Source organism: Cetorhinus maximus, chromosome 4 (genome assembly GCF_964194155.1).
Source record: "Cetorhinus maximus chromosome 4, sCetMax3.hap1.1, whole genome shotgun sequence".
Lineage (NCBI taxonomy): Eukaryota > Metazoa > Chordata > Chondrichthyes > Lamniformes > Cetorhinidae > Cetorhinus > Cetorhinus maximus.
Window position 1 is genome coordinate 16598093 of NC_135882.1, and position 144179 is coordinate 16742271.

Below are 144179 nucleotides of genomic sequence, written 5' to 3' on the forward strand. Positions count from 1 at the left end.
AGGCTTCCTGAAACCTGCAGGCCCCTGAAATGATCTTTACTGTAGAGTCCTGACTTGAAGGCTGTTACTCCTGTCCAGGCAGCTGTATTCCCTTTCACGAAGCAAGTATCAGTAATTTTCACAATTAAATACCTGACGAATACCACTCGCAACCCCACTCACCCCTCTTACCCCACCCATGGGTGAGGTTTATACAAACGAGTCTTACCCGCCTGCCCGTTGCGCCCGTGCGACATTCTGAAGATCGCATGGGCCCCGAAAAATAGCAGGCAATTGCCGCCTTAAGGGCCTTAACTGGGTGATTAATTAATGGCGGGCGCGCATCGGAGAACATTGCGTGCCCGCCCACCTAAATATCGCGATGGCGCACGGTGACGTTGGGGCACGCGCCCGACATCACCGCGCGTTTATGTGTCAGTGTGCGGGGCCCGTCCCCACACGCCAACGAGAAAATTCTGGCCCATGTTTAATTTTTATGTACCATTTAAAATCCTGTACACTTCAGTAAATCAACTCTCAGAATTCTGCTTTCTAGCTTTGAATTTCTCCAGTCTTCTGTCATACCTCATTGTGTAGTGCACTCATCTCTGAGTCAGAAGGTTGCAAATTTAAGTCCCACTCTGGAGATTTGAAGATGTGCCCTAGGCTGACACTTCAGCATAGTACTGAGGGAGTACTACGCTGTTGGAGGTGCCATCTTTCAGATGAGAAGTTAAACCAAAGCACTGCCTGCCCTTTCAGGTGCATGTAAAAGATCCCACTGCACTATTCTGAAGAAGAGCAAGAGGGTTCTCCCTGGTGTCTTGGCCCATCTTTATGTCTCAACCCACAATGTTATAAACCGATTCTCTGGGTATTATTTCATTGTTTTGCTGCTTGTGGGAACTTGATGTACACAAATGGGGAGATGGTGGTATAGTGATAATGTCACTGAGATAGTAATTCAGCGGCCTTAGGCTAATGCCCTGGGGACATGAGTTCAAATCCCGCCATTGTAGCTAGTGCAATTTAAATTTAATGAATAAATCTGGAATAAACAGCTCATGTCAGTAATGGTGACCATGAAACTATCATTGATTGTTGTAAAAGCCCATCTGGTTCACTAATGTCTTTTCAGCACGCAATCTGCCATTCTCACCTGGTCTGGCCTACATGTGACTCTAGATTCACAGCAATGTGGTTGACTCTTAACTGCCCTCTGAAATGACTGAGCAAGCCACTCAGTTTAAGGGCAATTAAGGATGGGCAACAAACGTTGGCCTTGCCAGCGACACCCACATCCCATCATAAGAATAAAGAGAAAAAAATTTGATCGCTGCATTTCCTACATTACGACAGTGACTACACTCCAAAATGTACTTCATTAGTTGTAAAGTGGGAACGTGCAGAGGCTGTGAAAGTCTGTAAAGGCGCTAAATCAATATAACTGCTTACTTCTTCCTTTATTTGAATGTGACCACCAAGAGTTGGGCTCATTTTCATGCCTCTTCCTTGCACTGCCTCCATTATTTAAATGTCTCGCTTTCACTTGCCTCAGTGTGTGTAGCACTCGAGGTGTAGTCTGACCAGAGCATTACAGTTGCAGTATCCCGTTACCACTGGATTCACCAGCTCTGCTCCTGGCTCACTAAACGTGTGGAGTTGGTTTCACAGTAGCCGACGCGATAGTATGATATCCCTCCCTGCTTTCGCCCCTCCCTTTCCCTGTAACCTCCCCCAACTCCGCAATCCTCTGAGACATCAGCGTTCCTCTAATTCTGGCCTCGTGAGCGTTCCCTGATTTTAATTGCTCCATTGTTGGTGGCAACTGCCTGGGCCCTAATCTCTGGAATTCTCTCCTTACACCACTCTGCTCCTCTCCCTCACTTCCCTCCATTAAGACACTCCTTTAAAATCTACCTCTTTGACCAAGCTTTTGCTCATTCAACTAATAATCTCTTTATGTTGCTCAGTGTCATACCTTATTCGATAACACTCCTGTGTTGGGATGTTTTCTTATATTAACAGTACTGTTTAAACATAAGTAGTTGTTGTTGCTAATGCACAGAACAAACTGTTGAGTTACTTGTGAACAGTTACAGACTGTGGGGTAGAAATACATCTTGGCAGTGGCAAAAAAATTTGCGGTATCCGATCTTTCCATCTGTTCTACACCCCCCTGCTCCTCCTTCCCCCGCCCACCTTCCACACTCAATATTCTGCTCCATTGAAGCTAAATTCTACTCCCGTGTGTTTGGTGCAACCAAAGGGAACAAAGACCTAGCATTAAGATAAAAGCAAAATACTGCGGATGCTGGAAATCTGAAACAAAAACAAAAATTGCCGGAAAAGCTCAGCGGGTCTGACAGCATCTGTGGAGAGGAAAACAGAGTTAACATTTCGGGTCCATATGACTCTTCATCAGAACAGAAGACCTAGCATTGCTGTTTTGAGAAATGTGTTATCTGGGCAATGATGCTAACACTGTTGAGAGCTTTCCAAGGAACTGTCTTCCATTACGCTTCGGCTGTCTGTATGAGCTATTTATTTACTTATTGCTGTCAGTGGGAAAGTAAGCCCAAGTGAGTAGGCCAAAGGTGGAGCTTGTTGGAAGGATGGGGAACTTTCACCTCTCCTCTCGGTTGGAGCTGCCAATCTTTGTTTTCTTTATGGCTTTTCCTGCTTTTTCCAAACAAAATCCCTGAAGATAATCCTGTTTTCCACCCCACCCACTGGTTCTCACCACCTGGAGAGTTCCAAAGCCTCACTGCACACTAGCTGGTCAATCACTAATCTTAAAATCAGGTTACCAACTCTCCAAGATTATTCAGGAATTTCTCAGAATCAAATATGTTCTCCTGGGCACAGCTGCGGGCAAAATGTCCTCACAATCACGTGTCGTGGTGGCGCTTTGAATGACCACTAACCTTTAGCGTTTTTCTGTTCTCCACCAATTGACTGAAAATAACTTTACAAACTACCCAACTAGGCTCAAAAACCAAACTCCCTCCAACATTTGCTTTGAAGGCAAGAAGTTTTTGGTGGTGCATTAGGAACAAGGGTAGGCTACTGAGCCTGTCAAATCAGCTCTGGCATTCAATCCAAAGGGGAAAAACATGTAGCACTATGGGAAAAGGTCAAAGGGATGGAACTAAGTGGAAAGCTCTTTCAAAGAGCCTGCACAGGCATGATGGACCGAATAGCCTCCTCCTATGATTGATTCTATGATTCTAGAACATGGCTGATCTGTGTCCTAACGCGTATCCCACCTTTGTTCTGTAACTCTTAATGTCCTTGCCTAACAAACATATATATCATTGTTTTGACACAGTGATTGGTTAGAACAGCTTGGCAATTGCAGCGAGTTTCTATTTTGATTGGCCCTTTTTTTCCCTCCCTGTTAAAGATGGATTTTTACAGTGGAACAAAGGGAGTGAGCGGGTCCCAGGCTGTCTGTTTGCATTTGCCGACCATAATATATATGCGGGGGTCAAGAGGTTGGGTCAGTGTAAAGCTAGAGATTGAGGTTTGTTTTATTTTTTGTATTTAAGGATCAATTAAACAGGGGCATGGGAATGTTTGAGGATATAACATGAGCTGCTGACTCAATATTTGCGACAGGGTTTCGGTTCAAGGTGTTTTATAGGGCTGTCTTTTCCCTTCCAGAAGCCAAGCTGAGGAACTCTCGGGTTGGGATGTATTTTTTTTAACCCCTGAAAGGCTTGTTCGCCAGAGCAACAGGGCCAGGATCCTTGAGGAAGAGTTATGCCCTGTGGAGCTCAATGAGCAGTATGAGCCAGGCTCCTCAGTGCACTAATAATGGCGAATGTCATGTGATCAAACGTCACTTGATCAATCCTCCAGGAACGCATCTAATCAGAGTTGGCTACCTTAATCTCAGATAGTGCCCATCAGTCATCCCTGACAGACTGCTGTTAGCACTGCCGGAGAAATGAGTCTGAAACCAGCCATTTACTAACAAGTGATTGAAAATCTGCAGCCAGAGCCTGCCTTCCGCTTGGAAATCACACATCTCCAGCATTCAGATTAAGAAAAGCAGAGATGTTATGTTTGGAATGAAGAATGATTTTCAGGTTGTGTTACGGTACTGTCTGGGGAATAACAAAGAAGCCTTAGCCAAGGATTGATATAATCTTGATGCTTTGGCGCTTATGTCTGACAGTGGTTCTTTAACGTAAGCCATTCTCATTCCTTAATCTAACCAGATGTCTGAAATTAATTCTCAATGTCATCTGTGAATAATCCACTTTTCACTTCAGTGAAATGTATGTGGATATTACTGCATTTTCCATGATGATGCAGTTTTCCATTGATAATCCTTTCAGCAGTAAAGCAACACGTTTAGGCTGTAACAAGATTTAGTAATGTAAATTTAGTAATGTACATATTCCAGCAATTGCACTGAAGACTTGTGCTCCTGAACTTGCCGCGCTCCTGGCCAAGCTGTTTCAGTACAGCTACAACACTGGGCATCTATCCGACATTGTGGAAAATTACCCAGGCATGTCCTGTACACAAGAAGCAGGACATAATTCAACCCGGCCAATTACTGCCCCATCAGTCTACTCTCCCTCATCGGTAAAATGATGGAAGGGGTCATAATCAGCACTATCAAGCGGCATTTGCTTAGAAATAACCTGCTCACTGATGCTCAGTTTGGAGTCTGCCAGGGCCACTCAGCTCCTGACCTCATTACAGCCTTGGTTCAAACATGACAAAAGAGCTGAATACAAGGTGTGGCATCAAGGAGTCCTAACAAAACTGGAGTCAATGGGAATCAGGGGTGAAACTCTCCGCTGGTTGGAGTCATACCTAGCACGAAGAAAGATGGTTGTGGATGTTGGAGCTCAATCATCTAAGCTCCAGGAAATAACTGCAGGAGTTCCTCAGGGTAGTGCCCTAGGCGCAACCATCTTCAGCTGCTTCATCTATTACCTTCCTTCCATCGTAAGGTCAGAAGTGGGGATGTTCGCTGATGATTGCACAATGATCAGCACCATTTGTGACTCCTCAGATACTGAAGCAATCCATGTCCAAACAAGACCTGGACAATATCCAGGCTTGGGCTGACAAATGACAAGCAACATTCATGCCACACAAGTGCCAGGCAATGACCATGTCCAACGAGAGGATCTAACCATCCTCCCTTAATATTCAATGTCATTACCATTACTGAATCACCCACTATAAACATCCTGGGGCTTACCATTGACCAGATACTGAACTGGACTAGTCATATAAATACAGTGGCTACAAGAACAGATCAGAGGCTAGGGATCCTGTGATGAGTAACTCACCTCCTGACTCCCCAAATCCTGTCCACCATCTACAAGGCACAAGTCAGGAGTGTGATGGAATACTCCCCACTTGCCTGGATGAATGAAGCTCCAGCAACACTCAAGAAGCTTGACACCATCTAGGAGGACATAGCAGCCTGTTTGACTAGCATCTCATCCACAAACATTCACTCCCTCCACTACCAATGCACAGTAGCAGCAGTGTGTACCATCTACAAGATGCACTGCAGAAACTCACAAAGCCTCCTTAGACAGCACCTTCCAAACCCACAACCCACTACAATCCGGGTGGACATGGGCAGCAGATAGATGGGAACCACCACCTGGAAGTTCCTCTCCAAGCCACTCACCATCCTGACTTGGAAATATATCACCATTCCTTCACTGTCGCTGGGTCAAGATCCTGGAACTCCCTCTCTAACAGCACTGTGAGTGTACCTACACCACATGGACTCCAGCGGTTCAAGAAGGCAGCTCCCCACCACCTTCTCAGGGGCAATAAGGGATGGGCAATAAACGCTGGCCTAGTGTCCCATGAATGAATATAAAATGTTAGAATTCCAGCCCTAAGTTACAGGAGGATGAAATGGATCTGATCATGTGGCTTGTTCTTTAAAGAACTGCTTCCTTTATTCTTTCATGAACATCACTAGCAAGGCTGCATTTATTGCCCATCTCTAATTGCCATTGAACTTAGTGGCTTTGCTCAGCAATTGCAAATGGCAGTTAAGAGTTAACCACATTGCTGTGGGTTTGGAGTCACATGTAGGCCACACCAGGTAAGGATGGCAGATTTCACTTCCCTAAAGGACATTAGTGAACCAGATGGCTCTTTACAACAATCAATAATAGCTTCTTGGTCACCAATACTAAGACTAGCTTTTTATTCCAGATTTATTAATTGAATTTTAAATTCCACCAGCTGCCATGATAGAATTTGAGCCCATGTCTCCAGAGCATTAGCCTGTCTCTGGATTACTAGTCCAGTGATATTACCACTACCCCACCATCACCCTGTTCTGTTGGTTCAAACATGAGCTGAATGAACAAAGAACTCTGTTAATTCCTACCTTGCATGTCCGTTGGTTCAGTTGGTAGCACGCTTGCATCTGAGTTACAAGGTTCTAGATTTAAATTCCACTCCAGGACTTGAGCACAAGAAATTAAGGCTGAAATTTCAGTGCGGTAATGAGGGAATGCTGCTCTGTTGGAGGTTCTGTCTTTTGGATGAGATGTTACACTGAGGGCCTGCCTGCCTGCTTCGGTGAATGTAAGAGATCCCATGGTGCTATCACAAAGGAGAGCAGGGGAGTTCTCCACGGTGCTGTTGCCAATATTTATCCATCAATTACAAAAGAACAAATCATCTGGCATGATACAGACCTGGAGTATCAAAGATATATGAGAATCAGCCCTGGAGTCTTTAGGATTTGCGAGAGTCATTCTTGGAGAGTTTGTATGCGTGAGAGTCAGTCTTGGGAGTTTATAGAATGTGAGAGTCAATCCTGGAGTGCCTGGGATGTGTGGGAGTCAGTTCTGGGAGTTTATAGAATGTGAGAGTCAATCCTGGAGTGCCTGGGATGTGTGGGAGTCAGTTCTGGGAGTTTATAGAATGTGAGAGTCAATCCTGGAGTGCCTGGGATGTGTGGGAGTCAGTTCTGGGAGTTTATAGAACGTGAGAGTCAATCCTGGAGTGCCTGGGATGTGTGGGAGTCAGTTCTGGAGTCATTGGGATGTGTGTTTGTGAGTCCTAAAAAAGAAAGACTTGCTTTAGTCTAGCATTTTTTATGATCTCAGGATATTCCCAAATCCCATTAGACCTTTTAAAAGAAAAGGTCTACCATTTAAGACAGAGATGAGGAGAAACTTTTTTTCTCAAAGGCTTGTAACTATGTGGAATTCTCTTCCCAGAAAGTAGAGGAGACTGGGTCATTGAATTTGTTCAGGCAGTATACAGATTTTTTGATAGATAGGGGAGTCAAGGGTTATGGCGGGGGAAGATGGCAAAGTGCAGTTGAGACCACAGCCAGATCAGCCACGATCTTATTGAATGGCGGAGCAGGCTCGAAGGGCTGAATGGCCTACTCCTGCTCCTAAGTCCTAAGTCCTATGTTCTGGCCATTATCGCCTTGCTGTCTGTGGGGACTTGCTGTGTGCAAATTGGAATTTTTCCCACATTACTGCAGTGACTACACTGCAAAAGGACTTCATTGGCTGTAAAGTGCTTTGAGATGTCCCGTTGTTGTGAAAGGTGCTATATAAATGCAAGTCTTTCCTTTTTCTCTTTTCCTGTTTTCCATCATACTCCCTACATTTAGACCAACAGGGTAGGTGATACTTTTTTGAGTTAATTTTTGGCTTCAAAATCAAAGTTCATGTCGATACAGATGTTAACAGGTTGCATATTGAGAAAATATTGTAGAAAATTAGCACAAATAAACTGAGGGTGACGACATAACTGATACCTTTCTAACTGATCTTAGATAGTCCTCTTCCTCTCCATGTCTCCCAATACCATCTCCCGCACTGACTTTTAAACCCATTTGAGGACTCGCTTCAGTGGCCCCTCCTGACACTTTGTCCCACAACTCCGTTACTTTGTGTAGGTATGTTTTGCCTGATTTTATTTCGTAACCATGACTTCCTAATTTCCATACGTGTCCTCTGCTATTTGAATCCATTATCACAGTGAAAATTTTGCTTGACTCAAATTTGTCAATTCCCATCACATAATCTTGAAAACTTTAATTACATCACCTCAAAGCTTTCACTTATCCAAGGAGATCGTGCCTAACTTAAGGAACAGGAGGAGGCCATTCAGCCCTTTGAGCCTGTCCTGTTATTCAATTACATCATGGCTGATCTGTGTAATAAAAGGGTCTGGTACATACAGGGCTCATGTGAGACTGAGTGAGTACTGCCCACACAGCGACGTAAGAAGGCACATGACCTAGGCCTAGAGTCAGTGGGGTGTTGGCCAGAGATGTATTAAGGCCTAGGATGGAGATAGCTCCATGCCTGTAGCCTTACTGCACATTTGTATATAGTTACAAGTAGTTAATAAAGACTTACTGTTAATATACAGAAGACTATGAAGACTTCTTTAACAGACATGTCCTGCAGCCAACACTCTCGCCCGAACAATCTGTACCTTAACTCCATTTACCACCTTTTCTCCATCTCCTTCTACACCCTAAATAAACAAAATTCTATTGATCTCAGTTTTAAAAATTTCACCTAGTCCAGTATCCGCAGACTTTTACATGACAGTGGTGTGATATCCATCTGCAATTTCAGTGAAAATGTGCTTGCTGATTTCTCTCCTAACTGGATCTAACTCGAATTGTAAGATTCTGCCTCCTTATTCTGAATTTTTCCACCAGGAGATCTTCCTTATAAAGTAGCATCTTCCTATTAGTAATTGTCTTTGTTGTACACTTCCATAACTTTTAAAGAAAAAGAAAGACTTGCAATTATATAGCACCTTTCCCAACCGCAGGATATCCCAAAGTGTTTTACTGCCAGTGCAATGTTTTTTGAAGTGTAGTCACTGTTATAATGTAGGAAACATGGCAGCCAATTTGTGCACAGCAAGCTCCCACAAATAACAATGTGATAATGACCAGATAATCTGTTTCAATGATGTTGATTTACAGATAAATATTGGCCAGGACACTGGGGATAACTCCCCTGCTCTTCTTTGAAATAATGGCATGGGATCTCTTAAGCCCACCTAGAGAGATGGGGACTCAGTTTAACATTTCATCTTAAAGACAAAGACAGTAGCATTCCGACTACAAGTGAGTATAACTGGAAACTGTACTCCTGATAGGGTCAGATCAAACAGCAATAGCATAACCTCTTGTGATTTGTCCTCTAATCCTGTGCTCATGGCTTGAAGGGCCTTAAACCCCTTTATTGCTACTGTGGCGTTTTGTGTTGATGGTTTCCTAAGTTTACCCACTTTCACCCACCCTTCCTATACATTTCGAGATCTTCAATAACCATTCATTGGAAATTATTTTCTGTAAATGAAAAGTGCTTATGGAAAAGTAGGAATATCTTTTTAGTTACAGCTGTAGTGTTTTTGGAAATGGTTCCCATGGGATTGCAAAGATGTTTTCGGACAACCCAGATCATTAGACAATTGGGCAAAGTGAAACTGGTGGGACAAAGACACCAGAAATAAGAATATATGGAATAAGAATGAAACCTGAAATAAGAATGGAACTATAGAATATAAGTTCTGAGTTAACTCAGGTGCACAGACTTGTGACACACATTTTCTGGGATGAGATTTTACTTGGACTGCTGAAGGAGACTGATGTGTGTGACAATGTTGACAAGGCACTTTGACACTGTCCTCAGGGACTGCTTTCTGTCAGCCAACCAAACCCAGACATAGAGAATGACTGTCTTTACAAACTGGATCATTGGGAGAGCCAGGACTTGGAAGCCTGAGTGCTAATGGTTACAAAGCAATCACACCCAACAATAGTCTCCAACATTAATCCTACTGGAGCAGAGTCAATGGGAGGGCACCTCATTTGCTTGGGACCAAGGAGAGGGCACCTCATTTGAATGGGCCATTACAACCAGACCCTCCTCCAACCCAAAACTCAGCCAAGGCCTCCCTGGACCCCCCCACCCCCAACCCTGTGTAAAAAATTTGAACTGTTAAAATGTTAAAAATAGAGAAAAACACACATTTCTTTCAGGATCAATGTCACTTCCCCAGCTTAGTCCCACCCGGGATGGCCCACATTCATCCAGTTGTGCAGGTTGTGATCTATTTAGTTATTGTGAAGGTGTCTGGCGCCATTTTCAGCAGAGTCTTGTGACGTGATGAGCCAGCCCCTCTTGTGCTCATTGTGCCTTAAACTTACGTTTGTGAGGGCTACGTCTTGGTTCCCCCCCATCTCGCTGGCAGAGGCATTGGAGCCTGCTGACTCTGGTGTCTTGTTGGCCTTGACGACCTTGGCGGTCATCCTCTGGCCAGTGGAGCCTGTGCTGGCCCTACCTGGGAGGGAGCGGCCAGTGCCACGGCTGGCATCTCCCCAGTCACCGCCGCCTCACCAGATGCCATGGTCACGGGCGGAGGGGCGGAGGAGCTACTGCCAGCATCCAGAGCGCCCTGAGAGGAGCCCACAGAGTCACCAGCAGCTCGTGCGCCAACATGAGGTCACTGTGGACCTCCCTGCACACCATTGATGGAAGGGTACCTAGCTGGGAAACTGGGTGCCTCGTCCATCTCCCACACTGGCACTGACCATCTGAGGCATTGCCTGTGTGAGAGCTTGCACGTCTGAGCACAACCCCAGGAGCCACTGATTCTGTCCCTGGAGCTGACCCTCCATGAGAGTCACCACTCTCTCAAAGGAGGAGGCAATGTGCTCAGCCATGAGGGTCAATGTAGTGCTCATGCTCTGCATAGACTCTTCCACAACAGAGACCATGGCACGCATATCCTCATGGATCTCCGCCAGATCCTCCCGCACATCCCGCTGGACATCCAGCATCTGCTGCCTAATGGACAACTCCAGAGGCTTATCACTTGCCTTCGACTCAGCATTGTCCTGGTCCCCACCAGTCCTCTGACTGCCCAGGCCCTGGGCACACTCTGCCTCTTCCTGCTCCTCAAGAGAGTGTGAAGCACCCTCATTGCTGTGCTCCGACATTCTAGCCAAAGATCTAATGCCCACCGAGGTGCTAGTATCTGCGCTGATGCCTGGCTCAGGGAGCGGGCGTGATGCAGGTGCATGTGAAGCCTGGCGGTTCTCTGGCATCAGGGGTGGCTCTTTGGGGTCCTCCGATTGAGTGCGTACTGGCAAATCTAAGGCTAGAACAACAACATGTCATTAGTTTAAGTCATCACGCTGTCACTGTGCATGCCAGGCACCTGGTGAGACAATGCATCATGGTGCCATCATCATTCAATGATCAATGGGGAATCCAGTTTCGAGGCTCCCATCAATGATGAGACTACACAAGGGTGTTTGCACCATCCGAAACTCTCATCTCTGGTTACTGCACTTTTACCTTCACCTGACACCCCAGCCTCTCCACGGCTGGTTGACTGAGTTTTGTGGTGCCTCTCCAGCTCCAAGGCATCCTGCTCGAATCTGGATAGGATTAGGAGGTTTGAGGGGCCTCCGCCTGTCCGTGACCTTTCAATGTTGTTATGGGTCATCTTCTCCTGAAAGGACAGAGGAGTATTGATTAGTCCACTCTCTACCTGCAGCGCCATTGCAGCCTGGCTAACCACACCTGAGGAACACCTCGCAGGGCACAACCGAGTCGTGACCCTCGAGCTGCAAGACACTCAGCCCAAGCAGCCAGGGCTCACTCCCTGGGCCAGCTCCGGCATCATTGACAGTTGGCACTCAGACTCTAACACCCCTGAGCTCTACAGGGGGACGGCCAGCCCTTAACACTTCAACACACTGATGTACCAACACGGTATTCACCCTTCCCAAGCGCAGGAGGTCGTTAAGCATTTTGCGGCAATGCACCCATGTGTGCTGCACAACGTCATGGCTGCTGACCAGCACTGCCTCCCCCTCCCAAGCTCTTTTTGTGAGGTGTGGTGGCCTCCTCCTTCCATCTCTGGGGACAAGGGTGAGCCTCCTGGCCACCACCTCTTCCAGGAGGACCGCAAGGCACTCATCCGAAAACTGGGGTGGGGGGTGCCGAGTGCCTACACGACCTGCCCTCCCACCTGGCATCTCCAGTCGCACTTGACGCCATAACTTCAGTATTCACAACGCTGCAAATATGTTCTTCCCTGTCGGCCTTCAGGCCCCGCCCCAACCCGCCCCTTCCTGACCATTGGAAAGACGTATTTCAAGCTGGGTAGGTCTGAATTGGGCAGCTAGTGTGAAATCACGGTCGGGGGGGCCGATCGTGGGTGGCGGCCCGTTTCCCGACCGGTCGAGGGCCCGCCGATCCCACCCGCCCGCCAAGGGTAAAATTCAGGCCTATATTCCTGAGTCACTAACTTACTGTCATTCGGTTCTGTGTTGAAGTGTTAAGGGCTGGCCATCCCCCTGTAGAGCTCAGGGGTGTTAGAGTCTGAGTGCCAACTCTCAGTGACACCGGAGCTGGCCCAGGGGGTGAGCCCTGGCTGCTTGGGCTGAGTGCCTTGCGGTTCGAGGGTCACGACTCGGATGTGCCCTGGGAGGTGTTCCTCAGGTGTGGTTGGCCAGGCTGCAATGGCGCTGCAGGTAGAGAGTGGACTAATCGATGCTCCTCTGCCCTTTCAGGAGAAGATGACCCATAACAAAGTTGAGAGGTTGTGGGTAGGCGGAGGCCCCACTAACCTCCTAATCCTATCCAGATTCGAGCAGGACGCCTTGGAGCTGGAGAGGCACCAAGGACCTCAATCAACCAGCCGTGGAGAGGCTGGGGTGTCAGATGAAGGTAAGAGTGCGATGCACAGAGATGAGAGTTGAATCACTGATTTTGTCAGTTTATTGATGGCTACTTGTCACTTGATCAGTGACACTGTGGACATCAGGAGGTTGTGCAGTGACAAATGCTGATAACGGATATGTCACACTACATATATAAAGGTCACCGTGACCTTTGTGTGGCATTGCAATAAGAGCATTTCCATGGGGTTAGGGGCTGTTGTAATATTGATCTCTGTAGATAGCTTTGGTTCATTTTCACCAAGCTCTTTATTCAATGTAGCTTTTCATCAATGCAGATTCAGTTTGTAATTAAGGCTTTGTGGAAAGGTCAAGTCTGAACCTTGTAAAGCACTGGGTGCGTCATCAGGGAAATCAGGAACCAGAATCAATTTCTGGTTGTCTAGTCAGTGATATTAGGTTACTTCTTTTCTTGAATGAATGCTTTATCCTGTTTGTTTTTGTCCGGTTAAATCTGGGGTTGAACTTTCAGGTCTCTTGCCTGGCACAAAGAAGGCAGCAAGGCCCGGAAGTGGTGTGTAAATAACTTAGTGTCAATGCCATTGCCATGGCTGTCCCCATTTTCCTGGGGCCCTCTGGGCTACTCTTGAAGTATTGGTGCCAACTCTGGTTGGGTACATTCTTGGAGGTTTCAGCACACGATCTCCCATTTCCAACCCCTCACTCATGCCACTGGGTCCATCCTCCAGGCACACAATTTTCCCACAACAGTTGAAGGGAAACAAACTCTTTTGTTACTCAATTGGATTCATCTTAGCAAAACAGCCATCTCTAATGTTTTTAAAGTTATCAATAGAAGCCAAGATATTAAAGATATCAAGGGATATCGGGGTAGTGAGGGAAAACGGCATTGAGGGAGAACATCAGCCTTGATCTCATTGAATTGAGGGGCTGAATGGTCTATTTCCTGGTGGCTCAGTTCATAGCACCCTCGCCTTTGAATCAGAGGGTTGTGGGTTCATGCCCCACTCCTGGAAAACCAAGAACTGTGATTGTACTCGAAAGAAGTTGCAATCTGTGACTGTTGGTAACTCAAAAGAGTTTCCTCAGTTCTTATGTTCCTATGAGGTGTTCGAAGAAAATGTGGAAAAAAGAGACACAACTTGGTTGACCGGTCCTTTGACTTTCCTCCTGGGTTGCTGGCCGCATTGCCCTGGAGATTAAGCCCCAATTCCGGGATATTCCAGAACAATCATGGATGGTAACCCTTTCCTGAAGTGGGCGAACAACTCATTTAAATATTTAAATTGGGGCTCTATGCTGCCACCAAGACCTTGGTGTCATTTTGTGGAGTACACTTGGTGGATCCTGCGTCGTGCTCATACCGTGCACTATCACCTGACGACTGGCTAAGGAGGAGCCCGGAAGGTAAGCAATTCTTTAGTTTTGTTGACGCATGCTCCTGCATGGAAACCAGCCCGGACCTCTGTTGCCCTGGCTCCTCACCCTCTTGAGACCAGGTCTACCGCCACACAGTCCTACATCATTCTCCCGTCTCAGATGCTGACTGAATTGCCCACCTTTGCGGAGACCTGGGAGCAGGCTGGTTGCCTCGGGAACACATGATCGATAGCTGCGGACCATTGGCTCGATGTTAAGGAGACCTCGCCCTCTAAATGGACCAGATCTCCTGCTGACCAGCTGCCTGAGGTCCGCTCTAATGCTTTCTATCCCCTGGAATTTACCTGTTTGATTTATATAAGGATAAATATTTTCTATCATGGTTTCTATTTCCTAAATAAACATTCTTGTTCCCCCAAAGGGCTAAATATTGTTTTTCTGCTCTTCCAACTGTTCAATAGCCAATGGTGCCATTTGGCGCCACATTAAATCACATCGATCAATAAATCCCTGGTTCAAACAATGAACTGCGCTGAGTAAGCTGAACTCTGATGAGCAGTACTACAATTGGCCTCAGTACTCCCATCAACAACAACTTGCATTTATATAGCACTTTAAATCTAGTAAAATGTCTCCCGAGCGAACGGGAGGTAAAAAAGAAAACTGGGCTACCTGCTCATGGTCGCTGTCCAATGAATCCTCAAGTCACATGCACATGTGTGTATTTTGCATGGAGCAAGACCAGATTTAGCTGCCATAACTGTTGTAATATGACTTTAAGGGACAGCAGCCTGACATCACTAGAAGGGAAGTGCGTCATGGGATCCAGCCTTAGTTTCACTTTTGCTTTTGAACAGAGTACACACACACTCACACACATACACAGCTCTGCTGCTGATGACTTCAAGCCTATGTATATTTGTTCTCATGTGTCTAGTTTAAATAATGAACCCACAATGTGTTCACACAATCTTTTATGAGTGATTGGTACCTTAATGTCGTTATAAAACATGACAATGGCAACTCTTTCACTGCCCCCCATCGCCCCCCACCATCCCCACCTCCCCACCCACCCCCCCCACTTCCCAAAGAGAAATAGCTTACTGACCTTCACTGATGATGCCCTTGCCTGAAAATGGCTGAAAATGGAACTGCTTTTCAATACAAACCAGTGCACTCAGACGGGAACGTGGGAACAGCGAAGAAAATTGGGAGTGAACATCAAAACTTCTCTTCCCCCCAAGAATGTTATATACTGTCCCTCTCTGATGGGGAGTTCCATTATGCCCCTTTCCATCCCTCTAAAAGGAAAAGTGAATGGAATTTTCTTTGTAGATTCACTGGGGTTGAATTTCCTCTGAGTTCTCTCAATCTTTCATCATAGCTTCAACAGAAGACCAGTGAAGCTCCGTGAAGATCAGTGAAAATCAGTGATGATCCATGAAGACCAGTGAAGATCCATGAAGATCAGTGAAGATCGGTGAAGCTCCATGAAGATCAGTGGTACAGGCAGGTGTTTTTGCTGTTTCTCCAGGTGGCGCGCTGGAGTTCCACTGGTTCCAGTGGGAGATTAGGACATTCCAGGCACCTGAATCTCGGGAGACAATTAAACATAGGTAGCTCCCTTTTTACTGCTTTCAGCTAACTTACTGAAAATCTGACTTCCACTACAAGCCATTTATTGAGAAATCTTCAGACCCTCCATCATTAAGGAATTGTAATAAAGAATTTAACCATGTGTGCATCCTGGCTCCACAGGGATTTGAAATTACAAGGTGCACCTATGTTGCTAGAACTGGATGAGTTTAAAAACTTTTCAGGGGGCAGGTTTTCTTCCTCATCGCCCCAGGCAGTGACTCATATATAGTAATAGCTTAAGAAGAAACAGTCAACATGGACTTAGAAAGTTAACAAGTTCCTCTCTGGCAATACTCCTTAACTTTTTGACGATGTTGCAGGCAAGGTAACTTGCAACATTTCCTAGGATGCAGGTTATTCAGAATTTCAGAATGTTTTAGATAAAGTTGCACATGAAAGGCTTCTAATTAACCTGAAAGCCACAGAAATTCAGATTATAACACAGGACCCCAAGCCAGATGAAAGCATGTGGAGTATACAAATTGCACACTTCACCCAATAGAGTCCTAAAATGACAATGGGGAGTCTATGTCCATCATAGGACAGCACCTTGTATATTAAAAATTCCTAACACTTGACCACCTGACTCAGGTGAACTCTCCAGCCTCCCAGCGTTAAGCCTCTGGGGATCAGTGAGAAGTCATGCCCCACCATTTTCAGGGTACTTCTGTTCCACTTGCTCCAGACAGGAAGTCTCATAATCCCTTACATTCTGTATTCTGCAATCCTGTTTTTACAAAGGCTTTGACTTCTTTGTCTTAGGTTAATACCTGCATAAAAGTACCACAGCGGAAATGTAATGGTCAGATGTGAACATTAAGGATTAGCAGGTCTATCCTCATAATTCAATATGATAGCCTCTGTGATGGACAACATCTAGTGTCAAGTGGCACTGAGCTCAAGACATGCTCTCAGCTCTAGGCTTCATTATAGGACAGAGTGCTTTAGGCTGAGAGAACTTGAGGCTTTGATATCCATGATCTAAAGCAACAAGAACAACTATAACGTGCAGTCATATTGTACCTTTAATATAGAAAAATGTCCCCAAACCACTTCATAGAGGCGCAGTCAAAAAAAATAGCCTCCAAACCAAAGAAGGATGCATTAGGCCAAAACCAAAGAGGTGGTTTTTAAGGTAAGTTATATAGGAGGAGAGGAAGGAACAAGGCAGAGAGGTTTAGGGAGGAAATCTCAGGGTGTGGAGCTTAGCCAGCTGAGGGCTTGATGGGCCAAAGGATGGAGACAGGAAAACATGACAGGGCTGAATCCTGATGAGTAGAAGTTAAAGGGACATAGGAGGTTATAGAGACAGGAAGGGTGAGGCTATGAAGCGATTTAAAGACAAATGTTTAATGTGAGACATTTGGGGAGCAGTAACCAATGCTGGTCAGCAAGGCCTGGAGGGAAGGGGGAGCGGGTTTTGTTAAGGGTTAGAATCCAAGCAGCAGAGTTTTGGATTAACTTGTTAAAGGTTCTACTATATTTACCCCCCAGCGAGTTAAACCTACCCAGCCAAACTTACTGTTAGTTTTAAACCTCAACTCAAAGAGATTTCAGATCATTAAAGGAACTTAGTCAGTTTTACCAGCTTTGCACTGGGTCCTGAAATGAAATGTCCTTTGTTAAGTTTTCAAACTAGCAAAATTATCTCAGGGTAGAATATATCCCTAGGCATATTATAGCAGAAACAACTCTTTTTATGTTTACCAGTATCAGTACTTAGAATCCTAACTTAAATATTCTAGGATTTTCTTATCTACATGTGGGCTTGTTAGGATATAAGGATGAGACTACAACTCTTTTCTACTTGCTCATGAATATTTATTAGAAAAATAAATTATAGATTACATTACAATAAGCAATACTATATCATATAATATATGGTACTTAAAAACAATTAGATAGTGACTATTCTAATAAAAGTAAATATTTTATACTTTATTCCTTTAATAATGAATGTTAGCTATAGTCAATCAAAGGCGATTATAGCATGATGATTATACTTTAAATTTACATGCCATGTCTAAATCTACTGTGGTAACGTGGAGTACCATGTACCTTTAAGAGAATGCAAGTGAACTAACCATGCGACAGTACTGACCAATCAATGTACAGCTTGGGCTAGTCCAGAGCTGGAGGTGGCTGTGGGAGCACACAAGGATTTAGTGCTTTGCCTTCTGTTGCAATAAACAATCACACTCTGTCCTTATGTCATTCTCTCTCCATTATTGATAGCAAGCATCAGCTAACAAGTGTACATGAAGGCGTGCAAGTTGAGTTTACTCGACTAGTGAACTCAATAGACTCAAGACATAAAATCTTCCTTAATTAAGAATCGGATATTCAAACAAATACTGATTTGAAAAAGATTATACTTACAACCCAGTATAATTTTTTTAGGATGTCTTTTGTCTCAACCGTTAAGGGGTGTTGGTGGTAAACGCAAGCCCTTGTATCCTAAAGATGGCTGATCAATGTCCCTGTTTTTGGTGTCTCTGTGTTGGCTTTTTTAAGACTTAGACTTAGTCTCTGTGGCTCATTGAAACAGGCTGGCATTGTCCATTATCTACCACAAAAACAAATTTTTAAATAAGTCTTATCAATCCTTTTTTTTTTAGCTGTCTTTATGTGAATCTTTGAGGGTTGTTTTGTTTTTACTGTATAGTTTTTGTCACGGGTGTTTGGCTGTTTTCCAACAATACGGCAATCAAGGCTCTTATGAATTCCTGCGTTTCTGTGTAATGTTTTTCACTAGCTTATTGGCACTAGTTCAAATACTGCATGGTGAATTTTATTTTCTCAACTTCCATTAATGCAATTAACACGTTAATTTCTTCATTAAATGGATCACTTCCTTTACAAGCTGAAGTTATTAAAACCTATAGGAAGGGAGGCCAGCCAGAGCATTAGAATAGTGGAGCTTGGAAGAGACAATGACAGGAATGAGGATCTTGGCAGCACATGGAGGAAGATGATGTTACAGAGCTGGAAGGAGCTGCTCTTATGATGGAGAGGAAATGGAATGGGAACTCAGGAATGGAATTAATGATGAGAGTGCTAGTGAAAGATGGAGGGGTGTTGATGATACTTTCTACTTTGCTGCTATCTGTGGAAGGAGCCATGAGGTGAGAAGTAACTCCACAACAGTGTCATACAGGGTCAGCTTTTCTTCTTGTTCATCCTTCGAGGCGAAGGTGACTGTGTTCACCATCTGCAGGTTTGGTACGGTTCTGGTGGGTGTGGACAGCTAAGGCGGTTCTGCTGCAAATAGGACAGGATACCGAAGATGGTTGAGTTTTGGACAAGTTGTTGGCTCGGGATTTCCTCTCCTTGCGTTTTCGCTCTGCCTTTGCTTTTGAAGGAGGCTGCACTTTTTTATTTAGTTGTGCCAGGTGCAACAATCCTGGGCGAGCTTCTCCCAGGACTTGAAGTCAATACCAAAACTCCTAAGTGAAGCCTTCAGAGTGCCTTTGTAGTGCTTCCTTTGACTGCCATGAGAGCACAACGCAGAGTCGAGCTCTCCATAGAAGAATTGCTTTGGTAAGTGCGTATCAGGCATTCTGGCTACATGACCAGCCCAACTCGGTTGTGACTGTCTCAGTATGGTGTGGATGCTTGGCATGCCAGCTGGGGTGAGCACCTCAGCGTCTGGTAATTTGTCCTGCTTTCTGATATTCAGAAGCTCATGAAGGCAACTCAACTTCAGCCTTGTGATCAATGCAAAGAAAATTGAAGCCATGTGCCAGTCTTCTCCAGGAAAGCCCTATCTTGAGCCCAAGATTTCAGTCTATGACCAGAACCCGCAGTGGATAAGCTCACTTATCTCGACAGGACATTCTCTTGAGCAGTCTATGTTGATGGTGAGACACATGCACGAATTGCCAAAGCAAGCGTAGCCTTTGATAGACTTCAAGTATCAGACTGGGAACAAAGAGGGGTAAAGTCTGACTACCAAACTGAAAGTTTATAGAATAACAGTCCTGCCCACTCTGTAGCTACATAAATACTGTAGCTACAAGAGCAGGTCAGAGGCTAGGAATCCTGTGATGAGTATCTCACCTCCTGACTCCCCAAAGCTTGTCCACCATCTACAAGGCATAAGTCAGGAGTGTGATGGAATACTCCCCACTTGCTTGCTTGAGTACAGCTCTCACAACACTCAAGAAGCTTGACACCATCCAGGACAAAGCAGCCCGCTTGATTGGCACCACATCCACAAACATTCACTCCCTCCAATACCGACGCACAGTGGCAGCAGTGTGTACCATCTACAAGATGCACTGCAGCAACTCACCAAGTCTCCTTAGACAACAACTTCCAAACCCTCCACCACTACCATCTAGAAGGGCAAGGGCAGCAGATAGGTGAGAACACCATTACTCGCAAGTTCCCCTCCAAGTCACTTACCATCCTGACTTGGAAATATATTGCCATTCCTTCACTTTCACTGGGTCAAAATCCTGGAACTCCCTTCCTAACAGCACTGTGGACTGCAGCGGTTCAAGAAGGCAGCTCACCACCACCTTCCCAAGGGCAACTAGGGACGGGCAATAAATGCAGGCCCAGCCAGCAAAGCCCACATCCCATGAATGAATAATTTAAAAAATCTCTTTTCTACGCATGCGAGACTCAGACTGTGTACCAGCGTCATGTCAAGAAGCTCAACCACTTTCAGTTGAGTTGCCTTTGGAAGTTTCTGAAGATCAGATGTCAGGCCAAATGCCAGGCACTGAGGTGCGGGGTCATAACTACTGTGTGAAGCTCCTGTTATTTGATTCTCAGATAGAGCCACTTTTCAGATCGAGAAGGTTTGGTTGTGAGAGTGGCGCTTGGGCAGTTTGTGAGGGTCGTTGAAACTCAAAGTGAGATTGTTTTGCATCCAGAATTCGCTCCTGCACATCTGTTGTTTTCTGCAATGTTATATAGGGCAGGATTTTCAGCTCGGCAAGCGGGCGCATGCCCGACATGCACGAGCGTGAAATAGCACGCGATGACGTTGGGCGAGTATCCTGACGTCATCACGCACTCGCGTGATATTTCGGTCGGCGGGCGCACATGAGAGTCAGCAGTTCACCCGCCGACAATTAAGGGGGCTACCGAGGCCCTTAATCAATGAATTAAATTGAATATTTCGCTGCCCGTCCAACATTAGGTCGGCGGGCGGGCGAAAAGGCCAGGCGGCCTTCACATTATTTGCGAAACCTCATCCACGGGCAGGATGAGGCTTCGAACAGTGACTAACAAAAAAAAATTTTTAAATTTTAAAACTGATATTTCACATGTCCCTGTTCATGTGACAGAGTCACATGTGGGGACATGTTTTCCTTATTTTTAGAAGCATTATTTCTCATGTTAAAAATCTCCAGCAACCTGAGGCAGCTCTGCGCCTTCAAGGAGCTTTCACTCTGCACGCTCCCCCTGCACACCCGCACGCCAGCCAGCGTGAAATAGCAGCCAGGGCCCGATGGCAGGCGACTGACTGCTGCATGGCTGCTCCCGGGCCCGCCCAACGAGGGGAAAACCCTCCCTGTAGTGTTTGCTGTTTTTATGCAGACCACGAAGGCTTCGAACAGCTATATTCATATTCGTCTCAGAGCAACAGAGTTGATGTGTCTCATGACAGCAATGTGGTGAACGCAATGCTGCTGCAATGCCTGGATGTAATTCTTACATAGCCTATTATGAAACCACGTAACCAAAGTAAAGGTCGTGTGACTATAGAGGTTTATAGCAGAGCAGGAGACCATTCAGTCCATATTATCTGTGCCAGCTCTTTGCTCAAGTAATCCAAAATTAATTCCACTGCCCTCCTCTCCCCCCATAACTTTGTTTATTCTCTGCTTCAAATATTTAGCTCTATTTTCTCTTAAAGGAAAAATATTCTCTTGCACAGCTGCTCCCTATGTGAACTATTCCCTGCTTTGGGCATCCCCTTGTTTAAAGAGATTTCTCCCAATTCCTGCCCTCACTCGCTTCAAGCCAATTTTGAACTGATGCCCTCTTGTTACTGATTCACCTACCAGAGGAAATCGGTGTTTTCGTGTTCATCTTCCCAGGGCCCTGAATAATTTAAAAGTTCACATGAAAGTTTCTCTTCAGCATCTCTGCTCCGATGGACCTTAAGTCTCTCCTCCTAATCGTAGCTTTTCATTCCCAACACCATACGGGTCAGTCGACATGGTATGGTCTTTGGTGCTTTAGTGCATCTTGAGCCCCCAAAACAGCACACAGCATCCTCACAGTTACCTTCTACAAATTTACCATAACGTCTCCACCCTTGTGCTCCATGGCTCTATTTTTCAGGCTAAAATGCTATTGAACCTTTTTTTCACTTTATCTCCCTGCACTAGCACTGTCAGGGAGATATATATTTTCATCCTTAAACCCCATAGGCTCTTCTCAACATTTAAGGGCTAATTTTAACCCTTAACGGTGGCGACAGCAGATCGACCAGCCGTTAAATCCCACCTAATTTTCCTTGCTGCTGTTGTGAAGGAAAAGCTCAAAACTCTTGGGGAGAGATGGTAATTTAAATTGTCAAACGCGCAATATTGAATTAGCCGCCCTCCATACATCGTGGCAGATTTCATTTCCCGAGGTGTCACTGGGAGGGAGAGTCAGGCGAGGCGTTTAATGGGCGATCGGTTTGATGTCTTCCATTTTTGCAAAGTTAAATTTACCCCCTCCCCTGCTTTGGAAGGAAGGTTTCTTTGTGGAAGCCCGTAAAGATGCATTAAGTAGCGAAGGTTCTCTCGCTGGTTCTCAGGCACCCTCTCTCAGCTGAAATGCTAAACAGGCAAGAGAATCTACTAGTCCATGTGTTACAATCACATTTGAAAATAAGATATATTTTGGAGCACAGTCAAATCCTCTCGTATGCAAAGTCTTGAGAGATGTAAGTACACTTTTCACAAAGTCATAATTTGCTTCCCGCTTTGCTGGAACTGGTATAGCCTGCTAAAACATCATTTTTATGACCTGATGTAACCTTTAGAATATAACAGAATGTCATGTGCATATGACTTAGCTTGTGCTGTTAGGCTCTTTAAAAGCACTTAAGCAGTTCCCACCACTGGGCATAGAGCCAAGAAGCTATAAAGCATGTTGTTATAAAAAAGCAAATTATTTGGAAAACCCCTATTTTACGCATCTGGCCATTTACGTTTCTCATTGCCGAGACCAGGAGGCGTGAACGCCAGTGTGTGTTGTCAGCTCAGGACAGCAGCAAGGACACTATAATCAGTCACCCAGTCCTCCTGGATTGGGGGGAAAGTAAAAATGACTAGGATTACCATGGTTGGCCACCATGTTAAAGCCCCCACTGGAAACATGCATTGATGGTCACAAAGTAAGAACTGGATCTGGCACTGTTGTGATGGCTTATCCATACTCACTTTGGAGGCTTGTACATGAATAGTGGCTACCTGCTTCAGGTATGGGAGGGCAACCAGTGCACAAGAAACTCTGTGACAGTGAGTCAAAGTCTTTGATAGAGGTGAGAGTAAGAAAGAAATCTGGAAGAAATCTTCCTTATGAAACATTTCATGAGCTGCCATTAAATTGCAAGAGGCTTTGAGTTTTGACAACTTTTCACGCAAAATCGAATTCTGGGCCAGCGAAGACTCAAACAGCGATACAATTAGTTTGTGGTGATGCCTGGTGCTACTAATTGGTCAACTTACTCTTGGCTGAACTTTTTAGTGAGGCTGATTAAAGGATGAATATTGACCAGGGCACCAGGGAAATCTCCCCTGTTCGTCCTCGATTTGTAGCACAGGATCTTTTACATTCACCTGAGATGAGACCTTGGTTTAACATCTCATCTGAAAGATGGCACCTCCAACAGTGTTGAATGCCCACTGGAAGCGTCAGCCTAGATTTAGTGCTCAAGTCTCTGGAGCGGAACGATGAACTCATGATCTTCAACATTGGAGAAAAGAGTCTACTTTGTGCTACACTTGAAGAAAATATTTAATTGGCTGTGATGCGTTTTGGGGCATACTGATGCTGCAAAAGGCACTATATAAATGCAAATATTTCTTTGAAGCCCTTTACCTTTAAGTGGAAGAAGGACCCAGAATCAGATTGTAGAAGTTAGTGCACAGTAAGAATGGCATCTGCTGTAAAATGAGCAGCATCACAACATCAGGGTTACCTGTACAGATTGTTTTAACCACTTAAACTTTCCTTAAAATTCTCCATGTGCCCATAAGATGGTGGAACCATCGCTGTTTTGTTTTACTTCTTATATATGAGACGAAACAAACAAATTTCTTTAAATTTTCAACTATGATCGCCGATCTTGCGTAGCAGCTCTCTTACCTTATGAAACTCATCCCAAATGCACAAGAAGTGAAGTACCCTTGAGGACAATGCATTGCGATTTATACCTGCAATTACATTATGAATGAATTTTGGATTGCGATGCACAGCTAACCCATGAATTGCCAGCGTTCAGCATGCCAAGGCTTGCTTCCATCAGCCCAGGAAGGCTGGCTAATACTCCAATTCCATTAAACAGATAAACAGATGTTAGTGAGAGTGGGAGCAAAAAAACAAGTACAGAGAGGTAATATTATATTAGATTTCTTACACAAGCATCAATAATATTTTATAGGGCTACGAACTGCTACCAATCAGTCATTAAAGACAGTGAGAACCTTTGCTCCGTTTGCAGCCATTGGGCACTGTCTGTACCTTCCGGCCATTTTGCACAGGATTGTGATTGTGTTCATAAATTCAGGGGGAACCTGGTGATTATCCATTGACATCACCTCCTTATTGTCATTTGATGAGCAGATCAGGCCCTCTCCCCACCCCGCGGCACATGTCCAGGTAAGCAAGTCGAGAAGAGGGAATGTAAGCTCGCAGGTAACATTTTTCAGCTGACAAAGAAGGCATGTCAGGTGTGTTTTTCTTGAAATTAAAGTCACCGTGCCAAGTTTCATTCCCAAACTCTGCAAACTGATGAAGTCACCACCCTTCAGTTGAAGAGCTGAGGACCTGTCATCTGAAAATGGAAGCCTTGCCCCCTGCTGTTCACTACTGGACAGGGCTGTAAAAGGAAACAGATGTTGGAGTTGTGGTAGCAGCTCATCTTTCTCATTATTCTTCTTGGTTTTACGTGTGGTTCCATTTTCTGTTTTTGCACTCGCCTGTTTTATTGCACTGTGGAGTCTGCATGGTGTTTTGTTTGATATTTGTTGGGCTACTCCAGCTTTTGCCCTTTCCTCCTCCCATGAAGCCATTGGCTAATGCGGAGTACAATCGAAAGTGCCTGTAGCAGTACCTCCAGTAGTTTTCCCATTTTGGAAGCAAGACAATGGACATCAGCAAACTTATCACGCATCGGGGCATCATAGGTAAGGCCAATTTTGTCCTTGCCCATTCTGCAATTAAACACACATTCCACAGCACTCGATCACATATTCAGAATTTCCCCTGCACTCAATCACTCACTCACACTTTCTCCTGCACTCGATCACACTTTCTACTACATTAGGTTACTCACTATTGTGAATGTCCTTGGTGGTTACAATCATAAGTATCAAACTCACACAACATCAGTTCCTAGAATGCCACTGCGGTGGGTCTGAACTCAGCTGAATAAAATGAGGGCAGAATGTCTGGAGAGGAAACACATCGTCCACTGTCTAGGAAAAGCTTAACTAGATGTGTCGTCTTCTGACGAGGCTTGCTGTGTGTACAACAACAACTTGTATTCTTTTAAAGGGACTGAATGCTATCATGTGTAATCTTGAGTACGATCGTATTATCTCTTTATTCTGCTGTCATTCTCATTATCATGCTGAATGTAATATTAAATAGAAAAGGATTCAACTGATTGTGAAGATTCTTTTTCCAACCTTGACTTTAAATTTGTTACAAAGTAAAATTGCCTATTTCTTTTGAATTCCCATACCACAGTTTTGAGAAAATCCATGCACAATGATCATACACTTGTGTGCAAGGAGAATTTCTGTCAACAGTACTATGGGCTGCTGCTGGGTTTAATTAACAATCTGCTTATTCTGTCAGGGGCCAAGCATCCTGACAATGAATGCAGGATCTCACCAGTTATGGTGCATCCCATTCCTTGCTTCAGGGAGCGTTCACTATTCCCACATCGTGATCTAGCTTTTCCTGTCTGCTGTATTCGTTTCCTTGTATTTTTGAGTGGTTTTCCTGAACATGACTGTCCAGGTTGCACTGGGAGTACAGCAGTGGAGGTTGAGTTGATATATACACAAAGGAAAGCAAAACCACCAAACAGTATACATTTTAGAAGAAATACATTTTAGGATAAGTTTTGACTTTGCAGTTGATTTTTCTCCCTTTTATCTTTTTTTAACTCTCCCCCTCTCTTCAATATATTTGCCAGATCTTACAGTGCAAAGGAGAACATTCTGTGCATCATGCTCATACCAGTTCTTGAAAAGTGCTATATAATTCACCCCTCTCCCCTGCCCCAGTAGTGAGGGGACAGGAGGAGCATTTTTGGTCCTCCTGGCACCATCAGAATGACTGTGCCCACTCCCCCAAAATCCTCAGATGTTCCATGTGACTTCTGGACAGTCTCCAGCTCCTCCTTTAGGGACTGGTTCAGCCAATGACTGCCTGCTACAAATAGGAGGAGCATACATAGCACACATTCAGCTGATGTCGTTGCCACGGGGGGTGGCCTTGGCTGCTGGAGGGCCCCTCTCTGAGCCATGAAGTGCTTGTAAGAGAGGTATCCACCTTCCCTTAGCTCCCTGGCAGGCTGCCAGGCAAAATGCACATCAGGGTAGGAAGTAGCCCTTAATTGGCCACTTAAGTAGCTTAACTGCTTACCATATGGGCGTCCGTGCCATCACATTTCTCACCGCTGACAATATGGTGTGGTGGTGGGAAGACATCAGGCTCCCCGCCTGCCAGTCTTTCTGCCTGCTTGCCTGTCTCAAATGGGCAGGGAGAATTCAGCCCTGGAGCATATCATCTAGGCTAGTGCTTCTGCGCAGTTCTGATTGGGTGCTGCACAGTAGGAAGTGCATCTTTCAGGTGGGATATCAAACTGTGGCCCTGCCCGTCCTTTCAGTTAAATGCAGAAGATTCAATAGCACTATTCTGAGTCCTCCATGGAGTTCTAGCCACTATTTATCCCCCAACCAAAGTCATTAAAAAACATTATCTGGTCATTCATCTCAATGCTGTTTGTGGGATTTTTTGAGCTTGGCTGCATGGTTTCCTATGTTATGACAGTTACCCCTTTCACTGTCTCAGACGTATCCTCGGTATCTCTTGGCAGGACAAGATTACGCACTCAGAGCTCCTGGAGTGTGCTAAATGCATCATTACACTCGTTGCTAAGCCAACAATGTTTGCACTGGCTTCGCCACTTTCACTGGATGGATGATACCCAATGGCCTTCTGTACAGTGCACGGATCTCAATCTCCTGGACAGTCATTCCTCCACTACAAGGACACCTGCAAACAAGGTAGGAAGGTGGCGGACATCAACACTGATAACTGGGAGACAGTCGCTAACGGGCGTGACCTCTGAAGGCTGACTGTTTGGAAGGGCATTGGAAGAAGCGAGCAGGAATGAAAAACTCAGCTGGCAGAGAAGACGGCCCAGAGAAAACAACGAATGGTGCACCTTCTCGGTCCACTGTCTTCCTCTGCAGCGTATGTGGCAGAGTCCGCCACGCCAGAGGGGAGTTCCTGTTGCCACACCAGGTGATGCTGAACATGGAGCTGATCACCACGTCGCAAGCTACTGTCTTACCACAGGGAAGGCTGCAATTGGACATTTTAAAAATGCTTCTTTGGTCCTGATGTCCTGAGCTTGTGAAAAGTGTTAAATAAAAACAAGCTCTTTTTTTCTTGAACATACAAACATACACACGGACATACGAATTAGGAGCAGGAGTAGGCCACTCGGCCCCTCGAGCCTGCTCTGCTGTTCAATAAGATCATGGCTGATCTTATTGTGACCTCAACTTCACATTCCCCCCCTACCCCAGTAACGTGGAGAGGTGGTAGTGCACTGGTATTGTCGCTGGACTAGTAATCCAGAGACTCAGGGGAAAGCTCTAGTGGCCCAGGTTTGGTGAAATTTGAATTCAATAAAAATCTGGAATTAAAAGCCTAATGGTGACCATGAAACTGCTGTCAGTTGTCGTAAAAACCCATCAGGTTGACTAATGTCCTTTAAGGAAGGAAATCTGATGTCCTTACCTGGTCTGGCCTACACATGACTCCAGACCCACAGCAATGTGATTGACTCTTAACTGCCCTCTGAAATGGCCTAGCAAGTCACTCAGTTGTATAAATCTGCTCAAAGGAATAGAACCAGCCGGACCACCTAATGGAAACTGTAAAAGCCAACGGCAAACTCAGCCCTGTTGACCCCACAAAGTCCTCTTTATTAACATCTGGGGGCTAGTGCCAAAGCTGGGGGAGAGCTGTCTCACAGACTAGTTAAGCAACAGCCTGACATAGACAACCTCATAGAATCATACCTTACAGACAATGTCTCAGACACCACCCTGGGTATGTCCTGTCCCACCAGCAAGACAGGCCCAGCAGAGGTGGCAGCACAGAGGTATACAGTTGGGAGGGAGTTGCCCTGGGAGTCCTCAACATCGACTCCAGGCCCCATGAAGTCTCATGGCATCAGGTCAAATGTGGACAAGGAAACCTCCTGCTGATTACCGCGTACTGCCCTCCCTCAGCTGATGAATCAGTGCTCCTCCGTGTTGAACACCACTTGGAGGAAGCATTGAGGGTGGCAAGGGCGCAGAATGTACTCTGGGTGGGGGACTTGACCTCATCCTCACCAACCTGTCTGCCGCAGATGCATCTGTCCATGACATCATTCATCGCTTTTATGTTTTTGGTTATCAAGGTCGATTAGTCTGGTGAACGCTAGCTGCGCCCTTGATATAAACACATTAGTTGGTGCTTGAAACAATACAGGCAGAGAGGCCGGTTAACTGAACAAACACTGGTAGTTTATTAGAACTAAGAAGAGACCACTAACACCATGTGTGCTTCCTCAATCACCTCCAGCACTAGACCTCCTGTTACCCAAGAAGCCTGCGCTGTGTAGCAATTGGTCAAGAACAGTCACATGGTCAACTAACTACATTCTCTTAAAGGTACATAGCACTCCACTTTACCACAGCAGGAGTGACCACCGCACAGTCCTTATGGAGACGAACTGCACGTTGACATTGAGGATACCCTCCAGCATGTTGTGCGGCACTTCCACCGTGTTAAATCGGATAGATTTCAAACAGAACCAGCTACTCAAGACTGGGCAACGATGAGGCACTGTGGGCCATCCGCAGCAGAATTGTACTCAACCACAATCTGTAACCTCATGGCCCGGCATACCCCCACTCTACCATTACCATCAAGCCAGGGGATCAACCCTGGTTTAAGGAATAGTGCAGGAGGGCATGCCAGGAATAGCACCAGGCATACTTAAAAATGAGATGTCAACCTGGTGAAGCTACAACACAGGGCTACTTGTGTGTCAAACAGCATGAGCAGCAAGTGATAGACAGAGCTAAGCGATTCCACAAACAATGGATCAGATCTAAGCTCTGCAGTCCTGCCACAGCCAGTCATGAATGGTGGTGGACAATTAAACAACTCACTGGAGGAGGAGACTCCACAAATACCCCCTTCCTCAATGATGGAGGAGCCCAGCACATCAGTGCAAAAATAAGGCTGGAAGAAGAATTTGGAGCAATCTTCAGCCAGAAGTGCTGAGTGGATGGTCCATCTCGGGCTCCTCTAGAGGTCCCCAGCACCACAGATGCCAGTCTTCAGCCAATTTGATTTACTCCACGTGATATCAAGAAATGGCTGAAGGCCTGGATAGTGCAAAGGCTATGGGCCCTGACAGTATTCCGGCAATAGTACTGAAGACTTGTGCTCCAGAACTTGCCCTGCCCCTAGCCAAGCTGTTCCAGTACAGCTACAGCACTGGCATCTACCTGGTAATGTGGAAAATTGCCCAAGTATGTCCTGTACACAAAAGCAGGACAAATCCAACCCAGCCAATTACTGCCCCATCAATTTACTCTTGATCATCAGTAAAGTGATAGAAGGGGTCATCAACTATCAAGCGAAACTTGCTTAGCAATGACCTGTTCACTGATGCTCAGTTTGGGTTCTGCCATAGCCATTCAACTCCTGACCTCATTACAGCCTTGGTTGAAACATGAACAAAAGAGTTGAATGCCAGAGGTGAGGTGAGAGTGACTGTCCTTGACTTCAAGGCAGCATTTGACCGGAGGACCCCTAGCAAAACTGGCGTCAATAGGAATCCGGGGAAATCTCTCTGCTGGTTGGAGTCATACCTAGCACAAAGGAGGATGGTTGTGGTTGTTGGAGGTCAATCATCTCAGTTCTAGAACATTACTGAAGGAATTCCTCAAGGTAGCGTCCTAGGCCCAACCATCTTCATCCATGACCTTCCTTCCATCATAAGGTCAGAAGTGGGGATGTTCCCTAATGATTGCACAATGTTCAGCACCATTCGCAGCTCCTCAGATACTGAAGCAGTCCATGTCTAAGTGCAGTAAGACCTGCACAATCTCCAGGCTTGGGCTGACAAGTGGCAAGAAACATTCACACCACACAAGTGCCAGGCAATGACTATTTCCAACAAGAGAGAATCTAACCATCGTCCCTTGACGTTCAATGGCATTACCATCACTGAATTATCCCACTATCAATATCCTGGGGGTTACCACTGACCAGAAACTGAACTGGACTAGCCATATAAATACTGTGGCTACAAGAGCAGGTTAGAGGCTGGGAGCCTGCAGCAAGTAACTCACCTCCTGACTCCCCAAAGCCTGTCCACCATCTACAAGGCACAAGTCAGGAGTGTGGTGGAATACTCTCCACTTGTCTGGATGAGTGCAGCTCCAACAACACTCAAGAAGCTTGACACCATCCAGGGCAAAGCAGCCTGCTTGATTGGCACCCCATCCACAAACATTCACTCCCTCTACTGCTGATGCACAGTAGCAGCAGTGTGTACTATCTACAAGATGCACTACAGAAACTCACAAAGCCTCCTTAGGCACTACATTCCAAACCCATGATCGCTACCATCTAGAAGGACGAGGGCAGCAGGCATAATGGAACATCACCATCTGGAAGTTCCCCTCCAAGCCACTCACCATCCTGACTTGGAGCTATATTGTTGTTTCTTCACTGTTGCTGAGACAAAATCCTGCAACTCCCTCTCTAACAGCACTTCGAATGTATCTACACCATATGGACTTCAGCGGCTCTAGAAGGCAGCTCACCATCTCCTTCTCAAGGGCAACTATGGATGGACTATAAATGCCAGCCTAGCCAGCAATGCTCACTTCCCATGAATGAATATAAAAAATCCTTTCACCCCTTCCTTACCAAGAATCTATCTACCTTTGCCTTAAAAGTATTCAAAGACTCTGCTTCCACTGCCTTTTGAGGAAGAGAGTTTCAAAGACTCGCAACCCTCTGAGAGTAAAAATTTCTCTTCACCTCTGTCCTAAATGGGCGACCCCTTATTTTTAACCAGTGACCCCTAGTTCTAGATTCTCCCACAAGAGAAAACATCCCCTCCAGATCTACCCTGTCAAGACCCCTCAGGATCTTATATATTTCAATCAAGTTCCCCCTTACTCTTCTGAACTCCGGTGGATACAGCCTAGCCTGTAAAACGTTTCTTCCTCATTCCAGGTATTGGTCTGGTAAACCTTCTCTGAACTGCTTCCAATGCATTTGCATCTTTCCTTAAATAAAGAGACCAATACTGTACACAGTACTCCAGGTGTGGTCTCACCCGTTCCCTGTATAACTGAAGCATAACCTCCTTACTTTTGTACTCAATTCCCCTCGCAATAAACAATAAAATTCTATTAGCTTTCCTAATCACTTGCTGTACCCCCTACGCCATGAATTTTTATTTTTTTTCAATACCCTTTGACGTGGCACCTGCCCAAATGCCTCCTCAAACCTAAATGCAGTATATCCGCCGGTTCTCTTTCACACTCACACCTGTATCGTAACATTGCCAACTGGGCTCTACAACTACAACCACAGGACTCTGATATGCATATGTAAGCAGCCTCGCACCATTAGTTGCGGCTGGGTTTGCTGTCAGTGCAGTGCACGTGCAGTTGAACCATTTTACTCTGTGACATCATTGAGCGACAGAGATCAGAATCAAAACCAAAAAAGAAGTTAATCCGACTTTCCAGAATAAACAGACAATTGCACGCAGTTTAACAGGAATAAGTTTACAAAAATCTTGGCACAGGAAGTTAAATGTGAACCAGAAACTAGGCACGTGTACAACTTTCACCTTGATTTCCAACTTAGTTCAATGCAACAGGCTTGTCACGGCAAACCTATACATAGCCCGCATCATTCGGGGTTTTTTACAAAAATTCTTGTCTTATGTAATTGGGAAGGGAAAACAAAGTTTCTCTGGTTGTTTTAATAATGCCCGCCCCTCTATTCCAGAAGTTTTATTTTAAAGGCAGATTTTGCTGGCACAGTGTCTCCCAGCCAATGACGTCATTGGTTTTCTGCACATGTGCAGACAAGTGCACATGTACAGATGGGTATTTCGGCCATCTTGCGTTGGCAGGAGACACAGTGATTATTTGCAGCCTTGCTTTGTGCCTATTTAAAGGCCCACCTGAAAATTGTGTTAGGTGGACCATGAGTGTCCTGTGGAGAGTGGAAGTGCGGGCAATAAGTAGGTTGGCGGGAGTTAAAAATCGTCGCTTGTGTAACTCTGCACCATGTAGCCAATGAGCATGGGAATCAGATTTAATCAATTGAAACTGCCTATCATGATTCCTTCGCATAGTTTTAGAAGGTCAGTACCTTTCAACATTGAGTGCATTTGAAAGGAAGAATTATTTGTCTGGAAATATCAATTACTGGGACCACATTGTTTCGTCAGTAATTCATAAAAATGCCTCAGCAGTAAATAAAAGTTAGTCATAAATTACACTGACAAAATAGCAGGAGATTCTTACAGTTGAACTTTATTGGGCCCCAATGGGGTCTCAATGAACCCAGAGCAGTACTGGTGGTAGATTACTGTGCTGTCAGTTGGAAGTTATTCATTTGCTGTGCAGGTTATAGGAGCAATAAGCATCAACCATGTGGCAAATGTCACGTTATTTAGTCCTAATCAGATTAATTTCTGTAACTCATTATTACTGCTCTTACACATCAGTCCTGTGATGTCAGTGTCATTATAACTGCACCATCCCCTTATGTCAGTATGATGCTGAGAGCCAAACAGGTCATCAAATTATAAGAATATAATCAAGAAAGATGCAGAGATACATGCTATCTTCTTGACATCAGACTTTGAATTTGCATTCTCTTCTGTAACTAAAATGTTTTCAGCCTTATTTATATTCCAAGCACAAGCCATTTGAACATTAGTGAAATACTCAACCATGATTACTAAGTGACACAATTCATAGCTTTCTCCCCTTGCTTGTAATTTTTGGCGACATTTTCTGTTCATCAAGGCCAACAAGCTAAGTAACGCAGGATAGAACATTTGTTCTCAATCAAGGGACACTCCCACGTTGACAGAGTGCTTTCAGTGACAGCTTCCACACGGCTACAGTGGTGACCTAAAGAGATCCAAGTGTGATCGGGATGAGCCATTTTGTGGATTTAAAAGCTGACCTCAGTTTTTCACTTAATGTGGTTGTTTGCTGTGGCACAGTTGGCAGCATTCTCACCTCTGAGGGTTGTGGGTTCAAGTCCCCCTCCAGAGACTTGAGCGCACAATCTGAGCTGACACTGAAGGTGTGTTGTGCCATCAGAGGAGTCTAGTTTCAGATGAAACTTTAAACTGAGGCCTTGCCTGCTCCCTCGAATGGGTCCAACTTGCTGCAAAAGATCATTTGAACCTTTTAATATCAATTATAACAAGGGAGTGTTAGATATTCTCGAACCTGAATTATATTTACAGGCCCAGCTGTTGGTCGATTAGAAAGTTAATGCTGAGCACTACGTTGCTCCAGAATATTCCTAAACACTGCCCCAGATTTTGCCTCAGTACTTAGTTCAAGGATCAGCATTTACAAATTAGCATTCCCAGTGAAGAGCTTTACATGATGGGAAAATTGGGAACTTAAGCATAAAGGTCAGGTGATTTTTCTGCTCTACGTGGCTCAGTGCTACACCAGATGTTGCCACTAGCGACTGTGCCTGAACCTGTGTTTTGTGCTGTTGCCCCATCAAGCTCTTACACCTAGGTACAAAGAGAACCCTGATATCTTGAGCTGAAGTATCACTGGCTGAATGACTTCCAACTGTAATGAAATCTCTGACATCCATCACCTTCAGGAAAGGAAGGTCAAAGAGGGCAATTCAGAAGAAGCTCAGAGGAGAGAACAAGTCTTGTTTACCTCTACAGTAGCTGTGCTGTTAGCATTTTAAAGATGTGGATTTCAAAGACATCGTCTTTCTCTTTACTCCAATAAAAATGAACATAGTTCTTTGAACCTCTTCACAATTTTAGAGCGTTAAGTCTGAGAGTCGCCTGAATCACTATTCTTCAAGGGGTCTTCTTTTGAAAGTAACATACCCAAAATTTTCCCCTTGTGTCCCAGATGCATTACTGTTGATTTGAACAGTGTTAGAATAACTTCTGTTGACTCATAAATTGCCCTGTGGATGGATATTCAAGTTTTATTAACCACATTATAAATTCAGGTGTTCTGTCTCTACCTTCTTGGGTTGTCACTAAGGGATTTCAGCATTTTACTGTTGTAGAAGTTGACTGATACTACCCTGTATTCAACCCAAGGATGAAACGATAACATGGATCAGGACCAGATACCCGTTCTTTCATGTATATATTTCATTCTCAACGAAGGTAGACTGAATGAATACTTAGTGAGATGAGACCTGATACAATCTAATGAATGGCTTTATTTGCAGTAAGGTGAACATGCAGGCCAATAGTTATAATCCTGCTCACATAATTCTAACAATAGAACTTACTTTTGCATAATGGAACAAAATAAAAAATTGGCTACACATTTCCAACTCAGTAGGCCTTGAACAAGATGCATTCTAATGGTTTCTCTCGTACCTATGATTTTCTGAGCTTCATTATACCTTCTGCAGCTCTCTGTTTAAGTCCTCCATGACCTTACAGTCATCTTGGTCGAAAAGGTTGCTCACTTCCATTGCCTCTGTTCTTATCTCTCTTCAGACAGACAGCCAAAAATTAAAGGACTTTCCAATGCAATGGGTATGAGATATTATTGATTAATTCGACAAGCTAACAACTATTTCAATCTTTGGGGGAAAAGAACTTTCATTTAACAAATTTACCACCCTTAATGCAGATCTCTTTTTTTTTAAACTTGTGAAACTATACCAGAAAAAAAACACGAAAAGTAACTCTTACTTTCAAGTTGATTCTGAGAAAAAATGTTCAAAATAATCCTGCACTGTGACAGCCTTTTTGATGAAAACCTCACATTGCTTTCTGTAAATGGGCAATAGTCACACTAGCTGCTTTTCCCTTTCATTTCTTTATGTATTATATATCCACGTTTCATGTTTCTTGTACCAATCTGTATTAGATTATTGATATCATAGAATAATTTCCAATGGTATTTGCTCAGTGGTGGATTAACTAGACAAGCTAATTAATTGCTTATGGTTTAGTCTTTGGCGCTGGTCTCATTCGTCATTAACTCTATAACCTCCTCCAGCCCTTCAATCCCCTGAGATATTCATGATCCTCCAACTCTGGCCTCTTGTGCACCCCCAATTTTAATCCATCCACCATTGGTGGCTGTACTTTCAGCTGCCTAGGTCCTAAACTCTGGAATTCCCTCTTTGATCCACTTTGCCTTTCTACCTCTCTCTCTCCTCAATTATGACACGACTGAAAACCCATCCCTTTGATCAAGCTTACTGCCATCTGCCCTCAGCTGCCTAGGCCCTAAACTCTGGAATTCCCTCAGAGTCAAATGTTGTTTGATAATACTCCTGTGAAGAACCTTTGGCATTTTACTACATCAAAGGCGCTATATGAATGCAAGTGTTTGCTGTGCCTGGCTGATTAGTGATGGATCTTCCTTTATATGCTATGACGTATATTCAGGAGCGGTAGATAGCTGCTGTGAAGCAGCACAGCTGATTCTAGAACAATCACAACTCTTTTCGCATACGCAGTCAGTGCAAGCTGAGGCTTGTCTTTCTGGGGAATGTCTTCACCATGGCCAAACCCATGGGCAAGATTTTCTGTTTTGGGGGCGGGGTCCCGACATCAGGATCCTAATGTGGATCCTGTCCCCGGATCGTACTGCGAACTGTCACCCGGCAGTGATTTTTTGCAGGATCGGCTAATCGTGGCCAAAGGGTGCACTTGCTGCCCAATTAAGGACGGTGGGCTGCTCTCAAAACTGGAGGGCCAATAGGAGGCCGCAGCCTTTCATTGCCTGTAAGCGAGAGAGAGGATGCCTCCACCTTGAGGCCTCTCAGCTCTTTTAAAAACTCAAGGAAAGAAATGACCATGGCTACTGGGCCACCGCTGCGGAGAGGGAACAGCAGCCAAGTTTGGCCGGGTAGGGATGGCGGCTACACGTTGGGAATGCGGAGTGCATCAAAGTGACCCTAGACTGTTGGTCCCCCGGTCTGATGCCTCCAGGCATCTGTCAGGCTCTGGATCTCTAGATGCCACTGGGAGCCCACATGCTGACTGGAAAATTCCAGTCGGCCTCAGGTCATTGAACTTCATTGGCCCCTTAATTGAATTAACAAACTGCCCACCACTTGTGGCTGGGTGGCGACCAATCTGGCCTCCAGAAAAATGGCCAGGAGTCAGAAACATTGCAGGAAACGGGCACACCAGCCGGCATTAAGAAACTCTGCACCTGCCCGACTCCCTTCCCACCCCCATAACGGCACCATAGCCCTGCCCCATATTCCTGGCCTGCACAATGGACTGAGGGGCCAGGGTAGCAAAGCAGATGCAATCTCTATGTGATTCAGCTAAGCAGGTTGCACCTACAACCTTCTCAGCCCAGAGCTGCCATTATCACAGAGAAGTCTTGGTGCCCAAGATGGCACATGCAGCCTTGGCATCCCTTTGCAACTTTGCCTCTGACTGCTTTCTTGCCCTCAGGAGCAGAGTAACTGGAACATGATGCAGATCTTACTTTGGGGCCATAACCTAACTGTATGAACTGAAGCTGGTTATACTCTACTGTTTGGAGGTTGTGAGGAGATCGAAAAGATTCCATTCCCAGGAGTGTTTGACTGCCCTTTTCTCTGAGTATTATAATTACTATCTGCTGGACTTTGGATCCTCTTTCATGTCTCCACCTAGGGCAAATTCTTAACTGGATTTGTTCAGACTTGTGCTCTATGTTTTAACACATGTTCTCCTGATTTTTTCACAATGTCTTGTGTTCTTTCAAAACCCCTCCAAGGGAAACCCTGAAACGATAGCCCTGGCGGCCTGGTTATTATCCGCTAGCAAGACACCAATTTGGATGCTCACATTGCAGCCATAGGAGACCACAGAGATCGAAAAGCTTGTCTCGTCCTTTTACCTTGTGTAGAAAATGAAACGTATCTCATGCATGAAATGCACATTGCCCCCCGAAGGAAATGTACCATTTGAAAGCTTCGGCACAATTTCCCATCGTGGTGCCGGGATTGGTGGAGCCCATAATCCCACCAACGTGGCATTTGATCCAGCTAATGTGATTTCCCGAGGCTGACCTCAGTATGTATTGCCTGAGAGCAGGGAGGGTGGGAAATAAGCTACAGCTCTTAAAGGGCTGCTATTTAAAGGGCTGCACGCTTGTCTGTGGGCAGAAATTCTAAAGGGTTGAGGAAGCGCTCTCCATTTCAGATGCCCTTTTAGCATGAACCCCTGAAAGAAATGCACCAAAGGAAGATTGCACTGTTACCATCTCCAGTGCTCCTTTCCTGCAGCAAGAGCTGCATAGTGAAGGGCAGGGTAAATGCTGTATCAAACAGCCAGAGTAGGTGAGAAGCAGGTTATTAGCCCCAGGAAGCCAGCCATTGCTTCAAGTAGGTGGATACATTATGCACGCCACAAAGAAACATAGAAAATAGAAGCAGGATCAGGTCATTTGGCCCTTCGAGCCTGCTCTGCCATTCAATATGATCATGGCTGATCCTCTATCTCAACACCATTCTCACGCTCTCTCCCCATACCCCTTGATGCCTTTAGGGTCTAGAAATCTACCTATTTCCTTCTTTAATATGTTCAGTGACATGGCCTCCACAGCCCTCTGTGGTAGAGAATTCCACAAGTTCACCACCCTCTGAGTGAAGAACTTTCTCTTCATCTCAGTATTAAATGGCCTACCCCTCTCATTCTTCTAAACCCCAGTGAATACAGACCTGGTAGTCCCAATCTCTCCTCATACAACAATCCTGCCATCCCAGGAATCAGTCTGGTGAACCTTCGCTGCACTCCCTCTATGGCAAGTATATCCATTCTTAGGTAAGAGCTTCCTCCAACTCATGTCAAACCATGATGTGCTTCTCTGAGCATTGTACATTTGTCCACATTGCAACACCTCACAGCAGTTACCATTTTTCCAAAAGTATAAGCTTTAGCACAGGTACACCCACCCTGAGGCAATTCGACAGCCAAAATTAGGAAGGTGCAGCAGATGAATCAACTCTGGCTGGACATTCTGGCATTCAACCACATGGTGCTTGATCACATGACACCAAATCACATGACACCATCACATCTTGGTTGAATATCACCAAAGGCTTCTTTAAATGTCCATTCTCAGGAGGTGGAGAAGACAAGTATACACTGCCCATCCTGAGTTAGTCTGACTAAAGTATCTTGGGCATTTCAGAGGGTAGCTGAGCGTCAGCTACATTGGTGTGGAACTGGAGTTACTTATAGCTCAGATCAGATAAGAATTGCAGGTTTCCTTTGCTATAAAGGACATTAATGAACCAGTTAGTCTTTCATGGTAATTCAACAATTTCATGGTTACTTTTGGCAATACCAGCGTTTAATTTCCAGATTATATTTTAAGTTTAATTCAAATTCTCAAATGGATTTGGGTTTGTTAGTCCAGGCCTCTGAACTACGAATCCAGTTACATAACCACTACACTATTTAGTGTAGTATGTAGAATAATTGCAAGGTAATTTCTGAATAATGAAAGATTAAAGGGTTAGTAATGTTTAAATAGAAACTTCTAAAAGTATGTTTCCACAGTATCAACCACCATGTAAATTCCACTGATTCATCAAAAGTATAATTGATACAAGTTAATTCTGATCAAAGTTTGCATGGAATTTTATGTTTTTAAAAAAATATACAGCAAGTTATAAAAATAATCCAAAAAAAAAAACCCAGAACCAAACCTAATAACTCACTGGCTTTCACAACCCACAGCAGAAACCCAGCTTCAAAATGAGGCTGTCCTTGGGTAAAAATACCCTTTAGTAAAACACATTGAGCAGAATTTAATGGTCACAGCAACAGGAAGCCTGCAATGGCCATTCTGGGCACCGCCCCCCCCTGACCCAACTTAATGCCAATCAGGCACTTATCTGGTTGCTGACAGGGTCCTTGGCATCTCCAGGGGGTATTTCCCAGCTAGAGATTGACAAAAGAGGGCAAATAGTATGTTGGCCTTTCTTACAAGGGGGTTGGAGTATAAAAGCAAAGAAGTCTTGCTACAATTAGAAAGGGTCTCGCTGAGTTCACACTGTCTACAGCTTTGGTCTCCATATTTAAGGAGGTATATACTTGGCTTAGAGAGGGTGCAGCGAAGGCTCTCTAGATTGATCCCTGGGATGAATGTGTTGCCCCATGAGGAGAGATTGAGTAGAATATTCACTACAGTTCAAGAGAATGTGAGGTGACCTCGTTGAAATGTGTCAAAATTTAAGATCATCAGTTAGGTTTGCAGTGTGGTGCATTTGCATGTACTTGAAGCTACATATACAGGGCCCTGTTCTTTGCAGACAGAAAGAACATGCACACACCTGTTTCAGGTAAACAAAATAAGTGATATCCATTCACTGGTTCATTCCTCAGGGTGATGCCTTGACCAATCATAGTCAAGCTGGCTGGTTTAAATTTCAAGCAATGCTTGGCAGTTAACTGTAAATCACCGGTACATTCTCCGTGGCAATGCCTCTACCAATCAGACTTCTCTTGCCAACCATTCAGCACTCTCTTCTCATACAGTAAAAAAGTTGTTGTTTCCCCTGGCATTTGTATCCTTGAGATTGTCCTAATGAGTGCAAGATGAAAAGCTTCGACAAAATGCCTTTTTGCAGTAACACTTAAGTTCTGTACTACCAAACAATTGCTTGAAGAAATGTACTTAAAGACTGATGCTAGTTAGCCTCCTTCCCCCACCACCGCCACCACCAACCCCCGCCCACTCCCTGCCACACACCCACCACGTCCCCCCAAAAGCACCTCAACACACCGGACACGAGAAGGGGCTGCTTAAAGTAGAAAATGCCACAATATCAAATGTGGCTGAGATAGGCCCCTCCTCCCCACACATCGGTTTTGGATCAGCTCTCGGGTTGGTACTAAAATTATTCATTATTTTTACACCTATGTTGTGTGCCTAATGTACTAAATTCACGTCCCGCTGCCAGTAAGGCAGAGTGCTAAGCTGCACATTTTGTTGCTACATTAACTGTCACTGTAATCCTTTATGTTAAAGGTACTTTAAAGGCTTAGGTCCCCAAGTATGTGACACAACACACAATTTTTTTCCAAGGGATTGAAATCTCACAGCGTAATGTTAGTCTGATCACATTACCACAGTCAGCTAACATCCTTTGCTTTGCTATTTTAAGGAATGTTATAAAATAAATAGGCAGATGAACTTTCACTAACTTAGCAGACCCAAGAATTTTAGAGGAATGTGTTAACACATTTGTTCCTAATGTCACCCAGAAGGTTTCTATTCCCACAAGAACCACTTGCATTCATAGAACTATGTGGTTAGAAACATCCCGAGGCACTTCGGAGAATTTTTAATCGGGAAAATTTGACACTGAACCAGGTAATGAGATATTAGTACAGGCGACTAAAGATGGTCAAAGAGGTAGGTTTTAAGGAGAGAATTGGAGAGGTTTAGGGAGGGGATTCCAGAGTTTAGAACCTAAGGAGCTGAAGACTGGTGGAGTGATGGAACTGAAATAGGCAAGGGGCCATTGGCTGGGTGCAGAGGAGATCTCAGACAATTGTAGAAGGTTATCGAGATAGGGAGGCCGAGGCCATGGTAGGATTTGAACACAATTTTAAACTTGAGACGTTGCCAGACCAAGAGCCAGTGTGGGTCAGCAAGCACTGACTGAGTTGATGAATGAATAAGACTTGGTGCAAGTTAGAATCCAAGCGCCAGAGCTTTGGATGAGCTGGCATTTACTAAGGCTCAAAGCGAATGTCAAATAAGTAGATAAGCACTTGGGCCAGGATTTTCTGGTGGTCGGGCAGGCTTGGCGGGCAGACCCAGGAGTAGCTGACTGCCACCTGCAATCAGGCCCCGACTGCAATTTCATGCTGGCTGGCCAATTAATGGCCAGCCAGTGTGAATCACGGGCTGCAGCGCTCAGAGCTTCCTGGGTGGGGTGGGTGGGGGGGCGGGGGAAGGGTGAGTGCAGAAGTTTGTGCATGCACGCAGGTACACGCAGTAAAAGCTCCCTGAGGCACAGAGCCGCCTCAGGGAGCTGAAGATTTTAAAAATAAATAGTATTAAAAAATTAAAAATAATGAAAACATGTTTCCGCTCACGTGACTCTCCGTCACATGAGCAGGAACATGTTAAAATATGAGCGTTAAAAGGTTTTTTTTTAAATCACTGGCCAAAACCTCATCCCGCCCGTGGATGAGGTTTCGCCAAAAATACAAAGGCCACTCGGCCTTTTTGCCCACCCGCCAACCGAATGGTTGGATGGGCAGCGAAAAATTCTAGTCCATTTAATTGATTAAGGGCTTTAATAGGCTGCTTAATTGCCGACTCCCACGCGCACCCGCCGACCGAAATATCGCGCAAGAGTGGACGCGATGACATTGGGACGCTCACCCGATGCCACTGCGTGTCATTTTACGCCCGTTCAGGTCGGGCGCGCGCCCGCCCAATGAAAGCAAAATTCTGCCCTTGGTCTTATTTTAATTTTCATCCACAACAAATTTTTAAACATCCCACATTTTCAGTTTCTACAATAAACCCTCCAATCGTTGTAGCACGAGACAATGAGTGGTGTGGGGGGGGATTGTGACGGGACTGTCAGGGGGGTTGATCGTCGTCACTGGCTTCCACTCACTGAAGCACAGGTGATCTCCCAGGGAGCCCAAACTGCTCTTGTGCAAAACTCACCACAGCCTCATTGCACTATTCCAGTGTAAGAAAATGAGACGGATTGTGCACTAGCCCAGCAACCATTGAAAGCCACCCCCGCCTTACGGCTGGTCTCATAAGTAGAGACCCGCCCATGAGCCCCCCCTACAGGTGATGTGGGCGCTGCCTGCAAAACCTGGCGCTGATGACCAAGAGTGCTGCTGAGGCAAGGTCGGCAAACAAGCCTCAAAGTCCCAAGTGAAGTGCAGCTCACCAAGTGCATGTCACTGATGTTCAGTAGTAAAGCATGTTGGCATGCAATCTTATAATGATGTGCAGATGTATTACAATGAAGTATTCAACACGCGGCGGTGGGAAACGCGGCCTGCAATTGACGGGTGGAGCGGACGATTGCAAACTGGTTTCATGATGTTGTGAAACTGATTTTTGACCTCCTCGCCATATTGTCTGCTCACAACTACCGTGGTGCCTGATGCCAGCAGGCATGAAAAATTCTGCTCATTATTACCATTTGGAGTGCAGCTAGTAATCCAGAAGCCCAGGCTAATACTCTGGGGACATGGATTCAAATCCCACCATGGTAGCTGGTGGGATTTAAATTCAATTAATAAATCTGGAATATAATGGTGCCCATGAAACTATCATTGATTGTTGTAAAATCCTATCTGGTTCACCAATATCCCTTAGGGAAGGAAATCTGCTGTCCTTACCTGGTCTGGCCTACATGTGACTCCAGACCCACACAATGTGGTTGACTCTTAACGGTCCTCTGTAATGGCCTAGCAAGTCACTCAGTTCAAGGGCAATTAGGGATGAGCAACAAATGCTGGCCTAGCCAATGGTGCCCACACTCCGTGAAAGAATAAATCTAAGAAAAGGAATAAAGTCATCTTAAACTTTGGGCTTTTGAGAGCTGAATCTGTCATAGTGCTTTTGGGGGGAAATTATTGTTCCAGATTTTTTGCTGCAAGATTTTACATTATTAAGATCAAAATTCTGGACCTGAGATGTTCAATGGTTTCTCTTGTATTTTCATTTTTTTAAATTCAATCATGGGATGTGGGCGTCGCTGGCTAGGCCAGCATTTATTGCCCATCCCTAATTTCCCTTGTTCAGAGGGCATTTAATAGTCAACCACATTGGTGGAGGTAGAAGATGATGGGAGGGAAGTAAGGCAAGGATTAGCTGTACTGGAGTGAGACTGCCCTTACTTGGCCGGCTACATGGAAATACTGGAGGAAAATCTGCCTTTGCAGGCTCCAATTCACCACAGGAGGCAGTGATGGGTTAGTACAGCCAACTAAGACCTGACCTACAGGCAACCTGCAGCATAGAGATGGGGCTTCAGAAGTAGCCAAGGACACCACAGTCTGAATTTTTATGCTTTCACCAAGGAGCCTCAGCAACATCAGTCAAGCAGGTGACAGGTAACCTATTCTTTGCTGTTTCAGTGTTTTGCCTGAGAAAACGTGCAGTAGAATGAGAAAGGCCTTTCTAAAACCTTCAGCTGCCCTCCCATTTTCAATCATTTGTGCACATATACCTCCAGGTACCTCGGTTTCTGCATTCCCTATGGAATTGTATCCTTTGTTTTTTATGGCCTCTCATCATTCTTCCTACCAAAATGTATCGCACCATACTTCTCTGCATTAAATTTCATCTGCCATATGTCCATCCATTCCACCAGCTTGTCTATGCCCTCTTGAAGTTTATTGTTGTCCTCCTCACAGTTCACAGTACTTTCAACTTTTGTGCCATCTGCAAATTTTCAAATTGTGCCTTGTACATGCAAGTCTAGGTCATTAATATACTGTACATCAGGAAAAGCAGTGATCCTAGTACCGACCTTTGGGGAACCCCACTGTATAACTCCCTCCAGCCTGAAAAACAACTGTTCACTACCACTCTCTGTTTCCTGTCTCTCAGTCAATTTGTATCCATGCTGTCATGCCTCTTTTATTCCATAGGCTTAAACTTTGCTGCCAAGTCTATTGTGTGGCACTTTATTAAAAACCTTTTGGAAGTCTTTTAGAGGTACACCACAACAACCTCATCAACCCTGTCACCTCATCAAACACTGAATCGAGTTAGTTAAATATGATTCGGCTTCAGTAAATCTGTGCTGGCTTTCCTTAATTAACCCGTAATTGTCTAGTGGTTTTTAATTTTTTCCAAGGTTGTCATTTCTAAATTTTTTCTTATCACCGGGGTTAAACTGAGTGACTTCTATTTGGCTGGATTTATCCTTGCATCCTTTTTTGAACACTAGTGTAACATCTACAATTCTCAAGTCCTCTAGCACACCCCTGTATCTAAGGAGGACTGGAAGATTATGTCCAGTGTCTGGACAATTACAACCGCCCCCCCGCACCCCCCAAGCCTCTTACTTCCCTCGGTATCCTGAGATGCATCCTATCCAGACCTGGTGACTTATCAACTTTAAATACAGCCAGCCTTTTTAATATCCTTGCTCTATTAATATTTAGCCTATCCAGTTTCTCAACTATCTCCTCACTCACTAAGATATGGCTGTATCCTTTTCTTCATGAGTTAATACATTATAGGGGGCTCAGGAGCAGGACAATGGATCAGTACAAGCCATGCGAGACTTGATGAGAGAGGTGGGCTAGAGAGAAAGCAGTCAGCCCAATCCATTCCAAACCAAATGACTTTGCACTTCTGGCATGCAGTCTCCTCAGCAAGCACTCACAGGTATTGATTGGTTAGATGTGGAACCAACCTCACCTCTACTCTACCTGAACAATGTACCTGCTACCGCCCAGCAAAATAAAAAAATAGCTCCACAGAATCAGCAAAACACCCTTCCGTTCCCCGCACCAGCCATCCTGAATGCAATGTCTTGTTTCGGAGCTGTAGACCCAGGCCCTTTTATTTCCTACAAGACCCTTCAAACCAGGGGGAAATCCCATTGTATTGTTCTGGGCATGCACTTGTATTCATGGCCCCAGGGCAGAAAAGCCAGTGCCTAAATTGCTGTGTTACCCAGTGCTCCAGTGCCTGCCACTGGAAATACTACCCAGTAGGTGCGTGTGTTAACAAGTGGCTACAGGATCTGCTAGCTGATAAAGCAGACTGTATGAGTTACAGTTTGCAAGGCAATCAGTAATCAATATCTCTGTCTAGACCCATACATCTAGTGGATTTGATTGAATTTTAATTTCCCACAAGGCTGGATGACCTGACAAAACAGCTGGCCTTAAGTAGCATCAGCAGACAGCAAGGTGAAAGGCAACTAATGTCTTTGTGAGAGTGGGATGTATGATTAAAACTGCTAATGGATGTTCGAACTGCTGTGTGAGGCTGCAATTGCTCGCCTCTGCCCCCTTGCCCCAGTGTAAAACGTGACACTCATGTTCCACGCTTTAATGAACCTTTCAAGCAATTTAAATTTATATGTTAACATTATTTTAATTGTACTCAGCCAGCCCATTCTTGTACATTCCTTACATATTAAAAGAATTTAATCAGAGACAACATGAAAAACAAATTGCATTTTTGGCTCCAGTACCTTGGGTAAATATATGTGCATTTTTTTTTAATGGGCTTGAGATTTGATTTAAATATGATATAAAAAAATTTTACACATTGCTAAATAGTGCGTTGTCAAATCAACAAGGATCCTATTAATAATACAGAATATGAAAAACTCAATACACACAGAGGACGGTAAAGGTTTTCCTTTAATGTCATAGGTCACAGCACACGTATTGGTTTTTGTGAATTAGGATGTTAATTTTTCCATAATTGGATAATGGGAATTGCTTCTTTCCCCTTTTTGGTGATAACCAAGCTCCTTTGATCGTGACCTAGGTGGCTTGACAGGCATTTCTTCATCTTACAAGTGAGTGACCTTTTACCTCAGTGTGTGTGAATGTTAAGTGCATACAGGTGAAGTGTGTCCCTGCTGGAGAATGGAATATTTTCCAGTTTTGTCACTGTGCCAGTAACAGACATTCCCGCGCCAGATGTGGAAATGCAGAATAAAACTCCCTTCAGCTAAATCATGTAGTGTAACCGCTTGGAGCAGAGAAGGCTAAAGGGACATTTGATCAAAGTATTTAAAACCACAAAGGGTTTAAACGGAGTAAGTTTAAGTAAAATTATTTCCAGTGAATGAATGACCAATAACCAAAGGGCATAAATTTAAGGTGATCAGCAAAGGAACCATAGAGGTTCAAATGGGAATTGAAGACTTGTAGGGAAATAAAATTGCAGAAAGGTGAGGAAAGAGGGAGAGTACGACTTACTGCGTTATTCTTTGAAAGAGCTGTGTTACGATCCCCATGGAGACTGATAACTTTTAGAAAAAGAAATTTGAGCTTCCAGTTGATAGCGGAAAGGGTGACACAGCAGGATTTCACACTTTAAAACTTGTACTGTAACAAACAGGTTAAAAGCACTATTACCGAAACACTATTTTGGAGGCAACTAATGCTTTAAACTACAAAACCTAACTTTTCCCTTTTATTTTTAACACAGCTGAAAACCCCACTCCAAAATTATACTTTACACTGTCCCTTAAGGAGACATTTAATTCTCCAGAACCAGCCCAAAGTGATTTTTAGCTCCCATGGGTTTACTTCCATTCCCCTCCTTTCCCAATCTGGTATTTTTTAATCCCAAAACTGTCTTTCATGGTGAGGGTTTTTCCTTGCAATTATCCCTTGAGCGCAAGCTAGTTGAGTCCTCCAGCCTCCTTTCAAATCCACATGAATTTGGTTTTCTCATGCATGAGTTCCCACCTGCATTCCTGCGCAGTGAACCATAGACTTACAGTGTTTAGCTGGTCCCTCTCTCCCAGATCCTGGCAGGCTAACTGTATCTGTGAGTTTCAGGGATATCTTGGAAACCCCCTCTCAAAGGCCCATTTCTATGACAATGTGAATCACGTGGGCTTTGTATCCAGGTAGAAATGCTGATTATCCTTGAGACTTCCAACTTTCCTTTATCTTGGAAGTAAACAGAGAGTTCAAAGCATGATTGTTTATAACCTGACATTCTCAACACCTTCCTGGCACTTTAGAGACTACCGGTCTAACCACTAAAAACACAGGTGCTGCTGCCATTATCTCCAAGTGTGAAAACCTTACACCTTCTTCCCAGCAAAACTATCTGGGCCTTCCTTTAATCTTTAACAGCCCTCTCACCCAGGCCTGTTGTCAGGCAGACTGCAAAACAGGTCACTTGATCCCTTTCATTTTACCCTGTCCCAAAACATAACTACCTTATAAATCTTATAATTGTAACAGCTGGCACAGATTCGAGAATCCACAAGGCCTCCTTCTGTGCTGTGCTATTCTATGATTCCATGATTCTTTAACACCACCAGCCATCCTTGTGCGTTTTGTAACTCAGGTGTTAATGTTGGTTTAGGGACAATTCAATGCTGTAAAATCTTGCAGACTGAGGTAGATTGGGACTTACCAAACTAATTTCATGTTGGACTCAGCTAGCAGAGTGGGGGAGACTTTCACCCCATTATCTCATTGGCCTTTATTGCAATGGGGATGCAGTTTATAGGAAGGAAAGTCTTGCTACAATTGCACAGGGCATGGGTGAGACCACATCTGGATTACAATGTATAGTTTTCATCTTCTGATTTAAGGAAGGGTATGCTTGCATTGGAAGCAGTTCAGAGAAGGTTCACTAGGCTGATTCCTTGAATGAAGAAGCTGCCTTCTGAGGAAAGGTTGAGCAGGTTGAGCTGAATGGCCCTCCTCACCCTAACTACCTTGTGAAAGATGATAGGACTGTGCACAATAACACTTTTCATATATTCACTGTTTACATAAACAATAATTTTTTTGTGGTATTCAATTTCTTTTCTCCTATCTGTTGATCACTCTCAACATTGTTCTTATAAATGAGTCATGATCTTGTTCTGAGAACGTATGAGGAGGAATTATTGCATTTGATGATACATGGGAGCAAATACTCAAAAGATGATCATTCTCCTGGATATTCCAATGGTCCTGTCATTTGACATTGATTTGTTCCTCTCACACCCGATGATTAACCACTCCGAGCCAGTTCCCCAGTAAAGTGATCAGCATTTCTCCTTCGATGAGTAGTTATTAAAAGTTAGCAGAAGATCTTTGATGAATCAAACATGTCAGGCACTGGTGAAGGAGAAGAGGGTGAACCAACAGTATTCTTGGTGTGGAGGTTGAGGATGAATACCCAGGCTTCCTTCTCCTGATGATTTTACAGTAACATGCATGTGGAAACCAGACGTGGCCCCACGTCTGAACAGCCCTCTGCCCCGTGCTGTTGAAGGCTGCCTCTTGAATGAGCCACTCAGAGGATGCTGAGTCTGTAGACCCAAGTCCTAGCACAAGGCTTTGCTTTTACATGGGAAAAATGAGAAAAGCCAGGCCTGTGGTGAAAAGCAAATTAAGAATAGAATATAAGGCAATGGCTGCCTTTTAAAAAGGGAGATGAGGAACCAACCTGTAGAAAAAGCAAAAAAAAAAGGATATATGAGAATCGACAAATAAAAATGTCAGGCACATACCCTGCTCTTTCTTAGTGAAATCGATTGAAGTTAATGACAATTTGTAATGATTGAAAATTTTGCACAAGACCCTAGTACTCGAAGTTGCAAATGCAGGAAAGGTTTCTGTTGGGCAGTACAATGCTGAACGTTAACATGATCATTTCATTGGTGCATCACATGTATAACCATACTAGTAATGTGATTATGTAGCAGGCTGACGTGCAGTAATGTCACTGTGTAATCAAATTCTGAGCTGTCCCTTCATTCATCATAGTGTGGAAAGAAGATATTTTTTGCAGCCTCATGGATCTAAATTATAAACAGCATTATTTTTGGGTGGACTCTTCCTTTTAAACATTCGGGATGATATAATGGTAAGTTACTATGACTACGATATGACCTACCTGGAAAAAATCCTGCCCCTCTACCAACTTAGGGGCATATCATTCAGACACTCGAGCCTATTCCACTATTCAGTTAAATCATGGGGAATCTGTCCCTCAACTCCATCTACCCGTTCTGGCTCTGCAACCCTTAATACCCTTGTCTAATAAAAATCTATCACTCTCAAAGTTTTGAAATGTTCGATTGACCTAGCCTCAGAACCTATCAAAATATAGAGGACATGTCCTGGTTGTGGAATACCTTATGAGGAGCACAGGGTTTTGTGGTGGAGCTTACGGTTTTGAGGTGGGGTTCAGGGTTTTTAAAAACTATTCATTCATGGGGTGGGTGCTGCTGGGTAGGCCAGCATTTATTGCCCCTCTCTAATTGCCCTTGAGAAGGGGGTGAGCTGCCTTCGTGAGCCACGGAACCAAAGCTGTAATGAGGCCAGGAGCTGAGTGCTCCTGGCAGAACCCAAACTGAACATCAGTGAGCAGGTTATTTCTAAGCAAGTGCCGGTTAATAGCACTGTTGATATGACCCCTTCCATCACTTGACTGATGATCGAAAGCAGACTGATGGAACGGCAATTGGCCGAGAGCATTTGTTCTTTTTATGCACGGGAATTTTCCATATTGCCGGGTAGATGCCAGCGTTGTAGCTGTACTGGAACAGCTTGGCTAGGGGCGTGACAAATTCTGGAGCACAAGTCTTCAGTACTATTGCCGGAATATTGTCAGGCCCCATAGACTTTGCACTATCCAGTGCCTCCAGCCATTTCCTGATATCATGTGCAGTCAATTGAATTGGCTGAAGACTGGCATCTTTGATACTGGGGACTTCTGGAGGTAGCTGAGATGGAACATTCACTCAACACCTCTGGTTGAAGATTGTTGCAAATGCTTCAGCCTTATCTTTTGCACTGATGTGCTGGAATCCTCCATCATAGAGGATGTGAATGGTTTGAGGATCCTCCTCCATAAGCTATACACGACTACACCTGGCAGGGCTGCAGAGCTGAGATCTGATCCACTGGTTGTGGAATCGTTTTGAGGTCGGGTTCAGGGTTTTAAGGTCGGGTTCAGGGTTTTGAGGTCGGGTTCAGTGTTTTGAGGTCGGGTTCAGTGTTTTGAGGTCGGGCTCAGGGTTTTGAGGTCGGGCTCAGGGTTTTGAGGTCGGGCTCAGGGTTTTGAGGTCGGGTTCAGGGTTTTGAGGTCGGTTTCAGGGTTTTGAGGTCGGGCTCAGGGTTTTGAGGTCGGGCTCATGGTTTTGAGGTCCGGTTCAGGGTTTTGAGGTCAGTTTCAGGGTTTTGAGGTCGGGCTCAGGGTTTTGAGGTCCGGTTCAGTGTTTTGAGGTCGGGGTTCAGGGTTTTGAGGTTGGGCTCAGGGTTTTGAGGTCAGGCTCAGGGTTTTGAGGTCGGGCTCAGTGTTTTGAGGTCTGGCTCAGGGTTTTGAGGTCGGGCTCAGGGTTTTGAGGTCGGGATCAGGGTTTTGAGGTCGGGCTCAGGGTTTTGAGGTCGGGTTCAAGGTTTTGAGGTCGGGCTCAGTATTTTGAGGTCGGGTTCATGGTTTTGAGGTCAGGCATAGTGTTTTGAGGTCAGGCTGTGTTTTGAGGTTGGGCTCAGGGTTTTGAGGTCGGGTTCAGGGTTTTGAGGTCAGGCTTAGTGTTTTGAGGTCACACCGTGTTTTGAGGTTGGGCTCAGGTTTTGAGGTCGGGTTCAGTGTTTTGAGGTCAGGCTCAGTGTTTTGAGGTCAGGCTGTGTTTTGAGGTCAGGCTCAGGGTTTTGAGGTTGGGCTCAGGGTTTTGAGGTCGGACTCAGGGTTTTGAGGTCGGGCTCAGGGTTTTGAGGTCGGATTCAGGGGTTTGAGGTCGGGCTCAGGGTTTTGAGGTCGGGCTCAGGGTTTTGAGGTCAGGCTCAGGGTTTTGGGGTCGAGGTCAGGCTCAGGGTTTTGGGGTCGGGCTCAGGGTTTTGTGGTCGGATTCATGGTTTGAGGTCGGGCTCAGGGTTTTGAGGTCGGGTTCATGGTTTGAGGTCGGGCTCAGGGTTTTGAGGTCGGGTTCAGTGTTTTGAGGTCAGGCTGTGTTTTGAGGTCAGGTTCAGTGTTTTGAGGTCGGGCTCAGGGTTTTGAGGTCGGACTCAGGGTTTTGAGGTCGGGCTCAGGGTTTTGAGGTTGGACTCAGGGGTTTGAGGTCGGACTCGGTTTTGAGGTCGGGCTCTTTTTCGGGTGAGGGAGATGGAGCGAGTTTTCTCACACATATTTTCGCAGTGAATTTCTGAAAGTAAAGTTTACAATTGTCAAGCGAAAATTTTGGCTGCAGTAATTTGACTCAATGATCGTCCATGTGCCGGGTTCTCTGATAGAGAACTACACGTACTCAGTTTGGAAAAGGTCACCATGAAGAAATATAGTTCAATCAACTTCTGAAATTACTTCACAGGACTTCATAGAATTTGGAGCAAATATTTGAAACTTTTGCACAGTTTTTTCTACTTGCAAAATGTGTTTGGTTTTAAAAAATATTAAATGAATTATGCTGGAAAATCAAGTTGATAAAATTTTTTTTAGACAACCATATTAAAGGTTGAGGAACCAAATCGCATAGATAGAATTAAGATACAGATCAATCATGCTCTAATTCAATGTTTTTCAACCAGAGCTCCCTGTAACCTGGATGTTCCCCAAACATCTCTAAGAGTTCCGTGCAATTTTTAGGTTATTTGTAAACTAGACCAAATGTTTCAATTTTTCAAGATACATTGTTCTTACAATTAATGAAAAACAGTCTTTCATACATTTAATAGAGTTGTACTGTTTTTCATCTTTGTTTTTATATGTATCTCATACACACACACACACACGGAGGTGGACATCTTGTGGCGCATTGGTAGTGTCCTTGTCTCAGAGCCAGAAGTTCCACGTTCTTCAGGTCCTGATGTTTGCAGAAGGTCCTTTTATACATGGTCAAACAGGTTGATTATCAGCCTGTGGATCTTGCCAATACACCTGATGGCAGTCAGTAAGAGTGGGACAACTTCTTAGTTGGCCATATTGCAGGAGGCAATGGCAAACCACTGCTGCACTTTGCCAAGCATAATCACGAACCAATCTAATGGAAGTCCATGGTCACCAACAACTTCTGAGGGCCTGGTATCTGAAGTAGGAGGATACAGTGGGAGGGGAGGAGGGACAGAGGGTTGAGGTTCCTCAGATTTCACAGTACTTTAGAGGGTTCCTTAACCAAAAAATGGTTGAAAACCACTGCTCTAACTAAATGGCAGAACAGCCTTGAGGAGCTGTATGACCTATTTCTGTTCCTCTGTCATGTGTTCCTAAGCTTGCTCATGGGAAATTGTAATTGTGACTGATCAGTATTTGTTTGATTGATTTAAGGCTGGAAAAGTGATTCCCAATGCCTGTCCATTATCTACAAGGCACAAGTCAGGAGTGTGATGGAATACTCTACTTGCCTGGATGAGTGCAGCTCCAACAACACTCAAGAAGCTCAGCACTATCCAGGAGAAAGCAGCCCGCTTGATTGGCACCCCATCCACCACCCTAAACGTTCACTCCCTAAACTCCCTAAATCACAGTGGCAGCAGTGTGCACCATTTACAAGATGCACTGCAGCAGCTTGATTGCCAAGGCTTCTTTGACAGCATCTTCCAAACCTGCGACCTCTACCACCTGGAAAGACAAGGGAGCAGACACATGTGAACACCACCACCTGCAAGCTCCCCTCCAAGTCACTCACCATCCAGTCTTGGAAATATATCGCCGTTCCCTCACTGTCGCTGGGTCAAAATCCTGGAACCCCCTTCCTAACAGCACTGCGAGTGTACCTACACCACATGGACTGCAGCAGTTCAAGAAGGCAGCTCACCACCACCTTCTCAAGGGCAATTAGGGATGGGCAATAAATGTTGGCCCTGCCAGTGATGCCCACATCCCAAAGAATAAATAAAAAGGAAGTCAACAGATGACTGAATATAATTTTCTGGGACTTTAATATATACACATGATTATTAATTAGGAATCTTTGATTTGATGAAAATATTCAACATTGGAGCATGCAGTTTATTGGGAAAACATGGTCAGGAATAACCTGACTTAACTGCTTCACAGTCAGACCACCAACATCCAAGGTCTGCCACGCAGTATAGGATGGCCAGGCTAAACACATGGCTTCTTTCAAGCCTCAGTGTGCCTTGTACAGCTTGCCTGGTTTAATCATTTGTCTGTTTTTGTGTGCTGGTTCTTAAACGTGCTTTACGTTTCTTTTCCAGTTGTGTGGGGGACAAAACAAAATCACACTGAAGACACAAATGTTTCTTCTACAGATGCAGGTCTTAGAGACCTGAGCCTAGGAGTGATTTTGCCCCCAGGTGAAACTAGAAACTTGGCTGCCCTATTGTGTTGATGAGGTTATTAGTAGGCGCTATGTGGTTTAACTGCAGCTCTGGGCGTTGCCTGGGTGCACTCGCAGACTAGAGGATATCCTCTAGAGCAAATCCTCCTCAGATTTCAAGGTCCTTGAGATTACTTCTACTTCCATTCAATCACTTGTTGTAACCAGTGGCTTCATCCACATTCTCAGGATTAACGGGAGAACGTTTGCCCAGTAAAGAAAGCTGGCGTCAATTTAAAACTATTGTTACAACCGGATGAGGAGGAGCTAACTGGATTCCCTTTATTTGGTGCCCTCAGTTGGTCGCAACAAAAGTTTTCTTTTCCCCGTAAAAGTGTTCACTTTTTAATAAGGAGCAAATCAAACCAGGTTTTCTTGAGTCAAAGAGAGAGTAAGTTTATTAGTTGCTAAACCCAAGGGAAGAAATAAAAGATGTGATGGCACAAACACACACATATCAGAAGTAAGAAAAGTTAGAATCCAAATAAAAGCTGAAAGAATACACATTTAAGTCCTTTACTTGAATTAAAGTTCAGGTAACTGCATTTTGCTGGAGACAATTGGCGGAATTTTCCGTGCCCACTGGCGTCGGGCGTCCTTGGCGGCGTCAGTAGACAATATGGCGAGAAGGCCAAAAATCGGTTTAACGATGTCGTGAAACCAGTTTGCCATCATCCCCTCAGCCCATCAATGGCGGGCCGCATTTCCAGCCATCGGACGTCAGGAACCTCATTGTGATCCAGCTGCATATCATTATAAGCCCAGCTCGCCAGAATCGCTCGCCCCACCATCGTCTGAGCACATCAGCGTGATTGTACGCCAACGTGTTTCACAGCAACATACATAAGGCATGCATTTGGCGGGGCTGCACTTTGAGGGGAACTCGGATGTGAGTGCACAGTGACATTGTGCATCGTTCACAAGGGCCGCCTGTTGAACCTCAAGGTTGAGGCGCGTTTTGTGGGGGGGAGGAGGGGGAGTGCTCCTGAGTGGTTGAAGGTAGTCCAAAAGCACGTGCGGGGTGGGAGGGAAGGTAGCAGCCACACATTCGGGAAGCCTTGTATAAAGTGACCATTCCTCTGCAGATGAAGCAGTTCAGATGCAGCTACGTTGACATTGTTGGAGTCAGGCCTCTTGCTTTTCTTCCCACTCAAGCAGTGCAGAGGCATGCAAGTGCCAGCAAATGCTCCTGAGCTTTTCACCCCTTGGACACATACTGCAAGATAATGAGCATTTTATTGGACTGCAGAGCAGTTGGACAACTGGGCACATTGTACAATCTCCTTGCGAAAGCTGGCCATGGAGCAATAACTGGTGAGCTCTGTAATCCACATGCCAAGGTGGTGCTCAGGAGGACCCCACCAATCACATCTTTCAATTAAACACAGCCAGAAAATGTCTCCCAGGCAGGATGCGATTTTCAAGATGTCTACACCACAGTGGAAAGAGTTAGTCCTTCAGGACTCAGAGTTTGCAAAGGGCGGATTGGAGAAAAATAACTTGGTTTCTGTCAAAATACATTCCTCGGAGCTCCACAACATAAAAGCTCAGGCATTTAGCTTTTGCATCTTTTGTTACTGTTTAAGTAGAATGACCTCTTTGTGCTGCTGTCACTCTTAAATTTGGCACCTGGTGCCAATCTCCATATCGGCATTCTGGGGGCTGATGGATACCAGGTTGCTCAAGTGTGCCAATATCTGGGACCTGGTCTCTGCATTTGCCTTGCTGCAACATGGGGGCCTTAAACTGACAGCAGATTCCAACTCCACACATCCTCAGGCCTTTAATGCTGCCAGTTGTCTGCGGCTCTGTCCGTTTATATTTAGGAATGCAGCCAACGGCAGAGGAACCAAGCATCTGCAGTCAGCTGCTCTCCGCTGATGTGAACGTGTCATCTATGTGTTTTTTTTTGGGTCTGTTCCCGGGACACACAAGGAGACAGAAATCGACTGCAGTTGGAAAAATCAATGAAGTCATCTGCAGGGCCAAAAAAAAAATCAAATGCGGATTGTGCAGATGCACAGATTTTGATCCATGGGTCAGCATGAATGTGGGCAGAGAAGGTTACAGATGCACTGCACAAGCAATCCAGGGTGAAATTTTAATTGCAGGTCTTCAGTTTAAAAATAAACACTTGAATGCAAATGATGGTGAGTAAAATATAGAAGCTATTTCTTTGGAAAGGAAGTGCAATGTAGACCGAGATACCATGAGTACTAAGTTGTGAAAAGTGGGGAGGCTGGCCTGTAAATAACTCATGGTGAGTCAGTTCTGATGGTGCTGCTCTTGGTAGAGCACCATTTACGGTGCTAAAGAGGCAGGAAGCTCTGGTGAGGGAGGAGTTTTGTGACCTTTGCTGTTTGAAGTATCTAACCTGGAAATGTAAAATCGGATTTGCTTGCTATCTACCTGCTGATGCTTGTGTGTCTGTATCGGCAGCATATTTATCTGATGATGAATTGAAAAAGCGCTGTAAGAATATTATTACATCCACAATCTAACAGGAAGAAACTGATATGCGATGTTGCAAAATAAAAGATGGTTGGTAGTCTCGGAATAAAAATTTGGAATTCTTTTAATGAACGTTTGTTTCTTTAAAGGACAACACCTTGTAATGGAGCAGTTTTATTTAATCTTCCTAACTGTGTCCCCAGATTAGACATTGCCGTGTGCTACAAAGCAGATGTATAACAGGCTAGAGTGCAGCATGCTGTAAGTTTTGTTTTAAAAAATGGGCTCTGTTTCAGCAGGGTCAGGCATGGGTAAATGTTGATCTAAATGGTGTTTTAGATAAGATATTGTGCACGCAGTATTAGTTTCTACACAAAAATGTGTTATAACGTTAGAAGGAGTATGCCACAATTTAGGCAGTGCATTTGTTAATTGGCATGCAATTATTAACTGTTTGGCCACTGAGCTTTCTCTACAATTTTAAAAATGACTTTTACCTGTCTTAGCACATAAAATAATATGAGTTGAATGCCTGTTGCTCTCTCTAACCCCCTCTGTAAATCCATCACGATATTCTCGTTGGGACTGAGGAGCCTTTAGGGCCCCGTCTCCATGGCTAAGTAACAAGCTGCTGTCTGGGGAGTGGGGTGGGGAGAAGCCAAGGGCTGTTACCTGAGTTTTCAAAGTCATCCCTACTGAGCGAGTTCCTACGTTCTGCTCGGAGCTCCGAGTAGAGATCTCTCTGACACCTGACTGCTCTTGAACCAACCATTGCAGTCAGCTCATATGACAGACAACCCTGAGACTTCAGATCACAACCTTCTGGATGTTAGTGGCTGATAGTTGGTAACTTTGCAATATTCAACATTGTAGGATAGAAGTGGGAAACTGATCAGAGCTACAGGACATTGAAAGGAAAGAACTGTGCAGTTCGATTGCTCTATTGCAGAACTATTGAAGGGTAAATATGGAGTAAAGCATTTTGAGTAAAACATTAAATATTCTTATTGATGAATTTGGTTAACACTTTAAAAATGTAACTTCGGGACCATGATTTGAGACTAAAATAGTTTTCTGTAAAAAAGTTTAAAGCGACTTCTTGAATATAAGACAAAGGCCGATTGCTGCTTCGCTTCCAGGAACTTCAGTCGTCTCCTGCTATCTCTGAATTGTGATCCACCATCACTCTGAGATTTTTACCGTACTCCAGAGTATCCTAGATTACAGCAGAATCTTCTCCTTTTGCGCCTGAAGGCAGGCTTGGAAATAAGGGAAAAGACGGATTGTCTCAGTGAAGTTGTTTGACTGATGCATATGATAGCAAGCAGCTGAATTATGCACATTAGTTAAAGCTGAATTTCAGTTTAACAGTAGCCAGACAGCCTGTAGAAAAGTACTGATTGATGTCACGGTAATAAAGATTCCAGTCCAGTACATCATGCACACAACCGAATGTAAGCTGCTTTGTAAGTAAATTACTTTATATTATTGACATTGGAGCTCAGCCAGAGGAGGTGCCTTCAGCAAGTGAAGAATGTCACGGTATCGCAACGTTAATCAGCGTGGCACAGAGGGTGTGATGATGGGATTCTCTGTTAAATGAATGGTACACAAGGTGATGGGGGTGAGGTCAGGGAGTCGGGGTGCAGCACAGCACAGACATACAGTTCTAGGGCTGGCCTGATTAACTGCTACCACACATTTCACACATTAGTATTTATAGTCCTTGACCAGAGAGCACAACTGCAGATTGCTTTGTTCATTTCAATTGTCCATAGGTAATTATGCTGTATGGCACTGGTCTTAAAATTTTATTGCTTCTTGCCTACCTGTGTATAGCTGAGTTCTAGTGATCTGCAGCATCCAATTTTCGAGTGCAGTCATCACAAATGGCTTATCTGTTTTATTGCTCTCATTTCCTTTTTTCTTCTCCAATGTCCTTCCTATTCCTCTGAAGGCCTGTATTTTCACAAACACTGGCAAAGCTTGGGTGCAGGTAACCTTTCTAAGTGGGTAGCCCTGGACTATGAATGGTGGCAGGCCATACATCAGTAGTCAATATCGAAGTCGAGCTGAATGCTGTTCCAACCAGATAGTCCCGCGCGTGTACTTTCTGGCAGTGGTCACTGACTTGCAATCGGAAGGAAGATCCAAAGTTGTGTTTTAACCTTTGCCCAGAGTGAGTTTCCTACTGTTGCATCCCAGCTGCTGCCTTGGGTGAGGTTGCCTAACTGTGGCTTTAGTGCGACAGCAGATAGTGTGAACCAAAATTGTATGGGCCGCAACCCCGGCATCACACTTTTCAACAATGTCACCATGGGGAAGTGCGTTCATGCAAGTGTCACATGTCGGAATAGTGAACAGTCATGTTTGGTTCAATCATATGTCTATTATGTTACTAAATAAACATCAGACTGATGATATGGGAATGAATCAGGAGTCATTCATGTGGAACAAGTAATAAACACAAAGCCAAACAATTAAACCTTTCAACTCTTGTTTTCAAAGCTAGAAGTCATGAATCACCAAGTGCCACAAAACTAACGGACCAAATTGCTGTGACTTGGATTTGCTATTTCCTGAACAAACACACGACGTGAAAGTAAGAATCGTACTTCATGAATTAATACGCATCATAATCTTTCAGTCCCCCCCAACCTAAGGTAGCCTTTCACATTTTGGATATCTGTCCAATAAATGTTGCCCTTGTTTTTAAATCTTTGCTCTGCCCTCTTGCTGCAGTTTCCTTTCTTGTGGGTTTCTTCCTTGGGCTATTCATGCTTATGTCTCTTGGGTTCATGCAATTGTCAGGGCTGTGTCCCACAAGCCTCACTACACACCCAACTCCTGCCTTTTTTTATCCTTTGATAAGATCCTTTGAGCATTTGTTGCCCATCCCTAATTGCCCTTGAACTGATTGGCTTGCTAGGCAGAGGGCAGTTAGGAGTCGACCACATTGCTGTGGATCTGGATTCACACATAGGCCAGACCAGGTAAAGACTGCAGATTTCCTTCTCTGAAGGACATTAGTGAAGCAGATGGGTTTTTACGACAGCTGCCATGTTTGACAGTTTCATGGTCACCGTTACTAAGATTAGCTTTCAATAGTAGATTTTATAATTGAATTTAAATTCCATCAGTTGCCATGGTGAGATTTGAACCATCGTCCCCAGGTATTAGCCTAGGCCTCTAAGACCAGTGCTCTTATTTCCCAGTTTTACTGGTGTTCCATTTTAAGGTACACAAGACCAGTTCAGACCAGTATTCTTATTTCCCAGTTTTTGCTGTTTTTTCCTTCTGGGATGACCACTACACCAGCATTCCCTCCTATTGCTTCCTGCTACACCAAGACAGTTGTCTGGTAGTTCGCATCATTTTAAGCACTTTTTGACAGAAATTGTAAGTGTTTGACATTCATTGACTAATCTTCAATTGTACTTTTGCCAGGTTGAGCGACGAGATGTGGTTCAAGCCTATTTTCACAGAGTAAGTCAGCAGCTTAGCTGTGCTGTTGTTTGAGGGCATGGCAGCAGCTCCCAGGGAGGGAGTATCTGATGGAAAACACACTCAGTCATTCTGATGTGCCTCCTTGTTGCTGCGCTTATAATAGGAATAGCAAATGCCCAGGAGTGAGTCACCTGCCAGTCTCAAATAAAAACAGAAAGTGCTGGAAAAACTCAGCCGGTCTGACAGCATCTGTGGAGACAGAAACAGAGTTAACATTTCGAGTCCAATATGAGTCTCCTTCTGAACTGAAGAGAGGTAGAAATGTGATGGGTTTTATGCTGTTGAAAAAGAGGGGGAACCAGCCAGTCTTTCTTGACTTTGGATGGTAAGTACTGTTGAAGGAACCCATGCGAAAGGATACTTTTCTATTTACCTTCATTGTTGCATTTGGATAAATAATTGGCAGGGTTTATATTTAATGGGTTAGTGTGCGAACTGCACAGGCCAGGTTACTGGTTGGTTCATCTTAACCCATACAACCATTAAAGCTTACAGAATGGAAGGAGGCCATTTGGCCTGTTGTGCTTGAGTCAACTCTCTGAAAGTTATACTTAGTCCCACACTCCCACTTTAGGCGCATAATCCTATAAATACCCCTTCCTCAGGTACCTCCCTTTTAAAATTATTTCTGGAATCAGCTTCCACCGCCTTTTCCGGTTGAACGTTCCAGATCCCAACAATTTCGGAGTGAAAATATTTCTCTTCATCTCCCCTCTCAATCCTTTGCTGTCATAAACAATGAACGCAACTGGTGAAAGCCAGTTGCAAAGGACCATCAAAACAACCCCTTGTCAGCAATTGAACAACTCAGTAAAGATATTTCAGGGCTTGCCATTGATTTTTTTTAGTAATGAAGTCTACTTAGCCTTGAGCCTTCACAGAAAGTCCCAGTTCCAGATCCAGATAGAAATTCGTAAGTACATGCTCCTGTAACTCTAAATAAGAACATAAGAAATAGGAGCAGGAGAAGGCCATTCAGCCCATTGAGCCTTGTTTATCATTCAATAAGATCATGGCTGATCTGCTTGTTTCCTTAACTCCACTTTCCTGCTTGCCCCCACAACCATTAACACTCTCGCCGATCAAAAATCTGCCTAACTCAGCCTTGAAAATATTCAGTGACACAGCCTCCATTGCCCTGTGGAAGAGAATTTCAAAGATTAACTACCCCTTGAGAGAAATTCCTCCTTATCACTGTCTTAGATGGGAGACCCCTTTATTTTGAACTGGTAGATGGAGGGTATGAAGGGCTATTGAGGGGGGGGGAGGTGGAGTGGCATAGCTTGGCAAGGAGGGTATGAGGGGCCATGAGGAAGTGGGTGGAGAGCACGGATGGGGCGTTGGGTGTGTGTGGGCGGTGAGGGCTGTGGTGGGGGTGGGGGCGAGACTGGGGGGGCCTTTCTGCTTTTATTAATACTGGGACTGAGTCGCAAAGCACCGAGGCAGGTCTTTGAAACAGCTTGCTTCGACACCCAGAAGCCCCTGTAGCTGCACCCAAACTCTGGGGTGGCAGACCCGACTCCAGCACGCACCCACCCCCTGGAATGAAAATCCTGCGTTTGCTGGCACATTCACCTGAGGCGTTTGTGCTGAGCCAGGGAATTTCCCAACATCTGCCTCTAGGATGAAATTCCAGCCTAATGTTGTGGGGTTTTTTTGTGCACTGTTTATTGAATGTTTGTGTTAGTATCTAGTGTTGTACTCGCCATTCTGTGAAACATGAAAGGATGTTTCCTCTTGTGAGAGAATCTAGAACTAAGGGCCCTGATTAAAAATAAGTGGTCGCCCATTAAAGGAGAGACGAGGGCATCAATGGCATTACCATCACTAAATCTCCACGATCAACATGCTGGGGATTACCGTTGGCCAGAAACTGAACTGGAACAGCCATTTAAATACAGTGGCTACAAGAGCACACCAGAGGCTGGGAATTCTATGGTAAGTAACTCACCTCCTGACTCCACAAAGCCTGTCCACCATCTACAGGGCACGAGTCAGGAGTGTGATGGAATACTCCCCACCTGCCTGGATGAGTGCAGCTCCCACAACACTCAAGAAGCTTGACACCATCCAGGGCAAAGCAGCCTGCTTGATTGGCACTCCATTCACCACCTTAAACATTCACTCCCTCCACCACTCGCACATAGTAGCAGCAGTGTGCACCATCTACAAGATGCACTACAGCAGCTCACCAAGGCTCATTCAACAGCACCTTCAAAACCACAACATTTACCACTTAGAAGGACAAGGGCAACAGATAGATGGGAGCACCACCACCTGGAAGTTCCCCTTCAAGCCACTCACCATCCTGACTTGGAAATATATCGCCGTCCCTTCACTGTCGCTTGGTCAAAATCCTGGAACTGCCTCCCTAGCAACACAGTGGGTGTACCTACACCAGATGCACTGCAGTTGTTCAAGAAGGCAGCTCACGACCATCTTGCCAAGGGCAATTAGGGATGGGCGATGAATGCTAGACTTGCCAGTAATGCTCACATCCATGAACAAACAAAAAGACAACATGGTTTAATTTTTGATGAAAACTTTCCTGTAACTGACTCTTAGGTTGGCAGCTTGAAGACGCCACTTTATGCGAGCTACGTTACATAGTCCTCTCTTTCAGGAAACCAACCAGGTGAGAAAAATTAGCTCCAAATTCTTGCAATGGAACCTGGTTGTAGGTACTTTGCCTATAGTTGGCCCTTAACCGCATCCTGTATTTTGATGCAGAGGTGCTGGTGAGATATCGCACGTTCTGAATGTAGACCCTACTCTGTTGCAGAGTAAATTAGAACCACTTCCTTTCAATTTGTGTAGAACCTTTTATGTGTAGAGACTGTGGCAGTGTCTGGCTTTTAAACTGCTCATCAATTCTTAAACGGCTTGAATTGGTTTAGCTTTTTTTGGAGTTAGCTATTACTATGTTGCTTTTTTTAATCATGGGTATCAGTTTCTACCAGCCAGATCATGCATGTTTTTATTTCTCTTGATACTTTACAACAGCAGCAGCAATTTGCATCAGCTAACATCTTCGGCATAGCAAAACATTCAATGCCATTATATATGAGCATTATCGAACAAAATTTGACACCGACTCGCATGAGGCAATATTAGGTCAGATGATCAAAAACTTGGTCAAAGAGGTAGGTTTTTAAGGAGTGCCTGAGCGGAGGAAAGAGAGGTGCGGAGGGCTGAGGAAGAAATTCCAGAGCGTAGGGCCTCAGCAGCTGAAGGCAATGACCAACAATGAGCAAGCGATGTAAATGCACGAGAGGCCAACATTGGAAAAGCATAGTTATCTCCGAGGGCTGCAGAAGGGATATCAGAGATGGGGCATTTTGGAGAAGTGGAAACCACACCAATGGAATTGGCCATGAATTGATAACAATATTAACATGTGATACCCAGTCACAGCCACGTGCAACGTGGAGCCGTCAAAGGGTATCTTGACGGAATGTTCGATGAGAGGAGATGCTGTTAAGTACTACAAACCCTGGTGATAGGGAACAGTGCTGCAAAATGTCACAGCCATTTTCCACATCGCTGAATAGTTTAAAATAGAACTCTCGATGCCAATAATTTGACATGGCACTTCACAATTTGTACACCAGAGCATGACAGAGACATAACAGGAGTGACTGTCACAATAAAAACAGAATTACCTGGAAAAACTCAGCAAGTCTGGCAGCATCGGCGGAGAAGAAATCAGTCAACGTTTCGAGCCCTCATGGCCCTTCGGCAGAACTGAAGCATAGTTTCAACAAGGGAGAAATATAACTTCAACAACTTTAGATCTTAAACTCCCCCTCCCCCCATCCCCACCCCGTTTCTTTTCCCCCCCCACCCGCCTCTTTTTTCAATAATTTATATAGATTCGTCTTTCCCCACCTATTTCCATTATTTTTAAATCTAAAACTAAAACCTTTAGTCTTTCCACCCCACCCCCACTAGAGCTGTACTTTGAATATCCTGTCTTCCATTCTTAATTAGCACTTTTCTCAGACAAAGACCACCACCTTCAACACCTCTTTGACCCTTTTGTCTCTGACATCTTTTGATTATCTGCTCACACCACACCCTCAATGTGTCTCTTCCCCCCCACCCACCTTAAACCAATTTATATTTCTCCCTTGTTGAAACTATGCTTCAGTTCTGCCGAAGGGCCATGAGGGCTCGAAACGTTGACTGATTTCTTCTCCGCCGATGCTGCCAGACTTGCTGAGTTTTTCCAGGTAATTCTGTTTTTATTTTGTTTTGGATTTCCAGCATCCGCAGTAGCTTTTAGCTTTTTGTTTTTATCTTTGTGACTGTCACAATGTTTGTAAATTGACAGGCATGACGTGTAGCTGCCAGTGTCAGGCCAATGATGAAGCTGCTTGAATAAAACGTGAAACTATTTACAGATGGATTCAGATGCTCATTCTATACTGTCATTCCGTTTAATTGTCCATTTTCCTTCAAATTTCACCTGCAGCTAATTTTTTTCACTCCTACCACTAGTGTACTCTCTGCACCTGTTCAAATCTACCCCTGGAACTGTGAGTAACTATGCAAATGAGCTGCCCTTGTGAAAATTGAGTGCTATTAGCCCATTACCATCCTGGAAAAATTGGCACCAATTCGTAACCATTTAGGACTAATGTACACAAAGCACAAGTCTCCTGTCTCTTTCGCTTCATCCTAAAACTGAGCACCTCTTATTTAGAATAGCTGAGACCGGCTGGTTTGGACAGGGGCTTCACAGATAAGGCATATTGATTCAAATCCACTTTTATATGCAGTGAATGATAATGACCTGATACTCACTGCCCCATGAGGGTGGTGGAAATAGAGGCGATGAATGATTTCAAAAGGAAATTGGGTGAGCACTTTGAGGGGAATAAACTTGCAGGGCTATAGGGAAATGGAACAGATTGTGTTTACCTAAGAAGGCTGACATGGACTCAATGGGCCAAATGGCCTCCTTTTGTGCCATAATGACTCTCTGACTCATGTTCAATGGAAGGAAAGTGAGCTCAGTGTCAAGACACTTCCCAGTTAGGTGGTTTTCAAGAGCGAGTCCAGGCTTTTCCTTATGGTCTCCTCACCATAAAATGCTGACTGATATTGGGATATGTTACTGCCGGTGCTGACACCTTCCAGAACCTCACCAGGAATTTAACAGAAGGTAGCAGGGGTGGGGGCAGGAGCGGGTGGGGAGGATTTCATTATAGCTAAGCCCAGTCCTCATCCAACATTCACATGCCTATTGTAAAGCAGGACTTGATTGATGGCAGTCAGGAGTGGAGAAACCAGCCTAACTTTTTCCTCCACCTTAGCCCAGGGGACTGAAGTTATTCACAGTGCAAGCTCTTTCTCTTTAACTGCCTGAGGCACACGAAGTGAGCACAAATCAGGGATTTTGAACTTGGGACAGTTCAGATCTGTTTGACTCAACTATCCATTCCCTAACCAATTAAGCCATTGTGAGATAGCCCATATTCTAGTTTTTATTGGGAGCTAATGACCGTAAAAACGCCTACGCATTTTAGAATGCTGGAAAATATTTCGGCATTTAAAGGACTGAGCGGTGTTTCCAAACCCATGGACTTGCTTCTTGTATCAGCCTTTTACTTGTTCTGAAGAAGAGTCATATATGGACCAGAAACGTTGGCCGGAGCTTTGCAGCCCCTCACACCAGTCAGACCTTCCTGTCCTGCCGATGTGAACGGAGAGTTCAATGGCTCGCCTGCCCTGTCGCTGGGGAACCCGCCACGAGGGGGTTGGAAAGTTCCGGCTGTTAACTCTGCTTCACTCTCTCCACAGATGCTGCCAGTTCTTCCAGCACTTTCCGGGCAGAATCTTCCATTTGGAGTGCGGGTGGGGGCCCTGCGTAAAATGAGGCGAGGAGCCCAGGCGGCCTTTGCATTTTTCATGGAACCTCATCCACGGGCGGGATGAGGGTTTATTAATTCAATAAAACGTTTCATGGAAAATTTGTAAACATGTCCCAGCTCATGTGACAATGTCACATGAGGGGACATGCCTGAATAATTTTTTAAATTCTTTTCTTCAATTTTTCATTCCAAACTTTATCCCCCTGAGGCAGCTCTGTGCCTCGGGGAGATTGCTGCGCTCTTCTGTGCGTGTGCGTGAAAGAGCGCAGACCCCAACTCTCCCTCCTCCCCCCCCCGCCTGCACAGGTAGCGCTGACCTTAATAGGCCCGCCCACATAAAATGGCGGCGTGGAGCCGATCGCGGGCGGCGATCAGCTCCGCGCCTGTCCGCGCCTGCTCCCCACCGGCCCGCCCGATGGGGAGAAAATTCGCCCCTCTGTTTTTATTTTAGATCTCCGGCACCTGCAGTATTTTACTTTAAGTTTAGTTGATAGGGTTTGCATCCAGCCTTTTTGGCCTTACCTACATTATTTAATATTTTCCAGAATTAAATGTAACCTGGCTGCTTAACTGAATTGTTTAAAACACAAATTCATGACCTCTCAAAGAAGGCATTTTGAGCTAAAAGTTGAGCACTATAATGGAAACTCTACAACTCTTCACCATCAGTTACATTAATATCACAGAAAAAACTTGAAGGAGTTATATTTTACGAGTGTTATTTAAGCACCAAACATCAGCTTCTTACATAAGTGGGCGAGAAAGGTTTGAACACTCAAAGTTACAATGTTCATCCAGCTCGTTCTTGAGCTTTTAATGAATGAGCCTTGACGGTTAAGAGAATTAAGAAAAGCTACCTTAGTGCAGAAATTAATCTTTATTTGAACAACCCTGTATTACAAAAACAGAAAATGCTGGAAAAACTTAGTACGTCTAACAGCATCTGTGGAGAAAAAAAATAGAGTTAACTTTTCGAGTCTGATACAATACGGACTCAAAACGTTAACTCTGTTTTTCTTTCCACAGATGCTGTTAGACCTGCTGAGTTTTTCTAGCATTTTCTGTTTTTGCTTCAGATTTCCAGCATCCGCAGTATTTTGCCTTTATCCCTGTATTATGATTTGCCAATGGCAATAAAATTGCCATTTGATTTCCTCTCCTTTTAAAAAGGCACCGTGCAGCTATCCTGGGCTCCCTCTTGCACAAACCCCACTTCCTTCCCCCCACCATTGGTGCCCACACTTTTAGCTATCCAAGCCGCAAGCTCTGGAATTTCCCCCTTAAATGTCTCCGCCTGTCCACTTCTGTCTTCTCATTTAAGATACTCTTTAAGATTGAACCTCTTTGATCATACTCTTGGTCACCTAGCTGTCCCAATATCTCTTTCTTTAGCCCGGTGTCAAGTTTTGTCTGGTTTTATGGGCAGGATTTTCCACTAGGCCTGCGGGCGCGCCTGAGTGTCCAATAGCGTGCGATGATGTCAGGTAAGCGTCCCGAAGTCATCGCGCACTCATGCGACATTTCGGTCCGTGGACGCGCGCGGGAGTCAGCAGCGTGCCCGCCGACAATTAAGAGGCCTTTTAAAGCCATTGATCAATTAATTAAGTGCTATTTTTCGCTGTTCGTCCAGCCTCATTAGCGGGTGGGCGAATCGGCCAGGCGGCCTTTGGATTTTTGAGGAAACCTCATCCACGGGCGGGATGAGGTTTCTGACATTAATTTTTAAAAATGTTTTCACGTAATTTTTACTATGTTTCTGGTTCATGTGAGTGAATCCTATGGGGGGGGACATTCTTTTCCCGATTTTCAAAATCTTTCGTTTTGATTTTAAGATTCTTCAGCTCCTTGAGGCAGCTCCCTGTCTTCAGGGGGTCCTCAGTGCGCACTCTCCCTACGCATGCGCAGGCTTTAGTGCCCGCACTCCTCCTGCCCGCCCCCACCCTGGCAGTGCTGAGCGTCTCAGCGCGCCTTTCACACTGGCTGGCTGTTAATTGGCCAGCCAGCGTGAAACCACAGTCGGGGGCTGATGCGCAGGGTGGGTGGGCCATTTCCCGGCTGCTCCAGGGCCCGGCCCACCGCGCCCGCCCGACCACCCGAAAATCCTGCCTGTGTGCCTGCGAAGTGCTTTGAGACGTGTTGCCATAATAAAGGTGCCGTAGAAATGCACGTTGTTGTTGTTACTGCTGTTGTACTCAGCTCTCGATTAGCGAGGGAAACACAAAAGCTCCAGGTTTGACCCTGGTGTGTGCGTTGAGTTAGCTGATCTCAATCGGGGTGGCGAGGGGTGCGGGGCTGGGGGGTGGCAGAGGGGTTGCGGTAGTATCAGACATTACAATTGTCCTTGCCACCCCTAGAATAGAGAGAGGAAAATCAACAAACATCCTCACTAATGATTACAAACCAGCAACCCTTGCTGGGAGAAGATGCAGAGGCACTGGGTGAGAATGGGATCAACCCAAGTTTGATCAGCTTCCTGATGCTGCTGACGGAATGAGAAAAATGTTTGCGTTTATTTGACATCTCTGTCATCACTTCTATCAGAAATATCCAAACATCCCTCTAATGCTTTGAAAATTTTGGGGAGTCACGGGATGAGTCATTTGCTGCAGGATCCCTAGCCTTTGACCTGCTCTTGTAGCCACAGTGTTTATATGGCTGGTCCAGTTCCGTTTCTGGTCATTGGTAACCCCAGGATGTTGATATTGGGGGATTTGGTGATGGTAATGCCATTGAATGTTGAGAGGAGATGGTTGGATTCTCTGTTGTTGGAGGTGGTCATTGCCTGGCACTTGTGTAGTACGAATGTTACTTGCCACCTGAATGTTGTCCAGGTCTTGCTGCATATCGACTCGGACTATCTGAGGAGTTGCAATTGGTGCTGAACATTATGCAATCATCAGCGAATATCCCTGCTTGTGACCTTATGATGAGGGAAGGTCATCAATGAAGCAGCTGAAGATGGTTGGGCCTAGGGCACTACCTTGAGGAACTACTGCAGTGATGCCCTGGAGCTGAGATGATTGACAACCAACAACCACAACCATCTACCTTTTAGCCTTTTTCGATTCCTTCACCACACCCCACCCCCACTAGGGCTATCTGTACCTTGCTTGTCCTGCTTTCTACCCTTAATTAGCACATTCCTTAGATAATATCACCACCTTCAACACCTCTTTGTCCTTTTGTCTGTGACATCTTTTGGTTATCTCCACCTATCACTGGCCCTCTATCCAGCTCTACTTGTCCCACCCCCCCCCACCTAAACCAGCTTATATTTCACCTCTCTTCTATTTTTACTTAGTTCTGTTGAAGGGTCATTCGGACGCGAAACGTTAACTGTGTTCCTCTCCGCAGATGCTGCCAGACCTGCTGAGTTTTTCCAGGTATTTTTGTTTTTGTTTTGGATTTCCAGCATCCTCAGTTTTTTGCTTTTACCACAACCATCTTCCTTTGTGCTAGGTATGGCTCCCATCAGTGGAGAGTTTTCCTCCTGATTTCCATTGATTCCAGTTTTGCTAGGGCTCCTTGATGCCACACTCAGTCAAATGCTGCCTTGATGTCAAGGGCAGTCAATCTCATCTCACCTCTGGAGTTTAGCTCTTTTGTCCATGTCTGGACTATAGCAGCAATGAGGTCAGGAGCTGAGTGGCCCTGGCAGAACCTAAATTGAGCACCAGAGAACAGGTTATTGCAGAGTAAGTGCCGCTTGATAGCACCATCCACGACTCTTTCTATCACTTTACTGATGATCGAGAGTAGACTGTTGGAGCAAAAATTGGCTGGGTTGGATTTGTCCTACTTTTTGCGGACAGAACATACCTGAGCAATTTTCCACATAGCTAGGTAGATGCCACTGTTGTAGCTGTGCTGGAACAGCTTGGCTAGGGGCACAGCTAGTTCTGGAGCACAAGTCTTCAGTACAATTGCCGGAATGTTGTCAGGCCCCAAAGCCTTCGCAGCATCCAGTGCCTTCAGCTGTTTCTTGATATCACATGGAGTAAATCGAATTGGCTGAAGACTGGCACCTGTGATGCTGGTGACCTCTGGAGGAGGCTGAGATGGATCATCTACTGGGCACTTCTGGTTTGTTTTTATATTTGTTCATGGGATGTGGGTATCGCTGGCTGGGCCAGCATTCATTGCCTATCCCTAATTGCCCTTGTTCAGAGGGCATTTAAGAGTCAACCACATTGCTGTGGGTCTGGAGTCACATATAGGCCAGACCAGGTAAGGACAGCAGATTTCCTCCCCTAAAGGACATTAGTGAACCAGATGGGTTTTTACAACAATTGGCAATGGTTTCACGGTTGTCCACAGGCTTTGAAGCAGACTTTGAAAAGGTGGTGGTGAGCTGCCTTCTTGAACTGCCATAGTCCATGTGGTGTCTCACAGTGTCGTTAGGGAGGAAGTTCCAGGATTTTGACTCAGCATCAGTGAAGGAATGGCGAGATATTGCCAAGTCAGGATGGTGAATGACTTGGAGGGGAACTTCCAAGTGATAGTGTTCCCAACTGTCTGCTGCCCTTGTCCTTCTAGATGGTATTGAACGCAGGTTTGGAAGGTGCTGTCTAAGGAAAATATGCATATGCTTCAGCCTTGTCTTTTGCACTGCTTTGCTGGGTTCCCCCATCATTGAGGATGGTGATATTTGTGGAATCTCCTCCTCCTGCTAGTTGTTTAATTGTCCACCAAGAATTGGAAATCAAAGTTAAATGGCAAGAAATTTGAAGCATTGTATGATTACAAAGTAGCTCGGAGCAAAATGTATTGATTGTACATGAAATACAATGAAATAAAAATTTTTAAAGAAAATCATGATTTGCTTTCTGATAATTCTAAGTTGTGCATGATCAAGAATGAACATCAAGCTGCCTGTTAGTAAAAAAGGACAGCTGATCATTTATGTTTGATAATTCTATGCTAGCTCTTCTGGCATGATTTAATTGTTAGAGTTATGCAATTTCCCATACATTGTTGAGTGAAATATTAAAACCACACCCCACCGGATGTGATTTTAATTTTTGACTGATAGGCTTGTACTTACTCAGATCATAAAGATTAGGTTACAACAATACTTCCTTTATTTATTGTTCTTAATCTTGCCGCTCTTTGTAAGATAAGTCTTTGATGACATGTAATCTGCATTAACAATGGCACAGTGACATTCATAAGGCAAAATCAAAAAATTGGCCGCTTCAGTGAGAGCCATCCGGCCCATAAAATCATTAAATCTGCCATTCTTCTCTTGAGAACCTCATTGATCTACAGAATTGAATTAAATGTTTGCATCTTAATGAATGAGTCACTACCGATGGGGGTGAAATTGGTCTTGCAGCAGAGAAGCAAAATTTATGATATTGAATCACCAACCTGTTTTATATCCTGTCCACTTTCCTTTACTGTTGACTTTAAGTATGCTGAATGAAGGTGTGTGTGTGTGTGTGTGTGAGAGAGTGTGTGTGTGTGTGTGTGTGTGTGTGTGTGAGTGTGTGTGTGTGTGTGTGTGTATGTGTGTGTGTGTGTGTGTATGTGTGTGTGTGTGAGAGAGTGTGTGTGTGAGAGTGTGTGAGTGTGTGTGTGTGAGAGTGTGTGTGTGTATGTGTGTGTATGTGTGTGTGTGTGTGTGTGAGAGTGTGTGTGTGTGTGTGTGAGAGAGTGTGTGAGTGTGTGTGTGTGTGTGTGTGGGGGCGGAATCGTTCCCTCCCGCCACATGTGCGCATTGAAAAACTAGCATCTCTCAGTATCTGCGCCATCTCGGTTACTTGTACAGAGAGAATCTTGATAATGAAAATGAGAAAGTGACTGACAGTATAGGATGAAACCTAAGGAATGGGGAATGGGAGAGGCTCATCATGTTCCCCAACAAATTCTATATACTTGAAAAGGAAAAAGGTTTATAGGGCTACGGGGAAAGAGCAGGAGGATGGGCTAACAGGGTAGTTCTTTCAAAAAGCTGGCACAGACATGACGGACCGAATGGCCTCCTTCTCTGCTGCAGGATTCTAGGAGGCTGTGGAGAGAGTTTGCCTTGGCTGGGGAGCTTATGGGCTCTGAAAGCATGGGCCCTGCTAGGTAAGGAAGGATGTCTGATGGACATCATACCTATGTACAGATTTGGAGAGAAGGCCACGCAGTAGATGACAAGGGATAAGGTAGAGGACACTTGCCTTACATGCAGCAACATACAGGGAATCTTTCCCTTCATTACAGACATCATGTAGCATGCGGAAACTTCATTGGAGTCTGACACTTTGAGGAGACCGGCTACATGAAAGAATTGGTTTGCTTTGACTTGCAGCTGTCTCGAAGTTATCCAATAACAAAGAAATTCCCCACGTCTCTTGAAAATTGGCATTGGTGATGTGCTGAATGCAGGCCTTAGTAATGATTCCGCAGAACCCAAAATCAAAACCTTAGAGTGGAGAAGTGTCTCATTGCACCCTAATCTCACCATTGTATCACAGGTTTTCACTCCTACTATCTCTAAGCTGGATAGATCGGGACTACCCCAATTCCCTCACCTATGCTGAATTTGCTGACCTCGCCTATGGCCTGGAGCACTTGGCCACAATTTTCCATTTTTTCTAGGAAACGGAGAAACTGTGAAGGTTCCTGGTTCCCCTCATTTCCCAGTGATCACCTTTAGAGGTGATAACATGCAAGGTTAGGTCTCGCCACCACAGTCTGACAGGCACTATGTGCCCAGACTCATCCTTGGTATAAGGTACTTTTTATTTATTCTTTCATGAAATGTGGGCATCACTGGCAGAGCTGCCATTTGTTGCCCATCCCTAATTGCCCTTGAACTGAGTGGCTTGCTTGGCCATTTCAGAGGGTCTGCTGTCACATGCCAGCCAGACCAGGTAAAGATGGCAGATTTTCTTCCCTGAAGGGCATACATGGCTTTATGTCAATCAACAAAAGTTTCATGGTCACAATTACCAAGGCTAGCTTTCAATTCCAGGTGTTATTGATTGAATTGAGTTGCCGTGGTGGGATTTGAGCCCGTGTCCCCAGACCACTAGCCAGGGTTTCTGGATTACTAGCCCATTGGCATTACCACTACACCACCGTCTCCCCCACTGTCTCCGTCATGGAGGGCAACTGCTGTTTGTGGAGCTCCATCCCTCTAAATGAGTCAGTGGCCAGGATTTTCCAGCCCTGCGGTGGTGGGTTTCCCTGAAGAGAAAATTGGAGAAAAAAAATTAAGGGAATGAAGCAAAGAAGAAATGCTGAACATGAAGGCGGAAGTTATGTTGATGGCCCAGTGGGTAAGGAAGCCATGTGCTCAAGAAAGACCCTGGATCAAAGGCTTGAGTTTTGGTTCATGCTGAATTGGCTGATTACCACTGGTTTCAGTATCCTCGGTCTTCAACCAGAGTTCTCACACCCAATCACTGTCCAGTGAGTGCCACTGGAAATTGTACATGTGTGATATGGGATGAAGGCAGGGTAAGAATGTAATGCTTTTAGTGCATCTCTTTGATTCACATGGGTGTTACGTGATCTTGGGTGTTATGTGATCTTGGAGGAGAGAGTCTATGATTGACGTCAAAGTGTATTCACCTTTCCAGATTCCAAGTTTTCTCATGTTAGGATCAAGCTCAGTTGTCATGCTGACGATGGTTGAATGGACTCGCAGTGGTCAGAGTCTAGAGTGATGTATGAATAACACTACCAAGAGGATTCAGAGCCATGGGTTCATTCTCTACCCACCAGATGAGGAGGGGAGAAAAGGGAAGAAAGCTGTATAAGCTCGTCTGATGGAATATTTTAAACCACCCTGATTCAAATTTGCTGGCCATAAGAGAACATAGGAGACAGAAGATCTCATTTAATTTTGCTAATATTAAGGTTTAGTATGACTACTATTGAACAAAATATTTATCAACTGATACAAGCCTACAAAAGACACTCTTTGTTATGGCTGCCTCGGAATGCATATAATCATTTAGCCACCTAAGCTATTAAAAAATACAAATTTGATAATATGCTCTTCACATGGTTATATCCCAATAAGTTCCAGCAGCTGCTATTAAATTTTGTTTTTATTGAAACCCAAACCCTGATCAAGCTTTTACGCTTGCAGATAATGACATTATAGCCTCGCGGCTTGGCTTTCATTGATAGGATACATACCTTTGTACTAGAACAAACAAAGAAATAACCTTCTGCTGTCATTTCACAGCTGTAAGACGCACCCTTGAGTGAAGATTAGAGCCTTCCAATGAAAGTGCAAGCAACTTCACCTGCTAATCACCTTATTGACCCTCCAGAGGCTCAAAGTGAAAGATTGCGTCAAGCTCGTCTTAACCATGGTCAGAAATCCTATTTGGAAAAATCCTATCCATAACTAATTTTGTTTCAGAATTCAGCATGTTTTTACTCAATATCCTTCTATCTCCTATGTGCCTATCCTTCCAAAACTGGCTGATAATGCCCTTGCGACAATCATGCTCAACTTTGCGATAAATTTCTAAGTGGCTGGCAGAACAAGGCACAGGGGCATCCAATACTAAGTATTTTATGGTCCTACAGTCTAAAATCCCTCTCTATCTATGTACGGTTTTTGTTTTTCATTCATGGGATGAGGGCGTCACCGGCAAGGCCAGCATTTATTGCCCATCACTCATTGCCCTTGAGAAGGTGGTGGTGAGCTGCCTTCTTGAACTGCTGCAGTCCGTGTGGTGTAGGTTCACCCACAGTGCTGTTCGGGAGGGAGTTCCAGGACTCTTAAGCAGCAAGTGTGAAGGAGTGGTGATATATTTCCAAGTCAGGATGGTGAGTGGCTTGAAGGGGAACTTCCAGGTGGTGATGTTCCCACCTAACTGCTGCTCTTGTCTTTCTAGATGGTATTGCTCATGGGTTTGGAAGGTTCTGTCTAAGGAGGCTTGGTGAATTCCTGCAGTGCATCTTGTAGATGGTACACACTGCTGCTACTGTGTGTCAGTGGTGGAGGGAGTGAATGTTTGTGGATGGTGTGCCCACAAGGCTGCTTTATCCTGGATGGTGTCAAGATTCTTGAGTGTTGTTGGAGCTGCGCTCATCCAGGCAAGTGGAGAGTATTCCACCACACTCCTGACTTGTGCCTTGTAGATGGTGGACAGGCTTAGGGGAATCAGGGGGTGAGTTACTCACTGCAGGATTTTCGGCCTCTGATGTGCTCTTGTCGCCACAGTTTTTATGTGGCCAGCCCAGTTCAGTTTCTGGTCAATGGTAACGCTCAAGATATTGATAGTGGAGGATTCAGCGATGGTAATGCCACTGAATGTCAAGGGATGATGGTTAGATTCTCTCTTGTTGGGGATTGCCATTTCCAGGCACTTGTGTGGTGTGAATGTTACTTGCTACTTGTCAGCTCAAACCTGGATATTGTCTAGGCCTTGCTACATTTGAACATGGACTGCTTCAGTATCTGAGGAGTCGTGAATGGTGCTGAACATTGTGCAGTCATCAGCGAACATCCCCACCCTGACCTTATGATGAAAGGAAGGCCGTTGATGAAGCAGCTGAAGATGGTTGAGTCGAGGACACTACCCTGAGGAACTCCTGCAGTGATGTCTTGGAGCTGAGATGACTGACCTCCAACAACCACAACCATCTTCCTTTGTGCTCGGTATGACTCCAACTAGCGGGGAGTTTGCCCCCTGATTCCCATCAACTCCAGTTTTGCTAGGGCTCCTTGATGCCATACTCGGTCAAATGCTGCTTTGATGTCAAGGGCAGTCACTCTCAACTCACCTCTGGAGTTCAGCTCTTTGTCCATGTTTGAAACAAGACTGTAATGTGGTCAGTAGCTGAGTGGCCCTAGCGAAACCCAAACTGAGCAGTGAGCAGGTTATGGCTAAGCAAGTGCCACTTGATAGCACTATTGGTGACCCCTTCCATCACTTTACTAATGATTGAGGTGATTGAGAATAGACTGATGAGGCGGTAATTGGTTGGCTTGGACTTGCCCTGCTTTTTGTGTACAGGACATATCTGGGCAATTTTTCACATAGCCGGGTAGATGCCAGTATTGTAGCTGTACTGGAACAGCTTGGCCAGGGGCGCGACAAGTTCTGGAGCACAAGTCTTCAGTACTATTGCCGGGATATTGTCAGGGCCCATATCCTTTGCGGTATCCGGTGCCTTCAGCCGTTTCTTGATATCACGTGGAGTGAATCAAATTAGCTGAAGACTGGCATCTGTGATGCTGGGGACCTCCGGAGGAGGCCAAGATAGATTATCCACTCGGCGCCTCTGGCTGAAGATTGTTTCAAATGCTTCAGCCTTATCTTTTGCACTGATCTGCTGGGCTCCCCCATCATTGAGGTTGGGAATATTTGTGGAGCCTCCTTCTCCAGTGAGTTGTTTAATTGTCCACCACTATTAACAAATGGATGTGGCAGGATTGCAGAGCTTAGATCTGATCCGTTGATTGTAGGATTGTTTAGCCCTGTCTATCACTTGCCGCTTCTGCTGTTTGGTATGCAAGCAGTCCTATTTTATAGCTTCACCAGGTTGACACCTCATTTTTAGGTATGCCTGGTGCTGCTCCAGGCATGCCTTCCTGCACTCTTCATTGAGCCAGGGTTGATCCTTGGCTTGATGGTAATGGTAGAGTGGGGGATATGCCGGCCATGAGGTTACAGATTGTGGCTCAGTATAATTCTTCTGCTTATGATGGCCCACAGCGTCTCATGGTTGCCCAGTTTTGAGTTGTGAGATCTTTTCGAAATCTATCCCATTTAGCATGGTGGTAGTGCCACAGAACAAGATGGAGGATATCCTCAACATGAAGACAGGACTTCATCTCCGCATGGACTGTGCGGTGGCCACTCCTACTGATACTGTCATGGACAGATGCATCTGCGACAGGCAGGTTGGCGAGGATGAGGTCAAGTATATTTTTCCCTCTTGTTGGTTCCCTTACCACCTGCTGCAGACCCACTCTAGCAGCTATATCCTTTAGGAGTGGAAACTTGTTCCAATTGAAAGTTAGTGCACACCCACTTGGCGTAGCTCATTGGGCATTTGGTTCAGTTTGAGACATGGATCTCTGGCCTCTGTAGAGCCTTGATATGTCAGTGCTTCTCTCAGTTGGAGTTCGACTCTGACATGAGTGTCAATTAGGTCCATCCTTGTTCACTGGTTCAATTTCAACGGATATCATCTATTAAAGTTAGCTTCTTGGTATGACTATTCCTGGCCTCTGAGCTCAGCTTTGTCAGTGATTTAACACCAGTGGCTGATGCTGAATTTAGTCAGTGTTTGATAAGCCTGAAGTGATGCATGACACTTGATACTCTAGGCTGTGAGTGCCAAACCTTGATGGATTGAACTCCAGCTGCTTCACTCTGTCCACAGGCTTCGGTTTGTGCTGATAATGAAGAGTGTAATTTATGACTGGATGTTGTTGGGGTTACAATTGCTTCAACAATAGGCAGCAGCTGCTTTAAAAGTCAAACCATACACACACACACCAGTAAAATTATTGCCAGACAATAAATAATATTACTGCTTAATAGAAAAACAAACCCAAATGGCTGAAAATTAAATGGCATGTTTAGTCTACATTATGAATGTGTTTAGTAAAGTGACTAATTCTATGTTGAGGCCTCTGGTTGGAGGAATGATTGCAATGAGGTTTTTGCTCCTCGGAATTGGCTCTTTTGATTGATAACTTGTGCTCATCTCCGACACGCCCTCAGCAAAATTGATTGCTGAGTATCGTCCAAGAGTGAAAGGTTGTGTCCTTTTTCTGCAGCCTCAAGGGCTCTCTCAAGTAGCAGATCAACCTGTAGATTTGAAGCTTGTCCTTTTCAATTGGATTCCACACATTTATTGTTTAAGTGCTGCCTTCATTTAGTTTATCGATTCCCTGCCCTTAATAGCCAGGTTAGAACGATATTGGCAGAGGCCTGTGAGCAAGGTGTGCGACCAGGGATGGCACATTTAAACAACGTTGCACTCCCTCACATTTTTAGAAACAAAGAAGGCAGCCACCTTTTGTACAGCAAGATCCTCGATTCACAGCGAGGAGGTGAACGGAACAAAAGCAAAATGCTGCAAGCGTTGGAAACCTGAAGTAAAAACGGAAAGTGCTGGAAATACTCAGCAGGTCAGGCAGTATCTGTGGAGAGAAACAGAGTTAGCGTTTCAGGCCGATGACCCTTCAGCAGAACTGAGGAAAGTTAGGTGTTGAGCAAGTGAAAGGCCGTGGTGGTGGGTTGTGAGAGGGGGAGGAGGGGGGGGGGGGGGGTGGGGGAGGAAGAACAAAAGGCAAGATCTGTGATAGGATGGAGAGGTTAAATGACAAAAAGGTTACTTGGTACAAAAGGAGTGGTAGTGAGTAAAGTGAAAAAACAAAAGATGTATCTAGATGAGGTGTGAATGGTTGAAGAAGAGCCGCCTGACTGAAAAGTAAAGGAATAAAGAAAGAAACCAGAAAAAAAATGAACCAGCAAAAAAATGAGACAAAATGGAGGCAGAGGTTGTGATCTAAAATCGCCTTTGAGTCCAGAAGACTCTGGAGTGCTGAGTTGAAAGATGAGCTATTCCTCGACCTTGCCTTGACCTTCACTGGAACACTGTAGCAGGCCAAAGACAGAAAGGACAGAGTGAAAGGGATCAAGTTGGAGAATTTGAAACCACCGAGCGACTGGAAGATCAGGGTCATGCTTGCGGACTGAACGGAGATGTTCTACAAAGTGGTCACCCAGCCTGCGTTTGGTCTCCCCAGTGTAGAGGAAACCACATCATAAGCAGCGGATGCAGTATTCCAAAGTGAAAGAAGTACAAGTAAATCCCTGTTTCACTTAATTGGAAGGCGTGTTCGGGGCCTTGGACAGTGAGGTAACTGACATGGTGGTGGTAGCTTAGGGAGAAATAATGACCAGAACATGAAGAGAATTCCTTACTGTTTTTTGATTAGCGTCATGGGATCCATTGCAACCACGCAAAACCATTGGAACAGGCTGGTGAAACCTTGCTTAGACTTGCCAACAGAATAAATGTGCGTGATCATTAACTCTTTGAAGCTGCTTCCATTCTGCTGCCATAGTTTTGTTGGAAATGGGGCAGAAACCCTGTTTCTGAGCAGCTCTGAGGAAACCCTTGGCCATTGCCTTCCAATTTGTGCAGAATGAAGCATCCTTTGGTATGACTGTAGGGCTTGGTGAAGTGCCCAGAGGCCAGTGTTGGGATCCTGACTGTTCCAAAAATTCCATTGACAAAGTAGGAACAGAATTAAAGTGAAGCAAAGTGATCTAATTTGCGGATGATACTAATCAAGGAGAGGAAGTTGAATTTGTGTAGGTAGCTTGGGAACTATATAATGATATACAAAACTGGGCAAAATGCTAGCAGATGACATTAAATATGTTAAGGGTCATGCACTTCAGCTAGGAATAAAGATCAGGCTATACTCCTGGGTGGTGTTAAAATGGCTAAGAATGAAGTTTGCAAAGGAATTACGTTTGTGTAGTTCCTTATCACATCTCTTGCATTGGCCCCAAAATCATCCTTTAAAGGGCCCTATATGGGTTCCGCTAACCTCTCGCCTTCATTTCACTGGGAGATCACCCCCGGACAAAAAAACAGCCATTAAATTTGTGTTTCCAAGGGTTCCACCAATCAATGCATGATCAGGACAACCATGGAAATTTAGCGATTTAGTTCTTTTTAACTGCAGTCCCTATTGCTATGTAGTTGATGGAGGGGCAATATGGACTTGGTACTCAAGGGTCAGTGCAAGAGTATTAGGTGCCCTAGGCAAAACTTCAGCCATGCGTCCCCCCGACCGATTAACTTTCGAAAATTAATGTTGTGCGTTAGTATAAATAAAAGTTCTACATTTATAGTAACAGATTCATTTTACATGAGGAAGTATTGTGATACTGATTGTACATTCTCGTTGCTCTACACTTTTCATAGGATATGCACTAGAAGAAATGCACATTATTATGTGTAATATGGCTCACATGATGTAATATTGTGTTCCTGCAACAGTTCCTAGAAGATTTTATGCACAATTTACACAATCAATAATCATTACGATGGAGTGGACTGGAGTAAATTATGTTCTTTGATATCATTTACTGGTTTGCAGTTTTGCAACACACGTAGATGTACATGTAGATTGTAAAATGGTCGCATATCCAGGATGAGGAATATAGAATGAAATTTTGGGAAAGACTGCAATGTAAATACATGGAAATCTATCTATATGTCAGTATATGTGGATGTATATCTAGACCTTTCATTCCCACTGCTGAAGCCAGTTTGCTTACTTCTGTAATTTCATGAATAGTTCATTTAGTTTTTTGCCAGCCCCCAAATTTTGCCAGTCTAGGTGACAGCCTTGTTTGCCTAGTTGTTATACCAGCCCTGTTGACACTCAACGTATCCAATCTGCCTGAAAGAGTAAAGTACAAATCAGCGGAAATCATTAAGAAATTGCTATTATAATGTTATCAGACCACACCTTTACTACTATATGCAGTTCTAGTCGCCAAGGCAAAAGGATAACATTGAAACCCTGCAGATGGTGCAGACAAGAACCACAAGGCTAATTCTGATTGTTGGGGAAAAGATAATGAGAAAATTTTGGTTTTCAACCTTGGAAAAAGCCAACTCAGAAATGACCTGTTCCAGATATATCTGGAGCATCTGGAGCATTACTTCAAGCCATATGGTGAAGATGAATACATAAAGAGTGCCGTTCCTGGCAGCAGAACTGGAAGTGGGCGGCACTTCCGCTCTTTTGAATTTTGCCGTTTTCCACGCGATTCTAATGAAAATTTAAAGTGCCAGCGGCATACGTGGGAGACACCTACAATTCTGCGGTGCGGAGAACTTTACCTTTGTGAAACCAGTCGTCGGGCAACAATGCAGTAGGTACGGGCGGGCTATGAACGGGCTGCCTAGACAATCAGGGAGGCTCTTCATCATGGCCACAACTTTCCTGCCCATCTCCATTTCATCAGCACTCTGTCCCATTTCTTGTTGCACCTTGTCATCATTGTCAGCCTCCGTCAAACTTCTCCCATCATTCCTCCCCCACCGCCTTAAATTCTTTCTTGTCCTGGTACCCCCAACTCACATCCAAGCCCCTTCACCTGCACTGTGGAGATGTCGAAGCTTTGACAGAGAGCAGCCCCATGATTCAGTGATGCCTCCCTGCAGGCTCTTTCCTACAGATGGCATCAGAAGGCCTTCTTGGCTGACCAAGCCTGGACGAGGTGGCAGAGGATACCGGTTTATGGGTTACACCTTAAGGAAGGATGGCAGAGGTAGGTCTACATCCCAGGAAGGCAATGGAGTTCTAGCGATGTGACAATGATCATAGAGTGTCTCACTCTTGGGTGAACTGAGTGTATATAAGGTTGACCCTGGCATCCCACGCATGCCTCTTCATGGTCCTGACAGCCAGTAAAGGGTCATTCACATTCATGGCCTCCACCTCAGGCTCAAACAACTCATCCTCACCTGAGGAGAAGTGATGCTCCTCCTGCTCGCCTTGTTGTAACTGATGTCCATGTTGCAGTGCCAGGCTCTGCAGTGCACAGCAGACCGTGACTATTCATGACACCCTCTAGGGTGCGTATTGCAGAGACCCTCAGAAGTGGTCAAGGCAGCGGAAGTTTATTTTCAGCAAGCCAAGCTGTGTTTGATGAGGAGGTTTGATTGTAGCATTCACCTGCTACACAATGGCAATGCCTCAGTGGTGTCATCAGCCAGGGTCCAGATATCACCCTGGGGTAGGGCTTCAAAAAGCTCTGGGAGCTGAGAGTTGGGCAAGGTGTATTCAACGTGACAACTCCCTGGGAAATGAGACCAAACCTGCACGATTTTTTTGCCTGTGGTTGCAGAGGAGTCGAATATTCAAAGAGTGAAAGCCTTTGTGATTCACAAATGCAATTGGCTGGTCCTAGGGAGCTCTAATGGCCAAATGAATGCAATCAATGACCCCTTGCACTCTTGGGAAACGGGCGATGTCCCCCGACCCCACCCTCTGCCCTCTCTTGGATCCCTCCTCACTCTTCGATGTCCCCGACCACACTCCACACCACTCCCCGCCCCATACCCCTGACTCACCCCTTGCCGGTCCCGAGTCTTCGAGAAATTGCCATTCTCCTGCTCCCCTCCCATGTGCCACAGAGTTCAATAGGGAAAGCCGCTGATCTCAGACACAACTGGCAGAAAGCCGACTGGTGCATGGCACCTTCAAACGAACACAAAATTCTCGGGTGTGGCTGGCTTAATCTTGAAGATAGGATCTATTTGCAAAAGATTTTAATATAATGAGTATTCATGGCATGCAAATACATCACAAGCAGGAATTCACCACAGGACCGCGTAAGGCCCGACATGCCAGAAAAAAAGCAGCTGACTTAATCACTAAGCTTGAACCTGCGATCAGGAAATCGAAATTTTGACCCACATCTAATTATGTCACACTGCCAGCCACATTTCTCCATAAAATTCCTCCCAACTTTTGAAAGCTATAAGGCCCTTTAAGGTTCCATATTGTCACCTGCTGGAAGCACTTTTGATCTGAAGTGCGCCAGATTGTATATTGGTGAAATGGTTTGTGTGTGTGTGCACCTAATGTGCACCAGGTGTATGCAGAGCAGATGGAGCAAGTTACCAATCAGTCTACAGCGTTATTTTGACACCAGTGCCGCCATTTTGGAGCTCCCTTCAGCCTAAGCGCTCTCTTAATCTTCCAAAGCATTCAATGGCATGAAGAGCCAATCTCTTCCATCTCCACCACCCCCAGCACTACTTCAAGGAATCATTAACTATTAACAGGCTATTTGCTGGAATATTTCTTTTGGCTGTTGCTACAATTCTATGCTTTTCTTTACTTGGCTAAAGTTTCAAGAACCTCTAAGGAGCGGGTTGGCTGGGGCTGAAGCACTTTTTTGGTGACTTAAAGGTTTGTGTGTAAACCAGCTGCTTCCAGGCATAGGTCGCCTAGTAAGGCTTTCTCTTGGCATTGAGCATGACTGGGAGAATGAACAGAGGTCATGCAGAACAAGACAAGCTGCTGGAAGAGGGAGGAGGAAGGGGATAAGGGCTTTCATCAGGAAACCCTACCTGCAGATGGTCTTTAAGGAGCAGATCTCTTGGGGAGTAGGTTGCGTGGCACTCTTTGCACACTGGTGTCCAGAGCTATGATGGCAGCAGTCTGAGCTCCCTTAGCAACAAGCTGAGCTTACACTCCAGCACATAGACATTGGGTGGCTTCTTCTAGTGCAGCAGCCGAAACTGAGATTGGCCATCAGATTTCTGCATCGTGGTTGGCTCTACAGGTATGTTGATGGAGGTGGCCTCTCATCTCATGCTGCAAGAATTTGGACCCTTCCATGCTCCTTGACATTGAATGTAGGCTTTCCAATGCACCATGTGTTTGGGTGTGAACACCTAGAAGCCTTCTTCTGTAGCCAAGTCTCATCTGATGGGAGGAGGCTGAGCGGGCCTAGCACGCAATTCACACATGCGCGAGAAACAGCGCTTCAATCTCCCAGAGGCACGGAGCTGCCCCAGGGAGATGAAACGCTGATTAAAAAAAAAGGAAATAAAAATGTCATTAAACATGTCCCCTCGTGTGACTCTGTTACATGAGCAGGAACATGTTTTTAATTCAAGTGTTAAGTTTTCATTTGCTTTAGGAAACCTCTTCCTGCCCGTGGATGAGGTTTCCTAAAAAATATAAAGGCCGCTTGGCCTTTACGCCTGCCCGCCAACCGTTAGGTTGAATGGGCAGTGAAAAATTCAGACAATTGTTAACTTAATGGCCTTAATCGGCCTTTTAATTGTCGGTAGGCGCGCTTCTGGCTCTGCTGTGCACCCGTCGATCTAACCATCGCAAGAGCGTGCGTTGACGTCAGTGCACTCGGCCAAAGTCAACGCGCTTTATTTCACTCTCCAGCGTGTCCAGCGCGCGCCTGCACGACAAGCATAATCTTCTGCCCAGTGTGTTGCATTGTTTTGGTGATGTGCCTGTCATGGTTGAATAGCTGCCAGTATGTGCACCCTAAGAGATGTTGGTTTGAGGATTGCAACAGTGCAAATTGTGTAAAAGGGAGGTGGTGCATTTGAATGCCAAGTATGAGTTCTAAAAGCTATTCTGAGTGTTGGGGGTAGGGTGGATTGAGCAATGGCAGAGATGAGTGGTGCAGTTGGTCAGATATGGAATTTGACAAAGCACTCACTAAGCCTGACCACTCTTGTAAGGTCATTAAACTTCTTCCAACAATTATCCAGATCCTTGGGGCTATACAGACATTGAGCGGAATCGTCCCAGGTTTGCACTAAATGCGGTAGCGGGCGGGAAAAAGGACGTTTTACTCTCCGGCCGCAATGGCAACTTTTCACGCCGTTTCTTCCCAATCCTGCCTCATTAATAATGCATTCCCGGGAAACACGTGCCACAGCAGGTGGAGGCAGGTTCGGCCAAGCTCCCTGGCATTCAGGGGACTGCTGGGGAAGAGGCATCTGTGAGGTCTGAGTCGGTCGATGAGCCTCTGGATTCAGCCTTCCAACTCATCCTGGAGAGTCAGCAGAAGGCAGGGGAACATCACATGGAGCTGTTGGGAGCCCTCAACAGAGTGGCTCACGAGTCGGAGGAGCGCGTCCGCCTGCTCTCTGATGAAGTGGTGCCCACCTGTGCACGCATTGAAGTCTCCATGGGGAGGATGGCGGACGCCATGGAAACCCTGGTCCAGAGATGCACTTAGACCTGCACTTCATCGCAGTAGGCATGAGTGAGCTCCTGCAGTGGCAATACGAGTGGGAAAGGGGGCACCTCGACATCCCCCCAGGGGCTCCTTTCCCTCAAGGAGTCAGGTCGGGGCCCTCAAGCACCCAAAGGGAGGAGGAGCGGCCTCTGAGCACCCCTGGGTCATCCACACCGAAATCTCAGAGGCTATCATCTCCCTCTGAGTCCCCTTTGCCCGTGACCCTCTCAACCTTATCCTCTGTCACCGCAAAGAGAGCAGCTGGCCCACAGGATGATAGCCAAAGCATGCTGGGGCCCCCAACGCCTCAGATCTCCAGAGGATGTCGAAATCATCAGAGGCAACAGGGCCAACCCTGCTCCACCCCTGCTGCAGATGTCAGAGCAACACCTAGAAGCCTAAGGTGCTCGAAAGTTAAGAAATTCTGATCACAGTTGGTTGCATGGGTGAACACATTTTGTCACTTTACAATCAGGAACTAAATTCACTTTCGGTATAATGTGTAATGGTGTCTTTCATTTACAGACTTCCACTACTTCCCCACCCCTCACACCCCTCCCCCACTTGCAGTTCAGCTGCACGCAGCCAGAACGAGAGTGATTCTGGAGCAAGAAGTGTGTGTGTGTGTGTGTGGCTGTACCTATCGGATCCTCGGGCCAGCACTCTACCGCATACACGGATCCTTCCCACATCACACTCATCTCATTGCCCTGAGCATTTTGAATGCTCCCTGCTGGGGTTCGGATTCAGTTGTCCATCTGAGCTAACCTGCATCTCCGCCCTCCCACTCATCACACTCCAATTACAGCATCTGATCTCACCCACCACGACTCTCGCTTCTCTTTTGATTTAGCCAGCATGGTAGTGCTAGTTTTTCTTGCACTCCCTCATCCTTTCCCCTCCCCCAGTCACCCATTTTCTTTCCCCCATCGCTGTCGGCCCTCCTAGCATCCCCTTCCACCACCCCACTGTCACCTACCAGCCACAACCCTTTTCTTTCAGGGATGCCCAGGTGAACGTGCACATTCCCTTCCTTCCCACAAATCCCACCTCCATCCCCAAAACCTCCCCGACCTCCTTCTTCCCACCCCCGCGGCCCGTGTCTGCCTCCGAGTCCCAACCAACCACCCTTGCCATCTCTTCTAATGATATCGTTGCACCCTTACCCTCTCACCTCACTCCACCCTTGGTCATTCTCACTATTCCCTCCTACCACACCCACCCCTCAGTTCACTCCCCAGGAAGCAGTCATGGACTCAACAGAGCCCTCCCTTGTATGTTCACCTGGACAAGTCCCCCCCCCCCCACTCCAGACTCATTCCCCCCTTGGAACTCCTTCCACCACCCGCAACCACCCCCCCAGGGCTCTGTTGCACCCTTGGAGCTCCTCCCCCGCCCCCAGACTTCCCCTCTGCAGACTCCAAACACCCCCCCCAACTTAGCTCTTCCTCCAGCCCTACTCCTTCCCCCAGCCCTACTCCTTCCCCATTCTTTACTCTTCCCCCACTCTTACTCCTTCCACCTTTAGTTCTTTCTCCAGCCTTACTTCTTCCCCTTTCCTGACTCCTCCCTCCCTCCTTACAGCTACCTCCCCAGTCGCCGTCGCCTCCATTTTTTTATTCGTTCATAGGGTATGTGGGCATCGCTGGCTTGGCCAGCATTTACTGCCCATCCCTAATTGCGCTTGTTCATGGGCATTTCAACGACATTGCTGTGGGTTTGGAGTCACATGTAGGCCAGACCAGGTAAGGATGGCAAGTTCCCTTCCCTAAAAGTCATTAGTGAACCAGATGGGTTTTCATGACAATTGGCAATGATTTCATGGTCATCATCAGACTTTTAATTCCAGATTTTTATTGAATTCAAATTCCACCATCTGCTGTGGTGAGATTTGACCTCAGGTCCCCAGCGTATTACTCTGGGTCTCTGGATTACCAGTTCAGTGACAATACCACTACACCACCGCCTCCCTGTGGTTACCCCTCCTCTCCCTGTACCTCACACCCCCCGACACCTTCACTCTCCCCCTCCCAACCTCACCCTCCCAACATCTTCGTTCTCCCCCTCCCAACATCACGCTCCCGACACCTTTGTTTCCCCCTCCCAACCTGACACCCCCCCGACAGCTTCACTATCCCCCTCCCAACCTCACCCTCCCAACATCTTCGTTCTCTCCCTCCAAACCTCACCCCCCTGACACCTTCACTCTCCCCCTCCCAACCTCACCCTCCCAACATCTTCGTTCTCTCCCTCCAAACCTCACCCCCCTGACACCTTCAGTCTCCCCCTTCCAACCTCACACCCCTCCCCCACCGATACCTTTATTCCCCCCCTAACCACAACCCCCCCGACACCTCTTCCTCTCCCAGTCAATCCTAGACCTTCCTTCCCCACCCCCCGGCACACCTTCCTCTCCCAAACACAGCTGGACCTTCTTCTCCACTCCCTTTGCGATCATCCATTGTGAGCAGACCCTCAAAGGATTCCACCTCCGCGGCACGACCACGTCCATGAGAATCCACCCGGCTTGGGGTGGATTTTCCTGCAGGGTCTCGTTGCTCTTGGACTCCAGCATCCTCTGCTCTTCAGATGTCCACGATGTGAGCAAGGCCCTGATGGTAAGTCCCGACTTCTGCACGTCACACTTGTCAAGATCTGTTCTGCGTTGGCATGTTTTCCCGATGACATGCTCGGACGATCCAGCGTGGGAGTGGTGATTCCGGCGAGCTGGGCTGATAATGATATGCAGATGTATTACAATAAGGTTCCCGACGTCTGACGATGGGAAATGCGGCCTGCCATTGACGGGAAAGCAGACGATTGCAAACTGCTTTCACGACGTTGTGAAACCGATTTTGGCCTTCTCGCCATATTGTCCGCTCATGCCACCAAAACTAGTGGGCACGGAAAATTCTGCCCATTGACCTCCGTTGACTTTCTCTTCCCACTGCCTGTTCATTATGTGCCCAGAGGGCCTCCTGTCCCTTTGTGGATACAAGACATGCCTTCTATTTCCCACCGTATCTACCAAAACCTGCAGTGCACCATCCAAAAGCCTTGGCCCATGCGCTCTCTCATAGCCATCAATCTCTGTGTCCAAATCAGATTCAATTTGAGAACGACTCCTGGCACCTGCGGCTAAAACATATCTCCCCTTTAAGAGATGCAGGGTAGTTTGAAAATGTGCAAGTTACTATCAGTATTGGGCCCGCCCATGATACATGTAATCAATAAACAGTGTGGCTGCACACAGCAATCATAATCAGCAGGTAGCTTGCTTGCATTCTGCAGAGTGGGTGGGGGTTAGCCACACCTCACAGTCTCTGCACCCGATTAAAGGGGCTAATCAATTTATAGTCCACTATTTTTTAAAGGTTTGTTTCAGAATTTCCTAAATGCTGATTTTGGGAGAGCAGGGTCTTTTCCCCTGTCCAAGTTTTAACCCTTCTCTTCCCCCCCACCGCAGCTGGTCTTTCAAACGCCTCTGTAATTTCACTTTGAAGGAATTTATGGACTCTGCTTCAACAACAGCTGGTGGCAAAGAATTCCACATTCCAGTCACTTTCTGAGGAAATGATTCTAACTCCCCTTCCATTTACCGGTTCATTAAATAGTAGGAACAGCCTATTAGTATTTAGCTTATCATGGCCTTCATAATTCTGAAGACCTCTGTCAGGTCACCCCACATTCTAGCTTGGTAACTGTCACTCCCCACCCCTGGTGACGTCTGAGTGAATCCATACTTCATCTTCTCCATTGATTTCATGTTCTGCCCATGATGTGTTAGTCAAAAACCGCCCAATGACAGTCAAGATCTTGGACAAGTTCAACATTGCCTCCTTGTTGTTTTTTATCTTTAGGTTATCAGGTTCACTTTGAACGTGAGCTGCACCCTTGATATTAGCACATTAGTTGGTGCTTGAAACAATACAGGCAGAGAGACCGATTAACTGAACAAACACTGGTAGTATATTGGAACTAAGAACAGGACAGTAACACAATGTGTGCTTCTTCAATCACCTCCAGCTCTAGTCATATAGTTACCCCAGTAGCCCACACTACTGTTGATACAGTCATGTGGTCAGTTAACTACATTCTCTTAAAGCTACATAGCACTCCACTTTACCACACTTTTGTATTCACCCTTAGGTACAAATCCATGACCTTCTTTTCTGAACTTATTGACTGGTATTACCACCTTTAATAATATAGCCAGAAATTGCACCAAGGGATGCTACAGCATTTGTTGGAGGGTGGAATAATCATGTCTTAAAATTCACCAGCTCATTAGTCAATCCATCCAATCTGATTAAAAACATTCATAACATTACAATTCTCTCTCATGTCCAGCACTGAATAACATGGAGGCTGATTTCTGGGATTATCCTATTTGAAAATTTGTGGTTTAAAATACACGGAATGAAATGACACAATTAACATGGCAGATTTTAAAATTGCAGATTTTAAAAACTTTAAGTCAAAGCCAAGTATTTCTTTAAAACATGGCAGGAAGAAACCCGAATTGCAATTCGGAAACCCGAATCTCACAGGTTCAGAAGGTCCGATGTAGGAGAAACAGGTGCCCGGCCTTGAAGGAACCTTTGCCCCCAGTAGCAATTTGAGTTGTTTTTGGCTGACACCAGGCATGTATTATTGGGGTCACAGAGTGTAACCCACCTGAGTCCTTGAAACGATGGATATCAGTCGAAAGAAAATGAGCACCTGCACGTCAGGAACACACAGCTGATGTCAGAATTTGTTAACCAACGACTTTGCTGATAGAGATGCGGCAAGGCATCAAAGCCAGAAGCGAGAGTTAAGTAGAAAGCTAGTAGATATGGTTCCAAATAACCGGCCTTGGACTTTGGACACTTTTCTACTGCGCGTGTGTTCTTTGTGCCTTTAAATCATATCCATAATAATCTCAAAAGGAAATGCTGCCCTTCAGAACCCACGCTTTCTCTTTGAGGGCTGGTGATTTAGACAGAGAATCTTGCCTGTAATTGTTCTAATTGGCAGAGGTGACCATTTGTAATGTGCATCAATTATACAGTAGCTCCTCACGATAGAGTTATAATGATTCACAACCTCCAACACAAGGCATCTCGGCCTCCACGTTAACAGTGCCATCAAGGGCAAATTAAGACGAGGTCTAGCCTGAATGTTCTGCTGTGTGTTATTATCATACAAAGATTATTACATGCTTGTACCAAAATCCTCTGCTGTTTTAATAGAAATATTAACCCTTTCATTTTTAACAAGTTAATACCTCCATTATGGTAACGGGCGAAAGAATGGCATATTATGTAAGTGTACGTATGAAAATACTGCACTCTGTATTTTACTCCTCCTGCACAAATAATCTATTTATTCTGATGAAAGGTCATCAGCCTGAAATGTTGGGTGGAATTTAATGGCCTGGGTGAGTTTGCAGGCAGCGGGGGCTTTGAATTGGCAGGGCCACCTCCAGGCAGGAATGGGCAATTAACCCCACTTAAGGGCCTCATCCTGCTGCCGCTGGTATTCAGCCAGGGGCAAGTGGGGGAGACACCATGCAGGAAGCCCGAAAAGCAAACCCTGTCAGAGATTCTCGCAGGCCTCCAGGAGGGGGGGCACTCCCTCGTTCAAAGGCACCCAAAGCCTGATCGAGGGACTTGGCATTGGGAACGAGGCCAGCTTTCCGGGTGCCTGGGAGTGGTGGGGAGAGAGCTGTTGAATGCCACTCCCATTATCTTGCCTCCAGCCCCTCTCCCTCTCCCTCTCCTGTGACCCTCCTCTCCGTGACCCCCATCCTGCCCTCACTCACCTTTGGCCTGGGGGTACCTCATTGATCCTGGGCCTCTGGTGGGTGCATTGCCAGCAGCTGAGTGGCACTTCATATGGTGGGCCTTCCCTAAAAGACATGACGCGGGACTCTAGGGGCAAGGCCATCGATGCCTCTATTAAATACCACCCAATAATGGAAACTGTACTGACACGCTGTGCCTCTGTAGCATGATACTGCAAATATGAAAGTAGCTCACAACCATTCTTGCTGTTCCCCAGCCCCAAGTAAAAAGATTTACTAGGCACTTTTCCATGAAGAGAGTAAAGCAATCATCCTGACATTAGAATTCAGACTTCTCTCATGCTTAATTCAATTTTACTTCCACATCATTCTCAGTCACTTTCGTCAGTAGCAAATCTTGACTTTGAGCCAGCGACCACTGTACTTGAAGGATATTTTGACCTATCTGCTTAAACATTGGGCTATTGATCCAAATATCACAGCATATTAACAGAAACAATTTACCTTTAACGTAGTATAATGCCCCAAAGCGCTTCATGGAAGTATCATCAAAGGAAAAGTTGACACCAAGTCACGCATACTAGGACAGGTGATCGGAAGTTTTGTCATAGAACGTCTTAAAGGAGGACAGAGAGGTAGAGATGTGGGGTTTTTGGAGATAATCTCAGAGTTTAAGGCCCAGGCAGCTGAAGACACAGCAGCCAATGGTAAAGTGACCAAAATTAAGGGTGCCAAAGAGACCAAAATTGGAGGAACACAGAGCTCTCGGAGGTTATAGGGCTGGAGGAGGATACAGAGATGCAGGGAATGGGAGGGACGAATGGGTCATGGAGGGATTTGAAAACAAGGATGAAAATTTTAAAATTAAGGTGAGCAAATTTAAGCCAGAGTGAGCAGAGAAGTGGTAGGTGAACGGGACTTGGTGCGAGTTAAGACATGAGCATCAGGGTTTAGGAAGACCTCAGGTTTACAGAAGGCAGAACATGGGAAACCAGTCAGGAGTGCTGTGGAATAGTGAAGTCATGAGATAATAATGGGGCAACAGATGAGTTGAGACCAGAACCAGGGAGAGAAATCATGAACTTCCCCCACTTCCAGGCTCCCCTTATCACCCCCAGTTAACCCGAGAGAAGAAATACCAGAACTCCAGGAGACACCAACAGCATGATGTGAAGCTCATTTTCTTCAGCAAGGAGGAATTAAGCTTCAATTGAAGTGAATTAATTGAAACTAAATTAAGTCTTAAAGATTAGAAAATGGGCTGGCAAAACTACACCAGGGTTCACTATGATGAAACGTGCCAATACCAATGAACACAATTTAAAAATTGGGAACTTGTAGGTAAGGGGGGATGTTATGTGGACTACTTCACCCAAAGGGCCATAGAAGTTTGGAAAAATATATGAGGTAAAGCCATTGGTTTAAGCTGTTGGGGGGTGGGGTAAAGTTAATGAGCTGTAGAGGCACTAGGCTCTTTACCATACATTGCACAAGATGCACTCCAGCTGTGGAAGACAAAGGCAATCAAAATGGAACCAGGGCCACATCATTGAGGGAGAAGGTCAGGCCGGGAAAGCTGGGGAAGGGGCCACACACCATTGAGAGGGAGGACACTGGGTTGGGAAGTCAGGGAAGGGGACACACACCATCAAGAGGAAACCAATAAGATAGTTAATTTGAAAATCTCTTTGTCAAAGAATGAGATCAATAGAAGACAAATTTGCTTTTCACTGTCCTGTTCTTCATACACAGGCTGAAGGGTGTTCTTGGGGAATTAGATTTAATTGATATAAGATGTATATAATTTTAAATATACATGGACAGAAATAAACTGGATTTAAATGAGCAATTATTGGTGCACCACCAGTGTTAAAGAAACGCTGCTCCCCTGCTAAGCAGACACATGGAAAGATCTGAGAGGACAACATCTTGAGAAATGAGGTTATGGACAATTGCGTCTTCCTTTGGCCTCACAAAGAATAGTGCAAATGGCACTTAGACTTTGGATTGAGATTCCCCATGTGCCGTATGTATACAGATTGTGTGATTAATAGAAATTCCTCACTCTGCCATCAGGCCATTTACTGCAATCATAATTTGCCCTTGTCTCAGAAGGAGCAACAGCTTAATCCTTAAGGTAAAGATCACCAAATGATTATAGTTTTACTGCTAGTACAGTACCCATTAATGCGTTTGCTTCTTGTGCCTGGCCCTTTCACCTGCTGTCCATGTTCATTGATCCCCCAGCACAGTTAATAATGGAAGATTATGTGCCTTTCATTAAATGGTAGTTCTGAAGGCAGCAAAGGCCTGATAATTGTAGCACGACACAGCATTCAAGAGTCACATTCGTCAGGCTTCTAATTTTTAACCCTGTGCTTCGTGAAGGAGATGGTGGTGTAGTGGTAATGTTACTGGACTAGTAATCCAGATGTCCAGGCTAATGGTCTGGGGATAGGGGTTCAAAATCTGTGGCAGTTGGTGGAATTTAAATTCAATTAATAAATCTGGAATTTAATGCTAGTCTTAGTAATGGTCACCATGACAACTATCATCGATTGTCATAGAGGTCCATCTGGTTCACTAATGTCCTTTAGGGAAGGAAATCTGCTGTCCTTAACTGGCCTGGCCTACATGTGATTCCAGACCCACAGCAGTGCAGTTGACTCTTAACTGCCCTTTGAAATGGCTGAGGAAGCCACACAGTTCAAGGCAACAAATGCTGGCTGTGCCAGTGATGCTCACATCCTGTGAAAGAATGAAGAGGTAAAAAAGGGCATAATTTACCCAAGGAGGAGGTTGGGTGAGTAGGGGTCACGCACACCATCGAGAGGGAAGAGGTTGGGTGGGAAGCTGGGGAAGGGGCCATGCCACACCATCGTGAGGGAGGATGTCAGGCCCAGGAGGGCCTGGTCAGGGCTGCACCATCGAGGGTGGAGGTCGAGAAGGGCCTCCTGGGAGTTGCTACAACCGGTCCCCGGGCGAGGTTCCCCCAGCTTGTTATGATCCCTGACCCGTACCCCAAGTTGTCATGCTCCTAGGTGCAGAGGGATAAACTGCTCCCTCTCTTTATTCAAACCCCTCAGTTGGTCACAACAAGGTCAATTTAAAAAGGATCCCTTCCCTCGTGGATACCTTTTCCCAGTCCAAATGTATTTATGTTTTAATAGGAACCAACTTAAACAGGCTTTCTTGAGTTAAAGAAAGAGTGAGTTTATTAGTTACTAAAATGCAAGAAAAAAAATAATATAAATGCAACACACGTACACACAGATTAGAAATGAGAAGTGAGTCCAGAAATAAAATGTACTAAGATATATGAATCACTCTTTGGCTGACCCGTGAGGAGTAGATGGTGAATCGTTGCAGCCATTAAGTTGGATGATTCCGGTAGCGCTGACTTTAGGTGGTTGAGCAGTTGGTTTGGGGAATTTTGGTTCTGCAGGTTAGCTGAAAGAAGTTGCCCTGCTTCCTTCTCGACTGTGGTTTTGCCTGCTTGTGACTTGCTTCTAGCAATCAGGGAGAGAGGACTTTGTTACCTGCAAGCACAGGGATGCCTAGTTGATGTTCTTCAGCTGTGACCTTCACAGCACTCCCTCACACACCAGGCCTGGAACACCAACAATAGCACACAGAGACCAGGGTCGCAGCTGGCTTTTAATCTCTTTTCTTGCATATTCCTGGAAGGGAAAAACAAACACGTTTTTCACCCAGATCTGCTTTCTTTTCAACTCACATCATGTCCACAGTTTGAGATATAACTCACAGGAGATGGCTTCTGCTGAGATGATAATCAGCCTTCATTATCTTTGCAACCACAGGAGATTACAGTTCAGTTTCTGATTGCATCTTTTCCTTGTCTGAAGTAGGCCTTGACACCTTTTCAGGTACAACATTCCATTCTCTGAACTGGTTGGTCAAGTGTAATCCACATAGGAATTTTCCAGCAAGTGGTTACTTTCCAGTCCCAGCCAGCTTTTGCTTGTATGTCCATTTAAAAAAAGACATGTCTTACTTAAAAGTCCAATATGTCTGTAAGTAATTCGGGGCTATGATTCGTGATCATGGCAGAGTAAACTAAACATAGAGATGGCACTAAGCGCCAATCCCTCCAACCAGGTCTGAAGTGAAAAAAGCACCTGGCAATGCCCAACAGAAACAGAATGGTCCATGAGGTAAGCAAGAAAGGAGGGACTGGGGAACCAGGCACGTCAGAACAACAACAATCATTGGCTGAGTAGCCTGTCAATCGGAAGAGTGTCCATGCCAGATTGGTTGCTTTGGACATTGACCATCCAGATTGACAGGCTACTCAATCAATGAGCCTGGTCCCTCCTAGAGCATAGGCCCCCATATTTACCAGCTTGTGCACCCCCTCTCCCTGGCTGAAATAGGGGCCAAGTTGAGTGATGTTACGGAGATGGAAAAAGCAGTCTTAGTGATGGCGTAAATATATGGTTGCAAGCTCATTTCAAGGTCAAATATGACACCAGATTGTGAATAGAGTGCTTTAATCTCAGGTTGTTGCCATTGAGAGGGATGGAGTCGGTAGCTGTGGAATGGACTAAGTGTTCAGAGCATAGAGCAGAAACAACGGCTTCAGCCTTCCCAGTATTTAATTGGAGGACATTTCTGCTCGCCTAGTACTGGATGATGGATAAGCAGTCTGATAATTCAGCAATAGTGGAGGAGTCGGGAGAGGAGGTGGTGAGGTAGAGCTGGGTGTCATCAGTGTACATGCGAAAACTAACACCATGCTTTCGGGTGATGTCACTGAGGGGCAGCATATAGGTGAGAACCACGATGGGTCAAGGATAGATTTTTGGGGGTCACTAGAGATAATAGGGTGGTTGTGGAAAGAGGAAGCATTGCAAGTGATACTCTGGCTCTGATTAGATAGATGGGAATGGAACCAGGTGAGAACAGTCCTACCCAGCTGGCTGACAGTGGAGAACTGTTGGAAGAAGATGGTGTGGTCAACTGTATCCAAGGCTGTAGACAGGTCAAGAAGGACGAGAGGAGATGGTCACATTCCCATAGGATGACATTTGAAAATTAAGAATGTATGAAAATAAGGCACAAGGTTATTATGCCTAATGAACTGAATCCAATGGAGGAACACGTTTTTGCAGTGTGTAGTGGAATCTGATGGAGCAGGAACCTGACTCTGTATAAATGCTGAGTTAGCTGATTAGAAGTGCAGCGAGAGTGGGATGCTTGAGGAGCATCTGTATTCCCTGGCTCTGGAGGAGAAAATCAGCTCCAGTTCCTGATCCTGATTGTTGTCCAATGAACTTTGTTGGAAGTGGCCACGTGTGGGCTTTGAGTGGGGGCAGGACTCCCCTCAGGTACGATGGTCAAATATTGCCGACACTTGCTGTCAAGGTCAACTCATAAATAATGGTCTTTTAGTGAGGCATTGGAGGCTAACTGCTGACTGTAGAACCCGCCTCAAAGGTTCAATGCCGTTTGCAAGCTGTTAGTAGAGAGGAGCCAGGATTTACCAAGGTGGTCCTCATAAGCTCCAGGATTGCACTCACAGTCCAAATTAAATAGCCTGCTTACATTCATTGTATCCAATGTGTATTTATTGACCCTGTTATCTGTTGGTGTAAGATCAAATGTTTCCAGCAAAGTGAACTGTTTTGAAATTCTTGCTTATATTTATCCTTAAATTGACTGCATCAGAAAACTATAACCTGAAGTTAAGGGTGCCAGGGTCATAAACCCATGGGCTATTCAATAATTACACTGGCCCTAAGTGTCCCTAATCCCCCGCCGCTGTAATAACGATGGTGGGGAAGAGTAGGGGATATTGTGTCTGATTGCAATCTGATCCTGCACTGCAAGGCTGCACTGTTAGCTTGAACCGTGGGGGAGATTGGTCCAAGCCTGGATGCTGCCATTGCAAGAGTCTGTGAGCCTCCACCAGTGACTGCTCCATGGCCAACTTTAGCAAGGAGATTGTACAACGTGCCCAGTCTTCCAACTGTTCTGCAGTCGACTAAAATGCTCATTAGTTTTCAGTCTGTGCCCGAGGGGTGAAAAGCTCTGGAGCACTTGGTGGCACTTTCATGCCTCCGCATTGCCGCTAGAGACCCAACTCCATGCATGTCAATATGGCTGCGTCTGAACTGTCTCAGCTACAGACGAATGGTCATTTTATATGAGATTTCCCTAATGCGTGGCCACTTTCAACCCCCGATCCCGCACGTGCTTGTGCACTACCATCAACCGCAGGGCAGCCCTTGCCCTCACCCGCAAGTCGCCTCAGCTGCAGGGCAGCCCTTGCCCCTACACCTCTAACGCGCCTCAACCTTAAAGTCCAACAGGTCACCCTCGTGAGTGCTGCGCAACTTTACTGTGTACTCATGTCCAATTTCCCCTCAAAGTGCACTTTGCCAAGTACACGCCTTATTTATGCTATTGTGAAACACGTCGGTGTGGGTGAGCAATCCAGCGGAGGGGGGTGATTTCGGCGGGCTAGCCTTATAATGATATGCAAATGTATTACAATGAAGCTCCCGACGGCGGGGAACGTGGCCCACCATCAACGGGCTGAGCAGACGATCACGAACTGGTTTCACGATGTCATGAAACCAATTTTTGGCCTTCTTGCCATATTGTCCACTCATGCCGCCAAGCACACCCGACACCAGTGAGCGCGGAAAATTCTGCCCATTGCTTTCAGGTCCCAACCCATCTTGTACAACCGGACCGTCAAGATTCTCGTGCAAGTTTGACACATGCACCAAAGAAGTTAAAAACAGTTGTGTTTAACCCCCTTTGCAATACATGGTTCATTGATGCTAAATTAATTCTTGCCTGAGAGTGTGTTGGAGGCAGATTCAATTGAAGCATTCGAAAGGGAATTAGACTGATATCTGAAAAGGAAGAGTGTGCAGGGTGACAGGAAGAAGGCGGGGAAATGACGCTAAGTGAGTGGCTCACTCGGAGAGCCAGTGCAGACACGATGGGCCAAATGGCCTCCTTCTGCACTGCAACAAGCCTGAGATTCTGTGATTCTGTGTGTGAATTCATGTGTCAGGGGTACGGAAATTAATCTCCCTGTCATGGGAATCTTACTGAGACTTTGATGATCGTGGCTCGGACTGACATTGGACTGTGACAGTAGGATGCTGGTGAGAAAGGAAGAATGACTTCTTTCAAGTAATGCCTTTCCTCACCTAAGGATGTCCTCCAGCACTTTACAGGCTAATGAAGCCCTCTTGGAATGTAGCTATTTGAATGTCAGAAACACAGCAACCAGTTTGCATACAGCAAGTTCCCACAAACAGCAATGAGATAAATTATGAGTGATATTGTCGAGGAGAGTGGGTGGGGCTCTCCCACTCTTCTTCAAATTAATACCATGGGATCTTTTACACTGACTTGAGGTTGCAGACAGGGCCTTGGTTTAGCATCTCACCTAAAAGGCAGCATCTTTGACAGCGCATAAGTTTGAACTGGAGTGTGACTCAAACCCACAACCTTCTGACTCAGAGGTGACAGTGCTAGCACTGAGTCACATCTGATGCATTGACATAATAACACTGCTCCTGCGGTGATACACAGCTGGGTTGTAATTTTATGAGGTCTGCATTAGCGTAAATACCTCAGCTTCCTGCAGTGATAGAAAAAGGCAGCCATTTTGGACTGATTCCAAATCCTGGCATAAATTATACTTGCTTTGCCTGAGGGTAGTTCAGACCTCTGCACACTTGTTCGCTAATACCATAATACTTTGTTCCTCGACAGTGTAGTGCTGACCTCTTTACAAAACTGGTATCTATTTAAAGGAGCTAGGCTATTCTTGCTGAAACCCTATAAACTGAGTTCTCCAAATAGCCTCAATACCACTGTTGTCTAATCTGAGGGATAAGCGTCATCAAATGATGTACCTGTTGCAAGTTATTTTCTCCAGAAAGTGAGCCAAACTTCCACATGATAGACCTTCAATCATTGTGCAGCCGGTGACTCAAAAATAGCATTTCTTTCCAGAAGAGGCAAGTAGTCTTGTGGGCCTCATTGGCTTTCTAATGGTGATGGTATTGTAGCAATCCTGCATGCTTCCAGTGATCCCTTCACTTTCACACTAACTCTTGGAGCCCCACACTTTAGTAGAAATTGCAGTTTGCAGGTGCAAGTCCCAGGCCTGCTCGATTCTGGAATGTAGCCCACTTTCAGTCCTTGGCTGGAGGAGTTTTCTTGCACGTTGGTGGGGGGGAGAGGGGGAAACGGGGGTTCTCACTCTACCACGTAGACGACGGGAGGCAGTGACATTGGCAGGGACGGTGCAAGTGCACAGACTGGGTTGCTCAGCACTTTCTACCGAAGCCGACTTTAAATAAGTTAATAGTCTGTCGACATTACTTAGTACCATAATCACTGTGACGTGAAGCTGATAAAGAATTCAGGTTCTATTGCACTGTGAAAGCAATTTTTTAAAAGTTCAGAAAATATTTCAAAGAGCACAGCAGGCAAATATGCTTGACCTTCACGAGTTATCTCTCGCAGGAGACTGTGCAGGAAATGCACGACAGAGGAAATACATCATCTTTTTAAGCCACTGAAGTAAGTGGGGCATATTTTCGGACTTCAAGGTGGAAAATCATCAGCGCTCGTTCAAGCTCTCAATGCTCAGTCCCGAGATTTGAGGGTATGTACGTGTCAGGGGGCATTTTCCATTTAAATTTACCTCTGTGAGAGCTAATCCAATGGCTCGGTGGGGTTTGCAGGCTGCTTGCTGTGGCACTGAAGGCAGGATAATCCCAAATGTCTCTTTCATGTGGCGTGTGCAGAGGTAGCTCACCAGCCATATTGGTAATAGAAGGGAGGGAGGGCGTGAGTAACAGTTGGCCATTGCTGCCCCTAGACTAGGTAAGGGACAGGTCAGCTCTTGATTCTACTTCCCCCTTCACCAACATTCCAGGCACCTGCTGGAGAGCGTGGACATAAAATGACAGAATTGGGCTCTTTTGATGTACCGCAGGTAATGTGCAGGTGACCCTTTTTAGATGCCTGGTATCCCATGTGCAAGCTTGTAAAAGCCACAGAGACCTGTTTTCAGCTGAGTGATCACCTAGTCTGCTGAAAGGAAAAGCTCTGACACTTTAAAATCCTTTGTGTGCAATAAAAGATGTCAGTTTGATAAAACACGCCACTTTAATATTGTTCATAGAGCAATCTGGGTGGTGAGTCCAAAATAAATTGATTTTCTGATTCTTGAATCATGACCAATATTGAGTTATTGAACTGAAAATGTGCACATTTAGTTGTGCCTTTTTCTGCTGCGTTAATTTAATGGGTCACCGATGACAAAATATCATGAGTACGGCCATATCACCGCAGGAATTCACCAAGGCTCCTTCAACAGCACCTTCCAAACCCATGACCACTACCATCTAGAAGGACAAGGGCAGCAGATAGATGGGAGCACCTCCACCTGGAAGTTCCCCTCCACGTCACTCACCGTCCTGACTTGGTAATATATCGCCATTCCTTCACTGTTGCCGGGTCAAAATCCTGGAACTGCCTCCCTAACAGCACTGTGGGTGTACCCACACCACATAGACTGCAGCGGTTCAAGAAGGCAGCTCACCTCCACCTTCTCAAGGGCAACTAGGGATGAGCAATAACTGCTGTCCCAGCCAGCGAAGACCACATCCTGTTCATGAATTAAAAAAAAACTCATAGCTGAGAGCACTAAAACCTTGAACATAACCAGGTCTCAAAGTCTTAAAAATTTATGTGGCCTTTGTGACACCTTAATCCACTGTCTTCACCTTTACCCCAATCCCCTCATGTTACTGCATGTTTCCTTGGGCAATGGGGGTCATTACATGTAATCCTGCTTCTGTCTTTGCTTGGCTTCCAAATTTTCCAAATAACAACAATTTGCTTTATATAGCTCCTTTGCCATAATAAAACGCCCCAAAGCAGCATTATCAAACAAAATTTGACACCAAGACTTATAAGGCGATATTTGGGCAGATGCCCCTCATCTTGGTCAAAGAGATAAGTTTTAAGGAGTCCTTAAAGGAAGAAAAAGAGGTAAAAAGGCAGAAAGATTTAGGGAGGTGCAGTAATTATGGTTTTATTTCGACTGTAATGGACTTTAAGAATAATACTTGTTAGGAAAGTTCACATGATCTGTAGTAACCAATAGGAGAGTAGCGTGGGCTACCTCAGCAGACAGCGTAGAAGTAGAGTTGGAGTTGAAAGCACATGTGTAGTTGCTTCTGAGTATGTTGTAAATAAACTTAATGTTTCCACTTAGAAAGTTGTCTGCATATCAACTCTTTTACTAACAGTACCACTCGGCCACCCTACAACAGGAAGGAATTCCAGAGCTCAGGGCCTTGGTAGCTGCCGGCACGACCCCTAGTCATAGGAGGGATTAAAATCAGAAATGTGCAAGAGGCCAGAATTAGATGTGTGTAGATACCTTGTTGGTTGTAGAGCTGGAGGAAGTCACAGGGATATGGAGGGAAGAGGCCATGGGGGGATTTGAAGACGAGGATGAGAATTTTAAAATTGATGCATTAAGCTGGGGCCAATGTAGGTCAGCGAGCAAAAGGGTGGTGGGTGAATGGAAGCTGGTATATGAGCTGCAGAGTTTTGGATGAAGTCAAGTTTGCAGAGAGTGAACACAGGGGCCAGCAAGTTGAGCCTGGAGGTAGCAAAATATGAGTTACTGAAAAGTGGTCAGAGGAGGAAAATCTTTGGGTGACTTTCAGACTCCTACTAACCTTTAGGTGAAGAAGTGTTTCCTGGTTTCACTCCTGAATGGTTTGGCTCTAATTTTAAGGTTATTGATTCCTTGTTCTGGATTCTCCCACCTCAATAGTTTCTCTTATCAACCCGATCAAATCCTTTTATCATTTTAAACATCTCAATTAGATGACCCCTTCAATCTACTATACTCAAGAGAACACAAGCCAATTTGATGCAGCCATCCCTTATAATTTCCTGCTGTCAGCCTGGTATCATCCTGGTGAATCTGCATCACATCTTGACTATTTGCCCAGGTGAGGTTTTAACACCCACTGGGGAATGAAATTGGGACCTTTTCAACACAGCAAAAGCAGAAAATGCTGGAAAATCTCAGCAGGTCTGACAATATCTGTGGAGAGAAAAACAGAGTTGATGTTTCAAGTCCATGTGACCCTTCTTCAGAGCTACTAAGAAGTAGAAATGTGATGAAATTTATATCGTTTAAGGGGGGTGGGTGGAGCAGGCCCGGACCTTTTCAGTCTGCACGATGCAACCTTGTCGAATTGTTGGAGTAACCCCGCTTAACATTTCAAAAAGGCCACGTGACCATGTGCCCTTGTATATTTGTGATTATAGGCCTGCCACCATTCAAGAATCGACATTTCAGCCCCATTTCAAACTCAGTGGATTATCTGGTCATGATCACATTGCTGTTTCTGGGACTTTGCTATGTGCAAATTTTGCTGTTGCATTTCCTACACTGCAACAGTCACTTCAAAAGCATTTCATTAGCTTCTAAGCACTCAGGGATGTCCTGAAAGTTGTGAAAGGCGCTTTATAAACGTATATCATTCTTTCTCATAAATACTGCCTCTTTTAATGCTACAGTATGACCTGGAAATAAGAGTGGTTTAACATGGTATACTTCCATATGCTGAGAAATCGCAAAAAGAGATGCAGTTCCAGTACAATCCGCACTCTGCTCCCTCTCATCCATCTCGATATTATACTGTTAAGTGTAACAAAATAGATTTCGTTTTGACACTTCGCCTTCCACGTTTCATTGTCAAATTTCAGACATTTCCATTACCGTCAATAAGATAACCAATCACTGTATGCTTTGAAAGGTCAATTTACAGATTATTTGCCCCCCCCGCTCCTCCCCCCCTCCCCTTCTCTCATCCCTCAATTTACAGAAGCAAATCTGCAAATGGGAATGGGTTGGTTTGACACCTCATTCTTCAACAGTATGGAAGGAGTGGGGCCCACATGAGTGTCTCTAAAGTTGTAACTTTGTTGCTGGAGATTGCAAAGTGCATATCAACTGATGTCATGTTGCATATTTTTCATATACTTTTCTTAACTGAGTTCCAAAGTAAAACATTACATTTTCCAGTCAGAAACAGATCTGACATGCTTAGGAACCTATCACTGTGTTTAAGAACCTCCAAACTAAGGTACTAGGAGACACATCCGTCTCAAGTTTGTCTGAAAAACAACTTACATTTATTGAATTGTCCAAAAAATGCTTCATGAATAATAAAAATGGATGCTGATCAGACAAAGAAGGAGATCTTAGGAGGAGTGACGAAAGATTCAGTTAAGGAGGTGGGTTTCAAAGGCAAACTTAAAAAGGGGGTAGGAAGGGAAAGAGAGGCTGAGGAGTTTAGGGTGTGAATTATAGAATATGGGGCCTACATGGATAAAGATACATTCCACATTGACCAATGATGGGACAAATTAAATGGAGGTGAAGACTGAAAATGAGGCCAGAGTGAGAGAAATGGAAATTCTTGGACAGGGAGGCAAAATTTTGACTACAACCAATATAGTGAGTTGTTGAGTTTAAGATAGAATATAACACTCTAATTATACAGATTGTGACAAGTAGCAAGTACTGGCCCAGGTCAGGCAGATGGATGCCTCTGCAAACAACTCTTTCTCTTCTGTTGTTTTATTCATTCATGGGATCTGGGTGTCGCTGGCTAGAGCAGCATTTGTTGCCCATCCCTAATTGCCCTTGAGAAGATGGTGGTGAGCTGCCTTCTTGAACGGCTGCAGTCTATGTTCTTCTTTTCTCATCTCTCTTCTGGTTGCCTCACATCTTCATGACTTCTCAAACTACTCAGAAGCGTCTGACTGGAGTCTGCCCACAGAGCTCTCTGCACTGCCTACTGCACAGAGCACTCCCAAAGTCCCTTATTCAAACTACTGCACAGAGCCCTCCCAAAGTCCCTTATTCAAACTACTGCACAGAGCCCTCCCAAAGTCTCTTATTCAAACTACTGCACAGAGCCCTCCCAAAGTCCCTTATTCAAACTACTGCACAGAGCCCTCCCAAAGTCTCTTATTCAAACTACTGCACAGAGCCCTCCCAAAGTCTCTTATTCAAACTACTGCACAGAGCCCTCACAAAGTCCCTTATTCAAACTACTGCACAGAGCCTCCCAAAGTCTCTTATTCAAACTACTGCACAGAGCCCTCCCAAAGTCCCTTATTCAAACTACTGCACAGAGCCCTCCCAAAGTCCCTTATTCAAACTACTGCACAGAGTCCTCCCAAAGTCTCTTATTCAAACTACTGCACAGAGCCCTCGCAAAGTCCCTTATTCAAACTACTGCACAGAGCCCTCCCAAAGTCCCTTATTCAAACTACTGCACAGAGCCCTCACAAAGTCCCTTATTCAAACTACTGCACAGAGCCCTCCCAAAGTCCCTTATTCAAACTACTGCACAGAGCCCTTCCAAAGTCCCTTATTCAAACTACTGCACAGAGCCCTCCCAAAGTCCCTTATTCAAACTACTGCACAGAGCCCTCCCAAAGTCCCTTATTCAAACTACTGCACAGAGCCATCCCAAAGTCCTTTATTCAAACTACTGCACAGAGCCATCCCAAAGTCCTTTATTCAAACTACTGCACAGAGCCCTCCCAAAGTCCCTTATTCAAACTACTGCACAGAGCCCTCCCAAAGTCCCTTATTCAAACTACTGCACAGAGCCCTCACAAAGTCCCTTATTCAAACTACTGCACAGAGTCCTCCCAAAGTCTCATTCAAACTACTGCACAGAGCCCTCCCAAAGTCCCTTATTCAAACTACTGCACAGAGCCCTCCCAAAGTCCCTTATTCAAACTACTGCACAGAGCCCTCCCAAAGTCCCTTATTCAAACTACTGCACAGAGCCATCCCAAAGTCCTTTATTCAAACTACTGCACAGAGCCCTCCCAAAGTCCCTTATTCAAACTACTGCACAGAGCCCTCCCAAAGTCCCTTATTCAAACTACTGCACAGAGCCATCCCAAAGTCCCTTATTCAAACTACTGCACAGAGCCCTCCCAAAGTCCCTTATTCAAACTACTGCACAGAGACCTCCCAAAGTCCCTTATTCAAACTACTGCACAGAGCCCTCCCAAAGTCTCTTACTCAAACTACTGCACAGAGCCCTCCCAAAGTCCCTTATTCAAACTACTGCACAGAGACCTCCCAAAGTCCCTTATTCAAACTACCGCACAGAGCTCTCCCAAAGTCCCTTATTCAAACTACTGCACAGAGCCCTCCCAAAGTCCCTTATTCAAACTACTGCACAGAGCCCTCCCAAAGTCCCTTATTCAAACTACTGCACAGAGCCCTCCCAAAGTCCCTTATTCAAACTACTGCACAGAGCCCTCCCAAAGTCCCTTATTCATACTACTGCACAGAGCCCTCCCAAAGTCCCTTATTCAAACTACTACACAGAGCCCTCCCAAAGTCTCTTATTCAAACTACTGCACAGAGCCCTCCCAAAGTCCCTTATTCAAACTACTACACAGAGACCTCCCAAAGTCCCTTATTCAAACTACTGCACAGAGCCCTCCCAAAGTCTCTTACTCAAACTACTGCACAGAGCCCTCCCAAAGTCCCTTATTCAAACTACTGCACAGAGACCTCCCAAAGTCCCTTATTCAAACTACCGCACAGAGCTCTCCCAAAGTCCCTTATTCAAACTACTGCACAGAGCCCTCCCAAAGTCCCTTATTCAAACTACTGCACAGAGCCCTCCCAAAGTCCCTTATTCAAACTACTGCACAGAGCCCTCCCAAAGTCCCTTATTCAAACTACTGCACAGAGCCCTCCCAAAGTCCCTTATTCATACTACTGCACAGAGCCCTCCCAAAGTCCCTTATTCAAACTACTACACAGAGCCCTCCCAAAGTCTCTTATTCAAACTACTGCACAGAGCCCTCCCAAAGTCCCTTATTCAAACTACTACACAGAGCCCTCCCAAAGTCCCTTATTCAAACTACTACACAGAGCCCTGCCAATGTCCCTTACTCAAACTACTGCACAGAGCCCTCCCAAAGTCTCTTATTCAAACTACTGCACAGAGCCATCCCAAAGTCCCTTACTCAAACTACTGCACAGAGCCCTCTCAAAGTCCCTTATTCAAACTACTGCACAGAGCCCTCCCAAAGCCCCTTAATCAAACTACTGCACAGAGCCCTCCCAAAGTCTCTTATTCAAACTACTGCACAGAGCCCTCCCAAAGTCCCTTATTCAAACTACTGCACAGAGCCATCCCAAAGTCTCTTATTCAAACTACTGCACAGAGCCCTCCCAAAGTCCCTTATTCAAACTACTGCACAGAACCATCCTAAAGTCCGTTACTCAAACTACTGCACAGAGCCCTCTCAAAGTCCCTACTCAAACTACTGCACAGAGCCCTCCCAAAGTCTCTTACTCAAACTACTGCACAGAGCCCTCCCAAAGCCCCTTAATCAAACTACTGCACAGAGCCCTCCCAAAGTCTCTTATTCAAACTACTGCACAGAGCCCTCCCAAAGTCCCTTATTCAAACTACTGCACAGAGCCCTCCCAAAGTCCCTTATTCAAACTACTGCACAGAGCCCTCCCAAAGTCTCTTATTCAAACTGCTACACAGAGCCCTCCCAAAGACCCTTATTCAAACTACTGCACAGAGCCCTCCCAAAGTCCCTTATTCAAACTACTGCACAGAGCCCTCCCAAAGTCCCTTATTCAAACTACTGCATAGAGCCCTCCCAAAGTCCCTTATTCAAACTACTGCACAGAGCCATCCCAAAGTCTCTTATTCAAACTACTGCACAGAGCCCTCCCAAAGTCCCTTATTCAAACTACTGCACAGAGCCATCCCAAAGTCCCTTACTCAAACTACTGCACAGAGCCCTCTCAAAGTCCCTACTCAAACTACTGCACAGAGCCCTCCCAAAGTCTCTTACTCAAACTACTGCACAGAGCCCTCCCAAAGTCCCTTATTCAAACTACTGCACAGAGCCATCCCAAAGTCTCTTATTCAAACTACTGCACAGAGCCCTCCCAAAGTCCCTTATTCAAACTACTGCACAGAGCCATCCCAAAGTCCCTTACTCAAACTACTGCACAGAGCCCTCTCAAAGTCCCTACTCAAACTACTGCACAGAGCCCTCCCAAAGTCTCTTACTCAAACTACTGCACAGAGCCCTCCCAAAGTCCCCTATTCAATCTACTGCATAGAGCCCTCCCAAAGTCCCTTACTCAAACTACTGCACAGAGCCCTCCCAAAGTCCCTTATTCAAACTACTGCACAGAGCCCTCCCAAAGTCCCTTATTCAAACTACTGCACAGAGCCCTCCCAAAGTCCCTTATTCAAACTACTGCATAGAGCCCTCCCAAAGTCCCTTATTCAAACTACTGCACAGAGCCCTCCCAAAGTCCCTTATTCAAACTACTGCACAGAGCCCTCCCAAAGTCCCTTATTCAAACTACTGCACAGAGCCCTCCCAAAGTCCCTTATTCAAACTACTGCACAGAGTCCTCCCAAAGTCCCTTATTCAAACTACTGCACAGAGCCCTCCCAAAGTCCATTATTGAAACTACTGCACAGAGTCCTCCCAAAGTCCCTTATTCAAACTACTGCACAGAGCCCTCCCAAAGTCCCTTATTCAAACTACTGCACAGAGCCCTCCCAAAGTCCCTTATTCAAACTACTGCACAGAGCCCTCCCAAAGTCCCTTATTCAAACTACTGCACAGAGCCCTCTCAAAGTCCCTTACTCAAACTACTGCACAGAGCCCTCCCAAAGTCCATTATTGAAACTACTGCACAGAGCCCTCCCAAAGTCCCTTATTCAAACTACTGCACAGAGCCCTCCCAAAGTCCTTTACTCAAACTACTGCACAGAGCCCTCCCAAAGTCCCTTATTCAAACTACTGCACAGAGCCCTCCCAAAGTGCTTTACTCAAACTACTGCACAGAGCCCTCCCAAAGTCTCTTATTCAAATTACTGCACAGAGCCATCCCAAAGTCCCTTATTCAAACCACTGCACAGAGCCCTCCCAAAGTCCCTTATTCATACTACTGCACAGAGCCCTCCCAAAGTCCCTTACTCAAACTACTGCACAGAGTCCTCCCAAAGTCCCTTATTCAAACCACTGCACAGAGCCCTCCCAAAGTCCCTTACTCAAACTACTGCACAGAGTCCTCCCAAAGTCCCTTATTCAAACTACAGCACAGAGCCCTCCCAAAGTCCCTTATTCAAACTACTGCACAGAGCCCTCCCAAACTCCCTTACTCAAACTGCTACACGGAGCCCTCCCAAAGTCTCTTACTTAATACTATTTTTTTGTGGTGGACCTGATCGATTATTAACAAGGCCTTTATTCTGCCCTATAAAGATTTACTTATTTGAAATGCTCCCTAAACATTGAGTTCTCTGCCTAAACCTTAGTTGAAAATCCCACATTTAATGTTGTTCACCTGCCATTAGTTTCTTGAGCCTTTGCACATGAATTTTACCTCCTCCTTTCCTATTGAATCTGAAGCTGTTCTTCCTGACAGGTTTCATCTTCCCAAGAACCCTTTTACCTCTAGCCTTCAAAGCTAACTTGCAGAAGTTTCATTCATTTCTGTCATTCCTTTCAGCATTTATTAATGACCAAAACTGTTCATAGGACCGGTTGCTGCATATAATGAAAATCCAGTCTGTCTTTCCTTACTCCTTATCAAGCTATTGTTCATGAAAGCAACTTCATTTCTATTTCCACACACTTGCATTCCAGCAGAGTCTTAATTAAGCAAGGTTAAATGAAAAACCCAAATCAGTTATGCAGCATGTTATTTGTTTTAAGTATCTACCAGTTGCTCTCCCACAATGGCCGAGGTCTTATCTGCTCATGGACCTTTGCTGGGCTAGGTACAGCTGTCATCACCTGAGGGTTATCATTCCACAGAATCGCTAATTCCTAACAAAGGACAGGAGTGACAGCTGAGTGAGACTTGTTACAGTTTAGGTCAGACAGCAAGGTTTCAGATGAGTTGCAGTTTACAAAGCATGGAGGAGAGCCCTGGAAGACTGGAGCCTGGAGGTGACAAAGTGAGAGTAGCATGAGAAGATGGGACGAGACAGGGACAGGAGTGGGTGAATTTACTGACATGAATTTGAAAAGGAGGGGCTATAGGAACAGAGGTTCGTCTCCTAGTTGCTATCCCTGTTTCTGACAGCATGTCTGGGCAGGCTGCATCTTGACAGCCAACTGGCTGTCCTAGATATATTAAATCCAATATTACTTAACAGATTTGCTCATCACCAGCTGTTTACTCCAGATCCACATGTGAAGTAGGCATGCTCACCATGAGCTGACACCAATCCAGCTCCAGCATGCGCAGTGAAAGATTGGCCAAGAGTAAGATAGCTTAGTGGTTAAGGAAGTGGCCTAGTAACTCAGAGGTAAGTTTTGAAATTCAGTACACCTGGTAGTGTGGCCTGTACCAGTAGAAACTGACAAGAAAATCTGCTGCAATGCATTTTTTAATATTCATTCATGTGCTGTGGGCGTCACTGGCTGGGCCAGCATTTATTGCCCATCACTAGTTGCCCTTGAGAAGGTGGTGGTGAGCTGCCTTCTTGAACCGCTGCAGTCCATGTGGCGCAGGTACATCCACAGTGCTGTTAGGGAGGAAGTTCCAGGATTTTGACCCAGCGACAGTGAAGGTCATAAAAATCCAACTAGTTCACTTATGCCCTTCTTGGAAGAAAGCCTGACACTCGTACCTCGTCTGGCCTACATATCATTCCAATCCCCACATGAAATGGTTGACTTTTCGTGCGCTCAAGACAACGAAGGAAGGGAAATAAATGCTGTCTTGTCAGTTAATGCTACTCCTAGGCCATCCAACCACACTATTTATTATCAAAAAGTGGAACAAATATAGAAAGCCAAAAAATTTACTTTATAATCTGAACACTTTCTCAGCAGTGTGGGTTTATGTATGTGAGTGATACATCTCCCACCATCTACTCTGTCCTGTTTGTCTATTCCATTGATACCGGATACCAGTCAACATCAGCATCCAGCAATTTGGAAACACCCTGCTCACAAATATAAAAACACCCCACAAATACGCCGTGTGCCAAGTACAACCTTTCTTGAGTCAAGGATCAAATTTTCAGCTTGAAGCAAGGGTATAAGTCCACACATGCCCACCGTTTTAGAAATCCACTGGATTCTTTAGCCTCTTGTGTTTAAATCCCTTTCAAGATTTTAATAAATTAAGGAGGAGCTTGTAACTTGAAGGTAAATTAGATGCTTATTTCGTGACCTTGATTGGTCATAATCAATGTTTGGCTTTAATCTCATATATACCAGTCCTGAGGAGCCTAAGTGCTGAATGAACTGACACTTCATATTAGGATTTATTTCCTGTATGGTAGCATTGGGGAACAACTACAAAGAGTAGATCTGTGAATGGTTGGAAAGGTTTTCACTGTCATTGGGGGTGGCCATTCCTTTGAATGCCTTAAATAATTGGCCTTAAAAATTCAGATTTTTAAAAATACAAACAATTTATGTCCATTTGTATGTTTTTGCTTTTGCTAAAAACTGTGAGTCAACAACAACGACAACTTGCATTTATGTAGCGTCTATAACATAGTGAGACGTCCCAAGGCATTTCGCTGGAGTGTTCTCAAACAAAATTTGACGCTAAGCCACAAAATGTGATATCAAGAGAGATGACAGGCTGAAGAGGTAGGTTTTAAGGAGTGTCTTAAAGGAGGAGAGATGTAGAGAGATTTACCTGGGTGGGGCGGGGGGCTGTGATGGTTTGGGGGTAGGGGTGAAAATTCCATAGCTTGGGGCCTAGGCAGCTGGAAACACAGCCAACAATGGCGGCGTTATTAAACTCGGGGATACGCAAGAGGCAAGAATTGAAGGAATGCAGAAATTTCGGAAGTATGAGGAGGTTGTGAAAATGGGAAAAAGGATAGAGATCAAGTGAGCTGGAAATTCTGGAGAAGGCAGGGAATCTAATTGCCTTCATGATGGGTTTCCTACATTGATGCTGTCGAGTGTTATGTGCCGCATCTAGTATCAAGGAAATTGTGGTCGCAAAATAGCCAATATTAACAGAGAATAGTGATAACTGTCAGTTGAGTGACGTGGTGTTCTTCTGCATCCAGGGCTTGGCCTTGAATTCAGACCTGACTAATGAATCCAGAAAACTGCCTATACTTCAGGAATAGTTAGCACTTAGCTCAGCTGGCTGGGCAGCTGGCCTGTGATAGAGTCTGATGCCAACAGCATGGGTTCAATTTCTATACAAGCTGAGGTCATCCATGAAGGCCCTGCTTTCTCAACCTTGCCTGAGATGTGGTGACCTTCAGAATAGAATCATTGCTGGTCATCTCCCTCTAATGGCAGAGCAGCCTATGGTCCTCTGGGCTATGGTGGCTTTCATTTCAATTAATGCCAAATTGACAATCACACTCAGGAAAGGATGAGTGGGTTGCTAGTGTGGAAATTGGGAAACATTGCACCAATATACTTGGGGTGCTTTTTGGTGACTGGGAGTAAAGGCACACTTGGGGAGACTTTCAAGAGCTGGGCCCTCATTCCTTGTCTGAGACAACCAGTAGTTGAAAGTTTGGCCTAATTAACTTGTACATAGACCAACACCCCCAACAAAACAGGTAGGCAGCTGCATTGTTACACAGGCTAGGATACTATGCCTGGTTTAGGCACCCTGATTGCAAGTTTCAAAGAGAAATGGATAGAGAGTGCGCAGTGCACGCCAGTCCCATTTCTCCAGGGATTGACAGAACTAACAGATCCTTAAAGGCAATGTCTAGCCAAAGTTCTGACACAGGAAACTGGGGAGCTGCAAATGGGGATTCCTCCTTGAAGTTCGCTGACTGCCGACAAAATGTTAACGACCCAGAAATGGCTTAGGCCTCGTGACTGCCCCGTTGGGGAGATATGGTGGGTGCATGGCTGTTGCCATACCCATTCATCTTCCCAATTGAAAATCCCTCCTGCAGTTTTTGTGGCAGAGTAAAGGAGATGTTGCTGGGCATCTTGCCCATAGTTAGAATGTGTAGCACACTACCACAAGTTGAGGTGAATAGGATAGATACATTTAAAGGGAAGCTAGGTAAGCACATGAGGGTGTAAGAAATAGAAACATATGTTGATAAGATTGGATGAGAAGCCCAAGATCAACCACGGTCTTATTGAATTGCGGAGCAGGCTCAATGGGACATATGATTGACTCTGGGCCCTATTTGTTGTATTCTTGAGGAAAGGGTGAGAGGAGGAGCATAAATACTGGCATAGACCATTGGGGTCAAATGACCTTTTCTGTGCTGTAAAGTATGTAATCTTTGAACAGGAGGTGCTTGAGAATTATATTGATTGTCCTAAGTGGGCAATTCTGCACCACCAGCATGTCCCCTAACCATTAATACCCCTCAACATAATGACCAAAAAAACCTTTTCCTTTGCTTAAAAAAATGACACAGCTCTGAAGTCTAATTGAAATGTCTGTTGATAATGTGTGTTTCTTTAACTGATTATCTCAGCCAACCTGAGCCACAAGGTAGGGGACTGTTGCGGTCTTCAAAGTGTGAATAGTCATACACAATGTTTTAAAAATAATATGGTTTTTATAAACATGGATCATGGGGAGATCACTGCGGTTAAAGGACATACTCAGTGATGTATTATACATGACTCACTTGATAGTCAAACAACCCTCCCAGTGGAGCACCACAGAGCAGCGAAACCTTTCAACGCAGTTTCTGCTGAAGGCCATAAATTTGCAGACATTTGGGTGAGAACATTGAACTACCTTTCAGATTGCCAAACACGATATGACTCTGACTTTTTTTTTTGTGTATCTCAGGCAGCAGTATGTGTGCAGATGTGAAATGTTTCATGTGAACTGAATTACTGGGAAATGGGTACTTTCCTAGCCCGGCTACATGGTACACGAAAAGTAAAGCAAGGGGCTGCCCCCTTTGACACCAGCACCTCTTTGAGATGTGTAGCCTGAGAAAGAAAATGAACAGTGAACTCCAAAAGACGCTGAACGCTGGCTTTAAGTACTGGAAGACATTAATCATTGTGACCATTTCTAATCTCAAGACCACAACATTTACAAGTAACTCTCAGAGGCCAGGTTGTCACTTCTGAGTATCAGAATTTTGACATCTTTTTAAGCTGTAGTCTCTGCTGCTAGTGGCTTTAGTGGGCAGAACACCATGACACAGAGAACGGGAAAGTAGGAAGTCACTTGGGCCAGTTCCTGGGCTCTGTTGATTTAGCTGGTATTAGCTTTTATAAAAATTCACCTGTGGGATGTGGACATCATTTATTGGCCTGGTTGAAAGGGCATGTTTGAGAGCCAACCACACTTCTGTGGGTCTGGAGTCACATGTAGGCCAGACAAGGATGGCAGATTTCCTTCCCTAAAGGGCATTAGTGAACCAGGTGGGCTTTTACAACAATCAACAAGGGTCATTATTAGACTTTTAACTCCTGATATTTATTGAATTCAAATTCTATCCTCTACTGTGATGGGATTTGAACTCTGGCCCCCAAAACATTACCCTAGCTCATCAATCCAGTGACAATACCACGACGCCACCACCTCCCCAGCCAGGTTAAGGACCTGGATGTCCAGTGAGCATTGGAACTGGAAAGACTATAAGACGTCGGAGCAGAAGTAGTCCATTCAGACCATTGAGTCTGCTCAGCCATTCAATGAGATCATGGCTGATCTGATAATCCTCAACTCCACTTTCCTGCCTTGTCCCCATAATCCTCGATTCCCTTACTGATTAAAAATCTGTCTGTCTCAGCCTTGAATATACTTAACGACCCAGACTCTACAGTTCTCTGCAGTAAAGAAATCCACAAATTAACAATCCCTTGAGAGAAGAAATTCCTCCTCATCTCTGTCTTAAATGGGTGACCCCTCACTCTGAGATTATGCCATCTAGTCCTAGACTCACCTCTGAGGGGAAACAACCTCTTAGCATCTACCCTGTCAAGCCCCTTAAGAATCATATATGTCAATAAGGTCACCTCTCATTCTTCTAAATGCCAATGAGTACAGGCCCAACCTACTCAACCTCTCCTCATAAGACCTGGCATCAACCTAATGAACCTTCTCTGTACTGCCTCCAATGCCAGTATATCTTTCCTTAGATAAGGGGACCAAAATTGTTCACAGTATTCTAGGTGTGGTCTAACTAGTGCCCTTGCATAGTTTTAGCAAGAGTTCCCTATTTTTATACTCCATTCCCTTTGAAATAAAGGCCAACATTCCATTTGCCTTACCTATTACCTGCTGAACTTGTATGCTAGCTTTTTGGGATTCATGCACGAGGACCCCCAAATCCTTCTGTGCTGCAGTTTTCTTCAGTCTTTCTCCATTTAAATAATATTAAGTTCCTCTATTCTTCCTGCCAAGGTGCATAACCTCACATTTTCCCACATTATATTCCATCTGCCATGTTTTTGCCCATTCACTTAACCTGTCTATATCCCTCGGTAGACCCTTTGTGTCATCCTCACCACTTGCCTTCCCGCCTATTTTTGTGTCATCCGCAAACTTGGCGATAGTACATTCATTTCCCTCAGCCAAGTCATTAATATTTATTGTAAATAATTGTGGCCCCAGCACTGATCCCAGCACTCCACTAGTTACAGGTTGCCATCCTGAAAATGCCCCCCCACATCCCAACTCTCTGTCTTCTATTAGTTAGCCAGTCCTCTACCCATGCTAATATACTAGCCCCAACACCATGGGCTCTTATCTTATTAGGTGGCCTTGTGTGTGGTAACTTATTGAACGCCTTTTGGAAATCCAAATATAATACATCTACTGGCTCCTCTTTATCTATCCTGCTTGTTACCTCCTCAAAGAATTCTAATAAATTTGTCAGGCATGATTTCACCGTCATGAAGCCATGCTGACTCTACTTGATTATATTTTGCATTTCTAAATGCTCTGCTATTACATCCTTTACAATAGATTCTAACACTTTCTCAATGGCAGATGTTAAGCCAACTGGCCTGTAGTTACCTGTTTTTTGTCTCCCTCCCTTTTTGAATAAGGGTTTTACACTGGCTGTTTTCCAATCCACTGGGACTTCCCCAGAATCTAAGGATTCTTGGAAGATTACTACCAGTGCATCCATTATCTCTGCAGCTATTTCCTTTAGTATCCTAGGATGCAACCCATCAGATGCAGGGGACTTATCGGCCTTTAGCCCCATTAGTTTCCCTGGTACATTTTCTCTAGTGATAGCTATGGTGCTTATTTCTCCCCCCCCCCACTTTTGCACCATGATTATTTAGTATTTTTGGAATGCTATTAGTGTCTTCTCCCGTGAAGACTGGTGCAGCGCATTTATTCAACTCCTCTGCCATTTCCTGGTTCCCCATTATTATATTCTCAGCCTCATTCTCTAAGGGGCCTATGTTTGCTTTAGGGCAGTGAGTGTGGGCAGAGGTGCATCCTGAGGCTTTCACCTCAGCAATGATGGCCTGTGTGACGAAAGTATAACAATTTTCATAATATTTTTCTGGTTTATTGTGAAGAAGGTTTATGGGTGTGATTATAGTTGGGTCTGTCTGTGATTTAATGATATTTGGAGTCAAGTAGGCTGCAAGCTTGGAATCATCAAAAGAAGCTAGGTGCTTGACATGCTAATGAGTAAACATGTATGTTGGCTTAGCATGTAAGGAGTGAAGGGAAATTGCATTTTTAGATAAATGAAGGGATAGTTTGGATTTCAAAGGGATCTTAGTCTGTTAAAACTAGCCAGATAAGCAAGGCTAAGGAATGTCTTTATTTTTCCCAAAGGTTACTAGCAATATTGGCAACATGAAAGTTTTTATATTATGAGGAAGATATGGTTTCAAAGACATATGGAACTTTATAGACTTTACATATTAAAAAGAGAGAAACATATATAAAGGAAAATGAAAGGCTATATGGGAGAAGGCCATGTAAGATCTAACAGGTGTATGTGAAATAGCCTTAATGAAGCCTCCAGCTATTTGTGCATTATTCTGCTATATAACTAAACTGAAGTTGGGGAAAAGCCACTTGGAATTCCTATCAAGTGGGTATTGTGTTAATTTGCTGGTTCTGTTTTAAATCTAAAATCTATTTTGGCTGTTGCCTTAAAGGGGGGGTAATTGGGGGTCAGGTTAATTAGGAGTTTTAGGAATTATTCTAGTCGCAAGTAATTGTAGTCTTATGCCTGTGTTTGAAATCTTTTATTTTGTTAATAAATATTGTAATTTAATTTTTTAAATCTCTAAAGCTCTTGGTGGACTTATTATTTCTAAATTCAGTGCACACATCTTCTTGTAATAAATACAAATTGCAAAACCGTTGTGAAAGTGCAACCAAGTTTCCCTTGTGGATTTGGACGGCACACGTCATCTGATACGTCATAACACCCAGATACTCTGAGAAGTTTTGCACAATTTTGCACAGTTTACGATTCTTTGGAGGATGCCTCTACCTCTCTGGGTGGGGCTATCGGGCACAAAGCCTCAGATGCTCCCATTGGCTCTCCAGGCTGCAAAGCCCACCCGCCATCCTTAATGGATTGGGGCTACAGGATGTGGCCTCTTAATTGGTCACCTCTTTAAAATCCCTTCCAGGGTCCCACCAGAGCCACTTCCAGGTTCCCAAACTGCAATTCAGCCCTAAGTCGGGATTGGGACTCCTGGAAACTCTGTAATGGGGATTCTGGAGGGAGGGAGGGAGAGAGGGGTGGTGGCCATGAAAGATCAGATGTACCAGGTGAATCCTTTCAGATAATTACCAAACAGAACAGCAATAAAAGAGCCTGTTGGAACTGGATCAGCACTCATCTGAGTAATTTGTCTAAAGCTATAATTATGGGTCAACAACTAAAATTTAGTGCAAATGCACCTCCGCTATTATAACCTGATGTGTCTAAGAAGTGATCCAAATCTCAGCTCCTCACTTTCCCATTTACAGGTTGTGCTGTTTCCTGGACTATTCATTCTAGATTTTAGTCAATAAAATGCAAGGACAGACGATATTAGCTTTTACAACAATCGGCAATGGTTTCATGGTCATCATCAGACTTTTAACTCCGGGTTCCATCTGCTGTGGTAGGATTCAAACCCTGGTCCCCAGAGCATTACCCTGGGCCTCTGGAATATTGGTCCAGTGATAAAACCACAATGCCACCACCTCCCCTATGGCGAATAGGAAGATCAAACTAGCCTCTGTTCTTGTGCCAAGAGAGCCAACTACTATCTATGATCTGGTAAAGAAATGGGAAAAATGTGTCTGAGCAGCCCTTTGAAAATGATTGAAGGTGGGTAAATCGAATGTCTTTGGCTCTGTGTAGTGTGCAGCTGAAGTTCTCCATTTACACCAAAGTATGCTTGGAAAAGGAATGCAAAAGTGAATTGTTCCTTGAGCGTTTGGAACTTCTCTGGTGATTTGATGGGAAAATGAACCCTTTTGACAAAGAAAGCCTTTAATTGTTTTAACTCTGGGTGGGTGGTTGGTGGGGTGAGTTGGAACTCAGGCCGGGGTCAACTGAGATCCTGGGCCTTATCAACACCCCTCCAGCCAATATCCTGCCTGGAATGGGCAGGAAGTGGGTGCCAGTATTGTGGCAAATTGAGCTTCCCATTGATATGGTGTGGGGGAGGGATTTCTGGCAGGGTCTTGGAGGAGGGAAAGGGAGATGGGTGTGTTCAGGGTCAGAGGTGTGTTCTGATTTGCACTGGGTAAGGCTAATGTGGACTCATGTGCATGCAGCCATTATTGAGCTAACTTTTCACCTCCCCAACTGAGAGGGCAGCAGAGTGGGCAGTGTATCAAAGTGCTCAGCTCTGGCAATATAGCATAGGGAGGCCAAAACTATCCTGTGAGGCCTGGAGGAGCAGTCTTGCTCCTTTGACCCCACAAAATATAAGTGAAACAATTTATCTTTCAAGTCCTTGAGCCTGATCGAGAACTCATAGAAACTTTCACATTCAAGCCCCCACAAGATTGGTCTGCACACTTAAAGAAGAAGCCTCCCAATTTTGGGCGAGTATAGCTAAAATGGCACATTAATGTCTTGGTAAATGATTTCAGACTATCTTTGCACTTTTTTTTTAATACTAATGGCATTTAGGTTTTGAATCCCTTTGTGGGAAAGTCCTTTGCTGCTGCCTGCTAGACAGATCTATGACTGGGGCAGCATAAATCAATGATCTATCAATGATTCTTAGTAACTCTCACACTGAATTGGTTTTTTGCAAGGGCTGCTCCCTATGGGTGAACATACAAACTAAAGGTTCAGTGCTAGAAAAGGAAATGCTTTGTAAATGGAAAACAAAATATTTGATATTGTAATGGAACTTATGAATATTGTACAACAGCGCACACCTTCTCGCCTTATTTCAGCGGAACTATATCAAGATCCAGAACATTGGCAAGGACGAGTGGGACTGGAACTGCAAGTCCTTTCCTGAGATCACAGCAACCAGTCTGCTCCTGGATACATCCATGGCTCCAGTATTGTGCTTCTCAATACAACAATTTAAGTGACTTCCTCTACTGAAGTGATAGGATATCAGCGCTGCCTCTCACCAAGATAGGCACAGGTATGAGGTTCTGATCAGATTAGAAAGCCTGTCTCCCAAGCCAGATGGTAGGTTCGACAAGGACCAGCAGGATACCACATACCACATGTTAACATGCTGCAATAAAAGCACTAATTATGACCAACAAAAGGTTTCGGAAGGTCCTGTGAAGAAGGAATGAAGCCCAGTTCGGACCTCAGGAACATCATCAGGTTCGAGGGGTATGCCTCACTGTGCAAAGCCACCTGAACTCAGGTCTGATATAAGAGAGATTGGTACTCCTGACCCCCTTGAAGCTGAGTCTGTTTTTGTTGACTTCAAGTGGCAGTGCTAAACAGAGTTCATTTTTCCCTGAATTAGCATTTGGCCAGCAACACCTAAATCGGAGCAGGAGTTCTTAGAGAATGAGAAACGGACAGATGTATCTGCCTTCCATGATTCTTCATGTTGTGAGGTAAATTTTTACCTTCACCATGCAAGTGGTAATCTGACAGAGCAGATCAGCCTTCCATTGTACATCACAGCTATTGAAATGAGTGGAATAGAAATCAATTGCATTCTATGACGCTCAGGCAATCAATCCGCTTTGCTGGCTTACTGACCATGACAGAGAAGAATGTACCTTGGTGAGTTCTCAATCTCTGCCAGGCTTTGAGTGAAAACAAAGGCCTTGCTCCAGGTTAAGTGTGGTTAAAGCAGTGGTCTTCACAAATCAGTTCATCTGGGATTAGCCCTACGCCCAAATTCCTGATTAGAGAATGATGCACATAATGTAGCACTGGAGAAGAGAGAATGTGCTGATTGTAAAGCATGTTATTTTCTCATGCAGTATAAATTGTTGCTCCCTTTGAAATTTTGTATTCTTGCATCTGTCCTGATGTGGACAGCAAAGTGGAGAGCTTGACAGCATTTCTCTTTTTGCAGAAATACTATTTTTTTTAACGAATTTGTGGTGGGGAAGTTGAGAATGGAAGTTAGATGAAATCAGGAGGTTGGCTCCACAACATGAAGTTGATTCTGACCTTTGGATGATTACCGACCCATCCCCACAGTGAAGGGGTACCAACCTCATTTACAATGGATCAGCAATCTGTGAGGCACTAAACAGCTGGCCAATACCAGGCTTACCCCCCCCCCCACCCCCCCCCCCCGCCCCCCCACCCCACCACCGCCCCACTCCGGTCACCAGTAAGGTAAAAGTGGGGGTGGGCTGATGTGATTGCAGAGTGCAGGCATTGCAGGGTGGTAGTAGCACATATTATTTCAAACTGATTTCAAACTTACCTTGTCTGGTCCTACGTCTGGCTCCATCACCCGCTCTGAGCAGTTCCAAGCTAAAATGGCAATAGTGATCCCCGGACTGTGACTTGCATGTTGAAAAGGATCTACCATGTGAAGCACACGGTTGCTTTGAGCACCTGACAGTAGGCTGCTTTCAAAATGACAACAGTTGCACTGTCACTGTTGGTGGACAGTAAGGCCACTGACCCTATTCTGAGATTGTTCCCAATCCATTAGCACCAGGCGGAACCAGTTGAAATCGACCCTCATGAATCTCTCTCTAAATGCACAACCTCAGCCTAATCAGTCTGACAGACTCTTAATACATCAACACACTAGATCACTAACCGCCTTCACTAAAAGAAGTGTTTTTTTTGGATCTGTACATCCTTAATCCTATTTTTAAATAATCAGCAATCCAATGAGGAAAATCAGTTTATCAGTGTTAGTTAATGGTAAAAATATGTGAAAACTGAAAGAATTTTCTTTGTCATTAATGATTCAGTGGGAGTCACTACCAGCTTTAACATTAACAACTCAGTCCAGCTTGTAGTTTTAGGAGGCTGGATGGAGATTGCCCCATTTTATTACACAGCAGGCTAGAGAAGGGATTGGTGTGAATGTCTGGAGCCAGAGCTGAAATGATAGCATGGACCCACTGCAGCACCCAATCCGTCTCCTGCCAACACAGCCCTGCCCTGCAATTAAATAGAAGCAAAAAATAATAATTTCCTATTGCAATGTCATTTCTGCTGCTGTAACACTTTAAACACGAAGCAGTCCTTTCAAATCAGGATTGTCTTCCTTTTAATGCACATTGCTTTCCAATTTAATTGGAAAACTCTTTCAAAGTGCTGGCACAAACATGATGGGCCAAATGGCCTCTTTTGCTTTATGATTCTATAATAAAATGGCAAAATATCAGGCTTCTCCATGAGTAAGCCTGAAGACCAATCTTCTACCTGCGATGATGATCTAAAGACATAGCAGGTTTGTTAACAATGTGCAATGGAAGTGGTGGATTCAGTGTGAATTGATACACTTTGGATTGCCTATAAGGCATTTTTACAATCCACAGATTCTCTGATGTTGTTTCGAGGGTGTGGTCCATGTGAGGTGCTGCCTCCCTTTTTTTGCACTCTTGTAGCGTGGAGTCAGTTCCTACAGGGCTATAGTTCTAACCCAGGGACCCAAGGGGTGTTTTTACAAAGTCGCGTTCGAACATAACTGGGAAAATTGAACATTTCAGTTTAAAGTCTCCGGTAATTTTGCATAACTGCTCTTGGCTGGCAACCAGTAAACTCATTTGCGTATTCTTTAAATATTGAAACTCGGCTCAGTAATCCAGGCTCAGCCAGTAACTCCTGTCCACATGTTGATGGGAGGAGCCCCTCCATGTGAGATCACTGACATCATATGTGAATCTCCCCATTCCCTAAAGGTCTAGTTAGCATGTTTATGCATTCTTCATAAATGCATGCGGCATGTATTAAGGCCTTGCCTTTTAAACTTGCACATGGTGGAAACCATGGGGATTTACCCACTTCCTCCATGTCCCAATTTGACCGAGTCCGATGTTTAATTGCAGGCAGCAAGGACACCTGTCCCATGTTGGCGAGGTCCCCTTTCAATATGCAGATTGAGCTTTGGTGACATCCTAGCTAGCTGTAAAGTAGATTTTTATTTACGATTTAACAAAATGGCATCAATTCCATACTTCCTTACATTGGATTTAATTTTAAATGTAGGCAGAAGTGCCGACCAAGGTATTTCATATGACTATACAATACAAAATAGTTTGCATATTTAAAGAGGATCACGGCAGGGGTTTAGTTGTGTTAACATACAAACAAGAAGCAGGAGTAGGCCATTCAGCCCCTCGTGCTTGCTCTGCCATTTAATAAGATCATGGCTGATTTGATTGTAACCTGAAATCTGCATCCCACCCTCCGTGGATAACCTATCACCCCCTTGCGTACCAAGAATCTACCACCTCTGCCTTAAAAATATTCAAAGTCTCTGCTTCCACCACCTTTTCAGGAAGAGAGATCCAAAGATTCACGACCCTCTGAGTGAAAAAATTTCACCTCATCTCTGTTTTAAATGGGTGACCCCTAGTTTTAGATTCTCCCACAAGAGGAAACATCCTCTCCACATCCACCCTGTCAAGACCCCTCAGGATCTTATATGTTTCAATCAAGTTGCTTCTTACTCTTCTAAACTCCAGTTGATATAAGCCTAGTCTGTCCAACCTTTCCTCATAAGACAACCCACCCATTCCAGGTATTAGTCTGGTAAACCTTCTCTGAACTGCTTCCAATGCATTTACATCCTTCCTTAAATAAGGTGACCAATACTGTACAGAGTACTCCAGATGTGGTCTTATTAGTGTCCTGTATAACTGAAGCATAACCTTCCTGCTTTTGTATTCAATTCCCCTCGTGATAAATGATAACATTCTATTCGTTTTCCTAATTACTTGTTGTACTTGCATACTAGCCTTTTGTGATTCATGCACTAGGACACCCAGATCCCTCCGCACATCAGAACTCTGCAATCTCTCACCATTTAGATAATATGCTTCTCTTTTATCCTTCCTGCCCAAATGGACAATTTCACATTTTCCCACATTATACTCCATCTGCCAAAACTTTGTCCACACGCTTAACCTATCTATATCTTTGTAGCCTCCTTACGTCCTCTTCACAACTTACTTTCCTACCTATCTTTATGTCATGAGAAAATTTGGCAACCATCCCTTCAATCCCTTCATCCAAGTCATTTATATAAATTGTAAACAGTTGAGGTCCCAGCGCTGATCCCTGCGGCATGCCACTTGTTACATCTTACCAACCTGAAAAAGACCCATTTATGCCTACTCTCTGCTTCCTGTTAGCCAGTCAATCTTCTATCCATGCCGATATGTTACCCCCTATAACATGAGCTTTTATTTTCCGCAAAAAGCTTTGATGTGGCCTTCTGGAAATCTAAGTACAGTACATGCACTGGTTCCCTTTTATCCACAGCAGATGTTACTTCCTCAAAGAACTCCAATAAGTTGGTTAAACATGATTTCACTTTCACAAAACCATGTTGACTCTGCCTGATGACCTTGAGTTTATCCAAGTTCCCTGCTATAACTTCTTTAATGATAGCTTCTAACCTTTTTCCTACGACAGATGTTAAACTAACCGGCCTGTAGTTTCCCACTTTCTGTTTCCCTCCCTTTTTGAATAATGTTGTTACATTTGCTATCTTCAAATCTAATGGGCCCTTCCCCGAACCTAGGGAGTTTTTGAAAATTAAAACCAATGCGTCAAACTATCTCACTAGACACTTCTTTTAAGACCCTAGGATGAAGTCCATCAGGACCCGGGCTTTTATCAGCCCGCAGCTCCAACAATTTACTCAGTACCACCACTCCTTTGTGACTGTAATTTTCCTGGCTTCCTTCCCCACTTCCATTTCCTGGTTTATAGCTGCTTCTGGGATGTTACTCGTATCCTCTATAGTGAAAACTGATGCAAAATAACTGCTCAATTCATCTGCCATCTCCTTGTTTTCCATTATCAATTCTCCAGACTCACTTTCTATAGAACCAATGTCCTAGCCCTTAATGTCACCATTAGCACATCCTTTAGCTAATATCACCACCATCAACTTTTGTCTATGACATCTTTGGGAATTTCTTCTCTGCCTCCACCTATCACTGGCCCTCTATCCAGCTCCACCTGTCCCACCCCCCCTCAAACAGCTTATATTTCATCTCATTTCTATTTTTCTTTAGTTCTGATGAAGAGTCATACGGACTCGAAATGTTAACTGTCTCCCTCTCCGCAGATGCTGTCAGACCTGCTGAGTTTTACCAGCTATTTTTGTTTTTGTTTCAGATTTCCAGCATCCGCAGTATTTCGCTTTTATCTTTTCTTTTTTAAATATTTATAAAATCTCTTACTATCTTTTTAAAAATATTTTTCAATAGCTTTCTCTCATACTCTGATTTTTCCGTCCTTATTAGCCTTTTAGACATTCTTTGCTGTTCCTTATATTCTATCCAATCTTCTGACCTTCCACCTATCTTTGCACAATTAAATGCTTTTTCTTAAGTTTGATACTATCTTCTATCTTTCCAGTTAACCACAGATGGTGTGTCCATCCCTTGGACTTTTTCTTACTCATTGAATGTATCTATTCTGTGCATTCTGAAATATCCCCTTAAGTATTAGTCACTGCATCTCTATTGACCTAGCTGTTAACCTAATTTGCCAATTCACTTTAGCCAGCTCAGCTTTCATGCTCTCACAATTGCCCTTATTTATGTTTAAAAACTTAGGCCCAGACCCACTCCTCTATCCCTCAAACTGAATGTAAAATTCAATTATATTATGGTTGCTGCTACCTAGGGGCGTCTTCACTATGAGATCATTAATTACTCTGATCTCATTGCAGAAAACCAGGTCTAGTATAGCCTGCTGTCTGGTTGGCTCCAGAACATGCTGTCCTAAGAAACTATCCCAAAAGCATTCAATGTACCCCTCATCGAGGCTATATTTGCCCATCTGCCTTTTCCAGCCTTTACATAAATTAAAATCTCCCATAATTATCGCCATGCCTTTCTGACAAGCTCCAATTATTTCTTCCTTTTTGCTCAACTCTGCCATGTGGTTACATGTTAGGGGACCTGTACACAACTCCCACAAGTGACTTCTTGCCTTTACCATTTCTCATCTCTACTCAAACCGTTTCCACAACCTGGTTTCCTGAATTTAGATCATCCCTCTCTATTGTGCTAATACCATCATTTACCCTTCCACCTTTTCCTCACTTCCTGTCTCTCCTAAACACCCTGTACCCTTTAATATTCAGGTCCCAGTCGATGCCCTCCTTCAGCCATGTCTTCGTAATGGCCATCAAATCGTAATTATTAATTTCTATGTGCGCTCTCAGTTTTTCTGTTTTGTTTTGAATGCTACATGCGTTCAGATACAGAGCTTTTAGTTTTATCCATTTATTCTTTTTATAGCCTCTAGTTTCATCTGTTGATTAAACTACAGGTTTTGCACTTTCAGTAGTGTCTTTTCACTCTCTCTATGATACTGGAATAGCATTTCTTTCTTTTCTTTCACTGGACAGCAAGAGGCAATGGAGCATCATAAATTCCAAGCTCTGGCAGCATCCCACACCTGGAACAACTGTGAATGGTGGCAACGAGGCTGTGATGCTTTCCATGGTCAAACAGCTAGATGGTGCTTACAGTCTAAGCTTATAGGTAGAGGATGGCGAGGTACAAGGCAGTTGCTAGCACTGTAGAAATGGTACTTCAGCATGAATGACCACTTTAAGGACAAGCTAAATTGTGAAAAAAAGACATTGGTATCTTTTACTTACACAAAGCATTAATCTGTTTTTGTGAATATCATTGAATATCAAGGCATTTGTCTGCGTTGTCAGTCATTACCAGTTCCAATAGGAGTTTAACCCAAAAGCCTCTCATATACTGTGCTGCTAAGAACTCCGCTTTGCTCCAATTCTCTTGTGCATGCCTGTTATCCTCAGGTCCACCAATGACACCTGTTCCTTCAGCTGTCTTGGCCTCAAGCACTGGGATTTCATTCCTAAAGCTTTTCTCCTCACCACCTCCCGCTCCTTCTTTAAGAGTCTCCTAAAAACCTATCTCTCAGACCAAGATTTTGGCAATTTTCCTCAACATCTCTTTATGTGACTCGATTAAATTTTGTCTGATTACCCTGCTGTGAATTGCCTTGGGAAGTTTACTACATTAAAAGTGCCATGTTAATACAAGCTATTGGCGTTGTGTATTCCATTGAGATATGCTTCCCACATACTTTCGATTACCCTATCTTGCTTCTTGCTCCTTCTGTCTGGTTATCCCTTTCCATTTCCATTAGCTTGACTCTGCTCTCTTAACATCTGACTGTATCAAACCTGAACTTTGATTACCAACTCCACTTAATGGTTGGGACTGTGACATTGATTGATTTGTCTTAATCAAAGACCCTGGCTCACTTTGCTCTACCAGTGGATTCTGTGATATTGGCAAACCTTCAGTTTCTTTGTGACTTTCACTTTCTTTCTGACTTTCAATTTGGGCTGAAGGTGTAATTTGGACTATGGGAGGTTTATCATGCTCTTCCTTTGTTAGATTTCCTCTTTCAAAGCAAATAATCTACATGACACTGACGCTCTCTTTCAAATCTTCACTAGATATGTGAATACATGCTCTTTACAACAACTCAAATCATATACTTCTCCCCATCACCTCAGTGGTTTTCTACCATGTCTTTCTGACCACACTGAACTTTTTAAGTTTCATGCCTCATGTATCATGACTCATCTTCACTTTGTCTTGCTTTTCTACTACTTTGCTATTTATGTTAGGCATACACAAGCTAAACCTTGTCCTAGGAGAATGTTGAAACACTAACTCGCAAGGTTAGAACCCTGTTGTAGACTGTGGGGCTATTCTGTAAGAGAGCAGAAAATTGTTTAGCCTGTGACAAAGAGAAACATGGAAATTACTTCCTAGTTTGTCACTTAGCAAATACTTCTGCAAAGACCTCTTCACAATCTGTGCATGTCTTTCTGCAGCAGCATCTGATGCTGGGTATATGGTGGGACAAGAATGTGTTGAATCCATTCTTACTCAGAAATATTGCAAACTCTTCTGACATAAACTGTGGACCATTATCTGATACCAACACCTCTGGCAATCCATAAATTGCAAACCAACTTCTCGAAACCTCAATAGTTTTGACACTCCTGGTATTCAGCTTAAACTCAACAATTATCCACTTGCTGTAGCTATCAACCAGTATTCTTCCCCTTCCACTTTAAAGAAATCGACATGTACTCATTCCCACCGTTTATTTGTGTTTGACCATGGAACAAACTTGGTTGGATCATTTCTCACTCTGAGACATACTTCAGGACTTTTCACCAACTCTCCAATATCTCGAGATATGTTTAGATTCCAAAAATCACTCCTTGCTATAGCTTTCATATGCACTATCCCTATGTGTTCTTGATGAAGTTCCTCTAACAATGTCTCTCTGAGCCTTGGCAGAGTAATGACTCTTAAACCCCATAGGAGACAACCTTGATCTGCAGTCAGCTCATTTCTATGTGTGAAATAAACCTGCAATTTCTCATCATCACACACCCTAGGCCAGCCATTCATGACATTATTGAGCACTTTACTGAGCACCACATCCTTGCAAGTTTCTTCACTAATTTCTCTGGCAGACGCTGGCATGTTATTTGTTTATGTAAAGTAATTCACAAATAGCTAAGTGGCCAAAAATGAATCAGTCATCGCTGGAAATCTCAAAAGAATGGCCACATGCGCATGAACTGCTGACTTACAATATTTAATCTCATACTGATAGTCCATCAAAATCAATGCCCATCTCTAAAACCATGCTGTCACTACTGAACTGAATATGATCATAATGGGCTTGATGGTCAGTTAACAAGGTGAACTTCTTACTTAGCAAATGTTTGTGGAACTTAGTAACTAAGATCACTAATGCCTCTTTCTCAACTTGAGTAATTTTGCTCTGACTTAGTTAGAGTATGTGAAGCATTTGCTACAGGCGTCTCAATACCATCTTCTATTATATCAGTTAACACCACACTTAACCCCTGTGGTGAGGTATCGCATGCTAAAATCATTTTTTTTCTTGGGATCATAATAGGTCAAAGCCGCATCACTAGTCAGTACTTTCTTCACTTCCTCAAATGCTTTCTGAGACTCCACAGGCCATTCCCGATCTACTCCATCTTTGAGCAGTTGATACAGTGGAGTGAATGTGTTAGCTAAGTGGGAGGTGAACTTCGAATAATACACAACAACTCCTATGAATGTTCTAAGTTCTCCTTTGTTCTCTGGTCTCTTTGCTTTCAAAATCCCCTCAACTTTCTCCTGCATTGGGTGTATACCTTCACCACCTATTTAGTGACCCAGGTATGGTATACTTGACACTGTGAAGCAATACTTGTGCTTTTTATCTTTGATGCCATGCTCTTGAATGTTTGACTTCATTCAACATTACAATGTGCTCTTTCTCTGTCTTACTGCTAATTAGAACGTCATCTAAGAAGCAGCACAATCCTTTTGTTCAACTTAGTCCCTCATCCATGATGCTCTGGAACATTGCAAGAGCAGTAGACACCCCAAATGGTAACCTTTTTTTCCTGGTACAACCCTTTGTGTGTATGAATGGTAAACAGTTCCTTGCTCTTGTCAGTTAATTCTAATTGCAAATATGCATTTGACGTATCTATCTTAGTGAACAGCTTTCCACTGGTTAAATTAGAAAATAAATCTTCACTGGTAGGCAATGGGTAAGTATCATTCTCGATCACCTTAATTGCCATTTGATTATAATCTTCACAGTTCTGAACGGACCTGTCTGCTTTTGAACTACCGCAACGAGTGCAGCCCTTTGACTGCCCTTCACCTTCTTAATTGCCCCTGTTCTTTCGAATCTATTCAGCTCTTTACTTACTGACCCTAAGTGTGCACAAGGCAATTTCCTAGCCTTGTAAAATGTCAGCTGTACATTGTCCTTTATCTTGACTTGAGCCTTGTGATGCCTTATTCTATCATTTAGTCCTCCTTGCTCAAAGACCACTTTGCGCTCCCTTAACACTTTCTCAATGTCAGACATACACTTACTGTTGAAGGGTCGTGAGGACTCGAAACGTCGACTCTTTTCTTCTCCACCGATGCTGCCAGACCTGCTGAGTTTTTCCAGGTAATTCTGTTTTTGTATACTCTTACTGATCCCTACTGTAAATAACTTGGCCAAGTTCAATCATATCTTCTCAAGTCAATTCCTTCCCCTCAGGGAGACATTGCTCCCTCCTACTACTACCACTAGAAAGTAACAGGATGCATCATCGTATTCGACTCTGACACGAAATTAACCTCTTATTGGAATAACTAGTCAGTTTCAAGCAGTTCTATGTAAGGGAATGTGGCTTGGGGATTTCTTGTACTCTTCTTCTGAGACAACAAACATGGCAAGGGCTGTATCAACGATGAAAGTAAATTGTGAATCTCTGTCTTTCATTTTTACTGTGGGCACTGGAATTCTATCATTAGCCCCACTCCATGTGCTGTTTTTCTTGCTCTCTTACTGAGAAAAAATCTTGATATTCCTATACAATAACATCAACTTAAGTTTCCATATCTTTCATATCGGCATTCGAGGACTTCCAGGCTCCCGAACTAGATCTACCACAACCTTTAGATCTACCACAACCTTGACCTGGTACGTGGCTCTGGCCTGGAACTTCACCATGACCTGTAGCATTACTGTTCCCTCTACTTCTACATGTCGTCTGTATGTGACCGACTTTCCCGCAGGCATAACACTTTGACTGGAAATGGGGGCATTTAAATGGTTGGTGGCTACATTGACAATGATAGCATCTAAATTTCTGATTCTGAGACCGTGAACTTGACTGCCATGGTCTGGATCCCAGTGAAATCCAGTGGACCTCTCCTGCTAACTCAGGGAAAGAGCTCCCTTGTGACTTGCAATTTTCTCTTTCTGCCATTTCCACGGCTGTGATGTCATCACAGGCCTCCTTCCACACCAGCTTTGTTCAAAAGCCTGGCCTAGGCCTTCTACGAATATGTCCCTAAGGCCAATTTCTAAGTTCACGCCATACCCACGGTGATGAGAGAGTTTCTTTAATTTGAGAATGTAATCTGTAACAGGCTCCCTCGGCAACTGCTTCCTTTCACAGAGTGCGACTCTCAGTGCAATCCCATTCTTAGTCATTTCATAAAATGAGTCCAGGACTTCACTGATTTCAGAATAGTCCACTGTACTGGTGTCTCCCAGGCAACATTGGTTAGACACCACCTTAAAAGCATCTGGCCCCATCATGGTGAGGAAAACATTCACTTTTTCCTCATTTCCTATTTTATTATCTGTCCGCCAAATGTATAACCTTCATTCGTAATTACACCAGTCCTCTTTGTTAGGGTTGAAACCTCCCATTGTACCCATTTTTGAATTACGTACAATGAATGATTCACTGTGTACCTGAATTCAATGTGCACACAGGGTAATCATTCAAATTGCTCAAACTTCCTCAAAATCAACTTTGGGAGTCCCGAACATGTGTCGCAAAGTTCCTCAGACCTTAACTTCTCAAACAAAATGTAAAAAAGAATTCCATCCCACTCTTGTTGTCATCTACCTGTTGTGTATTGCACTCAGGAAGAAATTCATTGTGTTGATTCACAGCAATCAGGCATTATTGAACTAACTTTATTTATAACCTCCCCAACAGAGAGGACAGCAGAGACGGGGCGGGGGGTATAACAAGATTCTCGGCTATTACAATATATTACAGTTGTTGCTTCTTTAGAACAATTTCTATATTGTGCTCAGTGAACAGTGTGAGCCAGATCATATCCCAGTACCCAGTATCATGCCACCAGCAGCTGGCTAAGAGTAAACAATAAAAAAAAATCAGTTTGTTTTACTAAGGCTCAATGTGTTAAAACGCAGAATGCCAGAGGCAGATTCCTTAAATAGTAGAAGACATGCATACACCTGCCAAGTATCCCTTCACCGTACCTGGAAACATTCACAAGCTGTGCTGCCATGAACCACCTGTTTGCAGATGTCACTAAAGACGCTGACTGCTTCTCACCTGTCACACTGCCATCTGCTTCCCTCTGATCATGGTTAGATCCTTTGGCAAGGTCCTTGCTGATTGATCTGTTTTTGCAGTTTCCCTTGCTGCCATTAGCCTTCAAGGTTTCCTATCCATGTGGTCACCTTCTTAACTGTTCAGGGTCCCTGGTGTTGCCCTCAGTGACCTCTCAATGCCGAAACATATTTTAGCTGATAATAAAACTTTCATTAAACCAACATAGCCAACATGTGTGCTTAACAACAGGGATTACACTTCTGAAAGCGCTTCAGTGCTTGTGAAGAGCTTTAGGATGGCCCTGAGGTTGTGATAAGGTGCAACATAAATTCAAGTTTATTTCATTTTATTACAGTGATTTTTTTTTCTCAATTTCCTTTGTTTTTATTGATTCATTTACTTTACATTTGGACTTATGCTTTGTTTATGTCAAACATTAATTGGCCTTTTCCCTTTATATACCCTTGCTGGTGGTATCATTTTTTATTTGAAATGCCTCATTACCTGATTGGAACATTACCTCAAAGGTTTCGGCCGCAAACCTCCTGGGTGGGCACCTCCACATTCACCACCGGCAAGGCACAGCCAAGTTCGAAGCTATGTCACTTGGGAACTAGCAGCACATGACCCACTGCTCCGCATGCTGCCTTTCTGATAAAACAAGCACTCCAAAAAGGGTTACCGTTGAACAACGTCCTGGGAATCGGGAGTAAAACTCAGCTGTCGGCATTTTTGAGTTGAGCCAACAAAGTCTACGCACTAGCGCTGTGTGCCTGCTCTCTGTATGCATGCACCCTGCTATATGGGTCAAATTTCAACTGCCTGAAAAAGCTGTGGTGCCCAGAACTGCTCATAGTACTCCCCGGCGTGGTCTAACCCAGGCCTTTGTAAAGCTGAAGTATGACTTCCATATCCTTGTATTCTAGCCCCTGCCTTTTTCCAGAATTCTGTTAGTCTTTTTAATTATTTTCTGTAGCTGTACATGATATTTTGATGATCTGCATACCTGGACTCTTAAATCTCTTTGGATCTCCACTGTTTCTAGCTTTCCACATTCCGAAAGTAGACTGTTCCATCCCTTTTTGGGTCCTAAGTGGATGATCTCGAATCTTCTGACCTTGAAATCCATTTGCCACAGTTTTGCCCATTCACTTAATCCATCAGTATCTTTTTGTAATTGTATGCTTCCATCTACATTGCTTCCTATGCACCTATCTTTGTGTAATCGGTTGAGTTAGGAGAATTGAAATGGGAGCCAGGTTGTGGTAGTTGGGGTGTTTGTGGGATTAAAATGGGGAATTCAGGTTGGGGTTTGGGGGGTTGGGTTGGGGAAGCTGGGCATTGGTGTTGATTGGGGAGTTTTGGGGGTTGGACTGAGGGTTGCGTTGAGGACTTGGTTTGGGGAGTTTGGGATTGGGCTGTTGGGAATTGGGTTAGCAGAGTTGAGGTTGGGAACTTGGGTTATGTGGATAGGTTAGGGGGAGTTGTGGGGTGGGGGGTGGGTTCCAGAGAGCTGAAGAATTTGTGTTGAGGGTGTTGGGTTGGGTAGAAGGTGATTGCTGACTCCCCTGACATAACTTTATGTCAGACAGCCAATGCAGTGCTTTTTTCTTCAGTTTGCAGTTAAGTTAAAAATACCCCCTTGTGTGTCACTGTAAAAACAGAGGTGCAAGAGTTTGTTTTCTTTATAGTAGGGTCCTGATTATCTCTGTACCTCACGTATCTCTGAGTAACTGCAAACATTCACGAACCATTAGCTTCATCATGGACCTGTTTATATGATTCTTAGAATTTCACTGTGGCAATATTGCCTTTGTTTAAAAAAATCCTTACCCTATTATATTCTACTGCTTCATTAATTCACAGCTCAGTTGCATTGTTAAGAAAAATAAGCAACTTATCTGAAAAGATTCTTTAAATAAATATACAATATATTAATGAAAATAACACACATTCATCATTTTTTTATTGTTGTGGCTTGAGGGACTTTTGATGGTCTAGTCTTACAAGAATCAATTTTTCTGTATTCATCCCGCATCCATCAGTGTAGACTACAGTGCCAAGCCCCTGTGACCTTAGGGTATGAACTTCCGGTTCAAAGAGCTCCCAACTCTTTGATAGTGGTTTGCTTTGTGTGTTTGACACCAGTGCCTCATTTCAGAAGAGTTAAGAAAATATATAAAAGCTTGTCTGCTTAAGGCCCACAAAGATTTGCAGTCGAGCTTGAGTCATGCCTTGTGGATCTCACTTCCCATCCGTGTGTTTTTTCTGGTTCTTGTCAGGGAATTGAGGGCACAGGTCCACATGAGGATATTGTGGTCCGCAATGTTCATTCCTGTAGCCTAGAAATGACCAATGGTGACATTAGCAGTTGAACACTTAAGGTATTGTTCTGCGGTTGACTTTTTCAGCAGCAGTTTTGACCCATTTGAACTGTTGGATCTAATGAGTGTGTTAAAGTGGCAGGTAAAATAACGTTGCACAAACACATTGAATGTTCATGCACCAGTTCTTCGAAGTCATCATTTCTCAGTTGCTGTGATTTATTTTCTCTCCCATTTACCTACAGTAGTAGCCAGAACATTGGACAGAGGGAGATGTGTTTACATTTGGCCCTGCTAATCCATTGGTTCATGCACTTAAAAAAAAAACCCACCTGCATTAGCCTTCGACATAGAAACTTGTCCTTGCTCTCTCTTCACCACACATGTAAGGATCTCCCTCACTAACCGGTACTAAACTCAACAGCAGAACATTTGTTGCCAGTTGGAACTAAAGTATAGCACAGAATAAGTTGGAAGGTCCCCAGTGACTCATATGGTAAATACATTACAGGGTATGGAACTGAGCCATACAGAGCAGGGACACAGGAACATTAAGATGTAATGAGAGGAATAAAGTAAGCACTTCTTTATCACACAGGGTTATCGGGTCATGGAATTCTTTACCACAAGTAGCTACTGAGTCTGAGACCATTTAAGAAGATTACACTAGGATAGACTCAATGGGCTGAATGGCCTGCTCCTGTGTTGTAATGACCCTGACTTTTATAAGGAAAACTAAGGTGAAATAAGTACCATGCCCTCTGATACAATAATGCTACTGTATGGTAACGGATTGAATTCTAACTGATCACAATGCTTTTGTTGCTCTTGTCTTCATTTCTCTTTCAGTAAAGACATTTTTCCAGATATCTTTCCAAGTTTACTTTGTGTTAAGAGCCCTGAGCTTGGTCCCCTTTATGTGCTGGATCAGCCAATTTGAACTATGCTGGTAGCAGGAGTACCACAATTCCACCAACTGAACTTTTGACCAGGAGAAGGAAATCACCCGAGGCTTTTCCTGCTGAACACTATCCTGTCCCTCCAATTGGAAAATGTATACCTGTGGATACTTGGTGAAGATACGATGGGCTTGGTTGTGACATGGTGGAAAAACCTGTCAGTGCTTAATGTCCAGGCTCAGCAATAAAGAATTACAATGTTGGCAAGGGGACTGGACAGTATGGGGCCAAGCCAGACTCAGCAGCTGTTTCCATTTCACCCATTGCTGGTTCTCCATTACCACCCCCCATTACTTGTCCTCGGTGTTTCGCCCTTTTGTTTCCTGCGGACTATTCTGCCTAACCTTCTCCCGCCCACCACCCCCACCCTTCTAAATAGATGGATTTGGGTTGGTTCTTGAGGACTCTGATGTGTGCTGAAGCAGTGGGGCTTTGTCCTACTCCTCCATGGTGCCAGCTGCCCCTCATACCTGGAGAAAGAGAACATTTGTTAGCAGTCTGCGCTCACAGTAGCAAATCCGCCACTTGTCGCAGAGGGGCAGGTGTGGCTGCCTGATTGTTACTGATTGAGTGGTTGGCACTACGAAGAATAGGAACTCAAAAGGGACCCATACCTTGTTGGACTGGAATGAAGCCGCAAATTCTCCCTTGCTCACTTCCTCGATGATCTCCATGGCGATTATTTGAAGGACCTGCTCTTGGGAGCAGATGTGCCTTCACAGACTGGCTGTCCTATGATCAGTGTGTGTTGTTATATGTAGCCTTCGACGTTGAGCAGAAAACGGACCCTTTGCGCATTTGGAGGTTACAAAGGACTTCACCTTCGTGCCTTTGAAGCCACACTGATAACTGTGACCCAATCAACTTTTCATTACAAAAGTTTACTTACAATATCAATTTTAACCAATTTGCATTCTATGCACGCATTCTTCATTAAAATATGTTTCAAAGCCAACAGTCCTCTCTCTCTAAAAAATAGAGTACACAAACAAAAGATAAACTGGCTGAAACATCAGAAGGGTCAGAAGTGGCAAAGCGGTTCTGATGATCATTGTATGCTGGAGAGACAAATCTAGTTTTGTGAAACTTGGACCCAAAAGTTAGATTTACTAAAATTATGAAGGGATTTGAGAGGGTAAATAAGGAGAAACATTCCACTGGGAGAAGGATCAGTAACCAAAGGACACAGATTTAAGATAATTGGTAGGGGGGGAGAAGAGGAGAATTTTTTTTAATGCAGAGAGTTATTATGATTTGTGTTATAATGCAGTGTATGAAAAGGTGTTGGAAGCAGATTCAATAATAACTTTCAAAGGGGAATGGGATATATACTTGAAAAAGAAATTTGCAGCCCAAATGGAAAGAGCAGGGATGTGTGACTAATTGAACAGTTCTTTAAAAGAACCAGCATGAGCGCAATGGGCCGAATGGCTGCTTCCTGATTCTATGGATTTGATGAGTACAGTGGTGCCCGTTTTTTCTTCCTGCCATTTTATCCCCTCGTCTCCTGAAAGTGCTGATTCTAGTTTGTTCTACAGGTGCTGACAGCCCCTTATTAAAATGCCCAATATTTACATGTAAGCCGAGGCAGTGAGTTGGCTGCTCAACCACAGAAGCGCCACACTTGAGCCTGACCCTGTCCTCACGTGCTGTCACATGTGCATTGTTCTGCGGGGGTCACCGGATCGCAATCAGGGATGAAAATTGTGACTGAATTCATTTTTCCCCCATTCCCTAGCCTCCTGCGATCAATTGTAACAAGCCTCCACTATTGTCCTGCCAGGGATTAACTAACTCAACATGGCCTGGGATCTTTTATGCCTCAGTACCACACCAGACGTTGCTGCATTTGTCCACTATTTTGGGAAGCTGTTTGCTCACTTGGCTTAAAATTACAATTAAAAAGCTAAAGCCATGGACTTTAAGAGTCATCTATTACAATTCAGTCCCCATTATAGAATGCTGATTAGCACAATGGAGCTTAAAAAAGACAATTTGAGGGGGTGCTGAATCAATAGAAATAAATCTCTTCATAAATAATGAAATGGCAGAACTTGCATTTAGGGATAATCACAAGCAGCAACAGCAGGTACAGTATAGGGTCGACATTAAAAATAATACGAGAAGTATATGGGGCACAGACAAGGTGAACTTCTTTTATGAAAGCTTTGGCTTTGTGTCTGAAATTCCAGCTCTTGTTTCCCTTGCAGGCAATGTGTAAGTCAAGCTGCTGTGTACAGTACACACAATGGGAGAGCCTAGCATCTGTCTAGCAACAATTTATCAGAGCTGACATAATGAGCCTAAAACAAAACTAAGAGGATCAGTTCTGGTCCAAACAACTTCCCTCACAATAAGTCGTCATTGTTGGCTCAAACAAAAGCACTTTGAAAACTTTCTCTTTTTTTGGAGCCAAAGAGAGGTATCCCTGCTCACTTGCCTCCACAGACAAGGCAGATGTTGCTCACATTCCATTTTGCTTCCATAGGCCAAAACTGTAACTCAGCTTTTAACCTGCTCATACATGCCTATAAATAGAGACTCTGGTTTTTGTTCCATTCTCCCAAGTCCAACATTCAACCTTAGAGACTGCGTCTCAAAATTAAAATCAAACAACGGCCAAGAATTAGGATTAATTTAAACATTTTTGTTTTTTAATTCCACCTCCTTTTCAAATATAAAAAAAAATGTTCTTGCTTAAAGAGCAAATACGTGACAATATCATCAAGAGACTTGGCTTGAAGGAGTCACTGAACTCATTAGTGAGAAGGGCAGAATGGACCGACTGTGCATGAAAATATAATCAATAACTGAGGTCAGGCTTCAGCCACTGAATCATTTTGACTGCATCTATGTTATTTCAGGTGAGGAATAAAGTATACTTCCTAATTTTACCCACAGGATTTGTTGGAACTTCAATGAAGAGTAAAATCAGACAGGATGTTAAAACAGCGTGTCGTGCACAACACTGTCAGCTTCTAACCAAATGGGTTAGGGGGAGATGGTGGTGTAGTGATAACATCATTGGCCTAGTAATCCAGAAGCCTAGGTTAATGATCTAGGGACATGGGTTCAAACCCAACCAGGCCAGCTGGTGGAATTGAAATTCAATTAATAAATCCAAAATTAATAAAAAGCTATCCTCAGTAACAGTGACCATGAAACCATTGTAGATTGTCATAAAAACCCACCTTGTTCACTAATGCCCTTTTAGGGAAGGAAATCTGCTGCCCTTACCGGGTCTGGCCTACATGTGACTCTAGACCCACAGCTATGGGGTTGACTTTTAAATGCCCTCTGAAATGGCCTAGCCAGTCACTCAGTTGAAGGGCAGTGAGGGATGGGCAACAAATGCTGGCCTTTCCAGCGATGTCCACATCCCATGAAAGAATAAAGAAAAAAAAGCTTCGCCTCCCCACCCACCCCCAGTGTGGCAAAATTGACTCAGTTCTCTCGTATGCCAGTAATACCTCCAGCCCAGCACCCTGATCGCTGTTTTGAAAGTTCCTCTTTGTGACTCAGCACCTTCCCCTCTGGGTTTGAAGATTGTTGGTTCAAAGTCTCACTCCAAGCACTTAAGCACAAAACCTAGGCTAGCATTCCAATGCAGCACTGAGGGACTGCTGCATTGTAGGAGGTACCATCCATTGGATATGATGTTGAACCGAGACCCTGTATGCTCCCCAGGTGGACATAAAAGTTCCTATGGCACTATTTTGAAGAACAGAGGAGTTAGCCCCGATGTTCCAACCAATATTTACCTGCCAACCAACTTCACAAAAACAGGTCATCTAGTTATTATCATATTGCTGTTGGTGGGAGCCTGCCATTGTAATTGGTTGTTGTGTTTAGGATGTCCTGAGATTGTGAAAGACACTATACAAATGAAAGTCTTTATTTGCATTGAACATTGGGGGCTCTGAACCTTCTCCAATTGGCTCCAGAACCAGATGCTTCATTTAGTATTATGTGCCATGTGAATTAATGTGCACAAAGGCAGAAATAAATCACCACTCTCTTTATAATGACATGTAACATTGCTGCATGGACAATATTCAATCCTTTGATTGAAGGAAGACATTTTCCATTTTTCAAAGGGTGCACATTGTCTGTTCAACTCTTTGCACGTGCGTGAGAGGAATCAACTCATGGAATGCATTTTTCGGTCAAGTAGGAGAGGGAAAAACCCTTAGGGGTAATTTTAATTGAACCGGCCCATTGGGAACTAACAGGATCAGGATGTACACTGTGACGATGATGGGGCTGGATTTTAACTTTCCTGAGCCAGGGATTTGGTAAATCACAGGGAATCTAAATGTTTAAACACTGTGCCATACGAATGGCCTCAATGGCAATCCCGAGTATGGGTGTGATTCCAGGGTTCTGGGATGTTGGTCCACTGGGAGAAGGAGCTCTGCTCCCAGGGAGGGGATGTTGGAGACTTGTTGGAGGTTGGCTGGTTCAGGGGGTGCGGGGCAGGGGGGTGGGGGCTGAGGTGTTGCTGGTGAGTCTGCAAGGTTGGAGGCCTTGGGGGAGGCCAGAGGCCTCATTGGAGGTATGATCCTCGGCCTGGAGGATTGGAGGCCTAATGGAGAAAGTTACAAGTCTGCTGCGGGGGAATCGGAGAGCTGGGGATGCGAACTAGAGGCCGGGAGTTGTGGAGGATTCGAGGCCTGTGGGGAAGGAGATAAGAAGGTCCAGGTGGGAGGGAGTGACCAGTCATCTGGAGTTTTACAGGCAGGCATGCTAGATCCAGCGGGCAGATAGAAAATCACTTAGCTCATGGATCTGACAGCATCACCTGTGTTTAGCTGTTGGGTTTCCTGAGGTTTGGGGCTGGTTACATTCCCCTGTCCCTCATCCCACCTCCATTAAAACGGGGATTGGGTGATGATTCATATTTTTAACATTTTAATCTCTCATCTGAACTAAATTTGCCCATTTTTTTGGTGTTAACATTCCCACTAGGGGATTAGATCAGCTGGTGTGAAAGTTATTTATTTATTCTTTCACTGGATGAGGGCATCGCTGGCCAGGCCAACATTTGTTTCCCATCCCTAATTGTCCTTGAGAAGGAGTGAGCCACCTTCTTGAGCCACTGCAGCCCATGTGGTGCAAGTACGCCCCCACTGTGCTGTTTGGCAGGGGGGTTCCAGGATTTTGATCCAGCGACAGTGAAGGAGCAGCGATATAGTTCCAAGTCACAATGGTGTGTGGCTTAGAGGGGATCTTCCAGGTGTTCCCACGCATCTCTTGGTGGGATCAGATTGACTGTTTTGCATGCTGCCTGATAGAGGTTGAAATGATCACATTTAGAATGATTTAACAATTAGCTTGTCACAATGTGGGGGATTGTAAGGGACCAACTGGATTAATAAGCTAAGATCAGAAGTTTGGCCTGTCTCGCCCATTGGATTTAGGTAACAAAGAATGTTTCCACACACCATTGAATTAGATGCCAGAAACCATTGTTTCTGCTATCAGTATACAAATGGTCAATGCGTCCACATGACATTCTGTTATTGAATTTTTACTACCGTACATCGCAGTGTATAAGACGACCTTGGAAGCTTTGAAAAATACTTCCAAAAACGATGGGCCGACTCATACACTGAGTATAAAATGTGAACTGCCAGCGATGGAGCAGTACTGCCTATTTCTGTTTGTCAGTCGCCATGTGCAACCTGCTCTGTGTGGGTATCTTAAAACTCCCACACATCTTCTCGGCAACCTGGCCCATATTGTCTGCTTGATCCCATGCGCCAATTTATGAGGTGAGCAAAACCCTAAACATGTATCTTTGCACTGAAAAATTGAGGCCAACCCCTAATACGTGTATAGCCCTAAACAAGCATTTATTAGCTGAAAAATAGGGGGTCAACTTATTTGCCGAGTATAGGCCTAAACATGCATTTAACACCAAAGAAATTGTGTTGTCTTATATTCCAGGTGTATACTACGATCCACAGTGGATGCATTGAGCTATTTAAACCTCTGGCAGAATAGAGGGAAGAGAAATGCCGAACAAATACATTCGACATTTACCTGCTAACATCTCCACCAGTCGTTTCTAAGCGGTACAATAATGTTAGGCTAGGCTGATGAAGTTTGCGTTGAATGGGGAAGGTAAGGGTTAATCCTCACTTGCATTAAATGGAATCAGCAACATCTCTCAGATCTGCTGAGCCTGTCAACATTAAACTCTGGCTTTATCTCTCCGGCTGCGCTGCCACTTTGTTGGATGGTGTTTCAGAGTTTATTTCCAGTTTACATAAGTCAGCAGCTTTTAAAGTCGTGACCACAGGGGGCTAACCAGTGGGGCTTGAATGTTTGTATACAGCGCCTGTGTTGGATTAACTGTTAAAAGGAATGCTGTTCTTTTCACAGAATAGAATGATAGAATGGTTATAGCACAGAAAGAGGCCATTTGGCCCATTATTTTTGTGCTGAACCTCTGTAAGGGCAACTCAGCTCATCCCACTTCTCTGCCTTTTCCCTGTGGCCCTCCAAATTCTTTTCTCTTCGGATAATTATTCAAGAGGCCTTTGAAAGCCAGGATTGAATCTGTCTCCACCACATTCTGAGGCAATGCATTCCAGATCCTAACCACTCGCTCGTAAAAAAAGTTTTCCTCATACCGCGATTGTTTTTTTGCCATTCATCTTAAATCGGTGACCTCTGCTTCTCGACCCTTCTGCCAATAGGAGCGATTTCTCTCTGTCCAGACTCCTCACGATTTTGAACACCTCTATCAAACCTCCTCTTAATCTTCTTTTCTGTAAAGAGAACAGCCCCAGCTTCTACGATCTATCCTCTTAACTGAAGCTCCTCGTCCCTGGAATCATTCTTTAAAATATTTTCTGCATCGTCGCTAATGCCTTCACGTCCTTCCAAAAGTATGGTGCCCAGAATTGAATACAATACTCCATTTGTTTTCGAATCAGTATTTTACAAATGTTCATCATAACATCCTTATTTTCGTACTCTATGATTCAATTTATAAAGTGCAGGATCCCATATGCCTTTTTAACCAATTTCTCAATTGGCCCTGCCACCTTTAACGATTTGTGTACATATACCCCTAGGTCTCTCTCTTGCCTGCACCCCCATTAGAATTGTATCCTTTATTTTATATTGCCCCTTCTTATTTTTCCTACCGAAATGAATCACTTCACGCTTAATTTCATTTGCCATGCGTACTCACATTCCACCAGCCAGTCTATGTCCTCTTGAAATCTATCAGTATTCTCTTCATGATTTGCAATTCTTCCAAGTTTTGTGTCATCTGCAAATTTTGAAATTGTGCCATGTACACCCAAGTCTAGATCATTTATATCAATCAAGAAAAGCAGTGGTCCTTGTACCAACCCTTGGGGTGAAATGTATTATAATCCTAGCCCCTTTTTTGGGCTACTCTGGATCAGGCTCCTTGGATGATCAATCTCACTTAAGGTTGAGAAAGACAGACCTCACAGACGCTTAAATATGTCTGAAGAACTGATCTAACTCTCCTGAAGGAAAGGAACCATGAGGAAACCACCTTCAATTTGAGTAAATGCCCTCCAGATAGCATTTTTAATAAGCTTTAGCTAGTTTATAACAACCTGGATATTATAAAGGTCCAGGCATCTCTCTCCAATAATGTACCTCTCCGCTGAAGCGTGCACAGAGATGGGTTCTCAAGTTAGGATACAGAAGACTGTATGAGACAAGATGTTTTCCAAATTATATAAAAGTTTATTAAAGAACTGAACATGCAATTCACTTTTGATGGTAATCGCAACATTGATAGTTCTAGGGAAAGTAAGCATGATCTTGTTCCGATTGGAGATTTAGGTCTTAATAACATTAAAAGATATGTAAAGTAGTATTTACCTTAAATCCCCAAGTAGGAAGCTATTGAGCCTAGCGAGATACCTCCATCCCAATTAAGGGCAGAGCTATCATCGTCACTGTACAGCGGTCATACCTTTACCTTGAGAGACGCTGGAGTGAATGCAACAAATCTAAAAATCCTGCTGTGTGCTTCCAATAGTTATAGCATAAAAGAGCTGAACTAGCAGGAAGCATGTTGAGCACTCGTGCTAGACAACGTCATTTGTTTCAGTCAACATTCTTCTATTTTAATCAAATCCTTCAAGCAAACATGATACCGAGAGGTGCAGAGGTCATTATACTCAGTTTCCAGAATTCAGTTGACAAGTTATTTAGGGAATTCTTAAGGCTATCCATTGTTAGATCCAATTTATCGATGCCTTGCTGAGGTCATGTAGAAGACAGTTCTTGTTTCTTCAGGACTGCCATGTGTTAGACGATATACCATATTCTACGCTACAAGATGTTGGTGTCCTTGGGCACACGGCTATGCCCAGGCACGTTTATGAACTTCTAAGCCTTTGCCTCCTTGCCTAGCAGGTGAACTCTGCTTTTAATTTTCAATACCTACTTCATTGGGGAATCACTATTTTAATATAATAACTCTATTTATAGCTGGTTTCTCTTATAACTCCATATTTAAAGCTGCATTCCCTCACAGGGGAATCCTACTGTATATGTTTGTCCAATCTAACAAATAAACTTTCACCACTTCTCTATTTTCTGTCACTCAGCCAACTCATATCCATGCTACCACTATCCCTTTTATTCCATTGACTTTAACTTTGCTCACAAGTCTATTATGTGGCACTTTATCAAACACCTTTTGAAAGTCCACAGACAACACATCAACAAGCTCAACCAAGTTAGTTAAATACAATTTGCCTTTAACAAATCATTTTAGTAAACTTTAATAAATAGCAGTTAGCTAATACCCAACAGGTTTTCTAACAGGGAAATAAAATTCTGTTTAAAATTGTTTACTAAAATTCTTGCTTTTCCACTTCACTGCGTGTGTGTGTGTGTGTGTGTGTGTGTGTCTGCGTGTCTGTGTGTGTGTGTAAGCATTGTGTTCAGTATATGTCCATCACATTCTTTGACCTCAGAATACTGACAAGCAATGCCACAGCAAGTAGCACTTTAAGAATTTCAGCATATTCAGTAACCGAGGGCAGAACATCGCAGATTTGCACTAAGTGTGGTAGTGGGGGCAGGGTAAAACCATGTTTTACCCACCAGCCGCAATGGCAGCTTCTCACACCATATCACTCCAAACCCGCTGTATTAATTATGCATTCCCAAGAAACACGCCGTTTCAATGGTGGGAAGGCTCTCATTCGCCCGCTACGCCATAACCTTGCCGCTTTATCACACTGGGCACCATGTTTAAAATACAGCTACCTCTCAGCGCTTCCAGCCCAGGATGGCTGCATGGAAGACATGGCCCCAGTGGGAAATAAGACTGCAGCCCCCAGGTTCAATGATGTGTCTCACAAGCACCTTTTGGACACCGTGGTGGCCCACCGTGATGTCCTCTACCCCCGCTCTGACCGCAGGATGGGTAGCAACATCACCAATCTAGTTGGGAGACGGTGGCAGTGGTGGTCAGTGCCAACACCCTGCAAAAGAGCTCAGCTACCCAGTGCCACAAGAGGATGAATGATCTCCTTTGTTTCACCAGGGTAAGTCACTCTTCTCATCACTCTCAACTCATACACTCACGAACTCATCCACAGGGGCCCTCACTCACTGCCAGTTCAAGGGACATCACCATTCACTCTCTCACACTCACCTTTATTGCCCTCATCCCATCCATCGGACCACTCACCACCCACAAATGCCAGACATACTTATCATCTGATCTGTCAGGCATCCTGCTGACACTCTCTCCACCTCTATTCATGCAGGACAAGCTGGCACACAACAAGAGGGAGAGGTCGCAGAGCGGCAGAAGACTGCCTGAAATCCAGGTACTCACAGACTTTGAAAACAGAGCCATCCAGCTGGCCGGCGTCGATATGGACCATTCCTGTGCTGACAGTGAGGTTGGTGGTGCTCAACCAAGTGATGATCCATCAGACAACCATGCTGTGAGTGATGTGTCCTGTTTCACAGGCCACTGCCATGCACTAATTATATTCCCTTGCTTTCGCGGTCTCATCTGGGAAACAGTCAACGGAGTCCACGACGCAGGGCCTCCAATTAAAGCCTGAACAAATCCCTGAAGAGGAATCTGAAGGCACCCTCCTTGAAGTCCCATCACAGTGCTCACCCACACCCTCCACCAGCTCAGAGACACACACCTCGGTGAGAGCTAGCTTTAGAGTAGCCTCGGAATCACAATCTGGTGAGCACATCACACTTTCTGATCCACAGCAGGCGGAGGCAGGGACTTCCCAGGTGTCCGGCACTTGGAGGATTGCTGGAGGCCAGAATGTTGCTGAGTCCAAGTCTAAATGAGGAGCCTCTGGATTCGGTCATGTCACAGTTGCTGGAGCTCCAAAGGCAAGCTCGGGAACATCGGGAAGAGATGTCCGCTGCACTCCTCAGATTGCAAGGCAAAATGGAGAAGTCCATCCATCTTCAGGCTGAGGTGATAGCGCCGGCATGCCAATGGATCGAGGTCAACACTGGTAGGATGGTGGCTGCCATGGAGACCTTGGTCCAGAATGTCGCTCTTGCACTGCTGCGCGGGCTGAACTCCATCGCTGATGCCATTGTTGGCCTCCAACAGTGTGTACGTGAGAGGGGTGCTGGGCAGCTTGATCTCACTCCAGCTACCCCTTCTTCTCAAGGAGTTAGCCTGGGGCCATCGGGCACCTATAGGGAGGTGGATCAGCAGGTGTACCCCCCCTCCCCCTCCCCCAGGGTCATCCACCCAGGTGGCTCGGGGAGTGTCCGGCTCATCCAAATCCCCTCCTCCTGTGACCTCAGCAGCTCCAGCTCCACAGGCCAAGGAGGGGGCCACTGCCACACAGCAGGACCCCGAAAGCAGGCCTGGGCTCTCCAGGTCTCGGACCTTCACAGCACCCCTGCCAAGGTCATCACAGACAACGGGGTGTAGCAGTCAACACGCTGCCTCCACCTCCACTGTGGATGTCCGGAGAGCACCAAGATGTAATGGCAGGGTTAGGAAAGTTAAGAAGATGTAGTAGCACAGTCTGGGTACATACTGTTCACTTTTGTAAATAAACTGCCAAGAATGTCTCCCTGCCTATGGCTCCTTGTTCTGATGAGCAGTGTTCATGTCACTCAGATGTGAAACCTTTCTGTACAAGATAAAGGCAGGTGTCTCAGTCCAGGGCCTCTTCCCTGTGCTTTGTGCAGCCTTCAGACCAAAGTGATAGTCCGGCTTCACACTCCCTGGACACATTACTGATGCCTGCACCTCGGTGGTGCTGGTCATTGCTGCCAGAAGCTTGTGGGCAGGCGTCACAGAGTTCCGTCATTCTCTCTGTGTGCTCTCAGCACCTTTAAAGTGGGGCTGGCCCCCATCTCTTCAGCATCTGTGACGGGTGACGCTGTGCTCCTGAAGGGGTCAGGTGCTGAAGGCGGACAGAGGCTCAGGTGTATTTTAAGTTTCATGGCTGCGTCTCCATGATTACAGAGCACAGGCGAGCTGCCCTAGGCCAGAGAGGAGTCAAACATTCACCGATGTTATGTGAAT

General features: G+C 44.7%; 1 long non-coding RNA gene across 1 annotated transcript; it reads left to right on the plus strand.

Annotated features, from left to right (window-relative positions):
- Nucleotides 1-56375: 56375 nt before the first annotated feature.
- LOC144679302 (uncharacterized) lies at nt 56376-118363 on the plus strand. The gene is made up of 3 exons (XR_013576310.1): nt 56376-56819; nt 58367-58460; nt 117200-118363. It is a non-coding gene; the product is annotated as an uncharacterized LOC144679302 (long non-coding RNA).
- The last annotated feature ends 25816 nt before the right edge of the window (nt 118364-144179 follow it).